Genomic DNA, 144,179 nt, shown 5'->3' with positions numbered 1-144,179 from the left:
GTGTGAATGTGTGGGTCATGGTAGTATGTGTGAATGTGTGTGTCATGGTAGTATGTGTGAATGTGTGGGTCATGGTAGTATGTGTGAATGTGTGGGTCATGGTAGTATGTGTGAATGTGTGGGTCATGGTAGTATGTGTGAATGTGTAGGTCAGTGTAGTATGTGTGAATGTGTGAGTCATGGTAGTATGTGTGAATGTGTGGGTCATGGTAGTAGTATGTGTCATGAATGTGTGGGTCATGGTAGTATGTGTGAATGTGTAGGTCAGTGTAGTATGTGTGAATGTGTAGGTCAGTGTAGTATGTGTGAATGTGTAGGTCAGTGTAGTATGTGTGAATGTGTGGGTCATGGTAGTATGTGTGAATGTGTGTGTCATGGTAGTATGTGTGAATGTGTGGGTCATGGTAGTATGTGTGAATGTGTGGGTCATGGTAGTATGTGTGAATGTGTGGGTCATGGTAGTATGTGTGAATGTGTAGGGCAGTGTAGTATGTGTGAATGTGTGAGTCATGGTAGTATGTGTTAATGTGTGGGTCATGGTAGTATGTGTGAATGTGTGTGTCAGTGTAGTATGTGTGAATGTGTAGGTCAGTGTAGTATGTGTGAATGTGTGTGTCATGGTAGTATGTGTGAATGTGTGGGTCATGGTAGTATGTGTGAATGTGTGGGTCATGGTAGTATGTGTGAATGTGTGGGTCATGGTAGTATGTGTGAATGTGTGGGTCATGGTAGTATGTGTGAATGTGTGGGTCATGGTAGTATGTGTGAATGTGTAGGTCAGTGTAGTATGTGTGAATGTGTGTGTCATGGTAGTATGTGTGAATGTGTGGGTCATGGTAGTATGTGTGAATGTATGGGTCATGGTAGTATGTGTGAATGTGTGGGTCATGGTAGTATGTGTGAATGTGTGGGTCATGGTAGTATGTGTGAATGTATGGGTAATGGTAGTATGTGTGAATGTGTGGGTCATGGTAGTATGTGTGAATGTGTGGGTCATGGTAGTATGTGTGAATGTGTGGGTCATGGTAGTATGTGTGAATGTGTGGGTCATGGTAGTATGTGTGAATGTGTGGGTCATGGTAGTATGTGTGAATGTGTGGGTCATGGTAGTATGTGTGAATGTGTAGGTCAGTGTAGTATGTGTGAATGTGTAGGTCAGTGTAGTATGTGTGAATGTGTAGGTCAGTGTAGTATGTGTGAATGTGTGGGTCATGGTAGTATGTGTGAATGTGTAGGTCAGTGTAGTATGTGTGAATGTGTAGGTCAGTGTAGTATGTGTGAATGTGTAGGTCAGTGTAGTATGTGTGAATGTGTGGGTCATGGTAGTATGTGTGAATGTGTAGGTCAGTGTAGTATGTGTGAATGTGTAGGTCAGTGTAGTATTTGTGAATGTGTAGGTCAGTGTAGTATGTGTGAATGTGTAGGTCAGTGTAGTATGTGTGAATGTGTAGGTCATGGTAGTATGTGTGAATGTGTAGGTCAGTGTAGTATGGGTGAATGTGTAGGTCAGTGTAGTATGTGTGAATGTGTAGGTCAGTGTAGTATGTGTGAATGTGTGTGTCATGGTAGTATGTGTGAATGTGTGTGTCATGGTAGTATGTGTGTGTCAGTGTAGTATGTGTGAATGTGTGTGTCATGGTAGTATGTGTGTGTCAGTGTAGTATGTGTGAATGTGTGTGTCAGTGTAGTATGTGTGAATGTGTAGGTCAGTGTAGTATGTGTGAATGTGTGTGTCATGGTAGTATGTGTGAATGTGTGTGTCTTGGTAGTATGTGTGAATGTGTGTGTCAGTGTAGTATGTGTGAATGTGTAGGTCAGTGTAGTATGTGTGAATGTGTGTGTCATGGTAGTATGTGTGAATGTGTGTGTCATGGTAGTATGTGTGAATGTGTGGGTCATGGTAGTATGTGTGAATGTGTGGGTCATGGTAGTATGTGTGAATGTGTGGGTCATGGTAGTATGTGTGAATGTGTGGGTCATGGTAGTATGTGTGAATGTGTGTGTCAGTGTAGTATGTGTGAATGTGTAGGTCAGTGTAGTATGTGTGAATGTGTGGGTCATGGTAGTATGTGTGAATGTGTGTGTCATGGTAGTATGTGTGAATGTGTGGGTCATGGTAGTATGTGTGAATGTGTGGGTCATGGTAGTATGTGTGAATGTGTGGGTCATGGTAGTATGTGTGAATGTGTAGGTCAGTGTAGTATGTGTGAATGTGTGAGTCATGGTAGTATGTGTGAATGTGTGGGTCATGGTAGTATGTGTGAATGTGTGTGTCAGTGTAGTATGTGTGAATGTGTAGGTCAGTGTAGTATGTGTGAATGTGTGTGTCATGGTAGTATGTGTGAATGTGTGGGTCATGGTAGTATGTGTGAATGTGTGGGTCATGGTAGTATGTGTGAATGTGTGGGTCATGGTAGTATGTGTGAATGTGTGGGTCATGGTAGTATGTGTGAATGTGTGGGTCATGGTAGTATGTGTGAATGTGTGGGTCATGGTAGTATGTGTGAATGTGTGCGTCATGGTAGTATGTGTGAATGTGTGGGTCATGGTAGTATGTGTGAATGTGTAGGTCAGTGTAGTATGTGTGAATGTGTGAGTCATGTTAGTATGTGTGAATGTGTGGGTCATGGTAGTATGTGTGAATGTGTATGTCATGGTAGTATGTGTGAATGTGTATGTCATGGTAGTATGTGTGAATGTGTATGTCATGGTAGTATGTGTGAATGTGTGAGTCATGGTAGTATGTGTGAATGTGTATGTCATGGTAGTATGTGTGTGTCATGGTAGTATGTGTGAATGTGTGTGTCAGTGTAGTATGTGTGAATGTATGGGTCATGGTAGTATGTGTGAATGTGTGGGTCAAGGTAGTATGTGTGAATGGGTAGGTCAGTGTAGTATGTGTGAATGTGTGGGTCATGGTAGTATGTGTGAATGTATGGGTCATGGTAGTATGTGTGAATGTGTGGGTCATGGTAGTATGTGTGAATGTATGGGTCAGTGTAGTATGTGTGAATGTGTAGGTCAGTGTAGTATGTGTGAATGTGTAGGTCAGTGTAGTATGTGTGAATGTGTGGGTCAGTGTAGTATGTGTGAATGTGTAGGTCAGTGTAGTATGTGTGAATGTGTAGGTCAGTGTAGTATGTGTGAATGTGTGGGTCATGGTAGTATGTGTGAATGTGTATGTCATGGTAGTATGTGTGTGTCATGGTAGTATGTGTGAATGTGTGTGTCAGTGTAGTATGTGTGAATGTATGGGTCAGTGTAGTATGTGTGAATGTGTAGGTCAGTGTAGTATGTGTGAATGTGTAGGTCAGTGTAGTATTTGTGAATGTGTAGGTCATGGTAGTATGTGTGAATGTGTAGGTCAGTGTAGTATGTGTGAATGTGTAGGTCAGTGTAGTATGTGTGAATGTGTAGGTCAGTGTAGTATGTGTGAATGTGTAGGTCAGTGTAGTATGTGTCAATGTGTAGGTCATGGTAGTATGTGTGAATGTGTAGGTCAGTGTAGTATGTGTGAATGTGTAGGTCAGTGTAGTATGTGTGAATGTGTAGGTCAGTGTAGTATGTGTGAATGTGTGGGTCATGGTAGTATGTGTGAATGTGTAGGTCAGTGTAGTATGTGTGAATGTGTAGGTCAGTGTAGTATGTGTGAATGTGTAGGTCAGTGTAGTATGTGTGAATGTGTGTGTCATGGTAGTATGTGTGTGTCAGTGTAGTATGTGTGAATGTGTGTGTCATGGTAGTATGTGTGTGTCAGTGTAGTATGTGTGAATGTGTGTGTCATGGTAGTATGTGTGTCAGTGTAGTATGTGTGAATGTGTGTGTCAGTGTAGTATGTGTGAATGTGTAGGTCAGTGTAGTATGTGTGAATGTGTGTGTCATGGTAGTATGTGTGAATGTGTGTGTCATGGTAGTATGTGTGAATGTGTGTGTCAGTGTAGTATGTGTGAATGTGTAGGTCAGTGTAGTATGTGTGAATGTGTGTGTCATGGTAGTATGTGTGAATGTGTGTGTCATGGTAGTATGTGTGAATGTGTGGGTCATGGTAGTATGTGTGAATGTGTGGGTCATGGTAGTATGTGTGAATGTGTGGGTCATGGTAGTATGTGTGAATGTGTGGGTCATGGTAGTATGTGTGAATGCGTGGGTCATGGTAGTATGTGTGAATGTGTGTGTCAGTGTAGTATGTGTGAATGTGTAGGTCAGTGTAGTATGTGTGAATGTGTGGGTCATGGTAGTATGTGTGAATGTGTGTGTCATGGTAGTATGTGTGAATGTGTGGGTCATGGTAGTATGTGTGAATGTGTGGGTCATGGTAGTATGTGTGAATGTGTGGGTCATGGTAGTATGTGTGAATGTGTAGGTCAGTGTAGTATGTGTGAATGTGTGAGTCATGGTAGTATGTGTGAATGTGTGGGTCATGGTAGTATGTGTGAATGTGTGGGTCATGGTAGTATGTGTGAATGTGTAGGTCAGTGTAGTATGTGTGAATGTGTAGGTCAGTGTAGTATGTGTGAATGTGTAGGTCAGTGTAGTATGTGTGAATGTGTGGGTCATGGTAGTATGTGTGAATGTGTGTGTCATGGTAGTATGTGTGAATGTGTGGGTCATGGTAGTATGTGTGAATGTGTGGGTCATGGTAGTATGTGTGAATGTGTGGGTCATGGTAGTATGTGTGAATGTGTAGGGCAGTGTAGTATGTGTGAATGTGTGAGTCATGGTAGTATGTGTTAATGTGTGGGTCATGGTAGTATGTGTGAATGTGTGTGTCAGTGTAGTATGTGTGAATGTGTAGGTCAGTGTAGTATGTGTGAATGTGTGTGTCATGGTAGTATGTGTGAATGTGTGGGTCATGGTAGTATGTGTGAATGTGTGGGTCATGGTAGTATGTGTGAATGTGTGGGTCATGGTAGTATGTGTGAATGTGTGGGTCATGGTAGTATATGTGTGAATGTGTGGGTCATGGTAGTATGTGTGAATGTGTAGGTCAGTGTAGTATGTGTGAATGTGTGTGTCATGGTAGTATGTGTGAATGTGTGGGTCATGGTAGTATGTGTGAATGTATGGGTCATGGTAGTATGTGTGAATGTGTGGGTCATGGTAGTATGTGTGAATGTGTGGGTCATGGTAGTATGTGTGAATGTATGGGTAATGGTAGTATGTGTGAATGTGTGGGTCATGGTAGTATGTGTGAATGTGTGGGTCATGGTAGTATGTGTGAATGTGTGGGTCATGGTAGTATGTGTGAATGTGTGGGTCATGGTAGTATGTGTGAATGTGTGGGTCATGGTAGTATGTGTGAATGTGTGGGTCATGGTAGTATGTGTGAATGTGTAGGTCAGTGTAGTATGTGTGAATGTGTAGGTCAGTGTAGTATGTGTGAATGTGTAGGTCAGTGTAGTATGTGTGAATGTGTGGGTCATGGTAGTATGTGTGAATGTGTAGGTCAGTGTAGTATGTGTGAATGTGTAGGTCAGTGTAGTATGTGTGAATGTGTAGGTCAGTGTAGTATGTGTGAATGTGTGGGTCATGGTAGTATGTGTGAATGTGTAGGTCAGTGTAGTATGTGTGAATGTGTAGGTCAGTGTAGTATTTGTGAATGTGTAGGTCAGTGTAGTATGTGTGAATGTGTAGGTCAGTGTAGTATGTGTGAATGTGTAGGTCATGGTAGTATGTGTGAATGTGTAGGTCAGTGTAGTATGGGTGAATGTGTAGGTCAGTGTAGTATGTGTGAATGTGTAGGTCAGTGTAGTATGTGTGAATGTGTGTGTCATGGTAGTATGTGTGAATGTGTGTGTCATGGTAGTATGTGTGTGTCAGTGTAGTATGTGTGAATGTGTGTGTCATGGTAGTATGTGTGTGTCAGTGTAGTATGTGTGAATGTGTGTGTCAGTGTAGTATGTGTGAATGTGTAGGTCAGTGTAGTATGTGTGAATGTGTGTGTCATGGTAGTATGTGTGAATGTGTGTGTCTTGGTAGTATGTGTGAATGTGTGTGTCAGTGTAGTATGTGTGAATGTGTAGGTCAGTGTAGTATGTGTGAATGTGTGTGTCATGGTAGTATGTGTGAATGTGTGTGTCATGGTAGTATGTGTGAATGTGTGGGTCATGGTAGTATGTGTGAATGTGTGGGTCATGGTAGTATGTGTGAATGTGTGGGTCATGGTAGTATGTGTGAATGTGTGGGTCATGGTAGTATGTGTGAATGTGTGTGTCAGTGTAGTATGTGTGAATGTGTAGGTCAGTGTAGTATGTGTGAATGTGTGGGTCATGGTAGTATGTGTGAATGTGTGTGTCATGGTAGTATGTGTGAATGTGTGGGTCATGGTAGTATGTGTGAATGTGTGGGTCATGGTAGTATGTGTGAATGTGTGGGTCATGGTAGTATGTGTGAATGTGTAGGTCAGTGTAGTATGTGTGAATGTGTGAGTCATGGTAGTATGTGTGAATGTGTGGGTCATGGTAGTATGTGTGAATGTGTGTGTCAGTGTAGTATGTGTGAATGTGTGTGTCAGTGTAGTATGTGTGAATGTGTAGGTCAGTGTAGTATGTGTGAATGTGTGTGTCATGGTAGTATGTGTGAATGTGTGGGTCATGGTAGTATGTGTGAATGTGTGGGTCATGGTAGTATGTGTGAATGTGTGGGTCATGGTAGTATGTGTGAATGTGTGGGTCATGGTAGTATGTGTGAATGTGTGGGTCATGGTAGTATGTGTGAATGTGTGGGTCATGGTAGTATGTGTGAATGTGTGGGTCATGGTAGTATGTGTGAATGTGTGCGTCATGGTAGTATGTGTGAATGTGTGGGTCATGGTAGTATGTGTGAATGTGTGGGTCATGGTAGTATGTGTGAATGTGTAGGTCAGTGTAGTATGTGTGAATGTGTGAGTCATGTTAGTATGTGTGAATGTGTGGGTCATGGTAGTATGTGTGAATGTGTATGTCATGGTAGTATGTGTGAATGTGTATGTCATGGTAGTATGTGTGAATGTGTATGTCATGGTAGTATGTGTGAATGTGTGAGTCATGGTAGTATGTGTGAATGTGTATGTCATGGTAGTATGTGTGTGTCATGGTAGTATGTGTGAATGTGTGTGTCAGTGTAGTATGTGTGAATGTATGGGTCATGGTAGTATGTGTGAATGTGTGGGTCAAGGTAGTATGTGTGAATGGGTAGGTCAGTGTAGTATGTGTGAATGTGTGGGTCATGGTAGTATGTGTGAATGTATGGGTCATGGTAGTATGTGTGAATGTGTGGGTCATGGTAGTATGTGTGAATGTATGGGTCAGTGTAGTATGTGTGAATGTGTAGGTCAGTGTAGTATGTGTGAATGTGTAGGTCAGTGTAGTATGTGTGAATGTGTGGGTCAGTGTAGTATGTGTGAATGTGTAGGTCAGTGTAGTATGTGTGAATGTGTAGGTCAGTGTAGTATGTGTGAATGTGTGGGTCATGGTAGTATGTGTGAATGTGTATGTCATGGTAGTATGTGTGTGTCATGGTAGTATGTGTGAATGTGTGTGTCAGTGTAGTATGTGTGAATGTATGGGTCAGTGTAGTATGTGTGAATGTGTAGGTCAGTGTAGTATGTGTGAATGTGTAGGTCAGTGTAGTATTTGTGAATGTGTAGGTCATGGTAGTATGTGTGAATGTGTAGGTCAGTGTAGTATGGGTGAATGTGTAGGTCAGTGTAGTATGTGTGAATGTGTAGGTCAGTGTAGTATGTGTGAATGTGTGTGTCATGGTAGTATGTGTGTGTCAGTGTAGTATGTGTGAATGTGTGTGTCATGGTAGTATGTGTGTGTCAGTGTAGTATGTGTGAATGTGTGTGTCATGGTAGTATGTGTGTGTCAGTGTAGTATGTGTGAATGTGTGTGTCAGTGTAGTATGTGTGAATGTGTAGGTCAGTGTAGTATGTGTGAATGTGTGTGTCATGGTAGTATGTGTGAATGTGTGTGTCTTGGTAGTATGTGTGAATGTGTGTGTCAGTGTAGTATGTGTGAATGTGTAGGTCAGTGTAGTATGTGTGAATGTGTGTGTCATGGTAGTATGTGTGAATGTGTGTGTCATGGTAGTATGTGTGAATGTGTGGGTCATGGTAGTATGTGTGAATGTGTGGGTCATGGTAGTATGTGTGAATGTGTGGGTCATGGTAGTATGTGTGAATGTGTGGGTCATGGTAGTATGTGTGAATGTGTGGGTCATGGTAGTATGTGTGAATGTGTGGGTCATGGTAGTATGTGTGAATGTGTGCGTCATGGTAGTATGTGTGAATGTGTGGGTCATGGTAGTATGTGTGAATGTGTGGGTCATGGTAGTATGTGTGAATGTGTAGGTCAGTGTAGTATGTGTGAATGTGTGAGTCATGGTAGTATGTGTGAATGTGTGGGTCATGGTAGTATGTGTGAATGTGTGGGTCATGGTAGTATGTGTGAATGTGTGGGTCATGGTAGTATGTGTGAATGTGTAGGTCAGTGTAGTATGTGTGAATGTGTGGGTCATGGTAGTATGTGTGAATGTGTGTGTCAGTGTAGTATGTGTGAATGTGTAGGTCAGTGTAGTATGTGTGAATGTGTGGGTCATGGTAGTATGTGTGAATGTGTGGGTCATGGTAGTATGTCTGAATGTGTGGGTCATGGTAGTATGTGTGAATGTGTGGGTCATGGTAGTATGTGTGAATGTGTGGGTCATGGTAGTATGTGTGAATGTGTGGGTCATGGTAGTATGTGTGAATGTGTGCGTCATGGTAGTATGTGTGAATGTGTGGGTCATGGTAGTATGTGTGAATGTGTGGGTCATGGTAGTATGTGTGAATGTGTAGGTCAGTGTAGTATGTGTGAATGTGTGAGTCATGGTAGTATGTGTGAATGTGTGGGTCATGGTAGTATGTGTGAATGTGTATGTCATGGTAGTATGTGTGAATGTGTGTGTCATGGTAGTATGTGTGAATGTGTGGGTCATGGTAGTATGTGTGAATGTATGGGTCATGGTAGTATGTGTGAATGTGTGTGTCATGGTAGTATGTGTGAATGTGTGGGTCATGGTAGTATGTGTGAATGTGTATGTCATGGTAGTATGTGTGTGTCATGGTAGTATGTGTGAATGTGTGTGTCAGTGTAGTATGTGTGAATGTATGGGTCATGGTAGTATGTGTGAATGTGTGGGTCAAGGTAGTATGTGTGAATGGGTAGGTCAGTGTAGTATGTGTGAATGTGTGGGTCATGGTAGTATGTGTGAATGTATGGGTCATGGTAGTATGTGTGAATGTGTGGGTCATGGTAGTATGTGTGAATGTGTAGGTCAGTGTAGTATGTGTGAATGTGTGGGTCATGGTAGTATGTGTGAATGTGTGGGTCATGGTAGTATGTGTGAATGTGTGGGTCATGGTAGTATGTGTGAATGTGTAGGTCAGTGTAGTATGTGTGAATGTGTGTGTCATGGTAGTATGTGTGAATGTGTGGGTCATGGTAGTATGTGTGAATGTATGGGTCATGGTAGTATGTGTGAATGTGTGTGTCATGGTAGTATGTGTGAATGTGTGGGTCATGGTAGTATGTGTGAATGTGTGGGTCATGGTAGTATGTGTGAATGTGTGGGTCATGGTAGTATGTGTGAATGTGTAGGGCAGTGTAGTATGTGTGAATGTGTGGGTCATGGTAGTATGTGTGAATGTGTGGGTCATGGTAGTATGTGTGAATGTGTGGGTCATGGTAGTATGTGTGAATGTGTGGGTCATGGTAGTATGTGTGAATGTGTGGGTCATGGTAGTATGTGTGAATGTGTGGGTCATGGTAGTATGTGTGAATGTGTGGGTCATTGTAGTATGTGTGAATGTGTGCGTCATGGTAGTATGTGTGAATGTGTGGGTCATGGTAGTATGTGTGAATGTGTGGGTCATGGTAGTATGTGTGAATGTGTGGGTCATGGTAGTATGTGTGAATGTGTGGGTCATGGTAGTATGTGTGAATGTGTAGGTCAGTGTAGTATGTGTGAATGTGTGAGTCATGGTAGTATGTGTGAATGTGTGGGTCATGGTAGTATGTGTGAATGTGTGGGTCATGGTAGTATGTGTGTGTCAGTGTAGTATGTGTGAATGTGTGTGTCATGGTAGTATGTGTGTGTCAGTGTAGTATGTGTGAATGTGTGTGTCATGGTAGTATGTGTGTGTCAGTGTAGTATGTGTGAATGTGTGTGTCAGTGTAGTATGTGTGAATGTGTAGGTCAGTGTAGTATGTGTGAATGTGTGTGTCATGGTAGTATGTGTGAATGTGTGTGTCATGGTAGTATGTGTGAATGTGTGTGTCAGTGTAGTATGTGTGAATGTGTAGGTCAGTGTAGTATGTGTGAATGTGTGTGTCATGGTAGTATGTGTGAATGTGTGTGTCATGGTAGTATGTGTGAATGTGTGGGTCATGGTAGTATGTGTGAATGTGTGGGTCATGGTAGTATGTGTGAATGTGTGGGTCATGGTAGTATGTGTGAATGTGTGGGTCATGGTAGTATGTGTGAATGTGTGGGTCATGGTAGAATGTGTGAATGTGTGGGTCATGGTAGTATGTGTGAATGTGTGGGTCATGGTAGAATGTGTGAATGTGTGGGTCATGGTAGTATGTGTGAATGTGTAGGTCAGTGTAGTATGTGTGAATGTGTGGGTCATGGTAGTATGTGTGAATGTGTGTGTCATGGTAGTATGTGTGAATGTGTGGGTCATGGTAGTATGTGTGAATGTGTGGGTCATGGTAGTATGTGTGAATGTGTGGGTCATGGTAGTATGTGTGAATGTGTAGGTCAGTGTAGTATGTGTGAATGTGTGAGTCATGGTAGTATGTGTAAATGTGTGGGTCATGGTAGTATGTGTGAATGTGTGTGTCAGTGTAGTATGTGTGAATGTGTAGGTCAGTGTAGTATGTATGAATGTGTGTGTCATGGTAGTATGTGTGAATGTGTGGGTCATGGTAGCATGTGTGAATGTGTGGGTGATGGTAGTATGTGTGAATGTGTGGGTCATGGTAGTATGTGTGAATGTGTGGGTCATGGTAGTATGTGTGAATGTGTGGGTCATGGTAGTATGTGTGAATGTGTGGGTCATGGTAGTATGTGTGAATGTGTGGGTCATGGTAGTATGTGTGAATGTGTGCGTCATGGTAGTATGTGTGAATGTGTAGGTCAGTGTAGTATGTGTGAATGTGTGGGTCATGGTAGTATGTGTGAATGTGTGGGTCATGGTAGTATGTGTGAATGTGTATGTCATGGTAGTATGTGTGAATGTGTATGTCATGGTAGTATGTGTGAATGTGTATGTCATGGTAGTATGTGTGAATGTGTGAGTCATGGTAGTATGTGTGAATGTGTATGTCATGGTAGTATGTGTGTGTCATGGTAGTATGTGTGAATGTGTGCGTCAGTGTAGTATGTGTGAATGTGTAGGTCAGTGTAGTATGTGTGAATGTGTGGGTCATGGTAGTATGTGTGAATGTGTGGGTCATGGTAGTATGTGTGAATGTGTGGGTCATGGTAGTATGTGTGAATGTGTATGTCATGGTAGTATGTGTGAATGTGTATGTCATGGTAGTATGTGTGAATGTGTGAGTCATGGTAGTATGTGTGAATGTGTATGTCATGGTAGTATGTGTGTGTCATGGTAGTATGTGTGAATGTGTGTGTCAGTGTAGTATGTGTGAATGTATGGGTCATGGTAGTATGTGTGAATGTGTGGGTCATGGTAGTATGTGTGAATGGGTAGGTCAGTGTAGTATGTGTGAATGTGTGGGTCATGGTAGTATGTGTGAATGTATGGGTCATGGTAGTATGTGTGAATGTGTGGGTCATGGTAGTATGTGTGAATGTGTAGGTCAGTGTAGTATGTGTGAATGTGTGGGTCATGGTAGTATGTGTGAATGTGTAGGTCAGTGTAGTATGTGTGAATGTGTGGGTCATGGTAGTATGTGTGAATGTGTGGGTCATGGTAGTATGTGTGAATGTGTGGGTCATGGTAGTATGTGTGAATGTGTAGGTCAGAGTAGTATGTGTGAATGTGTGGGTCATGGTAGTATGTGTGAATGTGTGGGTCATGGTAGTATGTGTGAATGTGTGTGTCATGGTAGTATGTGTGAATGTGTGGGTCATGGTAGTATGTGTGAATGTGTGTGTCATGGTAGTATGTGTGAATGTGTGGGTCAGTGTAGTATGTGTGAATGTGTGGGTCATGGTAGTATGTGTGAAAGGTCAGTGTAGTATGTGTGAATGTGTAGGTCAGTGTAGTATGTGTGAATGTGTAGGTCATGGTAGTATGTGTGAATGTGTGTGTCATGGTAGTATGTGTGAATGTGTATGTCATGGTAGTATGTGTGAATGTGTGTGTCATGGTAGTATGTGTGTGTCAGTGTAGTATGTGTGAATGTGTGTGTCATGGTAGTATGTGTGAATGTGTAGGTCAGTGTAGTATGTGTGAATGTGTGTGTCATGGTAGTATGTGTGAATGTGTGTGTCATGGTAGTATGTGTGAATGTGTCAGTGTAGTATGTGTGAATGTGTAGGTCAGTGTAGTCTGTGTGAATGTGTGTGTCATGGTAGTATGTGTGAATGTGTGTGTCATGGTAGTATGTGTGAATGTGTGGGTCATGGTAGTATGTGTGAATGTGTGGGTCATGGTAGTATGTGTGAATGTGTGGGTCATGGTAGTATGTGTGAATGTGTGGGTCATGGTAGTATGTGTGAATGTGTGGGTCATGGTAGTATGTGTGAATGTGTGTGTCAGTGTAGTATGTGTGAATGTGTAGGTCAGTGTAGTATGTGTGAATGTGTGGGTCATGGTAGTATGTGTGAATGTGTGTGTCATGGTAGTATGTGTGAATGTGTGGGTCATGGTAGTATGTGTGAATGTGTGGGTCATGGTAGTATGTGTGAATGTGTGGGTCATGGTAGTATGTGTGAATGTGTAGGTCAGTGTAGTATGTGTGAATGTGTGAGTCATGGTAGTATGTGTGAATGTGTGGGTCTGGTAGTATGTGTGAATGTGTGTGTCAGTGTAGTATGTGTGAATGTGTAGGTCAGTGTAGTATGTGTGAATGTGTGTGTCATGGTAGTATGTGTGAATGTGTGGGTCATGGTAGTATGTGTGAATGTGTGGGTCATGGTAGTATGTGTGAATGTGTGGGTCATGGTAGTATGTGTGAATGTGTGGGTCATGGTAGTATGTGTGAATGTGTGGGTCATGGTAGTATGTGTGAATGTGTAGGTCAGTGTAGTATGTGTGAATGTGTGTGTCATGGTAGTATGTGTGAATGTGTGGGTCATGGTAGTATGTGTGAATGTGTGGGTCATGGTAGTATGTGTGAATGTATGGGTCATGGTAGTATGTGTGAATGTGTGGGTCATGGTAGTATGTGTGAATGTGTGGGTCATGGTAGTATGTGTGAATGTGTGGGTCATGGTAGTATGTGTGAATGTGTATGTCATGGTAGTATGTGTGAATGTGTGTGTCATGGTAGTATGTGTGAATGTGTATGTCATGGTAGTATGTGTGAATGTGTATGTCATGGTAGTATGTGTGAATGTGTGGGTCATGGTAGTATGTGTGAATGTGTGGGTCATGGTAGTATGTGTGAATGTGTAGGTCAGTGTAGTATGTGTGAATGTGTGGGTCATGGTAGTATGTGTGAATGTGTAGGTCAGTGTAGTATGTGTGAATGTGTAGGTCAGTGTAGTATGTGTGAATGTGTGGGTCATGGTAGTATGTGTGAATGTGTGGGTCATGGTAGTATGTGTGAATGTGTGGGTCATGGTAGTATGTGTGAATGTGTGGGTCATGGTAGTATGTGTGAATGTGTGGGTCATGGTAGTATGTGTGAATGTGTGGGTCATGGTAGTATGTGTGAATGTGTAGGTCAGTGTAGTATGTGTGAATGTGTGGGTCATGGTAGTATGTGTGAATGTGTAGGTCAGTGTAGTATGTGTGAATGTGTAGGTCAGTGTAGTATGTGTGAATGTGTAGGTCATGGTAGTATGTGTGAATATGTGGGTCATGGTAGTATGTGTGAATGTGTATGTCATGGTAGTATGTGTGAATGTGTATGTCATGGTAGTATGTGTGAATGTTTATGTCATGGTAGTATGTGTGAATGTGTGTGTCATGGTAGTATGTGTGAATGTTTATGTCATGGTAGTATGTGTGAATGTGTGTGTCATGGTAGTATGTGTGAATGTGTATGTCATGGTAGTATGTGTGAATGTGTATGTCATGGTAGTATGTGCGAATGTGTGGGTCATGGTAGTATGTGCGAATGTGTGGGTCATGGTAGTATGTGTGAATGTGTGGGTCATGGTAGTATGTGTGAATGTGTAGGTCAGTGTAGTATGTGTGAATGTGTGTGTCATGGTAGTATGTGTGAATGTGTGGGTCATGGTAGTATGTGTGAATGTATGGGTCATGGTAGTATGTGTGAATGTGTGGGTCATGGTAGTATGTGTGAATGTGTGGGTCATGGTAGTATGTGTGAATGTATGGGTCATGGTAGTATGTGTGAATGTGTGGGTCATGGTAGTATGTGTGAATGTGTGGGTCATGGTAGTATGTGTGAATGTGTGGGTCATGGTAGTATGTATGAATGTGTGGGTCATGGTAGTATGTGTGAATGTGTGGGTCATGGTAGTATGTGTAAATGTGTGGGTCATGGTAGTATGTGTGAATGTGTAGGTCAGTGTAGTATGTGTGAATGTGTGAGTCATGGTAGTATGTGTGAATGTGTGGGTCATGGTAGTATGTGTGAATGTATGGGTCATGGTAGTATGTGTGAATGTGTGGGTCATGGTAGTATGTGTGTGTCATGGTAGTATGTGTGAATGTGTGTGTCATGGTAGTATGTGTGTGTCATGGTAGTATGTGTGAATGTGTGTGTCAGTGTAGTATGTGTGAATGTATGGGTCATGGTAGTATGTGTGAATGTGTGGGTCATGGTAGTATGTGTGAATGGGTAGGTCAGTGTAGTATGTGTGAATGTGTGGGTCATGGTAGTATGTGTGAATGTATGGGTCATGGTAGTATGTGTGAATGTGTGGGTCATGGTAGTATGTGTGAATGTGTAGGTCAGTGTAGTATGTGTGAATGTGTGGGTCATGGTAGTATGTGTGAATGTGTAGGTCAGTGTAGTATGTGTGAATGTGTGGGTCATGGTAGTATGTGTGAATGTGTGGGTCATGGTAGTATGTGTGAATGTATGGGTCATGGTAGTATGTGTGAATGTGTGGGTCATGGTAGTATGTGTGAATGTGTGGGTCATGGTAGTATGTGTGAATGTGTGGGTCATGGTAGTATGTGTGAATGTGTGGGTCATGGTAGTATGTGTGAATGTGTGGGTCATGGTAGTATGTGTAAATGTGTGGGTCATGGTAGTATGTGTGAATGTGTAGGTCAGTGTAGTATGTGTGAATGTGTGAGTCATGGTAGTATGTGTGAATGTGTGGGTCATGGTAGTATGTGTGAATGTATGGGTCATGGTAGTATGTGTGAATGTGTGGGTCATGGTAGTATGTGTGTGTCATGGTAGTATGTGTGAATGTGTGTGTCATGGTAGTATGTGTGTGTCATGGTAGTATGTGTGAATGTGTGTGTCAGTGTAGTATGTGTGAATGTATGGGTCATGGTAGTATGTGTGAATGTGTGGGTCATGGTAGTATGTGTGAATGGGTAGGTCAGTGTAGTATGTGTGAATGTGTGGGTCATGGTAGTATGTGTGAATGTATGGGTCATGGTAGTATGTGTGAATGTGTGGGTCATGGTAGTATGTGTGAATGTGTAGGTCAGTGTAGTATGTGTGAATGTGTGGGTCATGGTAGTATGTGTGAATGTGTAGGTCAGTGTAGTATGTGTGAATGTGTGGGTCATGGTAGTATGTGTGAATGTGTGGGTCATGGTAGTATGTGTGAATGTGTGGGTCATGGTAGTATGTGTGAATGTGTGTGTCATGGTAGTATGTGTGAATGTGTGGGTCAGTGTAGTATGTGTGAATGTGTGGGTCATGGTAGTATGTGTGAATGTGTAGGTCAGTGTAGTATGTGTGAATGTGTAGGTCAGTGTAGTATGTGTGAATGTGTAGGTCATGGTAGTATGTGTGAATGTGTGTGTCATGGTAGTATGTGTGAATGTGTATGTCATGGTAGTATGTGTGAATGTGTGTGTCATGGTAGTATGTGTGTGTCAGTGTAGTATGTGTGAATGTGTGTGTCATGGTAGTATGTGTGTGTCAGTGTAGTATGTGTGAATGTGTGTGTCAGTGTAGTATGTGTGAATGTGTAGGTCAGTGTAGTATGTGTGAATGTGTGTGTCATGGTAGTATGTGTGAATGTGTGTGTCATGGTAGTATGTGTGAATGTGTGTGTCAGTGTAGTATGTGTGAATGTGTAGGTCAGTGTAGTATGTGTGAATGTGTGTGTCATGGTAGTATGTGTGAATGTGTGTGTCATGGTAGTATGTGTGAATGTGTGGGTCATGGTAGTATGTGTGAATGTGTGGGTCATGGTAGTATGTGTGAATGTGTGGGTCATGGTAGTATGTGTGAATGTGTAGGTCAGTGTAGTATGTGTGAATGTGTGTGTCATGGTAGTATGTGTGAATGTGTGGGTCATGGTAGTATGTGTGAATGTATGGGTCATGGTAGTATGTGTGAATGTGTGGGTCATGGTAGTATGTGTGAATGTGTGGGTCATGGTAGTATGTGTGAATGTGTGGGTCATGGTAGTATGTGTGAATGTGTATGTCATGGTAGTATGTGTGAATGTGTGTGTCATGGTAGTATGTGTGAATGTGTATGTCATGGTAGTATGTGTGAATGTGTATGTCATGGTAGTATGTGTGAATGTGTGCGTCATGGTAGTATGTGTGAATGTGTAGGTCAGTGTAGTATGTGTGAATGTGTGGGTCATGGTAGTATGTGTGAATGTGTGGGTCATGGTAGTATGTGTGAATGTGTGGGTCATGGTAGTATGTGTGAATGTGTGTGTCATGGTAGTATGTGTGAATGTGTGGGTCAGTGTAGTATGTGTGAATGTGTGGGTCATGGTAGTATGTGTGAATGTGTAGGTCAGTGTAGTATGTGTGAATGTGTAGGTCAGTGTAGTATGTGTGAATGTGTAGGTCATGGTAGTATGTGTGAATGTGTGTGTCATGGTAGTATGTGTGAATGTGTATGTCATGGTAGTATGTGTGAATGTGTGTGTCATGGTAGTATGTGTGTGTCAGTGTAGTATGTGTGAATGTGTGTGTCATGGTAGTATGTGTGTGTCAGTGTAGTATGTGTGAATGTGTGTGTCAGTGTAGTATGTGTGAATGTGTAGGTCAGTGTAGTATGTGTGAATGTGTGTGTCATGGTAGTATGTGTGAATGTGTGTGTCATGGTAGTATGTGTGAATGTGTGTGTCAGTGTAGTATGTGTGAATGTGTAGGTCAGTGTAGTATGTGTGAATGTGTGTGTCATGGTAGTATGTGTGAATGTGTGTGTCATGGTAGTATGTGTGAATGTGTGGGTCATGGTAGTATGTGTGAATGTGTGGGTCATGGTAGTATGTGTGAATGTGTGGGTCATGGTAGTATGTGTGAATGTGTAGGTCAGTGTAGTATGTGTGAATGTGTGTGTCATGGTAGTATGTGTGAATGTGTGGGTCATGGTAGTATGTGTGAATGTATGGGTCATGGTAGTATGTGTGAATGTGTGGGTCATGGTAGTATGTGTGAATGTGTGGGTCATGGTAGTATGTGTGAATGTGTGGGTCATGGTAGTATGTGTGAATGTGTATGTCATGGTAGTATGTGTGAATGTGTGTGTCATGGTAGTATGTGTGAATGTGTATGTCATGGTAGTATGTGTGAATGTGTATGTCATGGTAGTATGTGTGAATGTGTGCGTCATGGTAGTATGTGTGAATGTGTGGGTCATGGTAGTATGTGTGAATGTGTGGGTCATGGTAGTATGTGTGAATGTGTAGGTCAGTGTAGTATGTGTGAATGTGTGGGTCATGGTAGTATGTGTGAATGTGTAGGTCAGTGTAGTATGTGTGAATGTGTAGGTCAGTGTAGTATGTGTGAATGTGTGGGTCATGGTAGTGTGTGTGAATGTATGGGTCATGGTAGTATGTGTGAATGTGTGGGTCATGGTAGTATGTGTGAATGTGTGGGTCATGGTAGTATGTGTGAATGTGTGGGTCATGGTAGTATGTGTGAATGTGTGGGTCATGGTAGTATGTGTGAATGTGTGGGTCATGGTAGTATGTGTGAATGTGTAGGTCAGTGTAGTATGTGTGAATGTGTGGGTCATGGTAGTATGTGTGAATGTGTAGGTCAGTGTAGTATGTGTGAATGTGTAGGTCAGTGTAGTATGTGTGAATGTGTAGGTCATGGTAGTATGTGTGAATATGTGGGTCATGGTAGTATGTGTGAATGTGTATGTCATGGTAGTATGTGTGAATGTGTATGTCATGGTAGTATGTGTGAATGTGTGTGTCAAGGTAGTATGTGTGAATGTGTGGGTCATGGTAGTATGTGTGAATGTGTGTGTCATGGTAGTATGTGTGAATGTGTGGGTCAGTGTAGTATGTGTGAATGTGTGGGTCATGGTAGTATGTGTGAATGTGTAGGTCAGTGTAGTATGTGTGAATGTGTAGGTCAGTGTAGTATGTGTGAATGTGTAGGTCAGTGTAGTATGTGTGAATGTGTAGGTCATGGTAGTATGTGTGAATGTGTGTGTCATGGTAGTATGTGTGAATGTGTATGTCATGGTAGTATGTGTGAATGTGTGTGTCATGGTAGTATGTGTGTGTCAGTGTAGTATGTGTGAATGTGTGTGTCATGGTAGTATGTGTGTGTCAGTGTAGTATGTGTGAATGTGTGTGTCAGTGTAGTATGTGTGAATGTGTAGGTCAGTGTAGTATGTGTGAATGTGTGTGTCATGGTAGTATGTGTGAATGTGTGTGTCATGGTAGTATGTGTGAATGTGTGTGTCAGTGTAGTATGTGTGAATGTGTAGGTCAGTGTAGTATGTGTGAATGTGTGTGTCATGGTAGTATGTGTGAATGTGTGTGTCATGGTAGTATGTGTGAATGTGTGGGTCATGGTAGTATGTGTGAATGTGTGGGTCATGGTAGTATGTGTGAATGTGTGGGTCATGGTAGTATGTGTGAATGTGTAGGTCAGTGTAGTATGTGTGAATGTGTGTGTCATGGTAGTATGTGTGAATGTGTGGGTCATGGTAGTATGTGTGAATGTATGGGTCATGGTAGTATGTGTGAATGTGTGGGTCATGGTAGTATGTGTGAATGTGTGGGTCATGGTAGTATGTGTGAATGTGTGGGTCATGGTAGTATGTGTGAATGTGTGGGTCATGGTAGTATGTGTGAATGTGTAGGTCAGTGTAGTATGTGTGAATGTGTGTGTCATGGTAGTATGTGTGAATGTGTGGGTCATGGTAGTATGTGTGAATGTATGGGTCATGGTAGTATGTGTGAATGTGTGGGTCATGGTAGTATGTGTGAATGTGTGGGTCATGGTAGTATGTGTGAATGTGTGGGTCATGGTAGTATGTGTGAATGTGTATGTCATGGTAGTATGTGTGAATGTGTGTGTCATGGTAGTATGTGTGAATGTGTATGTCATGGTAGTATGTGTGAATGTGTATGTCATGGTAGTATGTGTGAATGTGTGCGTCATGGTAGTATGTGTGAATGTGTGGGTCATGGTAGTATGTGTGAATGTGTGGGTCATGGTAGTATGTGTGAATGTGTAGGTCAGTGTAGTATGTGTGAATGTGTGGGTCATGGTAGTATGTGTGAATGTGTAGGTCAGTGTAGTATGTGTGAATGTGTAGGTCAGTGTAGTATGTGTGAATGTGTGGGTCATGGTAGTGTGTGTGAATGTATGGGTCATGGTAGTATGTGTGAATGTGTGGGTCATGGTAGTATGTGTGAATGTGTGGGTCATGGTAGTATGTGTGAATGTGTGGGTCATGGTAGTATGTGTGAATGTGTGGGTCATGGTAGTATGTGTGAATGTGTGGGTCATGGTAGTATGTGTGAATGTGTAGGTCAGTGTAGTATGTGTGAATGTGTGGGTCATGGTAGTATGTGTGAATGTGTAGGTCAGTGTAGTATGTGTGAATGTGTAGGTCAGTGTAATATGTGTGAATGTGTAGGTCATGGTAGTATGTGTGAATATGTGGGTCATGGTAGTATGTGTGAATGTGTATGTCATGGTAGTATGTGTGAATGTTTATGTCATGGTAGTATGTGTGAATGTGTGTGTCAAGGTAGTATGTGTGAATGTGTGGGTCATGGTAGTATGTGTGAATGTGTGTGTCATGGTAGTATGTGTGAATGTGTGGGTCAGTGTAGTATGTGTGAATGTGTGGGTCATGGTAGTATGTGTGAATGTGTAGGTCAGTGTAGTATGTGTGAATGTGTAGGTCAGTGTAGTATGTGTGAATGTGTAGGTCATGGTAGTATGTGTGAATGTGTGTGTCATGGTAGTATGTGTGAATGTGTATGTCATGGTAGTATGTGTGAATGTGTGTGTCATGGTAGTATGTGTGTGTCAGTGTAGTATGTGTGAATGTGTGTGTCATGGTAGTATGTGTGTGTCAGTGTAGTATGTGTGAATGTGTGTGTCAGTGTAGTATGTGTGAATGTGTAGGTCAGTGTAGTATGTGTGAATGTGTGTGTCATGGTAGTATGTGTGAATGTGTGTGTCATGGTAGTATGTGTGAATGTGTGTGTCAGTGTAGTATGTGTGAATGTGTAGGTCAGTGTAGTATGTGTGAATGTGTGTGTCATGGTAGTATGTGTGAATGTGTGTGTCATGGTAGTATGTGTGCATGTGTGGGTCATGGTAGTATGTGTGAATGTGTGGGTCATGGTAGTATGTGTGAATGTGTGGGTCATGGTAGTATGTGTGAATGTGTGGGTCATGGTAGTATGTGTGAATGTGTGGGTCATGGTAGTATGTGTGAATGTGTGTGTCAGTGTAGTATGTGTGAATGTGTAGGTCAGTGTAGTATGTGTGAATGTGTGGGTCATGGTAGTATGTGTGAATGTGTGTGTCATGGTAGTATGTGTGAATGTGTGGGTCATGGTAGTATGTGTGAATGTGTGGGTCATGGTAGTATGTGTGAATGTGTGGGTCATGGTAGTATGTGTGAATGTGTAGGTCAGTGTAGTATGTGTGAATGTGTGAGTCATGGTAGTATGTGTGAATGTGTGGGTCATGGTAGTATGTGTGAATGTGTGTGTCAGTGTAGTATGTGTGAATGTGTAGGTCAGTGTAGTATGTGTGAATGTGTGTGTCATGGTAGTATGTGTGAATGTGTGGGTCATGGTAGTATGTGTGAATGTGTGGGTCATGGTAGTATGTGTGAATGTGTGGGTCATGGTAGTATGTGTGAATGTGTGGGTCATGGTAGTATGTGTGAATGTGTGGGTCATGGTAGTATGTGTGAATGTGTAGGTCAGTGTAGTATGTGTGAATGTGTGTGTCATGGTAGTATGTGTGAATGTGTGGGTCATGGTAGTATGTGTGAATGTATGGGTCATGGTAGTATGTGTGAATATGTGGGTCATGGTAGTATGTGTGAATGTGTGGGTCATGGTAGTATGTGTGAATGTGTGGGTCATGGTAGTATGTGTGAATGTGTATGTCATGGTAGTATGTGTGAATGTGTGTGTCATGGTAGTATGTGTGAATGTGTATGTCATGGTAGTATGTGTGAATGTGTATGTCATGGTAGTATGTGTGAATGTGTGGGTCATGGTAGTATGTGTGAATATGTGGGTCATGGTAGTATGTGTGAATGTGTGGGTCATGGTAGTATGTGTGAATGTGTAGGTCAGTGTAGTATGTGTGAATGTGTGGGTCATGGTAGTATGTGTGAATGTATGGGTCATGGTAGTATGTGTGAATGTGTGGGTCATGGTAGTATGTGTGAATGTGTGGGTCATGGTAGTATGTGTGAATGTGTGGGTCATGGTAGTATGTGTGAATGTGTGGGTCATGGTAGTATGTGTGAATGTGTGGGTCATGGTAGTATGTGTGAATGTGTGGGTCAGTGTAGTATGTGTGAATGTGTGGGTCATGGTAGTATGTGTGAATGTGTAGGTCAGTGTAGTATGTGTGAATGTGTAGGTCAGTGTAGTATGTGTGAATGTGTAGGTCATGGTAGTATGTGTGAATATGTGGGTCATGGTAGTATGTGTGAATGTGTATGTCATGGTAGTATGTGTGAATGTGTATGTCATGGTAGTATGTGTGAATGTTTATGTCATGGTAGTATGTGTGAATGTGTGTGTCATGGTAGTATGTGTGAATGTGTATGTCATGGTAGTATGTGTGAATGTGTGTGTCATAGTAGTATGTGTGAATGTGTATGTCATGGTAGTATGTGTGAATGTGTATGTCATGGTAGTATGTGCGAATGTGTGAGTCATGGTAGTATGTGTGAATGTGTGGGTCATGGTAGTATGTGTGAATGTGTGGGTCATGGTAGTATGTGTGAATGTGTGGGTCATGGTAGTATGTGTGTGTCATGGTAGTATGTGTGAATGTGTGTGTCATGGTAGTATGTGTGAATGTGTGGGTCATGGTAGTATGTGTGAATGTGTGGGTCATGGTAGTATGTGTGAATGTGTGGGTCATGGTAGTATGTGTGAATGTGTGGGTCATGGTAGTATGTGTGAATGTGTGGGTCATGGTAGTATGTGTGAATGTGTGGGTCATGGTAGTATGTGTGAATGTGTGAGTCATGGTAGTATGTGTGAATGTGTGGGTCATGGTAGTATGTGTGAATGTATGGGTCATGGTAGTATGTGTGAATGTGTGGGTCATGGTAGTATGTGTGTGTCATGGTAGTATGTGTGAATGTGTGTGTCATGGTAGTATGTGTGTGTCATGGTAGTATGTGTGAATGTGTGTGTCAGTGTAGTATGTGTGAATGTGTGGGTCAGTGTAGTATGTCTGAATGTGTGTGTCATGGTAGTATGTGTGAATGTGTGGGTCATGGTAGTATGTGTGAATGTGTGTGTCAGTGTAGTATGTGTGAATGTATGGGTCATGGTAGTATGTGTGAATGTGTGGGTCATGGTAGTATGTGTGAATGTGTGTGTCAGTGTAGTATGTGTGAATGTGTGTGTCAGTGTAGTATGTGTGAATGTGTGTGTCATGGTAGTATGTGTGTGTCATGGTAGTATGTGTGTGTCATGGTAGTATGTGTGAATGTGTGTGTCATGGTAGTATGTGTGAGTATGTGTGTGTCATGGTAGTATGTGTGAATGTGTGGGTCATGGTAGTATGTGTGAATGTGTAGGTCAGTGTAGTATGTGTGAATGTGTGGGTCATGGTAGTATGTGTGAATGTGTAGGTCATGGTAGTATGTGTGAATGTGTAGGTCAGTGTAGTATGTGTGAATGTGTAGGTCAGTGTAGTATGTGTGAATGTGTAGGTCAGTGTAGTATGTGTGAATGTGTGTGTCATGGTAGTATGTGTGAATGTGTAGGTCATGTAGTATGTGTGAATGTGTAGGAGTATGTGTGAATGTGTAGGTCAGTGTAGTATGTGTGAATGTGTAGGTCAGTGTAGTATGTGTGAATGTGTGTGTCATGGTAGTATGTGTGAATGTCAGTGTAGTATGTGTGAATGTGTGTGTCAGTGTAGTATGTGAATGTGTGTGTCATGGTAGTATGTGTGTGTCAGTGTAGTATGTGTGAATGTGTGTGTCAGTGTAGTATGTGTGAATGTGTAGGTCAGTGTAGTATGTGTGAATGTGTGTGTCATGGTAGTATGTGTGAATGTGTGTGTCATGGTAGTATGTGTGAATGTGTGTGTCAGTGTAGTATGTGTGAATGTGTAGGTCAGTGTAGTATGTGTGAATGTGTGTGTCATGGTAGTATGTGTGAATGTGTGTGTCATGGTAGTATGTGTGAATGTGTGTCATGGTAGTATGTGTGAATGTGTGGGTCATGGTAGTATGTGTGAATGTGTGGGTCATGGTAGTATGTGTGAATGTGTGGGTCATGGTAGTATGTGTGAATGTGTGGGTCATGGTAGTATGTGTGAATGTGTGGGTCATGGTAGTATGTGTGAATGTGTAGGTCAGTGTAGTATGTGTGAATGTGTGTGTCATGGTAGTATGTGTGAATGTGTGGGTCATGGTAGTATGTGTGAATGTATGGGTCATGGTAGTATGTGTGAATGTGTGGGTCATGGTAGTATGTGTGAATGTGTGGGTCATGGTAGTATGTGTGAATGTGTGGGTCATGGTAGTATGTGTGAATGTGTGGGTCATGTAGTATGTGTGAATGTGTGGGTCATGGTAGTATGTGTGAATGTGTGTCATGGTAGTATGTGTGAATGTGTAGGTCAGTGTAGTATGTGTGAATGTGTGAGTCATGGTAGTATGTGTGAATGTGTGTGTCAGTGTAGTATGTGTGAATGTATGGGTCATGGTAGTATGTGTGAATGTGTGGGTCATGGTAGTATGTGTGAATGTCATGGTAGTATGTGTGAATGTGTGTGAATGTAGTATGTGTGTGTCATGGTAGTATGTGTGAATGTGTGTGTCAGTGTAGTATGTGTGAATGTATGGGTCATGGTAGTATGTGTGAATGTGTGGGTCATGGTAGTATGTGTGAATGGGTAGGTCAGTGTAGTATGTGTGAATGTGTGGGTCATGGTAGTATGTGTGAATGTGTAGGTCAGTGTAGTATGTGTGAATGTGTGGGTCATGGTAGTATGTGTGAATGTGTAGGTCAGTGTAGTATGTGTGAATGTGTGGGTCATGGTAGTATGTGTGAATGTGTGGGTCATGGTAGTATGTGTGAATGTGTGGGTCATGGTAGTATGTGTGAATGTGTAGGTCAGAGTAGTATGTGTGAATGTGTGGTCATGGTAGTATGTGTGAATGTGTGGGTCATGGTAGTATGTGTGAATGTGTGTGTCATGGTAGTATGTGTGAATGTGTGGGTCATGGTAGTATGTGTGAATGTGTGTGTCATGGTAGTATGTGTGAATGTGTGGGTCAGTGTAGTATGTGTGAATGTGTGGGTCATGGTAGTATGTGTGAATGTGTAGGTCAGTGTAGTATGTGTGAATGTGTAGGTCAGTGTAGTATGTGTGAATGTGTAGGTCATGGTAGTATGTGTGAATGTGTGGTCATGGTAGTATGTGTGAATGTGTATGTCATGGTAGTATGTGTGAATGTGTGTGTCATGGTAGTATGTGTGAATGTGTGAATGTGTGTGTCATGGTAGTATGTGTGAATGTGTGTGGGTCATGGTAGTATGTGTGAATGTGTAGGTCAGTGTAGTATGTGTGAATGTGTGGGTCATGGTAGTATGTGTGAATGTGTAGGTCAGTGTAGTATGTGTGAATGTGTAGGTCAGTGTAGTATGTGTGAATGTGTAGGTCAGTGTAGTATGTGTGAATGTGTAGGTCATGTAGTAGTATGTGTGAATGTAGTATGTGTGTGTCATGGTATGTGTGAATGTGTGTGTCAGTGTAGTATGTGAATGTGTGTGTCATGGTAGTATGTGTGTGTCAGTGTAGTATGTGTGGATGTGTGTGTCAGTGTAGTATGTGTGAATGTGTAGGTCAGTGTAGTATGTGTGAATGTGTGTGTCATGGTAGTATGTGTGAATGTGTGTGTCATGGTAGTATGTGTGAATGTGTGTGTCAGTGTAGTATGTGTGAATGTGTGTCAGTGAGTATGTGTGAATGTGTGTGTCATGGTAGTATGTGTGAATGTGTGTGTCATGGTAGTATGTGTGAATGTGTGTGTCATGGTAGTATGTGTGAATGTGTGGGTCATGGTAGTATATGTGAATGTGTGGGTCATGGTAGTATGTGTGAATGTGTGGGTCATGGTAGTATGTGTGAATGTGTGGGTCATGGTAGTATGTGTGAATGTGTGGGTCATGGTAGTATGTGTGAATGTGTAGGTCAGTGTAGTATGTGTGAATGTGTGTGTCATGGAGTATGTGTGAATGTGTGGGTCATGGTAGTATGTGTGTCATGGTAGTATGTGTGAATGTGTGGGTCATGGTAGTATGTGTGAATGTGTGGGTCATGGTAGTATGTGTGAATGTATGGGTCATGGTAGTATGTGTGAATGTGTGGGTCATGGTAGTATGTGTGAATGTGTGGGTCATGGTAGTATGTGTGAATGTGTGGGTCATGGTAGTATGTGTGAATGTGTGGGTCATGGTAGTATGTGTGAATGTGTGGGTCATGGTAGTATGTGTGAATGTGTGGGTCATGGTAGTATGTGTGAATGTGTAGGTCAGTGTAGTATGTGTGAATGTGTGAGTCATGGTAGTATGTGTGAATGTGTGTGTCAGTGTAGTATGTGTGAATGTATGGGTCATGGTAGTATGTGTGAATGTGTGGGTCATGGTAGTATGTGTGTGTCATGGTAGTATGTGTGAATGTGTGTGTCATGGTAGTATGTGTGTGTCATGTAGTATGTGTGAATGTGTGTGTCAGTGTAGTATGTGTGAATGTATGGGTCATGTAGTATGTGTGAATGTGTGGGTCATGGTAGTATGTGTGAATGTGTGTAGGTCAGTGTAGTATGTGTGAATGTGTGGGTCATGGTAGTATGTGTGAATGTGTGGGTCATGGTAGTATGTGTGAATGTGTGGGTCATGTAGTATGTGTGAATGTGTAGGTCATGTAGTATGTGTGAATGTGTGGGTCATGGTAGTATGTGTGAATGTGTGGGTCATGGTAGTATGTGTGAATGTGTGGGTCATGGTAGTATGTGTGAATGTGTAGGTCAGTGTAGTATGTGTGAATGTGTGTGTCATGGTAGTATGTGTGAATGTGTGGGTCATGGTAGTATGTGTGAATGTGTGGGTCATGGTAGTATGTGTGAATGTGTGGGTCATGGTAGTATGTGTGAATGTGTGGGTCATGGTAGTATGTGTGAATGTGTGGGTCATGGTAGTATGTGTGAATGTGTAGGTCATGGTAGTATGTGTGAATGTGTGTGTCATGGTAGTATGTGTGAATGTGTGGGTCATGGTAGTATGTGTGAATGTGTATGTCATGGTAGTATGTGTGAATGTGTGTGTCATGGTAGTATGTGTGAATGTGTAGGTCAGGTAGTATGTGTGAATGTGTGGGTCATGGTAGTATGTGTGAATGTGTGGGTCATGGTAGTATGTGTGAATGTGTGGGTCATGGTAGTATGTGTGAATGTCATGGTAGTATGTGTGAATGTGTGTCAGTGTAGTATGTGTGAATGTGTGGGTCATGGTAGTATGTGTGAATGTGTAGGTCAGTGTAGTATGTGTGAATGTGTAGGTCAGTGTAGTATGTGTGAATGTGTAGGTCATGGTAGTATGTGTGAATGTGTGTGTCATGGTAGTATGTGTGAATGTGTATGTCATGGTAGTATGTGTGAATGTGTGTGTCATGGTAGTATGTGTGTGTCAGTGTAGTATGTGTGAATGTGTGTGTCATGGTAGTATGTGTGTGTCAGTGTAGTATGTGTGAATGTGTGTGTCAGTGTAGTATGTGTGAATGTGTAGGTCAGTGTAGTATGTGTGAATGTGTGTGTCATGGTAGTATGTGTGAATGTGTGTGTCATGGTAGTATGTGTGAATGTGTGTGTCAGTGTAGTATGTGTGAATGTGTAGGTCAGTGTAGTATGTGTGAATGTGTGTGTCATGGTAGTATGTGTGAATGTGTGTGTCATGGTAGTATGTGTGAATGTGTGGGTCATGGTAGTATGTGTGAATGTGTGGGTCATGGTAGTATGTGTGAATGTGTGGGTCATGGTAGTATGTGTGAATGTGTAGGTCAGTGTAGTATTGTGTGAATGTGTGTGTCATGGTAGTATGTGTGAATGTGTGGGTCATGGTAGTATGTGTGAATGTGTGGGTCATGTAGTATGTGTGAATGTGTGGGTCATGGTAGTATGTGTGAATGTGTGGGTCATGGTAGTATGTGTGAATGTGTGGGTCATGGTAGTATGTGTGAATGTGTATGTCATGGTAGTATGTGTGAATGTGTGTGTCATGGTAGTATGTGTGAATGTGTATGTCATGGTAGTATGTGTGAATGTGTGTGTCATGGTAGTAGAATGTGTGTCATGGTAGTATGTGTGAATGTGTGGGTCATGGTAGTATGTGTGAATGTGTGGGTCATGGTAGTATGTGTGAATGTGTAGGTCAGTGTAGTATGTGTGAATGTGTGGGTCATGTAGTATGTGTGAATGTGTAGGTGTGTAGTATGTGTGTCATGTCAGTGTAGTATGTGTGAATGTGTGGGTCATGGTAGTATGTGTGAATGTATGGGTCATGGTAGTATGTGTGAATGTGTGTCATGGTAGTATGTGTGAATGTGTGGGTCATGGTAGTATGTGTGAATGTGTGTCATGGTAGTATGTGTGAATGTGTGGGTCATGGTAGTATGTGTGAATGTGTGGGTCATGGTAGTATGTGTGAATGTGTAGGTCAGTGTAGTATGTGTGAATGTGTGGGTCATGGTAGTATGTGTGAATGTGTAGGTCATGTAGTATGTGTGAATGTGTAGGTCAGTGTAGTATGTGTGAATGTGTGGGTCATGGTAGTATGTGTGAATGTGTGGGTCATGGTAGTATGTGTGAATGTGTATGTCATGGTAGTATGTGTGAATGTGGTGTCATGGTAGTATGTGTGAATGTGTGTGTCATGGTAGTATGTGTGAATGTGTGGGTCATGGTAGTATGTGTGAATGTGTGTGTCATGGTAGTATGTGTGAATGTGTGGGTCATGGTAGTATGTGTGAATGTGTGGGTCATGGTAGTATGTGTGAATGTGTAGGTCAGTGTAGTATGTGTGAATGTGTGTCAGTGTAGTATGTGTGAATGTGTGGGTCATGGTAGTATGTGTGAATGTGTGTGTCATGGTAGTATGTGTGAATGTGTATGTCATGGTAGTATGTGTGAATGTATGTGTGTGTCAGTGTAGTATGTGTATGTGTGTGTGAATGTGTGTGTCATGTAGTATGTGTGAATGTGTGTGTCATGGTAGTATGTGTGAATGTGTGGTCATGTAGTATGTGTGAATGTGTGTGTCATGGTAGTATGTGTGAATGTGTGTGTCATGGTAGTATGTGTGAATGTGTGTGTCATGGTAGTATGTGTGAATGTGTAGGTCAGTGTAGTATGTGTGAATGTGTGTGTCATGGTAGTATGTGTGAATGTGTGTGTCATGGTAGTATGTGTGAATGTGTGGGTCATGGTAGTATGTGTGAATGTGTGGGTCATGGTAGTATGTGTGAATGTGTGGGTCATGGTAGTATGTGTGAATGTGTGGGTCATGGTAGTATGTGTGAATGTGTGGGTCATGGTAGTATGTGTGAATGTGTGTGTCAGTGTAGTATGTGTGAATGTGTAGGTCAGTGTAGTATGTGTGAATGTGTGGGTCATGGTAGTATGTGTGAATGTGTGGTCATGGTAGTATGTGTGAATGTGTGGGTCATGGTAGTATGTGTGAATGTGTGGGTCATGGTAGTATGTGTGAATGTGTGGGTCATGGTAGTATGTGTGAATGTGTGGGTCATGGTAGTATGTGTGAATGTGTGTGTCAGTGTAGTATGTGTGAATGTCAGTGTAGTATGTGAATGTGTGTGTCATGGTAGTATGTGTGAATGTGTGGGTCATGGTAGTATGTGTGAATGTGTGTGTCATGGTAGTATGTGTGAATGTGTGGGTGGTAGTATGTGTGAATGTGTGGGTCATGGTAGTATGTGTGAATGTGTGGGTCATGGTAGTATGTGTGAATGTGTAGGTCAGTGTAGTATGTGTGAATGTGTGTGTCATGGTAGTATGTGTGTGTGAGTATGTGAATGTATGGGTCATGGTAGTATGTGTGAATGTGTCATGGTAGTATGTGTGAACAAGGTCATGGTAGTATGTGTGAATGTGTGGGTCATGGTAGTATGTAGTATGTGTGTCATGGTAGTATGTGAATGTGTGTGTGTCATGGTAGTATGTGTGAATGTGATGTCATGGTAGTATGTGTGAATGTCATGTCATGGTAGTATGTGTGAATGTGTGGGTCATGGTAGTATGTGTGAATGTGTGGGTCATGGTAGTATGTGTGAATGTGTGGGTCATGGTAGTATGTGTGAATGTGTAGGTCAGTGTAGTATGTGTGAATGTGTGGGTCATGGTAGTATGTGTGAATGTGTGGGTCATGGTAGTATGTGTGAATGTGTGGGTCATGGTAGTATGTGTGAATGTGTGGGTCATGGTAGTATGTGTGAATGTGTGGGTCATGGTAGTATGTGTGAATGTGTGGGTCATGGTAGTATGTGTGAATGTGTGGGTCATGGTAGTATGTGTGAATGTGTAGGTCAGTGTAGTATGTGTGAATGTGTGGGTCATGGTAGTATGTGTGAATGTGTAGGTCATGGTAGTATGTGTGAATGTGTAGGTCATGGTAGTATGTGTGAATGTGTGGGTCATGGTAGTATGTGTGAATGTGGGTCATGGGTCATGTGTGAATGTGTGTGAATGTGTATGTCATGGTAGTATGTGTGAATGTTTATGTCATGGTAGTATGTGTGAATGTGTGTGTCATGGTAGTATGTGTGAATGTGTATGTCATGGTAGTATGTGTGAATGTGTGTGTCATAGTAGTATGTGTGAATGTGTATGTCATGGTAGTATGTGTGAATGTGTATGTCATGGTAGTATGTGCGAATGTGTGGGTCATGGTAGTATGTGCGAATGTGTGGGTCATGGTAGTATGTGTGAATGTGTGGGTCATGGTAGTATGTGTGAATGTATGGGTCATGGTAGTATGTGTGAATGTGTGGGTCATGGTAGTATGTGTGAATGTGTGGGTCATGGTAGTATGTGTGAATGTGTGGGTCATGGTAGTATGTGTGAATGTGGGTCATGGTAGTATGTGTGAATGTGTGGGTCATGGTAGTATGTGTAAATGTGTGGGTCATGGTAGTATGTGTGAATGTGTAGGTCAGTGTAGTATGTGTGAATGTGTGAGTCATGGTAGTATGTGTGAATGTGTGGGTCATGGTAGTATGTGTGAATGTATGGGTCATGGTAGTATGTGTGAATGTGTGGGTCATGGTAGTATGTGTGTGTCATGGTAGTATGTGTGAATGTGTGTGTCATGGTAGTATGTGTGTGTCATGGTAGTATGTGTGAATGTGTGTGTCAGTGTAGTATGTGTGAATGTGTGGGTCAGTGTAGTATGTCTGAATGTGTGTGTCATGGTAGTATGTGTGAATGTGTGGGTCATGGTAGTATGTGTGAATGTGTGTGTCAGTGTAGTATGTGTGAATGTGTGGGTCATGGTAGTATGTGTGAATGTGTGGGTCATGGTAGTATGTGTGAATGTGTGTGTCAGTGTAGTATGTGTGAATGTGTGTGTCAGTGTAGTATGTGTGAAGTATGTGTGAATGTGTGTGTCATGGTAGTATGTGTGTGTCATGGTAGTATGTGTGAATGTGTGTGTCATGGTAGTATGTGTGTGTAATGGTAGTATGTGTGTGTCATGGTAGTATGTGTGAATGTGTGGGTCATGGTAGTATGTGTGAATGTGTAGGTCAGTGTAGTATGTGTGAATGTGTGGGTCATGGTAGTATGTGTGAATGTGTAGGTCATGGTAGTATGTGTGAATGTGTAGGTCAGTGTAGTATGTGTGAATGTGTAGGTCAGTGTAGTATGTGTGAATGTGTAGGTCAGTGTAGTATGTGTGAATGTGTGGGTCATGGTAGTATGTGTGAATGTGTAGGTCAGTGTAGTATGTGTGAATGTGTAGGTCAGTGTAGTATGTGTGAATGTGTAGGTCAGTGTAATATGTGTGAATGTGTAGGTCAGTGTAGTATGTGTGAATGTGTGTGTCATGGTAGTATGTGTGTGTCAGTGTAGTATGTGTGAATGTGTGTGTCAGTGTAGTATGTGAATGTGTGTGTCATGGTAGTATGTGTGTGTCAGTGTAGTATGTGTGAATGTGTGTGTCAGTGTAGTATGTGTGAATGTGTAGGTCAGTGTAGTATGTGTGAATGTGTGTGTCATGGTAGTATGTGTGAATGTGTGTGTCATGGTAGTATGTGTGAATGTGTGTGTCAGTGTAGTATGTGTGAATGTGTAGGTCAGTGTAGTATGTGTGAATGTGTGTGTCATGGTAGTATGTGTGAATGTGTGTGTCATGGTAGTATGTGTGAATGTGTGTGTCATGGTAGTATGTGTGAATGTGTGGGTCATGGTAGTATGTGTGAATGTGTGGGTCATGGTAGTATGTGTGAATGTGTGGGTCATGGTAGTATGTGTGAATGTGTGGGTCATGGTAGTATGTGTGAATGTGTGGGTCATGGTAGTATGTGTGAATGTGTAGGTCAGTGTAGTATGTGTGAATGTGTGTGTCATGGTAGTATGTGTGAATGTGTGGGTCATGGTAGTATGTGTGAATGTATGGGTCATGGTAGTATGTGTGAATGTGTGGGTCATGGTAGTATGTGTGAATGTGTGGGTCATGGTAGTATGTGTGAATGTATGGGTCATGGTAGTATGTGTGAATGTGTGGGTCATGGTAGTATGTGTGAATGTGTGGGTCATGGTAGTATGTGTGAATGTGTGGGTCATGGTAGTATGTGTGAATGTGTGGGTCATGGTAGTATGTGTGAATGTGTGGGTCATGGTAGTATGTGTGAATGTGTGGGTCATGGTAGTATGTGTGAATGTGTAGGTCAGTGTAGTATGTGTGAATGTGTGAGTCATGGTAGTATGTGTGAATGTGTGTGTCAGTGTAGTATGTGTGAATGTATGGGTCATGGTAGTATGTGTGAATGTGTGGGTCATGGTAGTATGTGTGTGTCATGGTAGTATGTGTGAATGTGTGTGTCATGGTAGTATGTGTGTGTCATGGTAGTATGTGTGAATGTGTGTGTCAGTGTAGTATGTGTGAATGTATGGGTCATGGTAGTATGTGTGAATGTGTGGGTCATGGTAGTATGTGTGAATGGGTAGGTCAGTGTAGTATGTGTGAATGTGTGGGTCATGGTAGTATGTGTGAATGTGTAGGTCAGTGTAGTATGTGTGAATGTGTGGGTCATGGTAGTATGTGTGAATGTGTAGGTCAGTGTAGTATGTGTGAATGTGTGGGTCATGGTAGTATGTGTGAATGTGTGGGTCATGGTAGTATGTGTGAATGTGTGGGTCATGGTAGTATGTGTGAATGTGTAGGTCAGAGTAGTATGTGTGAATGTGTGGGTCATGGTAGTATGTGTGAATGTGTGGGTCATGGTAGTATGTGTGAATGTGTGTGTCATGGTAGTATGTGTGAATGTGTGGGTCATGGTAGTATGTGTGAATGTGTGTGTCATGGTAGTATGTGTGAATGTGTGGGTCAGTGTAGTATGTGTGAATGTGTGGGTCATGGTAGTATGTGTGAATGTGTAGGTCAGTGTAGTATGTGTGAATGTGTAGGTCAGTGTAGTATGTGTGAATGTGTAGGTCATGGTAGTATGTGTGAATGTGTGTGTCATGGTAGTATGTGTGAATGTGTATGTCATGGTAGTATGTGTGAATGTGTGTGTCATGGTAGTATGTGTAGTATGTGTGAATGTGTGTGTCATGGTAGTATGTGTGTGTCATGTGTGAAGTCATGTGTGAATGTGTAGGTCAGTGTAGTATGTGTGAATGTGTGGGTCATGGTAGTATGTGTGAATGTGTAGGTCAGTGTAGTATGTGTGAATGTGTAGGTCAGTGTAGTATGTGTGAATGTGTAGGTCAGTGTAATATGTGTGAATGTGTAGGTCAGTGTAGTATGTGTGAATGTGTGTGTCATGGTAGTATGTGTGTGTCAGTGTAGTATGTGTGAATGTGTGTGTCAGTGTAGTATGTGAATGTGTGTGTCATGGTAGTATGTGTGTGTCAGTGTAGTATGTGTGAATGTGTGTGTCAGTGTAGTATGTGTGAATGTGTAGGTCAGTGTAGTATGTGTGAATGTGTGTGTCATGGTAGTATGTGTGAATGTGTGTGTCATGGTAGTATGTGTGAATGTGTGTGTCAGTGTAGTATGTGTGAATGTGTAGGTCAGTGTAGTATGTGTGAATGTGTGTGTCATGGTAGTATGTGTGAATGTGTGTGTCATGGTAGTATGTGTGAATGTGTGTGTCATGGTAGTATGTGTGAATGTGTGGGTCATGGTAGTATATGTGAATGTGTGGGTCATGTAGTATGTGTGAATGTGTGGGTCATGGTAGTATGTGTGAATGTGTGGGTCATGGTAGTATGTGTGAATGTGTGGGTCATGGTAGTATGTGTGAATGTGTAGGTCAGTGTAGTATGTGTGAATGTGTGTGTCATGGTAGTATGTGTGAATGTGTGGGTCATGGTAGTATGTGTGAATGTATGGGTCATGGTAGTATGTGTGAATGTGTGTCATGGTAGTATGTGTGAATGTGTGGGTCATGGTAGTATGTGTGAATGTATGGGTCATGGTAGTATGTGTGAATGTGTGGGTCATGGTAGTATGTGTGAATGTGTGGGTCATGGTAGTATGTGTGAATGTGTGGGTCATGGTAGTATGTGTGAATGTGTGGGTCATGGTAGTATGTGTGAATGTGTGGGTCATGGTAGTATGTGTGAATGTGTGGGTCATGGTAGTATGTGTGAATGTGTAGGTCAGTGTAGTATGTGTGAATGTGTGAGTCATGGTAGTATGTGTGAATGTGTGTGTCAGTGTAGTATGTGTGAATGTATGGGTCATGGTAGTATGTGTGAATGTGTGGGTCATGGTAGTATGTGTGTGTCATGGTAGTATGTGTGAATGTGTGTGTCATGGTAGTATGTGTGTGTCATGGTAGTATGTGTGAATGTGTGTGTCAGTGTAGTATGTGTGAATGTATGGGTCATGGTAGTATGTGTGAATGTGTGGGTCATGGTAGTATGTGTGAATGGGTAGGTCAGTGTAGTATGTGTGAATGTGTGGGTCATGGTAGTATGTGTGCATGTATGGGTCATGGTAGTATGTGTGAATGTGTGGGTCATGGTAGTATGTGTGAATGTGTAGGTCAGTGTAGTATGTGTGAATGTGTGTGTAGTATGTGTGAATGTGTAGGTCAGTGTAGTATGTGTGAATGTGTGGGTCATGGTAGTATGTGTGAATGTGTGGGTCATGGTAGTATGTGTGAATGTGTGGGTCATGGTAGTATGTGTGAATGTGTAGGTCAGAGTAGTATGTGTGATTGTGTGGGTCATGGTAGTATGTGTGAATGTGTGGGTCATGGTAGTATGTGTGAATGTGTGTGTCATGGTAGTATGTGTGAATGTGTGGGTCATGGTAGTATGTGTGAATGTGTGTGTCATGGTAGTATGTGTGAATGTGTGGGTCAGTGTAGTATGTGTGAATGTGTGGGTCATGGTAGTATGTGTGAATGTGTAGGTCAGTGTAGTATGTGTGAATGTGTAGGTCAGTGTAGTATGTGTGAATGTGTAGGTCATGGTAGTATGTGTGAATGTGTGTGTCATGGTAGTATGTGTGAATGTGTATGTCATGGTAGTATGTGTGAATGTATGGGTCATGGTAGTATGTGTGAATGTGTGGGTCATGGTAGTATGTGTGAATGTGTGGGTCATGGTAGTATGTGTGTGTCAGTGTAGTATGTCTGAATGTGTGTGTCATGGTAGTATGTGTGAATGTGTGGGTCAGTGTAGTATGTGTTAATGTGTAGGTCAGTGTAGTATGTGTGAATGTGTAGGTCATGGTAGTATGTGTGAATATGTGGGTCATGGTAGTATGTGTGAATGTGTATGTCATGGTAGTATGTGTGAATGTGTATGTCATGGTAGTATGTGTGAATGTTTATGTCATGGTAGTATGTGTGAATGTGTGTGTCATGGTAGTATGTGTGAATGTGTATGTCATGGTAGTATGTGTGAATGTGTGTGTCATGGTATGTGTGAAGTATGTCATGGTAGTATGTGTGAATGTGTATGTCATGGTAGTATGTGCGAATGTGTGGGTCATGGTAGTATGTGCGAATGTGTGGGTCATGGTAGTATGTGTGAATGTGTGGGTCATGGTAGTATGTGTGAATGTATGGGTCATGGTAGTATGTGTGAATGTGTGGGTCATGGTAGTATGTGTGAATGTGTGGGTCATGGTAGTATGTGTGAATGTGTGGGTCATGGTAGTATGTGTGAATGTGTGGGTCATGGTAGTATGTGTGAATGTGTGGGTCATGGTAGTATGTGTAAATGTGTGGGTCATGGTAGTATGTGTGAATGTGTAGGTCAGTGTAGTATGTGTGAATGTGTGAGTCATGGTAGTATGTGTGAATGTGTGGGTCATGGTAGTATGTGTGAATGTATGGGTCATGGTAGTATGTGTGAATGTGTGGGTCATGGTAGTATATGTGTGTCATGGTAGTATGTGTGAATGTGTAGTATCATGGTGTATGTGTGTGTCATGGTAGTATGTGTGAATGTGTCAGTGTAGTATGTGTGAATGTGTGGGTCATGTAGTATGTCTGAATGTGTGTGTCATGGTAGTATGTGTGAATGTGTGGGTCATGGTAGTATGTGTGAATGTGTGTGTCAGTGTAGTATGTGTGAATGTATGGGTCATGGTAGTATGTGTGAATGTGTGGGTCATGGTAGTATGTGTGAATGTGTGTGTCAGTGTAGTATGTGTGAATGTGTGTGTCAGTGTAGTATGTGTGAATGTGTGTGTCATGTAGTATGTGTGTGTCATGGTAGTATGTGTGTGTCATGGTAGTATGTGTGAATGTGTGTGTCATGGTAGTATGTCATGTGAATGTGTGTGTCATGGTAGTATGTGTGAATGTGTGGGTCATGGTAGTATGTGTGAATGTGTAGGTCAGTGTAGTATGTGTGAATGTGTGGGTCATGGTAGTATGTGTGAATGTGTAGGTCATGGTAGTATGTGTGAATGTGTAGGTCAGTGTAGTATGTGTGAATGTGTAGGTCAGTGTAGTATGTGTGAATGTGTAGGTCAGTGTAGTATGTGTGAATGTGTGGGTCATGGTAGTATGTGTGAATGTGTAGGTCAGTGTAGTATGTGTGAATGTGTAGGTCAGTGTAGTATGTGTGAATGTGTAGGTCAGTGTAATATGTGTGAATGTGTAGGTCAGTGTAGTATGTGTGAATGTGTGTGTCATGGTAGTATGTGTGTGTCAGTGTAGTATGTGTGAATGTGTGTGTCAGTGTAGTATGTGAATGTGTGTGTCATGGTAGTATGTGTGTGTCAGTGTAGTATGTGTGAATGTGTGTGTCAGTGTAGTATGTGTGAATGTGTAGGTCAGTGTAGTATGTGTGAATGTGTGTGTCATGGTAGTATGTGTGAATGTGTGTGTCATGGTAGTATGTGTGAATGTGTGTGTCAGTGTAGTATGTGTGAATGTGTAGGTCAGTGTAGTATGTGTGAATGTGTGTGTCATGGTAGTATGTGTGAATGTGTGTGTCATGGTAGTATGTGTGAATGTGTGTGTCATGGTAGTATGTGTGAATGTGTGGGTCATGGTAGTATGTGTGAATGTGTGGGTCATGGTAGTATGTGTGAATGTGTGGGTCATGGTAGTATGTGTGAATGTGTGGGTCATGGTAGTATGTGTGAATGTGTGGGTCATGGTAGTATGTGTGAATGTGTAGGTCAGTGTAGTATGTGTGAATGTGTGTGTCATGGTAGTATGTGTGAATGTGTGGGTCATGGTAGTATGTGTGAATGTATGGGTCATGGTAGTATGTGTGAATGTGTGGGTCATGGTAGTATGTGTGAATGTGTGGGTCATGGTAGTATGTGTGAATGTATGGGTCATGGTAGTATGTGTGAATGTGTGGGTCATGGTAGTATGTGTGAATGTGTGGGTCATGGTAGTATGTGTGAATGTGTGGGTCATGGTAGTATGTGTGAATGTGTGGGTCATGGTAGTATGTGTGAATGTGTGGGTCATGGTAGTATGTGTGAATGTGTGGGTCATGGTAGTATGTGTGAATGTGTAGGTCAGTGTAGTATGTGTGAATGTGTGAGTCATGGTAGTAGTGAATGTGTGTGTCAGTGTAGTATGTGTGAATGTATGGGTCATGGTAGTATGTGTGAATGTGTGGGTCATGGTAGTATGTGTGTGTCATGGTAGTATGTGTGAATGTGTGTGTCATGGTAGTATGTGTGTGTCATGGTAGTATGTGTGAATGTGTGTGTCAGTGTAGTATGTGTGAATGTATGGGTCATGGTAGTATGTGTGAATGTGTGGGTCATGGTAGTATGTGTGAATGGGTAGGTCAGTGTAGTATGTGTGAATGTGTGGGTCATGGTAGTATGTGTGAATGTGTAGGTCAGTGTAGTATGTGTGAATGTGTGGGTCATGGTAGTATGTGTGAATGTGTAGGTCAGTGTAGTATGTGTGAATGTGTGGGTCATGGTAGTATGTGTGAATGTGTGGGTCATGGTAGTATGTGTGAATGTGTGGGTCATGGTAGTATGTGTGAATGTGTAGGTCAGAGTAGTATGTGTGAATGTGTGGGTCATGGTAGTATGTGTGAATGTGTGGGTCATGGTAGTATGTGTGAATGTGTGTGTCATGGTAGTATGTGTGAATGTGTGGGTCATGGTAGTATGTGTGAATGTGTGTGTCATGGTAGTATGTGTGAATGTGTGGGTCAGTGTAGTATGTGTGAATGTGTGGGTCATGGTAGTATGTGTGAATGTGTAGGTCAGTGTAGTATGTGTGAATGTGTAGGTCAGTGTAGTATGTGTGAATGTGTAGGTCATGGTAGTATGTGTGAATGTGTGTGTCATGGTAGTATGTGTGAATGTGTATGTCATGGTAGTATGTGTGAATGTGTGTGTCATGGTAGTATGTGTGTGTCAGTGTAGTATGTGTGAATGTGTGTGTCATGGTAGTATGTGTGTGTCAGTGTAGTATGTGTGAATGTGTGGGTCATGGTAGTATGTGTGAATGTGTAGGTCAGTGTAGTATGTGTGAATGTGTGGGTCATGGTAGTATGTGTGAATGTGTAGGTCAGTGTAGTATGTGTGAATGTGTAGGTCAGTGTAGTATGTGTAGGTCAGTGTAGTATGTGTGAATGTGTAGGTCATGTAGTATGTGTGAATGTGTGTGTCATGGTAGTATGTGTGTGTCAGTGTAGTATGTGTGAATGTGTAGGTCAGTGTAGTATGTGAATGTGTGTGTCATGGTAGTATGTCAGTGAGTATGATGTGTGTGTCAGTGTAGTATGTGTGAATGTGTAGGTCAGTGTAGTATGTGTGAATGTGTGTGTCATGGTAGTATGTGTGAATGTGTGTGTCATGGTAGTATGTGTGAATGTGTGTGTCAGTGTAGTATGTGTGAATGTGTAGGTCAGTGTAGTATGTGTGAATGTGTGTGTCATGGTAGTATGTGTGAATGTGTGTGTCATGGTAGTATGTGTGAATGTGTGTGTCATGGTAGTAGTGAATGTGTGGTCATGGTAGTATGTGTGTGTCAGTGTAGTATGTGTGTGTGTGAATGTAGTATGTGTGTGTCAGTGTAGTGAATGTGTGGGTCATGGTAGTATGTGTGAATGTGTAGGTCAGTGTAGTATGTGTGAATGTGTGGGTCATGGTAGTATGTGTGAATGTGTAGGTCAGTGTAGTATGTGTGAATGTGTAGGTCAGTGTGTATGTGTAGGTCAGTGTAATATGTGTGAATGTGTAGGTCAGTGTAGTATGTGTGAATGTGTGTGTCATGGTAGTATGTGTGTGTCAGTGTAGTATGTGTGAATGTGTGTGTCAGTGTAGTATGTGAATGTGTGTGTCATGGTAGTATGTGTGTGTCAGTGTAGTATGTGTGAATGTGTGTGTCAGTGTAGTATGTGTGAATGTGTAGGTCAGTGTAGTATGTGTGAATGTGTGTGTCATGGTAGTATGTGTGAATGTGTGTGTCATGGTAGTATGTGTGAATGTGTGTGTCAGTGTAGTATGTGTGAATGTGTAGGTCAGTGTAGTATGTGTGAATGTGTGTGTCATGGTAGTATGTGTGAATGTGTGTGTCATGGTAGTATGTGTGAATGTGTGTGTCATGGTAGTATGTGTGAATGTGTGGGTCATGGTAGTATATGTGAATGTGTGGGTCATGGTAGTATGTGTGAATGTGTGGGTCATGGTAGTATGTGTGAATGTGTGGGTCATGGTAGTATGTGTGAATGTGTGGGTCATGGTAGTATGTGTGAATGTGTAGGTCAGTGTAGTATGTGTGAATGTGTGTGTCATGGTAGTATGTGTGAATGTGTGGGTCATGGTAGTATGTGTGAATGTATGGGTCATGGTAGTATGTGTGAATGTGTGGGTCATGGTAGTATGTGTGAATGTGTGGGTCATGGTAGTATGTGTGAATGTATGGGTCATGGTAGTATGTGTGAATGTGTGGGTCATGGTAGTATGTGTGAATGTGTGGGTCATGGTAGTATGTGTGAATGTGTGGGTCATGGTAGTATGTGTGAATGTGTGGGTCATGGTAGTATGTGTGAATGTGTGGGTCATGGTAGTATGTGTGAATGTGTGGGTCATGGTAGTATGTGTGAATGTGTAGGTCAGTGTAGTATGTGTGAATGTGTGAGTCATGGTAGTATGTGTGAATGTGTGTGTCAGTGTAGTATGTGTGAATGTATGGGTCATGGTAGTATGTGTGAATGTGTGGGTCATGGTAGTATGTGTGTGTCATGGTAGTATGTGTGTGTCATGGTAGTATGTGTGAATGTGTGTGTCAGTGTAGTATGTGTGAATGTATGGGTCATGGTAGTATGTGTGAATGTGTGGGTCATGGTAGTATGTGTGAATGGGTAGGTCAGTGTAGTATGTGTGAATGTGTGGGTCATGGTAGTATGTGTGCATGTATGGGTCATGGTAGTATGTGTGAATGTGTGGGTCATGGTAGTATGTGTGAATGTGTAGGTCAGTGTAGTATGTGTGAATGTGTGGGTCATGGTAGTATGTGTGAATGTGTAGGTCAGTGTAGTATGTGTGAATGTGTGGGTCATGGTAGTATGTGTGAATGTGTGGGTCATGGTAGTATGTGTGAATGTGTGGGTCATGGTAGTATGTGTGAATGTGTAGGTCAGAGTAGTATGTGTGAATGTGTGGGTCATGGTAGTATGTGTGAATGTGGGTGTGTAGTATGTGTGAATGTGTGTCATGGTAGTATGTGTGAATGTGTGGGTCATGGTAGTATGTGTGAATGTGTGTGTCATGGTAGTATGTGTGAATGTGTGGGTCAGTGTAGTATGTGTGAATGTGTGGGTCATGGTAGTATGTGTGAATGTGTAGGTCAGTGTAGTATGTGTGAATGTGTAGGTCAGTGTAGTATGTGTGAATGTGTAGGTCATGGTAGTATGTGTGAATGTGTGTGTCATGGTAGTATGTGTGAATGTGTATGTCATGGTAGTATGTGTGTGTGTCATGGTAGTATGTGTGTGTCAGTGTAGTATGTGTGAATGTGTGTGTCATGGTAGTATGTGTGTGTCAGTGTAGTATGTCTGAATGTGTGTGTCATGGTAGTATGTGTGAATGTGTGGGTCATGGTAGTATGTGTGAATGTGTGTGTCAGTGTAGTATGTGTGAATGTATGGGTCATGGTAGTATGTGTGAATGTGTGGGTCATGGTAGTATGTGTGAATGTGTGTGTCAGTGTAGTATGTGTGAATGTGTGGGTCATGGTAGTATGTGTGAATGGGTAGGTCAGTGTAGTATGTGTGAATGTGTGGGTCATGGTAGTATGTGTGCATGTATGGGTCATGGTAGTATGTGTGAATGTGTGGGTCATGGTAGTATGTGTGAATGTGTAGGTCAGTGTAGTATGTGTGAATGTGTGGGTCATGGTAGTATGTGTGAATGTGTAGGTCAGTGTAGTATGTGTGAATGTGTGGGTCATGGTAGTATGTGTGAATGTGTGGGTCATGGTAGTATGTGTGAATGTGTGGGTCATGGTAGTATGTGTGAATGTGTAGGTCAGAGTAGTATGTGTGATTGTGTGGGTCATGGTAGTATGTGTGAATGTGTGGGTCATGGTAGTATGTGTGAATGTGTGTGTCATGGTAGTATGTGTGAATGTGTGGGTCATGGTAGTATGTGTGAATGTGTGTGTCATGGTAGTATGTGTGAATGTGTGGGTCAGTGTAGTATGTGTGAATGTGTGGGTCATGGTAGTATGTGTGAATGTGTAGGTCAGTGTAGTATGTGTGAATGTGTAGGTCAGTGTAGTATGTGTGAATGTGTAGGTCATGGTAGTATGTGTGAATGTGTGTGTCATGGTAGTATGTGTGAATGTGTATGTCATGGTAGTATGTGTGAATGTGTGTGTCATGGTAGTATGTGTGTGTCAGTGTAGTATGTGTGAATGTGTGTGTCATGGTAGTATGTGTGTGTCAGTGTAGTATGTCTGAATGTGTGTGTCATGGTAGTATGTGTGAATGTGTGGGTCATGGTAGTATGTGTGAATGTGTGTGTCATGTGTGAATGTATGGGTCATGGTAGTATGTGTGAATGTGTGGGTCATGGTAGTATGTGTGAATGTGTGTGTCAGTGTAGTATGTGTGAATGTGTGTGTCAGTGTAGTATGTGTGAATGTGTGTGTCATGGTAGTATGTGAATGTGTGTGTCATGGTAGTATGTGTGTGTAGTGTGTGTGTGAATGTGTGTGTCAGTGTAGTATGTGTGAATGTGTAGGTCAGTGTAGTATGTGTGAATGTGTGTGTCATGGTAGTATGTGTGAATGTGTGTGTCATGGTAGTATGTGTGAATGTGTGTGTCAGTGTAGTATGTGTGAATGTGTAGGTCAGTGTAGTATGTGTGAATGTGTGTGTCATGTAGTATGTGTGAATGTGTGTGTCATGGTAGTATGTGTGAATGTGTGTGTCATGGTAGTATGTGTGAATGTGTGGGTCATGGTAGTATGTGTGAATGTGTGGGTCATGGTAGTATGTGTGAATGTATGGGTCATGGTAGTATGTGTGAATGTGTGGGTCATGGTAGTATGTGTGAATGTGTGGGTCATGGTAGTATGTGTGAATGTGTGGGTCATGGTAGTATGTGTGAATGTGTGGGTCATGGTAGTATGTGTAAATGTGTGGGTCATGGTAGTATGTGTGAATGTGTAGGTCAGTGAGTATGTGTGAATGTGTGAGTCATGGTAGTATGTGTGAATGTGTGGGTCATGGTAGTATGTGTGAATGTATGGGTCATGGTAGTATGTGTGAATGTGTGGGTCATGGTAGTATGTAGTATGTGTGTGTCATGGTAGTATGTGTGTCATGGTAGTATGTGTGAATGTGTGTGTCATGGTAGTATGTGTGAATGTGTGTGTCATGGTAGTATGTGTGTGTGTGTAGTCATGTGTGAATGTGTATGTCATGAATGTGTGTGTCAGTGTAGTATGTGTGAATGTGTGGGTCATGGTAGTATGTGTGAATGTGTAGGTCAGTGTAGTATGTGTGAATGTGTGGGTCATGGTAGTATGTGTGAATGTGTAGGTCAGTGTAGTATGTGTGAATGTGTAGGTCAGTGTAGTATGTGTAGGTCAGTGTAATATGTGTGAATGTGTAGGTCAGTGTAGTATGTGTGAAATGGTAGTATGTGTGTGTCAGTGTAGTATGTGTGAATGTGTAGGTCAGTGTAGTATGTGTGTGTATGTGTGTGTCAGTGTAGTATGTGTGGATGTGTGTGTCAGTGTAGTATGTGTGAATGTGTAGGTCAGTGTAGTATGTGTGAATGTGTGTGTCATGGTAGTATGTGTGAATGTGTGTGTCATGGTAGTATGTGTGAATGTGTGTGTCAGTGTAGTATGTGTGAATGTGTAGGTCAGTGTAGTATGTGTGAATGTCATGGTAGTATGTGTGAATGTGTGTGTCATGGTAGTATGTGTGAATGTGTGTGTCATGGTAGTATGTGTGAATGTGTGGGTCATGGTAGTATGTGTGTGTCAGTGTAGTATGTGTGAATGTGTCATGGTAGTATGTGTGTGTCAGTGTAGTATGTGTGAATGTGTGGGTCATGGTAGTATGTGTGAATGTGTAGGTCAGTGTAGTATGTGTGAATGTGTGGGTCATGGTAGTATGTGTGAATGTGTAGGTCAGTGTAGTATGTGTGAATGTGTAGGTCAGTGTAGTATGTGTAGGTCAGTGTAATATGTGTGAATGTGTAGGTCAGTGTAGTATGTGTGAATGTGTGTGTCATGGTAGTATGTGTGTGTCAGTGTAGTATGTGTGAATGTGTGTGTCAGTGTAGTATGTGAATGTGTGTGTCATGGTAGTATGTGTGTGTCAGTGTAGTATGTGTGGATGTGTGTGTCAGTGTAGTATGTGTGAATGTGTAGGTCAGTGTAGTATGTGTGAATGTGTGTGTCATGGTAGTATGTGTGAATGTGTGTGTCATGGTAGTATGTGTGAATGTGTGTGTCAGTGTAGTATGTGTGAATGTGTAGGTCAGTGTAGTATGTGTGAATGTGTGTGTCATGGTAGTATGTGTGAATGTGTGTGTCATGGTAGTATGTGTGAATGTGTGTGTCATGGTAGTATGTGTGAATGTGTGGGTCATGGTAGTATATGTGAATGTGTGGGTCATGGTAGTATGTGTGAATGTGTGGGTCATGGTAGTATGTGTGAATGTGTGGGTCATGGTAGTATGTGTGAATGTGTGGGTCATGGTAGTATGTGTGAATGTGTAGGTCAGTGTAGTATGTGTGAATGTGTGTGTCATGGTAGTATGTGTGAATGTGTGGGTCATGGTAGTATGTGTGAATGTATGGGTCATGGTAGTATGTGTGAATGTTTGGGTCATGGTAGTATGTGAGAATGTGTGGGTCATGGTAGTATGTGTGAATGTATGGGTCATGGTAGTATGTGTGAATGTGTGGGTCATGGTAGTATGTGTGAATGTGTGGGTCATGGTAGTATGTGTGAATGTGTGGGTCATGGTAGTATGTGTGAATGTGTGGGTCATGGTAGTATGTGTGAATGTGTGGGTCATGGTAGTATGTGTGTGAATGTGTGGGTCATGGTAGTATGTGTGAATGTGTAGGTCAGTGTAGTATGTGTGAATGTGTGAGTCATGGTAGTATGTGTGAATGTGTCAGTGTAGTATGTGTGAATGTATGGGTCATGGTAGTATGTGTGAATGTGTGGGTCATGGTAGTATGTGTGTGTCATGTAGTATGTGTGAATGTGTGTGTCATGGTAGTATGTGTGTGTCATGGTAGTATGTGTGAATGTGTGTGTCAGTGTAGTATGTGTGAATGTATGGGTCATGGTAGTATGTGTGAATGTGTGGGTCATGGTAGTATGTGTGAATAGGTCAGTGTAGTATGTGTGAATGTGTGGGTCATGGTAGTATGTGTGCATGTATGGGTCATGGTAGTATGTGTGAATGTGTGGGTCATGGTAGTATGTGTGAATGTGTAGGTCAGTGTAGTATGTGTGAATGTGTGGGTCATGGTAGTATGTGTGAATGTGTAGGTCAGTGTAGTATGTGTGAATGTGTGGGTCATGGTAGTATGTGTGAATGTGTGGGTCATGGTAGTATGTGTGAATGTGTGGGTCATGGTAGTATGTGTGAATGTGTAGGTCAGAGTAGTATGTGTGATTGTGTGGGTCATGGTAGTATGTGTGAATGTGTGGGTCATGGTAGTATGTGTGAATGTGTGTGTCATGGTAGTATGTGTGAATGTGTGGGTCATGGTAGTATGTGTGAATGTGTGTGTCATGGTAGTATGTGTGAATGTGTGGGTCAGTGTAGTATGTGTGAATGTGTGGGTCATGGTAGTATGTGTGAATGTGTAGGTCAGTGTAGTATGTGTGAATGTGTAGGTCAGTGTAGTATGTGTGAATGTGTAGGTCATGGTAGTATGTGTGAATGTGTGTGTCATGGTAGTATGTGTGAATGTGTATGTCATGGTAGTATGTGTGAATGTGTGTGTCATGGTAGTATGTGTGTGTCAGTGTAGTATGTGTGAATGTGTGTGTCATGGTAGTATGTGTGTGTCAGTGTAGTATGTCTGAATGTGTGTGTCATGGTAGTATGTGTGAATGTGTGGGTCATGGTAGTATGTGTGAATGTCAGTGAGTATGTGTGAATGTATGGGTCATGGTAGTATGTGTGAATGTGTGGGTCATGGTAGTATGTGTGAATGTGTGTGTCAGTGAATGTGTGAATGTGTGTGTCAGTGTAGTATGTGTGAATGTATGGGTCATGGTAGTATGTGTGAATGTGTCATGGTAGTATGTGTGTGTCAGTAGTATGTGTGAATGTGTGTGTCATGGTAGTATGTGTGTGTCATGGTAGTATGTGTGAATGTGTGTGTCAGTGTAGTATGTGTGAATGTATGGGTCATGGTAGTATGTGTGAATGTGTGGGTCATGGTAGTATGTGTGAATGTAGGTCAGTGTAGTATGTGTGAATGTGTGGGTCATGGTAGTATGTGTGCATGTATGGGTCATGGTAGTATGTGTGAATGTGTGGGTCATGGTAGTATGTGTGAATGTGTAGGTCAGTGTAGTATGTGTGAATGTGTGGGTCATGGTAGTATGTGTGAATGTGTAGGTCAGTGTAGTATGTGTGAATGTGTGGGTCATGGTAGTATGTGTGAATGTGTGGGTCATGGTAGTATGTGTGAATGTGTGGGTCATGGTAGTATGTGTGAATGTGTAGGTCAGAGTAGTATGTGTGATTGTGTGGGTCATGGTAGTATGTGTGAATGTGTGGGTCATGGTAGTATGTGTGAATGTGTGTGTCATGGTAGTATGTGTGAATGTGTGGGTCATGGTAGTATGTGTGAATGTGTGTGTCATGGTAGTATGTGTGAATGTGTGGGTCAGTGTAGTATGTGTGAATGTGTGGGTCATGGTAGTATGTGTGAATGTGTAGGTCAGTGTAGTATGTGTGAATGTGTAGGTCAGTGTAGTATGTGTGAATGTGTAGGTCATGGTAGTATGTGTGAATGTGTGTGTCATGGTAGTATGTGTGAATGTGTATGTCATGGTAGTATGTGTGAATGTGTGTGTCATGGTAGTATGTGTGTGTCAGTGTAGTATGTGTGAATGTGTGTGTCATGGTAGTATGTGTGTGTCAGTGTAGTGAATGTGTGTGTCATGGTAGTATGTGTGAATGTGTGGGTCATGGTAGTATGTGTGAATGTGTGTGTCAGTGTAGTATGTGTGAATGTATGGGTCATGGTAGTATGTGTGAATGTGTGGGTCATGGTAGTATGTGTGAATGTGTGTGTCAGTGTAGTATGTGTGAATGTGTGTGTCAGTGTAGTATGTGTGAATGTGTGTGTCATGGTAGTATGTGAATGTGTGTGAATGTGTGTGTCAGTGTAGTATGTGTGAATGTGTGTGTCAGTGTAGTATGTGAATGTGAGGTCAGTGTAGTATGTGTGAATGTGTGTGTCATGGTAGTATGTGTGAATGTGTGTGTCAGTGTAGTATGTGTGAATGTGTAGGTCAGTGTAGTATGTGTGAATGTGTGTGTCATGGTAGTATGTGTGAATGTGTGTGTCATGGTAGTATGTGTGAATGTGTGTGTCATGGTAGTATGTGTGAATGTGTGGGTCATGGTAGTATGTGTGAATGTGTGGGTCATGGTAGTATGTGTGAATGTATGGGTCATGGTAGTATGTGTGAATGTGTGGGTCATGGTAGTATGTGTGAATGTGTGGGTCATGGTAGTATGTGTGAATGTGTGGGTCATGGTAGTATGTGTGAATGTGTGGGTCATGGTAGTATGTGTAAATGTGTGGGTCATGGTAGTATGTGTGAATGTGTAGGTCAGTGTAGTATGTGTGAATGTGTGAGTCATGGTAGTATGTGTGAATGTGTGGGTCATGGTAGTATGTGTGAATGTATGGGTCATGGTAGTATGTGTGAATGTGTGGGTCATGGTAGTATGTGTGTGTCATGGTAGTATGTGTGAATGTGTGTGTCATGGTAGTATGTGTGTGTCATGGTAGTATGTGTGAATGTGTGTGTCAGTGTAGTATGTGTGAATGTGTGGGTCAGTGTAGTATGTCTGAATGTGTGTGTCATGGTAGTATGTGTGAATGTGTGGGTCATGGTAGTATGTGTGAATGTGTGGGTCATGGTAGTATGTGTGAATGTGTGTGTCAGTGTAGTATGTGTGAATGTGTGTGTCAGTGTAGTATTGTGAATGTGTGTGTCATGGTAGTATGTGTGTGTCATGGTAGTATGTGTGAATGTGTGTGTCATGGTAGTATGTGTGTGTCATGGTAGTATGTGTGTGTCATGGTAGTATGTGTGAATGTGTGGGTCATGGTAGTATGTGTGAATGTGTAGGTTAGTGTAGTATGTGTGAATGTGTGGGTCAGTGTAATATGTGTGAATGTGTAGGTCAGTGTAGTATGTGTGAATGTGTGGGTCATGGTAGTATGTGTGAATGTGTAGGTCAGTGTAGTATGTGTGAATGTGTAGGTCAGTGTAGTATGTGTGAATGTGTAGGTCAGTGTAATATGTGTGAATGTGTAGGTCAGTGTAGTATGTGTGAATGTGTGTGTCATGGTAGTATGTGTGTGAATGTGTATGTGTCATGTGTAGTATGTGTGAATGTGTGTGTCATGGTAGTATGTGTGTGTGTGAATGTGAATGTGTGTGTCAGTGTAGTATGTGTGAATGTGTAGGTCAGTGTAGTATGTGTGAATGTGTGTGTCATGGTAGTATGTGTGAATGTGTGTGTCATGGTAGTATGTGTGAATGTGTGTGTCAGTGTAGTATGTGTGAATGTGTAGGTCAGTGTAGTATGTGTGTCATGGTAGTATGTGTGAATGTGTGTGTCATGGTAGTATGTGTGAATGTGTGTGTCATGGTAGTATGTGTGAATGTGTGGGTCATGGTAGTATGTGTGAATGTGTGGGTCATGGTAGTATGTGTGAATGTGTGGGTCATGGTAGTATGTGTGAATGTGTGGGTCATGGTAGTATGTGTGAATGTGTGGGTCATGGTAGTATGTGTGAATGTGTAGGTCAGTGTAGTATGTGTGAATGTGTGTGTCATGGTAGTATGTGTGAATGTGTGGGTCATGGTAGTATGTGTGAATGTATGGGTCATGGTAGTATGTGTGAATGTGTGGGTCATGGTAGTATGTGTGAATGTGTGGGTCATGGTAGTATGTGTGAATGTATGGGTCATGGTAGTATGTGTGAATGTGTAGTCATGGTAGTATGTGTGAATGTGTGGGTCATGGTAGTATGTGTGAATGTGTGGGTCATGGTAGTATGTGTGAATGTGTGGGTCATGGTAGTATGTGTGAATGTGTGGGTCATGGTAGTATGTGTGAATGTGTGGGTCATGGTAGTATGTGTGAATGTGTAGGTCAGTGTAGTATGTGTGAATGTGTGAGTCATGGTAGTATGTGTGAATGTGTGTGTCAGTGTAGTATGTGTGAATGTATGGGTCATGGTAGTATGTGTGAATGTGTGGGTCATGGTAGTATGTGTGTGTCATGGTAGTATAGGTGAATGTGTGTGTCATGGTAGTATGTGTGTGTCATGGTAGTATGTGTGAATGTGTGTGTCAGTGTAGTATGTGTGAATGTGTGGGTCAGTGTAGTATGTCTGAATGTGTGTGTCATGGTAGTATGTGTGAATGTGTGGGTCATGGTAGTATGTGTGAATGTGTGTGTCAGTGTAGTATGTGTGAATGTCAGTGTAGTATGTGTGAATGTGTGTGTCATGGTAGTATGTGTGTTTCATGGTAGTATGTGTGTGTCATGGTAGTATGTGTGAATGTGTGTGTCATGGTAGTATGTGTGTGTCATGGTAGTATGTGTGTGTCATGGTAGTATGTGTGAATGTGTGTGTCATGGTAGTATGTGTGTGTCATGGTAGTATGTGTGTGTCATGGTAGTATGTGTGTGTCATGGTAGTATGTGTGAATGTGTGTGTCATGGTAGTATGTGTGTGTCATGGTAGTATGTGTGAATGTGTGTGTCATGGTAGTATGTGTGTGTCATGGTAGTATGTGTGAATGTGTGTGTCATGGTAGTATGTGTGTGTCATGGTAGTATGTGTGAATGTGTGTGTCATGGTAGTATGTGTGAATGTGTGTGTCATGGTAGTATGTGTGAATGTGTGTGTCAGTGTAGTATGTGTGAATGTGTGGGTCATGGTAGTATGTGTGAATGTGTCGGTCATGGTAGTATGTGTGAATGTGTGTGTCAGTGTAGTATGTGTGAATGTGTGGGTCATGGTAGTATGTGTGAATGTGTGGGTCATGGTAGTATGTGTGAATGTGTGGGTCATGGTAGTATGTGTGAATGTGTGTGTCAGTGTAGTATGTGTGAATGTATGGGTCATGGTAGTATGTGAATGTGTGGGTCATGGTAGTATGTGTGAATGTGTGTGTCAGTGTAGTATGTGTGAATGTGTGTGTCATGGTAGTATGTGTGAATGTGTGGGTCATGGTAGTATGTGTGAATGTGTGTGTCAGTGTAGTATGTGTGAATGTATGGGTCATGGTAGTATGTGTGAATGTGTGGGTCATGGTAGTATGTGTGAATGTGTGTGTCATGGTAGTATGTGTGAATGTGTGTGTCATGGTAGTATGTGTGAATGTGTAGGTCATGGTAGTATGTGTGAATGTGTGTGTCATGGTAGTATGTGTGAATGTGTGGGTCATGGTAGTATGTGTGAATGTGTAGGTCAGTGTAGTATGTGTGAATGTGTGAGTCATGGTAGTATGTGTGAATGTGTGTGTCAGTGTAGTATGTGTGAATGTATGGGTCATGGTAGTATGTGTGAATGTGTGGGTCATGGTAGTATGTGTGTGTCATGGTAGTATGTGTGAATGTGTGTGTCATGGTAGTATGTGTGTGTCATGGTAGTATGTGTGAATGTGTGTGTCAGTGTAGTATGTGTGAATGTGTGGGTCAGTGTAGTATGTCTGAATGTGTGTGTCATGGTAGTATGTGTGAATGTGTGGGTCATGGTAGTATGTGTGAATGTGTGTGTCAGTGTAGTATGTGTGAATGTATGGGTCATGGTAGTATGTGTGAATGTGTGGGTCATGGTAGTATGTGTGAATGTGTGTGTCAGTGTAGTATGTGTGAATGTGTGTGTCAGTGCAGTATGTGTGAATGTGTGTGTCATGGTAGTATGTGTGTGTCATGGTAGTATGTGTGAATGTGTGTGTCATGGTAGTATGTGTGTGTCATGGTAGTATGTGTGTGTCATGGTAGTATGTGTGAATGTGTGTGTCATGGTAGTATGTGTGTGTCATGGTAGTATGTGTGTGTCATGGTAGTATGTGTGTGTCATGGTAGTATGTGTGAATGTGTGTGTCATGGTAGTATGTGTGTGTCATGGTAGTATGTGTGAATGTGTGTGTCATGGTAGCATGTGTGTGTCATGGTAGTATGTGTGAATGTGTGTGTCATGGTAGTATGTGTGAATGTGTGTGTCATGGTAGTATGTGTGAATGTGTGTGTCAGTGTAGTATGTGTGAATGTGTGGGTCATGGTAGTATGTGTGAATGTGTCGGTCATGGTAGTATGTGTGAATGTGTGTGTCAGTGTAGTATGTGTGAATGTGTGGGTCATGGTAGTATGTGTGAATGTGTGGGTCATGGTAGTATGTGTGAATGTGTGGGTCATGGTAGTATGTGTGAATGTGTGTGTCATGGGTCATGGTAGTATGTGTGAATGTGTGGGTCATGGTAGTATGTGTGAATGTGTGTGTCAGTGTAGTATGTGTGAATGTGTAGGTCATGGTAGTATGTGTGAATGTGTGTGTCATGGTAGTATGTGTGAATGTGTATGTCATGGTAGTATGTGTGAATGAGTGTGTCATGGTAGTATGTGTGTGTCAGTGTAGTATGTGTGAATGTGTGTGTCATGGTAGTATGTGTGTGTCAGTGTAGTATGTGTGAATGTGTGGGTCATGGTAGTATGTGTGAATGTGTAGGTCAGTGTAGTATGTGTGAATGTGTGGGTCATGGTAGTATGTGTGAATGTGTAGGTCAGTGTAGTATGTGTGAATGTGTAGGTCAGTGTAGTATGTGTAGGTCAGTGTAATATGTGTGAATGTGTAGGTCAGTGTAGTATGTGTGAATGTGTGTGTCATGGTAGTATGTGTGTGTCAGTGTAGTATGTGTGAATGTGTGTGTCAGTGTAGTATGTGAATGTGTGTGTCATGGTAGTATGTGTGTGTCAGTGTAGTATGTGTGGATGTGTGTGTCAGTGTAGTATGTGTGAATGTGTAGGTCAGTGTAGTATGTGTGAATGTGTGTGTCATGGTAGTATGTGTGAATGTGTGTGTCATGGTAGTATGTGTGAATGTGTGTGTCAGTGTAGTATGTGTGAATGTGTAGGTCAGTGTAGTATGTGTGAATGTGTGTGTCATGGTAGTATGTGTGAATGTGTGTGTCATGGTAGTATGTGTGAATGTGTGTGTCATGGTAGTATGTGTGAATGTGTGGGTCATGGTAGTATATGTGAATGTGTGGGTCATGGTAGTATGTGTGAATGTGTGGGTCATGGTAGTATGTGTGAATGTGTGGGTCATGGTAGTATGTGTGAATGTGTGGGTCATGGTAGTATGTGTGAATGTGTAGGTCAGTGTAGTATGTGTGAATGTGTGTGTCATGGTAGTATGTGTGAATGTGTGGGTCATGGTAGTATGTGTGAATGTATGGGTCATGGTAGTATGTGTGAATGTGTGGGTCATGGTAGTATGTGTGAATGTGTGGGTCATGGTAGTATGTGTGAATGTATGGGTCATGGTAGTATGTGTGAATGTGTGGGTCATGGTAGTATGTGTGAATGTGTGGGTCATGGTAGTATGTGTGAATGTGTGGGTCATGGTAGTATGTGTGAATGTGTGGGTCATGGTAGTATGTGTGAATGTGTGGGTCATGGTAGTATGTGTGAATGTGTGGGTCATGGTAGTATGTGTGAATGTGTAGGTCAGTGTAGTATGTGTGAATGTGTGAGTCATGGTAGTATGTGTGAATGTGTGTGTCAGTGTAGTATGTGTGAATGTATGGGTCATGGTAGTATGTGTGAATGTGTGGGTCATGGTAGTATGTGTGTGTCATGGTAGTATGTGTGAATGTGTGTGTCATGGTAGTATGTGTGTGTCATGGTAGTATGTGTGAATGTGTGTGTCAGTGTAGTATGTGTGAATGTATGGGTCATGGTAGTATGTGTGAATGTGTGGGTCATGGTAGTATGTGTGAATGGGTAGGTCAGTGTAGTATGTGTGAATGTGTGGGTCATGGTAGTATGTGTGCATGTATGGGTCATGGTAGTATGTGTGAATGTGTGGGTCATGGTAGTATGTGTGAATGTGTAGGTCAGTGTAGTATGTGTGAATGTGTGGGTCATGGTAGTATGTGTGAATGTGTAGGTCAGTGTAGTATGTGTGAATGTGTGGGTCATGGTAGTATGTGTGAATGTGTGGGTCATGGTAGTATGTGTGAATGTGTGGGTCATGGTAGTATGTGTGAATGTGTAGGTCAGAGTAGTATGTGTGATTGTGTGGGTCATGGTAGTATGTGTGAATGTGTGGGTCATGGTAGTATGTGTGAATGTGTGTGTCATGGTAGTATGTGTGAATGTGTGGGTCATGGTAGTATGTGTGAATGTGTGTGTCATGGTAGTATGTGTGAATGTGTGGGTCAGTGTAGTATGTGTGAATGTGTGGGTCATGGTAGTATGTGTGAATGTGTAGGTCAGTGTAGTATGTGTGAATGTGTAGGTCAGTGTAGTATGTGTGAATGTGTAGGTCATGGTAGTATGTGTGAATGTGTGTGTCATGGTAGTATGTGTGAATGTGTATGTCATGGTAGTATGTGTGAATGTGTGTGTCATGGTAGTATGTGTGTGTCAGTGTAGTATGTGTGAATGTGTGTGTCATGGTAGTATGTGTGTGTCAGTGTAGTATGTCTGAATGTGTGTGTCATGGTAGTATGTGTGAATGTGTGGGTCATGGTAGTATGTGTGAATGTGTGTGTCAGTGTAGTATGTGTGAATGTATGGGTCATGGTAGTATGTGTGAATGTGTGGGTCATGGTAGTATGTGTGAATGTGTGTGTCAGTGTAGTATGTGTGAATGTGTGTGTCAGTGTAGTATGTGTGAATGTGTGTGTCATGGTAGTATGTGAATGTGTGTGTCATGGTAGTATGTGTGTGTCAGTGTAGTATGTGTGAATGTGTGTGTCAGTGTAGTATGTGTGAATGTGTAGGTCAGTGTAGTATGTGTGAATGTGTGTGTCATGGTAGTATGTGTGAATGTGTGTGTCATGGTAGTATGTGTGAATGTGTGTGTCAGTGTAGTATGTGTGAATGTGTAGGTCAGTGTAGTATGTGTGAATGTGTGTGTCATGGTAGTATGTGTGAATGTGTGTGTCATGGTAGTATGTGTGAATGTGTGTGTCATGGTAGTATGTGTGAATGTGTGGGTCATGGTAGTATGTGTGAATGTGTGGGTCATGGTAGTATGTGTGAATGTATGGGTCATGGTAGTATGTGTGAATGTGTGGGTCATGGTAGTATGTGAATGTGTGGGTCATGGTAGTATGTGTGAATGTGTGGGTCATGGTAGTATGTGTGAATGTGTGGGTCATGGTAGTATGTGTAAATGTGTGGGTCATGGTAGTATGTGTGAATGTGTAGGTCAGTGTAGTATGTGTGAATGTGTGAGTCATGGTAGTATGTGTGAATGTGTGGGTCATGGTAGTATGTGTGAATGTATGGGTCATGGTAGTATGTGTGAATGTGTGGGTCATGGTAGTATGTGTGTGTCATGGTAGTATGTGTGAATGTGTGTGTCATGGTAGTATGTGTGTTTCATGGTAGTATGTGTGAATGTGTGTGTCAGTGTAGTATGTGTGAATGTGTGGGTCATGGTAGTATGTGTGAATGTGTGTGTCATGGTAGTATGTGTGAATGGTAGTCATAGTATGTGTGAATGTGTGGGTCATGGTAGTATGTGTGCATGTATGGGTCATGGTAGTATGTGTGAATGTGTGGGTCATGGTAGTATGTGTGAATGTGTAGGTCAGTGTAGTATGTGTGAATGAATGTGTAGGTCAGTGTAGTATGTGTGAATGTGTGTGTCATGTAGTAGTATGTGTGTCATGGTAGTATGTGTGAATGTGTGGGTCATGGTAGTATGTGTGAATGTGTGTGTAGTATGTGTGATTGTGTGGGTCATGGTAGTATGTGTGAATGTGTGGGTCATGGTAGTATGTGTGAATGTGTGTGTCATGGTAGTATGTGTGAATGTGTGGGTCATGGTAGTATGTGTGAATGTGTGTGTCATGGTAGTATGTGTGAATGTGTGGGTCAGTGTAGTATGTGTGAATGTGTGGGTCATGGTAGTATGTGTGAATGTGTAGGTCAGTGTAGTATGTGTGAATGTGTAGGTCAGTGTAGTATGTGTGAATGTGTAGGTCATGGTAGTATGTGTGAATGTGTGTGTCATGGTAGTATGTGTGAATGTGTAGGTCATGGTAGTATGTGTGAATGTGGGTCATGGTAGTATGTGTGAATGTGTGGGTCATGGTAGTATGTGTGAATGTGTATGTGGTCAGTGTAGTATGTGAATGTGTGTGTCATGGTAGTATGTGTGAATGTGTGGGTCAGTGTAGTATGTGTTGAATGTGTAGGTCAGTGTAGTATGTGTGAATGTGTAGGTCATGTGGGTCATGGTAGTATGTGTGAATGTGTGTGTCATGGTAGTATGTGTGAATGTCAGTCATGGTAGTATGTGTGAATGTTTATGTAGTATGTGTGAATGTGTGTGTCATGGTAGTATGTGTGAATGTGTATGTCATGGTAGTATGTGTGAATGTGTGTGTCATAGTAGTATGTGTGAATGTGTCATGTAGTATGTGTGAATGTGTCATGGTAGTATGTGCGAATGTGTGGGTCATGGTAGTATGTGTGAATGTGTGGGTCATGGTAGTATGTGTGAATGTGTGGGTCATGGTAGTATGTGTGAATGTATGGGTCATGGTAGTATGTGTGAATGTGTGGGTCATGGTAGTATGTGTGAATGTGTGGGTCATGGTAGTATGTGTGAATGTGTGGGTCATGGTAGTATGTGTGAATGTGTGGGTCATGGTAGTATGTGTGAATGTGTGGGTCATGGTAGTATGTGTGAATGTGTGGGTCATGGTAGTATGTGTGAATGTGTAGGTCAGTGTAGTATGTGTGAATGTGTGAGTCATGGTAGTATGTGTGAATGTGTGGGTCATGGTAGTATGTGTGAATGTATGGGTCATGGTAGTATGTGTGAATGTGTGGGTCATGGTAGTATGTGTGTGTCATGGTAGTATGTGTGTGTCATGGTAGTATGTGTGAATGTGTGTGTCAGTGTAGTATGTGTGAATGTGTGGGTCAGTGTAGTATGTCTGAATGTGTGTGTCATGGTAGTATGTGTGAATGTGTGGGTCATGGTAGTATGTGTGAATGTGTGTGTCAGTGTAGTATGTGTGAATGTATGGGTCATGGTAGTATGTGTGAATGTGTGGGTCATGGTAGTATGTGTGAATGTGTGTGTCAGTGTAGTATGTGTGAATGTGTGTGTCAGTGTAGTATGTGTGAATGTGTGTGTCATGGTAGTATGTGTGTGTCATGGTAGTATGTGTGTGTCATGGTAGTATGTGTGAATGTGTGTGTCATGGTAGTATGTGTGTGTCATGGTAGTATGTGTGTGTCATGGTAGTATGTGTGAATGTGTGGGTCATGGTAGTATGTGTGAATGTGTAGGTCAGTGTAGTATGTGTGAATGTGTGGGTCATGGTAGTATGTGTGAATGTGTAGGTCATGGTAGTATGTGTGAATGTGTAGGTCAGTGTAGTATGTGTGAATGTGTAGGTCAGTGTAGTATGTGTGAATGTGTAGGTCAGTGTAGTATGTGTGAATGTGTGGGTCATGGTAGTATGTGTGAATGTGTAGGTCAGTGTAGTATGTGTGAATGTGTAGGTCAGTGTAGTATGTGTGAATGTGTAGGTCATGTAATATGTGTGAATGTGTAGGTCAGTGTAGTAGTGAATGTGTCATGAGTATGTGTGTGTCAGTGTAGTATGTGTGAATGTGTGTGTCAGTGTAGTATGTGAATGTGTGTGTCATGGTAGTATGTGTGTGTCAGTGTAGTATGTGTGAATGTGTGTGTCAGTGTAGTATGTGTGAATGTGTAGGTCAGTGTAGTATGTGTGAATGTGTGTGTCATGGTAGTATGTGTGAATGTGTGTGTCATGGTAGTATGTGTGAATGTGTGTGTCAGTGTAGTATGTGTGAATGTGTAGGTCAGTGTAGTATGTGTGAATGTGTGTGTCATGGTAGTATGTGTGAATGTGTGTGTCATGGTAGTATGTGTGAATGTGTGTGTCATGGTAGTATGTGTGAATGTGTGGGTCATGGTAGTATGTGTGAATGTGTGGGTCATGGTAGTATGTGTGAATGTGTGGGTCATGGTAGTATGTGTGAATGTGTGGGTCATGGTAGTATGTGTGAATGTGTGGGTCATGGTAGTATGTGTGAATGTGTAGGTCAGTGTAGTATGTGTGAATGTGTGTGTCATGGTAGTATGTGTGAATGTGTGGGTCATGGTAGTATGTGTGAATGTATGGGTCATGGTAGTATGTGAATGTGTGGGTCATGGTAGTATGTGTGAATGTGTGGGTCATGGTAGTATGTGTGAATGTATGGGTCATGGTAGTATGTGTGAATGTGTGGGTCATGGTAGTATGTGTGAATGTGTGGGTCATGGTAGTATGTGTGAATGTGTGGGTCATGGTAGTATGTGTGAATGTGTGGGTCATGGTAGTATGTGTGAATGTGTGGGTCATGGTAGTATGTGTGAATGTGTGGGTCATGGTAGTATGTGTGAATGTGTAGGTCAGTGTAGTATGTGTGAATGTGTGAGTCATGGTAGTATGTGTGAATGTGTGTGTCAGTGTAGTATGTGTGAATGTATGGGTCATGGTAGTATGTGTGAATGTCATGGTAGTATGTGTGTGTCATGGTAGTATGTGTGAATGTGTGTGTCATGGTAGTATGTGTGTGTCATGGTAGTATGTGTGAATGTGTGTGTCAGTGTAGTATGTGTGAATGTATGGGTCATGGTAGTATGTGTGAATGTGTGGGTCATGTGAATGTGAATGTAGGTCAGTGTAGTATGTGTGAATGTGTGGGTCATGGTAGTATGTGTGAATGTGTAGGTCAGTGTAGTATGTGTGAATGTGTGGGTCATGGTAGTATGTGTGAATGTGTAGGTCAGTGTAGTATGTGTGAATGTGTGGGTCATGGTAGTATGTGTGAATGTGTGGGTCATGGTAGTATGTGTGAATGTGTGGGTCATGGTAGTATGTGTGAATGTGTAGGTCAGGTAGTATGTGTGAATGTGTGGGTCATGGTAGTATGTGTGAATGTGTGGGTCATGGTAGTATGTGTGAATGTGTGTGTCATGGTAGTATGTGTGAATGTGTGGGTCATGGTAGTATGTGTGAATGTGTGTGTCATGGTAGTATGTGTGAATGTGTGGGTCATGTAGTATGTGTGAATGTGTGGGTCATGGTAGTATGTGTGAATGTGTGTCAGTGTAGTATGTGTGAATGTGTAGGTCAGTGTAGTATGTGTGAATGTGTAGGTCATGGTAGTATGTGTGAATGTGTGTGTCATGGTAGTATGTGTGAATGTGTATGTCATGGTAGTATGTGTGAATGTGTGTGTCATGGTAGTATGTGTGTGTCAGTGTAGTATGTGTGAAATGGTAGTATGTGTGTGTCATGTGTAGTATGTGTGAATGTGTGGGTCATGGTAGTATGTGTGAATGTGTAGGTCAGTGTAGTATGTGTGAATGTGTGGGTCATGGTAGTATGTGTGAATGTGTAGGTCAGTGTAGTATGTGTGAATGTGTAGGTCATGGTCAGTGTATGTGTGAATGTGTAGGTCAGTGTAGTATGTGTGAATGTGTGTGTCATGGTAGTATGTGTCAGTGTAGTATGTGTGAATGTGTAGTCAGTGTAGTATGTGAATGTGTGTGTCATGGTAGTATGTGTGAATGTATGTGTGGATGTGTGTGTCAGTGTAGTATGTGTGAATGTGTAGGTCAGTGTAGTATGTGTGAATGTGTGTGTCATGGTAGTATGTGTGAATGTGTGTGTCATGGTAGTATGTGTGAATGTGTGTGTCAGTGTAGTATGTGTGAATGTGTAGGTCAGTGTAGTATGTGTGAATGTGTGTGTCATGGTAGTATGTGTGAATGTGTGTGTCATGGTAGTATGTGTGAATGTGTGTGTCATGGTAGTATGTGTGAATGTGTGGGTCATGGTAGTATGTGTGTGTCAGTGTAGTATGTGTGAATGTGTGTGTCATGGTAGTATGTGTGTGTCAGTGTAGTATGTGTGAATGTGTGGGTCATGGTAGTATGTGTGAATGTGTAGGTCAGTGTAGTATGTGTGAATGTGTGGGTCATGGTAGTATGTGTGAATGTGTAGGTCAGTGTAGTATGTGTGAATGTGTAGGTCAGTGTAGTATGTGTAGGTCAGTGTAATATGTGTGAATGTGTAGGTCAGTGTAGTATGTGTGAATGTGTGTGTCATGGTAGTATGTGTGTGTCAGTGTAGTATGAATGTGTGTGTCAGTGAGTATGTGAATGTGGTGTCATGGTAGTATGTGTGTGTGTGTAGTATGTGTGGATGTGTGTGTCAGTGTAGTATGTGTGAATGTGTAGGTCAGTGTAGTATGTGTGAATGTGTGTGTCATGGTAGTATGTGTGAATGTGTGTGTCATGGTAGTATGTGTGAATGTGTGTGTCAGTGTAGTATGTGTGAATGTGTAGGTCAGTGTAGTATGTGTGAATGTGTGTGTCATGGTAGTATGTGTGAATGTGTGTGTCATGGTAGTATGTGTGAATGTGTGTGTCATGGTAGTATGTGTGAATGTGTGGGTCATGGTAGTATATGTGAATGTGTGGGTCATGGTAGTATGTGTGAATGTGTGGGTCATGGTAGTATGTGTGAATGTGTGGGTCATGGTAGTATGTGTGAATGTGTGGGTCATGGTAGTATGTGTGAATGTGTAGGTCAGTGTAGTATGTGTGAATGTGTGTGTCATGGTAGTATGTGTGAATGTGTGGGTCATGGTAGTATGTGTGAATGTATGGGTCATGGTAGTATGTGTGAATGTGTGGGTCATGGTAGTATATGTGAATGTGTGGGTCATGGTAGTATGTGTGAATGTGGGTCATGGTAGTATGTGTGAATGTGTGGGTCATGGTAGTATGTGTGAATGTGTGGGTCATGGTAGTATGTGTGAATGTGTGGGTCATGGTAGTATGTGTGAATGTGTGGGTCATGGTAGTATGTGTGAATGTGTGGGTCATGGTAGTATGTGTGAATGTGTGGGTCATGGTAGTATGTGTGAATGTGTAGGTCAGTGTAGTATGTGTGAATGTGTGAGTCATGGTAGTATGTGTGAATGTGTGTGTCAGTGTAGTATGTGTGAATGTATGGGTCATGGTAGTATGTGTGAATGTGTGTCATGGTAGTATGTGTGTGTCATGGTAGTATGTGTGAATGTGTCATGGTAGTATGTGTGTGTCATGGTAGTATGTGTGAATGTGTGTGTCAGTGTAGTATGTGTGAATGTATGGGTCATGGTAGTATGTGTGAATGTGTGGGTCATGGTAGTATGTGTGAATGGGTAGGTCAGTGTAGTATGTGTGAATGTGGGTCATGGTAGTATGTGTGCATGTAGTATGTGTGAATGTGTGGGTCATGGTAGTATGTGTGAATGTGTAGTCAGTGTAGTATGTGTGAATGTGTGGGTCATGGTAGTATGTGTGAATGTGTAGGTCAGTGTAGTATGTGTGAATGTGTGGGTCATGGTAGTATGTGTGAATGTGGGTCATGGTAGTATGTGTGAATGTGTGGGTCATGTAGTATGTATGTGTGTGTGAATTGTGTGGGTCATGGTAGTATGTGTGAATGTGTGGGTCATGGTAGTATGTGTGAATGTGTGTGTCATGGTAGTATGTGTGAATGTGTGGGTCATGGTAGTATGTGTGAATGTGTGTGTCATGGTAGTATGTGTGAATGTGTGGGTCAGTGTAGTATGTGTGAATGTGTGGGTCATGGTAGTATGTGTGAATGTGTAGGTCAGTGTAGTATGTGTGAATGTGTAGGTCAGTGTAGTATGTGTGAATGTGTAGGTCATGGTAGTATGTGTGAATGTGTGTGTCATGGTAGTATGTGTGAATGTGTATGTCATAGTATGTGTGAATGTGTGTGTCATGGTAGTATGTGTGTGTCAGTGTAGTATGTGTGAATGTGTGTGTCATGGTAGTATGTGTGTGTCAGTGTAGTATGTCTGAATGTGTGTGTCATGGTAGTATGTGTGAATGTGTGGGTCATGGTAGTATGTGTGAATGTGTGTGTCAGTGTAGTATGTGTGAATGTATGGGTCATGGTAGTATGTGTGAATGTGTGGGTCATGGTAGTATGTGTGAATGTGTGTGTCATGGTAGTATGTGTGAATGTGTGGGTCATGGTAGTATGTGTGAATGGGTAGGTCAGTGTAGTATGTGTGAATGTGTGGGTCATGGTAGTATGTGTGCATGTATGGGTCATGGTAGTATGTGTGAATGTGGGTCATGGTGTAGTATGTGTGAATGTGTAGGTCAGTGTAGTATGTGTGAATGTGTGGGTCATGGTAGTATGTGTGAATGTGTAGGTCAGTGTAGTATGTGTGAATGTGTGGGTCATGGTAGTATGTGTGAATGTGTGGGTCATGGTAGTATGTGTGAATGTGTGGGTCATGGTAGTATGTGTGAATGTGTAGGTCAGTAGTATGTGTGATTGTGTGGGTCATGGTAGTATGTGTGAATGTGTGGGTCATGGTAGTATGTGTGAATGTGTGTGTCATGGTAGTATGTGTGAATGTGTGTGTCATGGTAGTATGTGTGAATGTGTGTGTCAGTGTAGTATGTGTGAATGTGTGTGTCAGTGTAGTATGTGTGAATGTGTGGGTCATGGTAGTATGTGTGAATGTGTAGGTCAGTGTAGTATGTGTGAATGTGTAGGTCAGTGTAGTATGTGTGAATGTGTAGGTCATGGTAGTATGTGTGAATGTGTGTGTCATGGTAGTATGTGTGAATGTGTATGTCATGGTAGTATGTGTGAATGTGTCATGGTAGTATGTGTGTGTCAGTGTAGTATGTGTGAATGTGTGTGTCATGGTAGTATGTGTGTGTCAGTGTAGTATGTCTGAATGTGTGTGTCATGGTAGTATGTGTGAATGTGTGGGTCATGGTAGTATGTGTGAATGTGTGTGTCAGTGTAGTATGTGTGAATGTATGGGTCATGGTAGTATGTGTGAATGTGTGGGTCATGGTAGTATGTGTGAATGTGTGTGTCAGTGTAGTATGTGTGAATGTGTGTGTCAGTGTAGTATGTGTGAATGTGTGTGTCATGGTAGTATGTGAATGTGTGTGTCATGGTAGTATGTGTGTGTCAGTGTAGTATGTGTGAATGTGTGTGTCAGTGTAGTATGTGTGAATGTGTAGGTCAGTGTAGTATGTGTGAATGTGTGTGTCATGGTAGTATGTGTGAATGTGTGTGTCATGGTAGTATGTGTGAATGTGTGTGTCAGTGTAGTATGTGTGAATGTGTAGGTCAGTGTAGTATGTGTGAATGTGTGTGTCATGGTAGTATGTGTGAATGTGTGTGTCATGGTAGTATGTGTGAATGTGTGTGTCATGGTAGTATGTGTGAATGTGTGGGTCATGGTAGTATGTGTGAATGTGTGGGTCATGGTAGTATGTGTGAATGTATGGGTCATGGTAGTATGTGTGAATGTGTGGGTCATGGTAGTATGTGTGAATGTGTGGGTCATGGTAGTATGTGTGAATGTGTGGGTCATGGTAGTATGTGTGAATGTGTGGGTCATGGTAGTATGTGTAAATGTGTGGGTCATGGTAGTATGTGTGAATGTGTAGGTCAGTGTAGTATGTGTGAATGTGTGAGTCATGGTAGTATGTGTGAATGTGTGGGTCATGGTAGTATGTGTGAATGTATGGGTCATGGTAGTATGTGTGAATGTGTGGGTCATGGTAGTATGTGTGTGTCATGGTAGTATGTGTGAATGTGTGTGTCATGGTAGTATGTGTGTCATGGTAGTATGTGTGAATGTGTGTGTCATGGTAGTATGTGTGAATGTGTGTGTCATGGTAGTATGTGTGTGTCAGTGTAGTATGTGTGAATGTGTGTGTCATGTGTGTGTCAGTGTAGTATGTGTGAATGTGTGGGTCATGGTAGTATGTGTGAATGTGTAGGTCAGTGTAGTATGTGTGAATGTGTGGGTCATGGTAGTATGTGTGAATGTGTAGGTCAGTGTAGTATGTGTGAATGTGTAGGTCAGTGTAGTATGTGTGTAATATGTGAATGTGTAGGTCAGTGTAGTATGTGTGAATGTGTGTGTCATGGTAGTATGTGTGTGTCAGTGTAGTATGTGTGAATGTGTAGGTCAGTGGTAGTATGTGTGAATGTGTGTGTCAGTGTAGTATGTGTGTGGATGTGTGTGTCAGTGTAGTATGTGTGAATGTGTAGGTCAGTGTAGTATGTGTGAATGTGTGTGTCATGGTAGTATGTGTGAATGTGTGTGTCATGGTAGTATGTGTGAATGTGTGTGTCAGTGTAGTATGTGTGAATGTGTAGGTCAGTGTAGTATGTGTGAATGTGTGTGTCATGGTAGTATGTGTGAATGTGTGTGTCATGGTAGTATGTGTGAATGTGTGTGTCATGGTAGTATGTGTGAATGTGTGGGTCATGGTAGTATGTCAGTGAGTATGTGTGAATGTGTGTGTCATGGTAGTATGTGTGAATGTGTGGGTCATGGTAGTATGTGTGAATGTGTAGGTCAGTGTAGTATGTGTGAATGTGTGGGTCATGGTAGTATGTGTGAATGTGTAGGTCAGTGTAGTATGTGTGAATGTGTAGGTCAGTGTAGTATGTGTAGGTCAGTGTAATATGTGTGAATGTGTAGGTCAGTGTAGTATGTGTGAATGTGTGTGTCATGGTAGTATGTGTGTGTCAGTGTAGTATGTGTGAATGTGTGTGTCAGTGTAGTATGTGAATGTGTGTGTGGTAGTATGTGTGTGTCAGTGTAGTATGTGTGGATGTGTGTGTCAGTGTAGTATGTGTGAATGTGTAGGTCAGTGTAGTATGTGTGAATGTGTGTGTCATGGTAGTATGTGTGAATGTGTGTGTCATGGTAGTATGTGTGAATGTGTGTGTCAGTGTAGTATGTGTGAATGTGTAGGTCAGTGTAGTATGTGTGAATGTGTGTGTCATGGTAGTATGTGTGAATGTGTGTGTCATGGTAGTATGTGTGAATGTGTGTGTCATGGTAGTATGTGTGAATGTGTGGGTCATGGTAGTATATGTGAATGTGTGGGTCATGGTAGTATGTGTGAATGTGTGGGTCATGGTAGTATGTGTGAATGTGTGGGTCATGGTAGTATGTGTGAATGTGTGGGTCATGGTAGTATGTGTGAATGTGTAGGTCAGTGTAGTATGTGTGAATGTGTGTGTCATGGTAGTATGTGTGAATGTGTGGGTCATGGTAGTATGTGTGAATGTATGGGTCATGGTAGTATGTGTGAATGTTTGGGTCATGGTAGTATGTGAGAATGTGTGGGTCATGGTAGTATGTGTGAATGTATGGGTCATGGTAGTATGTGTGAATGTGTGGGTCATGGTAGTATGTGTGAATGTGTGGGTCATGGTAGTATGTGTGAATGTGTGGGTCATGGTAGTATGTGTGAATGTGTGGGTCATGGTAGTATGTGTGAATGTGTGGGTCATGGTAGTATGTGTGAATGTGTGGGTCATGGTAGTATGTGTGAATGTGTAGGTCAGTGTAGTATGTGTGAATGTGTGAGTCATGGTAGTATGTGTGAATGTGTGTGTCAGTGTAGTATGTGTGAATGTATGGGTCATGGTAGTATGTGTGAATGTGTGGGTCATGGTAGTATGTGTGTGTCATGGTAGTATGTGTGAATGTGTGTGTCATGGTAGTATGTGTGTGTCATGGTAGTATGTGTGAATGTGTGTGTCAGTGTAGTATGTGTGAATGTATGGGTCATGGTAGTATGTGTGAATGTGTGGGTCATGGTAGTATGTGTGAATGTGTGGGTCATGGTAGAATGTGTGAATGTGTGGGTCATGGTAGTATGTGTGAATGTGTGGGTCATGGTAGTATGTGTGAATGTGTAGGTCAGTGTAGTATGTGTGAATGTGTGGGTCATGGTAGTATGTGTGAATGTGTAGGTCAGTGTAGTATGTGTGAATGTGTGGGTCATGGTAGTATGTGTGAAGTATGTGTGAATGTGTGGGTCATGGTAGTATGTGTGTCAGAGTAGTATGTGTGATTGTGTGGGTCATGGTAGTATGTGTGAATGTGTGGGTCATGGTAGTATGTGTGAATGTGTGTGTCATGGTAGTATGTGTGAATGTGTGGGTCATGGTAGTATGTGTGAATGTGTGTGTCATGGTAGTATGTGTGAATGTGTGGGTCAGTGTAGTATGTGTGAATGTGTGGGTCATGTAGTATGTGTGAATGTGTAGGTCAGTGTAGTATGTGTGAATGTGTAGGTCAGTGTAGTATGTGTGAATGTGTAGGTCATGGTAGTATGTGTGAATGTGTGTGTCATGGTAGTATGTGTGAATGTGTATGTCATGGTAGTATGTGTGAATGTGTCATGGTAGTATGTGTGTGTCAGTGTAGTATGTGTGAATGTGTGTGTCATAGTATGTGTGTGTCAGTGTAGTATGTCTGAATGTGTGTGTCATGGTAGTATGTGTGAATGTGTGGGTCATGGTAGTATGTGTGAATGTGTGTGTCAGTGTAGTATGTGTGAATGTGTGGGTCATGGTAGTATGTGTGAATGTGTGGGTCATGGTAGTATGTGTGAATGTGTGTGTCAGTGTAGTATGTGTGAATGTGTGTGTCAGTGTAGTATGTGTGAATGTATGGGTCATGGTAGTATGTGTGAATGTGTGGGTCATGGTAGTATGTGTGTGTCATGGTAGTATGTGTGAATGTGTGTGTCATGGTAGTATGTGTGTCAATAGTATGTGTGAATGTGTGTGTAGTGTAGTATGTGTGAATGTATGGGTCATGGTAGTATGTGTGAATGTGTGGGTCATGGTAGTATGTGTGAATGGGTAGGTGTGTAGTATGTGTGAATGTGTGGGTCATGGTAGTATGTGTGCATGTATGGGTCATGGTAGTATGTGTGAATGTGTGGGTCATGGTAGTATGTGTGAATGTGTAGGTCAGTGTAGTATGTGTGAATGTGTGGGTCATGGTAGTATGTGTGAATGTGTAGGTCAGTGTAGTATGTGTGAATGTGTGGGTCATGGTAGTATGTGTGAATGTGTGGGTCATGGTAGTATGTGTGAATGTGTGGGTCATGGTAGTATGTGTGAATGTGTAGGTCAGAGTAGTATGTGTGATTGTGTGGGTCATGGTAGTATGTGTGAATGTGTGGGTCATGGTAGTATGTGTGAATGTGTGTGTCATGGTAGTATGTGTGAATGTGTGGGTCATGGTAGTATGTGTGAATGTGTGTGTCATGGTAGTATGTGTGAATGTGTGGGTCATGTAGTATGTGTGAATGTGTGGGTCATGGTAGTATGTGTGAATGTGTAGGTCAGTGTAGTATGTGTGAATGTGTAGGTCAGTGTAGTATGTGTGAATGTGTAGGTCATGGTAGTATGTGTGAATGTGTGTGTCATGGTAGTAGTATGTGTGTAGTATGTGTGAATGTGTGTGTCATGGTAGTATGTGTGTGTCAGTGAATGTGTGAATGTGTGTGTCATGGTAGTATGTGTGTGTGTAGTATGAATGTGTGTGTCATGGTAGTATGTGTGAATGTGTGGGTCATGGTAGTATGTGTGAATGTGTGTGTCAGTGTAGTATGTGTGAATGTATGGGTCATGGTAGTATGTGTGAATGTGTGGGTCATGGTAGTATGTGTGAATGTGTGTGTCAGTGTAGTATGTGTGAATGTGTGTGTCAGTGTAGTATGTGTGAATGTGTGTGTCATGGTAGTATGTGAATGTGTGTGTCATGGTAGTATGTGTGTGTCAGTGTAGTATGTGTGAATGTGTGTGTCAGTGTAGTATGTGTGAATGTGTAGGTCAGTGTAGTATGTGTGAATGTGTGTGTCATGGTAGTATGTGTGAATGTGTGTGTCAGTGTAGTATGTGTGAATGTGTAGGTCAGTGTAGTATGTGTGAATGTGTGTGTCATGGTAGTATGTGTGAATGTGTGTGTCATGGTAGTAGTATGTGTGTGTCATGGTAGTATGTGTGAATGTGTGGGTCATGGTAGTATGTGTGAATGTGTGGGTCATGGTAGTATGTGTGAATGTATGGGTCATGGTAGTATGTGTGAATGTGTGGGTCATGGTAGTATGTGTGAATGTGTGGGTCATGGTAGTATGTGTGAATGTGTGGGTCATGGTAGTATGTGTGAATGTGTGGGTCATGGTAGTATGTGTGAATGTGTGGGTCATGGTAGTATGTGTGAATGTGTAGGTCAGTGTAGTATGTGTGAATGTGTGAGTCATGGTAGTATGTGTGAATGTGTGGGTCATGGTAGTATGTGTGAATGTATGGGTCATGGTAGTATGTGTGAATGTGTGGGTCATGGTAGTATGTGTGTGTCATGGTAGTATGTGAATGTGTGTGTCATGGTAGTATGTGTGTCATGAGTATGTGTGAATGTGTGTGTCAGTGTAGTATGTGTGAATGTGTGGGTCATGTAGTATGTCTGAATGTGTGTGTCATGGTAGTATGTGTGAATGTGTGGGTCATGGTAGTATGTGTGAATGTGTGGGTCATGGTAGTATGTGTGAATGTGTGTGTCAGTGTAGTATGTGTGAATGTGTGTGTCAGTGTAGTATGTGTGAATGTGTGTGTCATGGTAGTATGTGTGTGTCATGGTAGTATGTGTGTGTCATGGTAGTATGTGTGAATGTGTGTGTCATGGTAGTATGTGTGTGTGAGTATGTGTGTGTCATGGTAGTATGTGTGAATGTGTGGGTCATGGTAGTATGTGTGAATGTGTAGGTTAGTGTAGTATGTGTGAATGTGTGGGTCAGTGTAATATGTGTGAATGTGTAGGTCAGTGTAGTATGTGTGAATGTGTGGGTCATGGTAGTATGTGTGAATGTGTAGGTCAGTGTAGTATGTGTGAATGTGTAGGTCAGTGTAGTATGTGTGAATGTGTAGGTCAGTGTAATATGTGTGAATGTCAGGTCAGTGTAGTATGTGTGAATGTGTGTGTCATGGTAGTATGTGTGTGTCAGTGTAGTATGTGTGAATGTGTAGTCATGTATGTGAATGTGTGTGTCATGGTAGTATGTGTGTGTCAGTGTAGTATGTGTGAATGTGTGTGTCAGTGTAGTATGTGTGAATGTGTAGGTCAGTGTAGTATGTGTGAATGTGTGTGTCATGGTAGTATGTGTGAATGTGTGTGTCATGGTAGTATGTGTGAATGTGTGTGTCAGTGTAGTATGTGTGAATGTGTAGGTCAGTGTAGTATGTGTGAATGTGTGTGTCATGGTAGTATGTGTGAATGTGTGTGTCATGGTAGTATGTGTGAATGTGTGTGTCATGGTAGTATGTGTGAATGTGTGGGTCATGGTAGTATGTGTGAATGTGTGGGTCATGGTAGTATGTGTGAATGTGTGGGTCATGGTAGTATGTGTGAATGTGTGGGTCATGGTAGTATGTGTGAATGTGTGGGTCATGGTAGTATGTGTGAATGTGTAGGTCAGTGTAGTATGTGTGAATGTGTGTGTCATGGTAGTATGTGTGAATGTGTGGGTCATGGTAGTATGTGTGAATGTATGGGTCATGGTAGTATGTGTGAATGTGTGGGTCATGGTAGTATGTGTGAATGTGTGGGTCATGGTAGTATGTGTGAATGTATGGGTCATGGTAGTATGTGTGAATGTGTGGGTCATGGTAGTATGTGTGAATGTGTGGGTCATGGTAGTATGTGTGAATGTGTGGGTCATGGTAGTATGTGTGAATGTGTGGGTCATGGTAGTATGTGTGAATGTGTGGGTCATGGTAGTATGTGTGAATGTGTGGGTCATGGTAGTATGTGTGAATGTGTAGGTCAGTGTAGTATGTGTGAATGTGTGAGTCATGGTAGTATGTGTGAATGTGTGTGTCAGTGTAGTATGTGTGAATGTATGGGTCATGGTAGTATGTGTGAATGTGTGGGTCATGGTAGTATGTGTGTGTCATGGTAGTATGTGTGTGTCATGGTAGTATGTGTGAATGTGTGTGTCAGTGTAGTATGTGTGAATGTGTGGGTCAGTGTAGTATGTCTGAATGTGTGTGTCATGGTAGTATGTGTGAATGTGTGGGTCATGGTAGTATGTGTGAATGTGTGTGTCAGTGTAGTATGTGTGAATGTGTGTGTCAGTGTAGTATGTGTGAATGTGTGTGTCATGGTAGTATGTGTGAATGTGTGTATGTGTGTGTCATGGTAGTATGTGTGAATGTGTGTGTCATGGTAGTGTGTGTCAGTGTAGTATGGTAGTATGTGTGAATGTGTGTGTCATGGTAGTATGTGTGTGTCATGGTAGTATGTGTGTGTCATGGTAGTATGTGTGTGTCATGGTAGTATGTGTGAATGTGTGTGTCATGGTAGTATGTGTGTGTCATGGTAGTATGTGTGAATGTGTGTGTCATGGTAGTATGTGTGTGTCATGGTAGTATGTGTGAATGTGTGTGTCATGGTAGTATGTGTGTGTCATGGTAGTATGTGTGAATGTGTGTGTCATGGTAGTATGTGTGAATGTGTGTGTCATGGTAGTATGTGTGAATGTGTGTGTCAGTGTAGTATGTGTGAATGTGTGGGTCATGGTAGTATGTGTGAATGTGTCGGTCATGGTAGTATGTGTGAATGTGTGTGTCAGTGTAGTATGTGTGAATGTGTGGGTCATGGTAGTATGTGTGAATGTGTGGGTCATGGTAGTATGTGTGAAGTCATGGTAGTATGTGTGAATGTGTGTGTCAGTGTAGTATGTGTGAATGTAGTCATAGTGTGAATGTGTGGGTCATGGTAGTATGTGTGAATGTGTGTGTCAGTGTAGTATGAATGTGTGTGTCATGGTAGTATGTGTGAATGTGTGGGTCATGGTAGTATGTGTGAATGTGTGTGTCAGTGTAGTATGTGTGAATGTGGGTCATGGTAGTATGTGTGAATGTGTGGGTCATGGTAGTATGTGTGAATGTGTGTGTCATGGTAGTATGTGTGAATGTGTGTGTCATGGTAGTATGTGTGAATGTGGGTCATGGTAGTATGTGTGAATGTGTGTGTCATGGTAGTATGTGTGAATGTGTGGGTCATGGTAGTATGTGTGAATGTGTAGGTCAGTGTAGTATGTGTGAATGTGTGAGTCATGGTAGTATGTGTGAATGTGTGTGTCAGTGTAGTATGTGTGAATGTATGGGTCATGGTAGTATGTGTGAATGTGTGGGTCATGGTAGTATGTGTGTGTCATGGTAGTATGTGTGAATGTGTGTGTCATGGTAGTATGTGTGTGTCATGGTAGTATGTGTGAATGTGTGTGTCAGTGTAGTATGTGTGAATGTGTGGGTCAGTGTAGTATGTCTGAATGTGTGTGTCATGGTAGTATGTGTGAATGTGTGGGTCATGGTAGTATGTGTGAATGTGTGTGTCAGTGTAGTATGTGTGAATGTATGGGTCATGGTAGTATGTGTGAATGTGTGGGTCATGGTAGTATGTGTGAATGTGTGTGTCAGTGTAGTATGTGTGAATGTGTGTGTCAGTGTAGTATGTGTGAATGTGTGTGTCATGGTAGTATGTGTGTGTCATGGTAGTATGTGTGAATGTGTGTGTCATGGTAGTATGTGTGTGTCATGGTAGTATGTGTGTGTCATGGTAGTATGTGTGAATGTGTGTGTCATGGTAGTATGTGTGTGTCATGGTAGTATGTGTGAATGTGTGTGTCATGGTAGTATGTGTGAATGTGTGTGTCATGGTAGTATGTGTGTGTCATGGTAGTATGTGTGAATGTGTGTGTCATGGTAGTATGTGTGAATGTGTGTGTCATGGTAGTATGTGTGAATGTGTGTGTCATGGTAGTATGTGTGAATGTGTGTGTCAGTGTAGTATGTGTGAATGTGTGGGTCATGGTAGTATGTGTGAATGTGTCGGTCATGGTAGTATGTGTGAATGTGTGTGTCAGTGTAGTATGTGTGAATGTGTGGGTCATGGTAGTATGTGTGAATGTGTGGGTCATGGTAGTATGTGTGAATGTGTGGGTCATGGTAGTATGTGTGAATGTGTGTGTCAGTGTAGTATGTGTGAATGTGTGGGTCATGGTAGTATGTGTGAATGTGTGGGTCATGGTAGTATGTGTGAATGTGTGTGTCAGTGTAGTATGTGTGAATGTGTAGGTCATGGTAGTATGTGTGAATGTGTGTGTCATGGTAGTATGTGTGAATGTGTATGTCATGGTAGTATGTGTGAATGAGTGTGTCATGGTAATGTGTGTGTCAGTGTAGTATGTGTGAATGTGTGTGTCATGGTAGTATGTGTAGTATGTGTGAATGTGTGGGTCATGGTAGTATGTGTGAATGTGTAGGTCAGTGTAGTATGTGTGAATGTGTGGGTCATGGTAGTATGTGTGAATGTGTAGGTCATGTGTAGTATGTGTGAATGTGTAGGTCAGTGTAATATGTGTGAATGTGTAGGTCAGTGTAGTATGTGTGAATGTGTGTGTCATGGTAGTATGTGTGTGTCAGTGTAGTATGTGTGAATGTGTGTGTCATGGTAGTATGTGTCATGAATGTGTGTGTCAGTGTAGTATGTGTGAATGTGTGTGTCAGTGTAGTATGTGTGAATGTGTGTAGTATGTGTGAATGTGTGTGTCATGGTAGTATGTGTGAATGTGTGTGTCATGGTAGTATGTGTGAATGTGTGTGTCAGTGTAGTATGTGTGAATGTGTAGGTCAGTGTAGTATGTGTGAATGTGTGTGTCATGGTAGTATGTGTGAATGTGTGTGTCATGGTAGTATGTGTGAATGTGTGTGTCATGGTAGTATGTGTGAATGTGTGGGTCATGGTAGTATGTGTGAATGTGTGGGTCATGGTAGTATGTGTGAATGTGTGGGTCATGGTAGTATGTGTGAATGTGTGGGTCATGGTAGTATGTGTGAATGTGTGGGTCATGGTAGTATGTGTGAATGTGTAGGTCAGTGTAGTATGTGTGAATGTGTGTGTCATGGTAGTATGTGTGAATGTGTGGGTCATGGTAGTATGTGTGAATGTATGGGTCATGGTAGTATGTGTGAATGTGTGGGTCATGGTAGTATGTGTGAATGTGTGGGTCATGGTAGTAGTATGTGTCATGAATGTGTGAATGTGTGGGTCATGGTAGTATGTGTGAATGTGTGGGTCATGGTAGTATGTGTGAATGTGTGGGTCATGGTAGTATGTGTGAATGTGTGTCATGGTAGTATGTGTGAATGTGTGGGTCATGGTAGTATGTGTGAATGTGTGGGTCATGGTAGTATGTGTGAATGTGTAGGTCAGTGTAGTATGTGTGAATGTGTGAGTCATGGTAGTATGTGTGAATGTGTGTGTCATGTAGTATGTGTGAATGTGGGTCATGGTAGTATGTGTGAATGTGTGGGTCATGGTCATGTGTGTGTCATGGTAGTATGTGTGAATGTGTGTGTCATGGTAGTATGTGTGTGTCATGGTAGTATGTGTGAATGTGTGTGTCAGTGTAGTATGTGTGAATGTGTGGGTCATGGTAGTATGTGTGAATGTGTGGGTCATGGTAGTATGTGTGAATGGGTAGGTCATGGTAGTATGTGTGAATGTGTGGGTCATGGTAGTATGTGTGAATGTGTGGGTCATGGTAGTATGTGTGAATGTGTGGGTCATGGTAGTATGTGTGAATGTGTAGGTCAGTGTAGTATGTGTGAATGTGTGGGTCATGGTAGTATGTGTGAATGTGTAGGTCATGTAGTAGTATGTGTGAATGTGTATGTGTGAATGTGGTCATGGTAGTATGTGTGAATGTGTGGGTCATGGTAGTATGTGTGAATGTGTGTCATGGTAGTATGTGTGTGTGTGGGTCATGGTAGTATGTGTGAATGTGTGGGTCATGGTAGTATGTGTGAATGTGTGTGTCATGGTAGTATGTGTGAATGTGTGGGTCATGGTAGTATGTGTGAATGTGTGTGTCATGGTAGTATGTGTGAATGTGTGGGTCAGTGTAGTATGTGTGAATGTGTGGGTCATGTAGTAGTATGTGTGAGTATGTGTGAATGTGTAGGTCAGTGTAGTATGTGTGAATGTGTAGGTCATGGTAGTATGTGTGAATGTGTGTGTCATGGTAGTATGTGTGAATGTGTGTCATGGTAGTATGTGTGAATGTGTGTGTGTATGTGTGTGTCAGTGTAGTAGTATGTGTGTGTCATGGAATGTGTGTGTCATGTAGTATGTGAATGTGTGTGTCATGGTAGTATGTGTGAATGTGTGGGTCATGGTAGTATGTGTGAATGTGTGTGTCAGTGTAGTATGTGTGAATGTGTGGGTCATGGTAGTATGTGTGAATGTGTGGGTCATGGTAGTATGTGTGAATGTGTGTGTCAGTGTAGTATGTGTGAATGTGTGTGTCAGTGTAGTATGTGTGTGAATGTGTGTGTGTCATGGTAGTATGTGTGTGTCATGGTAGTATGTGTGAATGTGTGTGTCATGGTAGTATGTGTGAATGTGTAGGTCATGGTAGTATGTGTGAATGTGTGTGTCATGGTAGTATGTGTGAATGTGTGTGTCATGGTAGTATGTGTGAATGTGTGGTCATGGTAGTATGTGTGAATGTGTAGGTCAGTGTAGTATGTGTGAATGTGTGTGTCATGGTAGTATGTGTGAATGTGTGTGTCATGGTAGTATGTGTGAATGTGTGTGTCATGGTAGTATGTGTGAATGTGTGGGTCATGGTAGTATGTGTGAATGTGTGGGTCATGGTAGTATGTGTGAATGTGTGGGTCATGGTAGTATGTGTGAATGTGTGGGTCATGGTAGTATGTGTGAATGTGTGGGTCATGGTAGTATGTGTGAATGTGTGGGTCATGGTAGTATGTGTGAATGTGTGGGTCATGGTAGTATGTGTGAATGTGTGGGTCATGGTAGTATGTGTGAATGTGTAGGTCAGTGTAGTATGTGTGAATGTGTGTGTCATGGTAGTATGTGTGAATGTGTGGGTCATGGTAGTATGTGTGAATGTGGGTCATGGTAGTATGTGTGAAATGGTGTATGTGTGTGTCATGGTAGTATGTGTATGTGAATGTGTGTGTGTCATGGTAGTATGTGTGAATGTGTGTGTCATGTGTAGTATGTGTGAATGTGTGGGTCATGTGTAGTATGTGTGAATGTGTGTGTCATGTAGTATGTGTGAATGTGTGTGTCATGGTAGTATGTGTGAATGTGTGGGTCATGGTAGTATGTGTGAATGTGTGTGTGTAGTATGTGTGAATGTGTGTGTCAGTGTAGTATGTGTGAATGTGTGTGTCATGGTAGTATGTGTGAATGTGTGTGTCATGGTAGTATGTGTGAATGTGTGTGTCATGGTAGTATGTGTGAATGTGTGGTCATGGTAGTATGTGTGTGTCATGGTAGTATGTGTGAATGTGTGGGTCATGGTAGTATGTGTGAATGTGTAGGTCATGTAGTAGTGAATGTGTGGGTCATGTGTGTATGTGTGAATGTGTAGGTCATGGTAGTATGTGTGAATGTGTATGTGTGTGTCAGTGTAGTATGTGTGAATGTGTCAGTGTAGTATGTGTGAATGTGTGGGTCATGGTAGTATGTGTGAATGTGTGGGTCATGGTAGTATGTGTGAATGTGTAGGTCAGTGTAGTATGTGTGAATGTGTAGGTCAGTGTAGTATGTGTGAATGTGTAGGTCATGGTAGTATGTGTGAATGTGTGTGTCATGTAGTAGTATGTGTGAATGTGTGTGTCAGTGTAGTAGTATGTGTGTGTCATGGTAGTATGTGTGTGTCAGTGTAGTATGTGTGAATGTGTGTGTCAGTGTAGTATGTGTGAATGTGTAGGTCAGTGTAGTATGTGTGAATGTGTGTGTCATGGTAGTATGTGTGAATGTGTGTGTCATGGTAGTATGTGTGAATGTGTGTGTCATGGTAGTATGTGTGAATGTGTAGGTCATGGTAGTATGTGTGAATGTGTGTGTCATGGTAGTATGTGTGAGTATGTGTGAATGTGTGTGTCATGGTAGTATGTGTGAATGTGTGGGTCATGGTAGTATGTGTGAATGTGTGTGTCATGGTAGTATGTGTGAATGTGTGTCATGGTAGTATGTGTGAATGTGTGTGTCATGGTAGTATGTGTGAATGTGTGGTGGTAGTATGTGTGAATGTGTGTGTCATGGTAGTATGTGTGAATGTGTGGGTCATGTGTGAATGTGTGTCATGGGTCATGGTAGTATGTGTGAATGTGTGGGTCATGGTAGTATGTGTGAATGTGTGGGTCATGGTAGTATGTGTGAATGTGTGTGTCATGGTAGTATGTGTGAATGTGTGGGTCAGTGGTAGTATGTGTGAATGTGTGGGTCATGGTAGTATGTGTGAATGTGTGGGTCATGGTAGTATGTGTGAATGTGTGGGTCATGGTAGTATGTGTGAATGTGTGTGTCATGGTAGTATGTGTGAATGTGTGGGTCATGGTAGTATGTGTGAATGTGTGGGTCATGGTAGTATGTGTGAATGTGTGGGTCATGGTAGTATGTGTGAATGTGTGGGTCATGGTAGTATGTGTGAATGTGTGTGTCATGGTAGTATGTGTGAATGTGTATGTGTGAATGAGTGTCAGTATGTGTGAATGTGTGGGTCATGGTAGTATGTGTGAATGTGTGTGTCAGTGTAGTATGTGTGAGTGTGTGAATCATGGTAGTATGTGTGAATGTGTGGGTCATGGTAGTATGTGTGAATGTGTGGGTCATGGTAGTATGTGTGAATGTGTGTGTGTGTCATGGTAGTATGTGTGAATGTGTGTGTCATGTGTAGTATGTGTGAATGTGTGGGTCATGGTAGTATGTGTGAATGTGTGGGTCATGGTAGTATGTGTGAATGTGTGGGTCATGGTAGTATGTGTGAATGTGTGTGTCATGGTAGTATGTGTGAATGTGTGGGTCATGGTAGTATGTGTGAATGTGTGGGTCATGGTAGTATGTGTGAATGTGTGTGTCATGTAGTATGTGTGAATGTGTGTGTCATGGTAGTATGTGTGTGTCATGTGTAGTATGTGTGAATGTGTGAATGTGGGTCATGGTAGTATGTGTGAATGTGTGGGTCATGGTAGTATGTGTGAATGTGTGTGTCATGTAGTAGTCATGTGTGAATGTGTGGGTCATGGTAGTATGTGTGAATGTGTGGGTCATGGTAGTATGTGTGTGTCATGGTAATGTGAATGTGTGTCAGTGTAGTATGTGTGAATGTGTGTGTCATGTAGTAGTATGTGTGAATGTGTGGGTCATGGTAGTATGTGTGAATGTGTGTCATGTGTGGTAGTATGTGTGAATGTGTGTGTCATGGTAGTATGAATGTGTGTCATGGTAGTATGTGTGAATGTGTGTGTCAGTGTAGTATGTGTGAATGTGTGGGTCATGGTAGTATGTGTGAATGTGTGTGGGTCATGGTAGTATGTGTGAATGTGTGTGTCAGTGTAGTATGTGTGAATGTGTGGGTCATGGTAGTATGTGTGAATGTGGGTCATGGTAGTATGTGTGAATGTGTAGTATGTGTGAATGTGTGTGTCATGTAGTATGTGTGAATGTGTGTGTCATGGTAGTATGTGTGAATGTGTGTCATGTCATGTGTGTGTCATGGTAGTATGTGTGTGTCATGGTAGTATGTGTGAATGTGTGTGTCATGGTAGTATGTGTGAATGTGTGTGTCATGGTAGTATGTGTGAATGTGTGTGTCATGGTAGTATGTGTGAATGAATGTGTGTGTCATGTAGTAGTATGTGTGAATGTGTGTGTCATGGTAGTATGTGTGAATGTGTGTGTCATGGTAGTATGTGTGAATGTGTGTCAGTGTAGTATGTGTGAATGTGTGGGTCATGGTAGTATGTGTGAATGTGTGGGTCATGGTAGTATGTGTGAATGTGTGTGTCAGTGTAGTATGTGTGAATGTGTGGGTCATGGTAGTATGTGTGAATGTGTGGGTCATGTGTGAATAGTATGTGTGTAGTATGAATGTGTGGGTCATGGTAGTATGTGTGAATGTGTGGGTCATCAGTGTAGTATGTGTGAATGTGTGTGTGTAATGTGTGAATGTGTGGGTCATGTAGTAGTATGTGTGTAATGTGTGAATGTGTGGGTCATGGTAGTATGTGTGAATGTGTGGGTCATGGTAGTATGTGTGAATGTGTGGGTCATGGTAGTATGTGTGAATGTGTGGTCATGGTAGTATGTGTGAATGTGTGTGTCAGTGTAGTATGTGTGAATGTGTGTGTCATGTGTAGTATGTGTGAATGTGTGGGTCATGGTAGTATGTGTGTGTCATGGTCAGTATGTGTGAATGTGTGTGTCATGGTATATGTGTGTGTGTGTCATGGTAGTATGTGTGAATGTGTGTCAGTGTAGTATGTGTCATGGTAGTATGTGTGGGTCATGGTAGTATGTGTCATGGAATGTGTGTGTGTCAGTGTAGTATGTGTGAATGTGTGTGTCATGGTAGTATGTGTGAATGTGTGTAGTATGTGTGTGTCATGGTAGTATGTGTGAATGTGTGTGTCATGGTCATGGTGGTAGTATGTGTGAATGTGTGTCATGGTAGTATGTGTGTGTGTGTAATGTGTGAATGTGTCATGGTAGTATGTGTGTAGTATGTGTGTGTCATGGTAGTATGTGTGTGAAATGTGTATGTGTGAATGTGTGGGTCATGGTAGTATGTGTGAATGTGTGGGTCATGGTAGTAGTATGTGTGAATGTGTGGGTCATGGTAGTATGGTGAATGTGTGGGTCATGGTAGTATGTGTCATGTGTAGTATGTGTGAATGTGTGGTCATGGTAGTATGTGTGAATGTGTGGGTCATGGTAGTATGTGTGAATGTGTGTGTCATGTAGTATGTGTGTGTCATGGTAGTATGTGTGAATGTGTGTGTCATGGTAGTATGTGTGAATGTGTGTGTCATGTAGTATGTGTGAATGTGTGTGTCAGTGTAGTATGTGTGAATGTGTGTGTCATGGTAGTATGTGTGAATGTGTGTGTCATGGTAGTATGTGTGAATGTGTGTGTCATGTAGTATGTGTGAATGTGTGGGTCATGGTAGTATGTGTGAATGTGGGTCATGGTAGTATGTGTGAATGTGTGTGTCATGTAGTAGTATGTGTGAATGTGTGGGTCATGGTAGTATGTGTGTGTGTGTCATGGTAGTATGTGTGAATGTGAATGTGTGTCATGGTAGTATGTGTGAAGTGTGTGTGAATGTGTGTAGTATGTGTGAATGTGTGTGTCATGGTAGTATGTGTGAATGTGTGTGTCATGTAGTATGTGTATGTGTGGAATGAATGTGTGGGTCATGGTAGTATGTGTGAATGTGTGTCATGGTAGTATGTGTGAATGTGTGAATGGGTCATGGTAGTATGTGTGAATGTGTGTGTCATGGTAGTATGTGTGAATGTGTGGGTCATGTAGTATGTGTGAATGTGTGGGTCATGGTAGTATGTGTGAATGTGTGGGTCATGGTAGTATGTGTGAATGTGTGTCATGGTAGTAGTATGTGTCATGGTAGTATGTGTGAATGTGTGTGTGTCATGGTAGTATGTGTGAATGTGTGGGTCATGGTAGTATGTGTGAATGTGTGTGTCAGTGTAGTATGTGTGAATGTGTGGGTGTAGTATGTGTGAATGTGGGTCATGGTAGTATGTGTGAATGTGTGGGTCATGTGTAGTATGTGTGAATGTGTGTGTCATGTAGTAGTATGTGTGTAGTATGAATGTGGTGTCATGGTAGTATGTGTGAATGTGTGGGTCATGTAGTATGTGTGAATGTGTGTGTCAGTGTAGTATGTGTGAATGTATGGGTCATGTAGTATGTGTGAATGTGTGGGTCATGGTAGTATGTGTGAATGTGTGTGTCATGTAGTATGTGTGAATGTGTGTGTCATGTGTAGTATGTGTGAATGTGTGTGTCATGTAGTATGTGTGTCATGGTAGTATGTGTCATGTAGTATGTGTGAATGTGTGTGTCATGGTAGTATGTGTGAATGTGTGTGTCATGGTAGTATGAATGTGTGTCATGGTAGTATGTGTGTAGTATGTGTCATGGTAGTATGTGTGAATGTGTGTGTCATGTAGTAGTATGTGTGAATGTGTGTGTCATGGTAGTATGTGTGAATGGTGTATGTGTCATGTGTGTGTCATGTGTAGTATGTGTGTGTCATGGTAGTATGTGTGAATGTGTGTGTCATGGTAGTATGTGTGAATGTGTGAATGTGTGTGTCATGGTAGTATGTGTGTGTCATGGTAGTATGTGTGAATGTGTGTGTCATGGTAGTATGTGTGAATGTGTGTGTCATGGTAGTATGTGTCATGAATGTGTGTGTCAGTGGTAGTATGTGTGAATGTGTGGGTCATGGTAGTATGTGTGAATGTGTGGGTCATGGTAGTATGTGTGAATGTGTGTGGTCATGGTAGTATGTGTGTGTCATGGTAGTATGTGTGAATGTGTGTCAGTGTAGTATGTGTGAATGTATGGGTCATGGTAGTATGTGTGAATGTGTGGGTCATGGTAGTATGTGTGAATGTGTGTGTCAGTGTAGTATGTGTGAATGTGTGTGTCATGGTAGTATGTGTGAATGTGTGGGTCATGGTAGTATGTGTGAATGTGTGTGTCAGTGTAGTATGTGTGAATGTATGGGTCATGGTAGTATGTGTGAATGTGTGGGTCATGGTAGTATGTGTGAATGTGTGTGTCATGGTAGTATGTGTGAATGTGTGTGTCATGGTAGTATGTGTGAATGTGTGTGTCAGTGTAGTATGTGTGAATGTGTGTGTCAGTGTAGTAGTATGTGTCATGTAGTATGTGTGTGTCATGGCAGTATGTGTGAATGTGTGTGTCATGGTAGTATGTGTGTTTCATGGTAGTATGTGTGAATGTGTGTGTCAGTGTAGTATGTGTGAATGTGTGGGTCATGGTAGTATGTGTGAATGTGTGTGTCATGGTAGTATGTGTGAATGTGTGGGTCATGGTAGTATGTGTGAATGTGTGGGTCATGGTAGTATGTGTGAATGTGTGTGTCATGGTAGTATGTGTGTGTCATGGTAGTATGTGTGAATGTGTGTGTCATGGTAGTAGTATGTGTCATGGTAGTATGTGTGAATGTATGTGTGTGTCATGGTAGTATGTGTGAATGTGTGTGTCATGGTAGTATGTGTGTGTCATGGTAGTATGTGTGTGTCAGTGTAGTGTGTCATGGTAGTATGTGTGAATGTGTGTGTCATGGTAGTATGTGTGAATGTGTGGGTCATGGTAGTATGTGTGAATGTGTGTGTCATGAATGTGGTCATGGTAGTATGTGTGAATGTGTGGGTCATGGTAGTATGTGTGTCATGTAGTAATGTGTAGGTCATGGTAGTATGAATGTGTGGGTCATGGTAGTATGTGTGAATGGTGGGTCATGTGGTCAGTGTAGTATGTGTGAATGTGTGGGTCATGGTAGTATGTGTGAATGTGTGGGTCATGGTAGTATGTGTGAATGTGTGTGTCATGGTAGTATGTGTGTATGTGTGTCATGGTAGTATGTGTGAATGTGTGGGTCATGGTAGTATGTGTGAATGTGTGGGTCATGGTAGTATGTGTGTGTCATGGTAGTATGAATGTGTGTGTCATGGTAGTATGTGTGAATGTGTGTGTCATGTGGTAGTATGTGTAGAATGTGTGTGTCATGGTAGTATGTGTGAATGTGTGTGTCATGGTAGTATGTGTGAATGTGTGTCATGGTAGTATGTGTGAATGTGTGTGTCATGGTAGTATGTGTGAATGTGTGGGTCATGGTAGTATGTGTGAATGTGTGTGTCATGGTAGTATGTGTGTGTCATGGTAGTATGTGTGAATGTGTGTGTCATGGTAGTATGTGTGAATGTGTGGGTCATGGTAGTATGTGTGAATGTGTGGGTCATGGTAGTATGTGTGAATGTGTGTGTCAGTGTAGTATGTGTGAATGTGTGGGTCATGGTAGTATGTGTGAATGTGTGGGTCATGGTAGTATGTGTGAATGTGTGTGTCAGTGTAGTATGTGTGAATGTGTGGGTCAGTGTAGTATGTGTGAATGTGTGTGTCATGGTAGTATGTGTGAATGTGTGGGTCATGGTAGTATGTGTGAATGTGTGTGTCAGTGTAGTATGTGTGAATGTATGGGTCATGGTAGTATGTGTGAATGTGTGGGTCATGGTAGTATGTGTGAATGTATGGGTCATGGTAGTATGTGTGAATGTGTGGGTCATGGTAGTATGTGTGAATGTGTGTGTCAGTGTAGTATGTGTGAATGTATGGGTCATGGTAGTATGTGTGAATGTGTGGGTCATGGTAGTATGTGTGAATGTGTGGGTCATGGTAGTATGTGTGAATGTGTGGGTCATGGTAGTATGTGTGAATGTGTGGGTCATGGTAGTATGTGTGAATGTGTGGGTCATGGTAGTATGTGTGAATGTGTGGGTCATGGTAGTATGTGTGAATGTATGGGTCATGGTATGTGTGAATGTGTGGTCATGGTAGTATGTGTGTGTGGGTCATGGTAGTATGTGTGAATGTGGGTCATGGTAGTATGTGTGAATGTGTGGGTCATGGTAGTATGTGTGAATGTGTGGGTCATGGTAGTATGTGTGAATGTGTGGGTCATGGTAGTATGTGTGAATGTGTGGGTCATGGTAGTATGTGTGAATGTGTGGGTCATGGTAGTATGTGTGAATGTGTGTGTCATGGTAGTATGTGTGAATGTGTGGGTCATGGTAGTATGTGTGAATGTGTGGGTCATGGTAGTATGTGTGAATGTGTGTGTCATGGTAGTATGTGTGTGTCATGGTAGTATGTGTGAATGTGTGTGTCAGTGTAGTATGTGTGAATGTGTGGGTGTGAATGTGTGGGTCATGGTAGTATGTGTGAATGTGTGGGTCATGGTAGTATGTGTGAATGTGTGTGTCATGGTAGTATGTGTGAATGTGGGTCATGGTAGTATGTGTGAATGTGTGGGTCATGGTAGTATGTGTGAATGTGTGTGTGTGTCAGTGGTATGTGTGAATGTGTGTGTCATGGTAGTATGTGTGAATGTGTGTGTCATGGTAGTATGTGTGAATGTGTGTGTCAGTAGTATGTGTGTGTCATGGTAGTATGTGTGTGTCATGGTAGTATGTGTGAATGTGTGGGTCATGGTAGTATGTGTGAATGTGTGGGTCATGTGTAGTATGTGTGAATGTGTGGGTCATGGTAGTATGTGTGAATGTGTGGGTCATGGTAGTATGTGTGAATGTGTGGGTCATGGTAGTATGTGTGAATGTGTGTGTCAGTGTAGTATGTGTGAATGTGTGTGTCAGTGTAGTATGTGTGAATGTGTGTGTCATGGTAGTATGTGTGAATGTGTGGGTCATGGTAGTATGTGTGAATGTGTGTGTCATGGTAGTGTCATGTAGTATGTGTGTCATGGTAGTATGTGTGAATGTGTGTGTCAGTGTAGTATGTGTAGTCAGTGTAGTATGTGTCATGAGTATGTGTGTGTCATGTAGTATGTGTGAATGTGTGTGTCATGGTAGTATGTGTGTGTCATGTAGTATGTGTGTGTGTAGTATGTGTGAATGTGTGTGTCAGTGGTAGTATGTGTGAATGTGTGTGTCATGTGTGAATGTGTGTGTCATGGTAGTATGTGTGTGTGTCATGGTAGTATGTGTGAATGTGTGTGTCATGTAGTATGTGTGAATGTGTGTGTCATGGTAGTATGTGTGAATGTGTGTGTGTCATGGTAGTATGTGTGAATGTGTGTGTCATGGTAGTATGTGTGAATGTGTGTGTCAGTGTAGTATGTGTGAATGTGTGGGTCATGGTAGTATGTGTGAATGTGTGGGTCATGGTAGTATGTGTGAATGTGTGTGTCAGTGTAGTATGTGTGAATGTGTGTGGTCATGGTAGTATGTGTGAATGTGTGGGTCATGGTAGTATGTGTGAATGTGTGTGTCAGTGTAGTATGTGTGAATGTGTGGGTCATGGTAGTATGTGTGAATGTGTGGGTCATGGTAGTATGTGTGAATGTGTGTGTCATGGTAGTATGTGTGAATGTGTGGGTCATGGTAGTATGTGTGAATGTGTGGGTCATGGTATGTGTGAATGTGTGTGTCATGGTAGTATGTGTGAATGTGTGTGTCATGGTAGTATGTGTGAATGTGTGGGTCATGGAGTATGTGTGGGTCAGTGTAGTATGTGTGAATGTGTGGGTCATGGTAGTATGTGTGTATGTGTGAATGTGTGGGTCATGGTAGTATGTGTGAATGTGTGGGTCATGTGTGTATGTGTGAATGTGTGTGTGTAGTATGTGTGTGTGTCATGGTAGTATGTGTGAATGTGTGTGTCATGTAGTATGTGTGAATGTGTGGGTCATGGTAGTATGTGTGAATGTGTGGGTCATGGTAGTATGGTAGTATGTGTGAATGTGTGTGAATGTGTGAATGTGTGTGTCATGGTAGTATGTGTGAATGTGTGTGTCAGTGTAGTATGTGTGAATGTGTGGGTCATGGTAGTATGTGTGAATGTGTGTGTCATGGTAGTATGTGTGAATGTGTGGGTCATGGTAGTATGTGTGAATGTGTGGGTCATGGTAGTATGTGTGAATGTGTGTGTCATGGTATGTGTGAATGTGTGTGTCATGGTAGTATGTGTGAATGTGTGTGTCATGGTAGTATGTGTGAATGTAGTATGTGTCATGTAGTATGTGTGAATGTATGTGTCATGTAATGTGTGTGTCATGGTAGTATGTGTATGTGTGTAGTATGTGTGTGTCATGGTAGTATGTGTGAATGTGTGTGTCATGGTAGTATGTGTGTGTCATGGTAGTATGTGTGAATGTGTGTGTCATGGTAGTATGTGTGTGTCATGGTGTATGTGTATGTGTGTCATGTAGTGTGTGAATGTGTGGTCATGGTAGTATGTGTGAATGTGTGTGTCATGGTAGTATGTGTGAATGTGTGTGTCATGGTAGTATGTGTGAGTATGTGTGTGTCATGGTAGTATGTGTGAATGTGTGGGTCATGGTAGTATGTGTGAATGTGTGGGTCATGGTAGTATGTGTGAATGTGTGTGTCAGTGTAGTATGTGTGAATGTGTGGGTCATGGTAGTATGTGTGAATGTGTGGGTCATGGTAGTATGTGTGAATGTGTGTGTCATGGTAGTATGTGTGTGTCATGGTAGTATGTGTGAATGTGTGTGTCATGGTAGTATGTGTGAATGTGTGGGTCATGGTAGTATGTGTGAATGTGTGGGTCATGGTAGTATGTGTGTGTCATGGTAGTATGTGTGAATGTGTGTGTCATGGTAGTATGTGTGTGTCATGGTAGTATGTGTGAATGTGTGTGTCAGTGTAGTATGTGTGTGTCATGGTAGTATGTGTGAATGTGTGTGTCATGGTAGTATGTGTGAATGTGTGGGTCATGGTAGTATGTGTGAATGTGTGTGTCAGTGTAGTATGTGTGAATGTGTGGGTCATGGTAGTATGTGTGTGTCATGTGAATGTGTGTGTGTCATGGTAGTATGTGTGTGTCATGGTAGTATGTGTGAATGTGTGTGTCATGGTAGTATGTGTGAATGTGTGGGTCATGGTAGTATGTGTGAATGTGTGGGTCATGGTAGTATGTGTGAATGTGTGTGTCAGTGTAGTATGTGTGAATGTGTGGGTCATGGTAGTATGTGTGAATGTGTGGGTCATGGTAGTATGTGTGAATGTGTGTGTCAGTGTAGTATGTGTGAATGTGTAGGTCAGTGTAGTATGTGTGAATGTGTGTGTCATGGTAGTATGTGTGAATGTGTGGGTCATGGTAGTATGTGTGAATGTGTGTGTCAGTGTAGTATGTGTGAATGTATGGGTCATGGTAGTATGTGTGAATGTGTGGGTCATGGTAGTATGTGTGAATGTATGGGTCATGGTAGTATGTGTGAATGTGTGGGTCATGGTAGTATGTGTGAATGTGTGTGTCAGTGTAGTATGTGTGAATGTATGGGTCATGGTAGTATGTGTGAATGTGTGGGTCATGGTAGTATGTGTGAATGTGTGGGTCATGGTAGTATGTGTGAATGTGTGGGTCATGGTAGTATGTGTGAATGTGTGTGTCAGTGTAGTATGTGTGAATGTATGGGTCATGGTAGTATGTGTGAATGTGTGGGTCATGGTAGTATGTGTGAATGTATGGGTCATGGTAGTATGTGTGAATGTGTGGGTCATGGTAGTATGTGTGAATGTGTGGGTCATGGTAGTATGTGTGAATGTATGGGTCATGGTAGTATGTGTGAATGTGTGGGGCATGGTAGTATGTGTGAATGTGTGGGTCATGGTAGTATGTGTGAATGTATGGGTCATGGTAGTATGTGTGAATGTGTGGGTCATGGTAGTATGTGTGAATGTGTGGGTCATGGTAGTATGTGTGAATGTATGTGTCATGGTAATATGTGTGAATGTGTGGGTCATGGTAGTATGTGTGAATGTGTGGGTCATGGTAGTATGTGTGAATGTATGTGTCATGGTAATATGTGTGAATGTGTGGGTCATGGTAGTATGTGTGAATGTGTGTGTCACGGTAGTATGTGTGAATGTGTGGGGCATGGTAGTATGTGTGAATGTGTGGGTCATGGTAGTATGTGTGAATGTGTGGGTCATGGTAGTATGTGTGAATGTTTGGGTCATGGTAGTATGTGTGAATGTGTGGGTCATGGTAGTTTGTGTGAATGTGTGGGTCATGGTAGTATGTGTGAATGTGTGTGTCGTGGTAGTATGTGTGAATGTATGGGTCATGGTAGTATGTGTGAATGTGTGGGTCATGGTAGTATGTGTGAATGTGTGTGTCATGGTAGTATGTGTGAATGTGTGTGTCATGGTAGTCTGTGTGAATGTGTGGGTCATGGTAGTATGTGTGAATGTGTGGGTCATGGTAGTATGTGTGAATGTGTGGGTCATGGTAGTATGTGTGAATGTGTATGTCATGGTAGTATGTGTGAATGTGTATGTCATGGTAGTATGTGTGAATGTGTGGGTCATGGTAGTATGTGTGAATGTTTGGGTAGAGTCCAGTGAGTGTGCAAATAAAAAGGGGGTACATTTAAATAGTCCAGGTGGCCATTTGATTAACTGTTCAGCAGTCTTATGGTTTGGGGGTAGAAGCTGTTCAGGAGCATTTGGTCCCAGACTTGGCACTTGGTTATTGCTTGTTGTGCGGTAGCAGAGAGAGAAGTCTGTGACCATTTTTAGGGCCTTCCTGTGACACCACCTGGTATAGAGATCCTGGATGGCAGGGAGCTCAGCCCCAATGATGTACTGTAGGCCATGTCATGCATTGCTCTTTTTATTTTATTTAACTAGGCAAGGCAGTTAAGAACAAATTCTTGGTTACAATAGAAGAGTAGGAACAGTGGATTAACTGCCTTATTCAGGGGCAGAATGACAGATGTCTACCTTCAGCTCAGGGATTTGATCTAGCAACCTTTCAGTTACTGGCCCAATGCTCTAACCACTAGGCTATCTGCCACCCGTTTGTTTCCATTGGGCCTTGTATATTGTATATACTTTGTATTTGCTGGTGAATAGAAGGCAACAAGCGTTTAATTGTGTGTGTGTGTGTGTGTGTGTGTGTGTGTGTGTGTGTGTGTGTGTGTGTGTGTGTGTGTGTGTGTGTGTGTGTGTGTGTGTGTGTGTGTGTGTGTGTGTGTGTGTGTGTGTGTGTGTGTGTGTGTGTGTGTGTGTGTGTGTGTGTGTGTGTGTGTGTGTGTGTGTGTCACAGATTGTGCTGTACTTAGTGCCCTTCCAGTCTCCAAAGTGCACTTCTGGGTCGAGGTGGTATAATTTCCACCAAAATGATTTTTTTGTATACATTCTTTTGTTGTTGCTGTTCAGACCCCACTGCCCATATGTCATCATCAAGTTCACCACCCCCCACCCTGTCCATTGGTTGCGCCTGTTGATCTGCCCTGTATGGCGCTCGTGTGCACAAGCTTTAGTGTTTTTCCCCGTCAGCCTTGAACAGAGATTCCTGTGCCTGGTTTAAACAGGCATGGTTGAGATGCGGTCACCAGTCAGGTGTGTGTAGCTACAGTAGCTACCTAGTTTAAATATCAACAGTAATGCCACAGCAGCATAACATTTGATTAACCCTTGATAACTTGATTTAGCCTACATCATCAATATTGGGTCCGTTTGACTGGTACATGTATCAGAGAGGGGCAGAAAGACAGACAGGTCAATCAGGTAAATAACTGAAGCAGCAGATTTTCATCAATAATCAAAATCAACCATCAGTTGCTAGACCACCCTCTTCCCCATGTCAATCATGTGTTTAGGAGGCACTGTAACTAACTTGCAAATCAGCTGATAGACCACCCTCTTCCCCATGTCAATCATGTGTTTAGGAGGCACTGTAACTAACTTGCAAATCAGCTGATAGACCACCCTCTTCCCCATGTCAATCATGTGTTTAGGAGGCACTGTAACTAACTTGCTGAACAGCTGATAGACCACCCTCTTCCCCATGTCAATCATGTGTTTAGGAGGCACTGTAACTAACTTGCTGAACAGCTGATAGACCACCCTCTTCCCCATGTCAATCATGTGTTTAGGAGGCACTGTAACTAGCTTGCTTACATGTTGTGATGATGAGTGTGCGTTGTTGCAGAAATAAACATACCTATCCTCAAAAATGTTAAAATGTTCTCTACAGAGGCATTTAGTATGTTCTCAATTTCTACATGTGAATTCTGTAATATATATATATTTTTCAAGCGAGATGCCTTTTTTCATTTTAAGCACTTGCCCATATAAGGACTGTGCATAGCCCTGGTGTGTGTATGTGTGTGTGTGTGTGTGTGGGTGGTGTGTGTGTGTGTGTGTGTGTGTGTGTGTGTGTGTGTGTGTGTGTGTGTGTGTGTGTGTGTGTGTGTGTGTGTGTGTGTGTGTGTGTGTGTGTGTGTGTGTGTGTGTGTGTGTGTGTGTGTGTGTGTGTGTGTGTGTGTGTGTGTGTGTGTGTGTGTGCGCGCACATGCTAGTGTGTGCATGCGTATGGATGTGTGTTTGTGTGTGATGATCATACTGTAGAGTTGCCATGGTTATGAGGGTCAGTCACACTTGTGGAGTGAAGACATTCCTTTATTCAATAGCTTTTATGTTTTTCTTAAAAAGAACCTGCACTTCATGTCGACCTTTAAGCTTGTGTAAAGCCTGGCAGACTCCCAGACGATACTGCCACACCACATTCTGTTTCTAACATTTAAAGGGAATTTCACACAATTGAAATATCAGCTAAAGAGAAAATGTATTACTTTCAAATCTCTCTTACAACCTTTCTATTCGTTTTTATAAAAACATCACAATATCAGAAGATAAATGTGAAAATAATGGATTCCTTTAGGGCAATTCTTTCTACCTAGACAATGTCTAACTATGCAGCAGTTATTCAGCCTCCCTCTCTTAACCCTCTAAAATACCAGGCATTCAGCCTCCCCCTCCTAACCCTCTAAAATACCAGGCATTCAGCTTCTCTCTTCTCTCTTCCACTCCTCTAAAATACCAGGCATTCAGCCCCTCTCTCCTACCCCTCTAAAATACCAGCCCCTCTCTCCTACCCCTCTAAAATAGCAGGCAAAAAAAATGCTAACAGAACTTAACTGGCTGGCGAATTTCAGTGTAAGATAAAACTACCGCCATCTAAATTTTTGATGAAATAAGCGTTTTCCATCTGCAGAAATTGATAGATAGAATAACGTGTACTATTGCACAGCGGATGAACGATAAGTCAAGGATTTCTTAGTTTTCCTGTCAAGCTGTTATTTTTCAGGCGCTGCCAGAGTCCAATCCACCCTTGACTCAACACAATGTTTTATTTAATCTGAGAGCTCTACTCAGCTGGACTTCCTGCTTATTGCCAACTGAAGAATGTCCCTATGCTGCTGACCCCATCGCTTTACAGTTCCATTGGATAGGACCCCCCCCCCCCCGAAACGTGAATATACAGAAAAGAAAGAAAGAAAGAAAGAAAGAAAGAAAGAAAGAAAGAAAGAAAGAAAGAAAGAAAGAAAGAAAGAAAGAAAGAAAGAAAGAAAGAAAGAAAGAAAGAAAAAGCTGTCAGAATAGAATTCAAACCATTTGGTCCAATCACAAAATGATCATGGTAAAGGTGTAATCATATCTCTTTGGAGAAACCTTTAGGCAGAGTCAGCAGTCTCAGTACAACTGTCCTCTAACTTTACAAAGTACTCATGGGAAGCAGCAGAAGAATTAACAGTGTAGAGCAGCTAGAGAGGTTTTTTACGTTTTTTTGAATGCAATTCAAGGCGTGTCACTCAGTGACAGAGATCATTCGGATTCCTTTTCTGATATCCGTGCATGCGGTGCCAGCCAATTTAATAAGAATCCCCCACTTCTGCTCAAAGCTGAAACTGGTGGACCGATAAGGACTCAAATCTCATTGTAGAGAGAGAGAGGGAAAAAAAGAGAAAGACAGAAAGAAAGGATTTTATTGCTTGTGCCAGCAGGTTGAATAATGATTATCACACTGTCTGTCTTTCTTATCGTGTCTGAGAAGGCTCAGCAGTGAACTCCTCAAAGACTCCAGTCGGCACGTTGGTGTGTCACAGAAATACATTCTCATTAATAAGAGAAGAAAGCCCCAAGAAGAAAAAAAGAATACATAAAATAGAAAAAGATCCTCTGCAATATTGCTCAGCCAAATCCCTGAGAGGGATTATAACATCCAGACATGGCAGTGCCTTGCCACGGCAGACATTTTGATTCATAAGACAACGCTTCAGCAGTTGAAACCATTTCTACACAGTTTTAGCAATATCTCAAATGAAGTATAAAGGTCCAATACCATTGTTTTCCTCAAATGCATATTACCAAACTTCCTACGATGCAATGTACACCATTTTAATGTAAAAACAAGTATAAAATCCTCTTATGTAGAGCCATGCCAACCAAGGAGGAGATAGAGAGAGCAGGAGAAAAAGAAAAAAAAGGCCCATCTCCTTTGTCTTTTCTGACGCCTATAAGAGTAATGTGGCAATCTTCTCTCGCTAATTGTATTATGATTCTGCACTGTAGCAAGCTTCCTACTCGGTTCATCTTCAATCAAGCACATTAGCCTTCCTGCTGGGTCCTGGGTCCTGTGTGCTCAAGGAAAGATCATTCATTTAAATGACTGATATGTCTCTGCGCTCTTGGAAAAAGAAAAGCCAAAAAAAATGCACTTCTGTTTCTCTGGGAAGCACACCACAGCCCCAATATTCATATCCATCATGAGGCAGTGATTCAATCCCCCCTAACCCCGTACCAAGCACACAGACAGTGAAATGTGATGTACTTCCTTGATAAATATATACTCTGCATTGTTTTTAAAGTTTCAACCGTCATTATCATTCTACATTGATTTGTATTGCTTTGTTGGTAGGTGATAGTCTTTCTAAATACCTATTCCACAATTTAAATGTATCATATTCATGTCCTGCTTGGTTTTGCAAGTGTACGTGTTATTTGGCTGATCCAAGCTTGAGGCTATGGCAACATTGTCTTGGCATGTTTTGTTCTGTCCATGTGCTTTCACAGTTGGGCTTCACCTAGTACATATCAATTCTAATGTTCATTTGGAGCAACACACTTCTTTTAAATGAATCACATTTTAAACCAAAACCCTTTTGACAACACGATCACACAAAAGATCACATTGGTTGAAAATCACCGCCACAGAAGGCAGACAAAACACATATATTCAAATGTCCGATTTAATGAGTGAACCTCTGAGCTACTGGTTAATAAGTGGCTAGTTAGAGTTGTTATGGCTACATTAGTGACTTAGAGTTAGGTGTGGGGTTGTTGTTGTTTTAGGGCTATAGTAGGTCAAGTAACTATGGTTAGGATTAGGCATATGCTTTGATTAGACAATTAATTAAAGATAAACTCACCAAGAACAGCAACACACCACAACATGTGCTGTAGCCACTTGCAGACTGTGAAGTCAGCACCAGTGTTTATGCCCACCACCCCCACAAAGTCTAACGTTGGATTTATCAATCCCAGATTGCCCTTGTAATGGCAGCTAGAAAGAAAATGTTGCGTCACCTAGTGTTTGTGACGTCATTGCCACATTCAAATGTGTTTAATATGATTTATGTAGCCCTTTCCTGCAGTCAAATGACCTAGTGGCCTGATGGGTGGAATAATATTCATATTTTTCATTATTTCATAATAAAGAAAAATTATAACAAAAACACGCCAAAAATCTTGTGTTTATGTCAAACGGTTTTGTTATATATTAGTCTTCTGTGATGTATATAAAGTGTAATATTGGGATACAAACTAAAAATTGAATACATTTCAATGATATATCTGACATGGTACAGGTGTCTTCCTTTTTTAAAGCCCGTAACCATGTGTGTGTTTCAAAGTAGATTTGTTTAAGACTACCAATAAACACTCTGTGTGACCCTGATTTAGCCCACTGCAGTAAAAGGTTAAAGCTTTTGAACATAAAGCTAAATGACCAAGGACACTAGTCTTAAACTACCTGGTATATGTCCCCAAGTAAGGACACATTGTTCTCATTAAATTAAGCACATGGCAGCCTATACCTGTGCTGATTTATTTTTGTTCAATGTTAAGTTGTTTTTATTCATTTCAACAACAAATATCTTGCAAACTCTGAATGTTTGTTGTTTGTAGCGTCTGTTGCATCGGGGCGGTGATAGATAAAACCATTGGGCATTAAGAGAACAGTTAATCCGCAAGCCAGGCACTTCCACCCATAATGATCTCTGTAACCTTTCTAACGCAATTTCACAAAAGACCGCTCTGTTTGTTCTGCTAGCAGAAACAAATCTAATTACAAACCCGCCCAAATGACTTGACCTTTCGCTGTGAGTAATTACAGCTTTTTCCGGAGCACCGTGCCATTTTCACTCATCTCCACTCATACAGTACGCTGTGCACCCTCTGGTCACTTTCTCCACCTCCATCTCAATTCCGTTCCCGGTAAATGTGTCTTTCAGAGTATTACAAGTGATGGCCTATAACCTGTAGCTCTAAGCACAGGATGTATCCGAAAAGTCACCAAATGTTCTTAGACCTGCATGTTCTGCTGTCTACAAAATTATGGAGTAGTTGGGACTGGATTGAAATCCTAGAAGTTTTGAAAATAATGTATCCCTTGAGAGGGGCCACATTTAAATTCTGGAGTTTAAAGTTTGACAGTGTCTGTTAACCAAGAAAGCAATGAGGATGCCTCTCCAATACTCACAAACAGCACTTGTGTAGCTAGTATGCTCTTCATATGACAGACCGATGTACCGCAACCTGCAACAACCTCCAATGGCATGAGACAAATTGAACTTTGCTAAGTGTACATTTGTTTGTGCCCTGATTCACAAAGTAACGCTTTCATTAATTATCACCCGTGGTGCAAAAGTCACTAAAAGCTTTATAGAAATACTTATTGCCACAATGATAATAACCATGTTATCAATGGCCTACAAAAGACTCTTGACATTGACCATCAACAATGTGACTGTTTGCCTCTGCCCTAAACAATTACAAACAGTCGCAGACTGCCAGGGCATAATGTTGACCTCAGACATATCAGCGTGTAGATTAGTGAATGTTCACAGCACCTGTCTCTATGACCTATCAACATGTTGATTAGTGAATGTTCACAGCACCTGTCTCTATGACCTATCAACATGTAGATTAGTGAATGTTCACAGCACCTGTCTCTAAGACATATCAGCTTGTAGATTAGTGAATATTCACAGCACCTGTCTCTATGACCTATCAACATGTAGATTAGTGAATGTTCACAGCACCTGTCTCTAAGACATATCAGCTTGTAGATTAGTGAATATTCACAGCACCTGTCTCTATGACCTATCAACATGTAGATTAGTGAATGTTCACAGCACCTGTCTCTAAGACATTTCATCGTGTAGATTAGTGAATGTTCACAGCACCTGTCTCTATGACCTATCAACATGTAGATCAGTGAATGTTCACAGCACCTGTCTCTATGACCTATCAACATGTAGATTAGTGAATGTTCACAGCACCTGTCTCTAAGACATATCAGCTTGTAGATTAGTGAATATTCACAGCACCTGTCTCTATGACCTATCAACATGTAGATTAGTGAATGTTCACAGCACCTGTCTCTAAGACCTATCAACATGTAGATTAGTGAATGTTCACAGCACCTGTCTCTATGACCTATCAACATGTAGATTAGTGAATGTTCACAGCACCTGTCTCTATGACCTATCAACATGTAGATTAGTGAATGTTCACAGCACCTGTCTCTAAGACATATCAGCTCACAGCACCTGTAGATTAGTGAATATTCACAGCACCTGTCTCTATGACCTATCAACATGTAGATTAGTGAATGTTCACAGCACCTGTCTCTAAGACATATCAGCTTGTAGATTAGTGAATATTCACAGCACCTGTCTCTATGACCTATCAACATGTAGATTAGTGAATGTTCACAGCACCTGTCTCTAAGACATTTCATCGTGTAGATTAGTGAATGTTCACAGCACCTGTCTCTATGACCTATCAACATGTAGATCAGTGAATGTTCACAGCACCTGTCTCTATGACCTATCAACATGTAGATTAGTGAATGTTCACAGCACCTGTCTCTATGACCTATCAACATGTAGATTAGTGAATGTTCACAGCACCTGTCTCTATGACCTATCAACATGTAGATTAGTGAATGTTCACAGCACCTGTCTCTATGACCTTCACATGTAGATTAGTGAATGTTCACAGCTGTCTCTATGACCTATCAACATGTAGATTAGTGAATGTTCACAGCACCTGTCTCTATGACCTATCAACATGTAGATCAGTGAATGTTCACAGCACCTGTCTCTATGACCTATCAACATGTAGATTAGTGAATGTTCACAGCAAATGTCTCTATGACCTATCAACATGTAGATTAGTGAATGTTCACAGCACCTGTCACTAAATCCTATCAACATGTAGATTAGTGAATGTTCACAGCACCTGTCTCTAAATCCTATCAACATGTAGATTAGTGAATGTTCACAGCACCTGTCTCTAAGACATTTCATCATGTAGATTAGTGAATGTTCACAGCACATGTCTCTAAGTCATCTCAGCGTGTAGATTAGTGAATGTTCACAGCACCTGTCTCTATGACCTATCAACATGTAGATTAGTGAATGTTCACAGCACCTGTCTCTATGACCTATCAACATGTAGATTAGTGAATGTTCACAGCACCTGTCTCTAAGACATATCAGCGTGTAGATTAGTGAATGTTCACAGCACCTGTCTCTATGACCTATCAACATGTAGATTAGTGAATGTTCACAGCACCTGTCTCTATGACCTATCAACATGTAGATTAGTGAATGTTCACAGCACCTGTCTCTAAGACATTTCATCGTGTAGATTAGTGAATGTTCACAGCACCTGTCTCTATGACCTATCAACATGTAGATTAGTGAATGTTCACAGCACCTGTCTCTAAGACATTTTATCGTGTAGATTAGTGAATGTTCACAGCACCTGTCTCTATGACCTATCAACATGTAGATTAGTGAATGTTCACAGCACCTGTCTCTATGACCTATCAACATGTAGATCAGTGAATGTTCACAGCACCTGTCTCTATGACCTATCAACATGTAGATTAGTGAATGTTCACAGCAAATGTCTCTATGACCTATCAACATGTAGATTAGTGAATGTTCACAGCACCTGTCTCTATGACCTATCAACATGTAGATTAGTGAATGTTCACAGCACCTGTCTCTAAATCCTATCAACATGTAGATTAGTGAATGTTCACAGCAAATGTCTCTAAGACATTTCATCATGTAGATTACTGAATGTTCACAGCACCTGTCTCTATGACCTATCAACATGTAGATTAGTGAATGTTCACAGCACCTGTCTCTATGACCTATCAACATGTAGATTAGTGAATGTTCACAGCAAATGTCTCTATGACCTATCAACATGTAGATTAGTGAATGTTCACAGCACCTGTCGCTAAATCCTATCAACATGTAGATTAGTGAATGTTCACAGCACCTGTCTCTAAATCCTATCAACATGTAGATTAGTGAATGTTCACAGCACCTGTCTCTAAGACATTTCATCTTGTAGATTACTGAATGTTCACAGCACCTGTCTCTATGACCTATCAACATGTAGATTAGTGAATGTTCACAGCACCTGTCTCTATGACCTATCAACATGTAGATTAGTGAATGTTCACAGCACCTACTCATCCTGTATTTACAAGCTGTATTTACATGGCTTGTGTCCTTCCCCAGAGGTATATTCTGACATACATAGCTATGCATAAACCACTGTCTTCTCACCGGGCTATGACTGGCCATCTTCATAGTCTATAACAGTGTCTCACACAGAGGAAATTAACCCCGCAGTTTGTGGGAGCAGAGTGGAAAGGTCACAGTGTGTGTGTTACATAAATATCACTGTATCATAGCCGTTGGAAAGTCTAGGCGCTCCAGCCTCATGTAGAGCCCAAATCATAAGCTAACACATTTGCCACTGCTGCAGGCACTCTCCACTACATGACTCATGCTGGGTAAACATGCAAGGTGCCAAAGGTTGGCTGGGCTGGGAGGGGGGAAATATGTATTATTATTATCACATATATATGTAGGCATCCATTAGGCAGAGAAATGTACAACAAAATGTGGATTTCTCCATTAGTATGGATCATAAACTCCTTGAGGATATCCAGGGCAAGATCATCTATGATAATGGTGCTCTGCAACAACCTCCAATGGCATGAGACAAATTGAACTTTGCTAAGTGTACATTTGTTTGTGCCCTGATTCACAAAGTAACGCTTTCATTAATTATCACCCGTGGTGCAAAAGTCACTAAAAGCTTTATAGAAATACTTATTGCCACAATGATAATAACCATGTTATCAATGGCCTACAAAAGACTCTTGACATTGACCATCAACAATGTGACTGTTTGCCTCTGCCCTAAACAATTACAAACAGTCGCAGACTGCCAGGGCATAATGTTGACCTCAGAACAAAACGAGTTCACTGTTATTTGAAAATATCATAATAATTTGTCCTATCAATACAATGACTCAATACATAATAACAAAATTGACATTATTCACCAATGCCGATACAGTAGGCTCCATTCCATAAATTCTTCATATACCTGATAAGAGTTTAGTTTAGGTAAATTCCACAGTAACAGAGTGATGCTGAGACTCAATTTTTCTCTTTAAAATGTATGCCATATACCTATAAGCAGAATTGTACATTTAACAATTTACACTAAAACACATTTACTTGCGGAGCAGTGCAATTTCAAAGTTTTGTAACAACATCTCCCTCAGTTTAAGTGATCACATTTTCCAAAAACTCTTTTAAATAACTACTCCTAATTAAAATTCAAAGATGTCTGTAGAAAGAATGGGGTGTCAGCTATGACATGACAGTTTGTGTTTGAACAAATCTATTTAGGTTATTGAACAACAGTAGGTGAAGTGGAAAAATACACCCGGTAACAGTCCTTGATCTGTACTACACAGATTCTCATTGTCATTCTCTCCATTGTGATGTGTCCTAAACAGGTACACAAAGGTAGAAAAATGCTATATCTGTCACGCCTTGGTCATTATATTTTGTGTTTTTGGTATATGTTTGGGTAGGCCAGGGTGTGACATGGGTTTATATGTTGTGTTTCGTATTGGTGTTTGTATTAATTGGGATTGTGTATGATTAGGGGTGTGTGTAGTTAGGCTTGGCTGCCTGAGGCGATTCTCAATTGGAGTCAGGTGATTCTCGTTGTCTCGGATTGGGAACCGTATTTAGGTAGCCTGAGTTCGCGTTGTATTTTGTGGGTGTTTATTCCTGTCTCTGTGTAGTGTTCACCAGATAGGCTGTAATAGGTTTCACGTTCTGTTTGTTGTTTTTGTATTTATTCAGTTAGAACAACGTTACAGAAACACCCACCACTCACAGACTGAGCAGTGTGTGAACTGGCAGGAGCTAAAGGATGACGTTATGGACAGCAGAAGCATGGAGTATACGTCACCGGGCGGCCGATCCAGAGTGAGTGCAGGAGCCCGCCTGGGATTCGCTTCAGCAGTGCGAAGAGGGCTACAGGCTAATGGAGTCTAAAAGGAAAACACGGCGACGCAGAGCGAAAACCGAAAGTAACGCGGGAGAGCGCAGAGAGAGAGTGGCTGAGTCAGGAGTCAGACCTGAGCCTACTCTCCCTGTTAATTGTGAGGAGCAGCAATTAGAGGACTTCTGGTCTTGGGAGATGATATTAGACGGTAAAGGACCCTGGGCGCAGCCGGGAGAATATCGCCGTCCCAAGGATGAAATAGACGCGGCTAAAGCAGAGAGGCGCAGGTATGAGGAGGCAGCACGGCGACGCAGTTGGAAACCGGAAAAACAGCCCAAAAAAATTATTGGGGGGGCTAGAAGGGAGAATAGTTATGCCAGGTAGGAGACCTGCGCATACTCCCTGTGCTCACCGTTGGGCTAGAGAGACCGGGCAGGCACCGTGTTATGCTATGGAGCGCACAGTGTTTCCAGTGCGGGTGCAGAGCCAAGTGCGGCACATACCAGCCCTTCCTATTGGCCGGGCTAGAGTGGGCATCGAGCCAGGTAAGCTTGGGCAGGCTCGGTGCTCAAGAGCTCCAGTGCGCCTGCACGGTCCGGTCTATCCAGAGCCACCTCTACACACCAGTCCTCCGGTAGCAGCTCCCCGCACCAGGCTTCCTGTGCGTGTCCTCGAGCCAGTACCACCAGTTCCAGCACCACGCACCAGGCCTCCAGTGCGCCTCGCCTGTTCAGCGCAGCCAGCGCTTTTCTCCTCTCCTGCGCTGTTGGAGTCTCCAGTCTGCCCAACGCCGCCAGTGCTCCCAGTCAGCCCAGCGCGGCCAGTGCTCCCAGTCTGCCCAGCGCGGCCAGTGCTCCCAGTCTGCCCAGCTCCGCCAGTGCTCCCAGTCTGCCCAGTGCCGCCAGTGCTCCCAGTCTGCCCAGTGCTCCCAGTCTGCCCAGCGCTGCCAGTGCTCCCAGTCTGCCCAGTGATCCCAGTCTGCCCTGCGCTGCCCGACAACCAGTCTCTTCCAGATCCGCCAGACAACCAGTCTCTTCCAGTTCCGCCAGCCAGCCAGGATTTACCGGAGCCTACTACCTGCCTGAGCTTTCTCTCAGTACTGGGCTTCCTCTCAGTACTGGGCTTCCTCTCAGTACTGGGCTTCCCCTCAGTACCGGGCTTCCCCTCAGTACCGGGCTTCCCCTCAGTCCCGGGCTGCTTCTGTCCCGAGCTGCCCCGCTGTCCCGAGCTGCCCCTCTGTCCCGAGCTGCCCCTCTGTCCCGGGCTGCCCCTCTGTCCCGGGCTGCCCCTCTGTCCCGAGCTGCCCCTCTGTCCTAAGATGCCCCTCTGTCCTGAGCTGCCCCTCTGTCCCGAGCTGCCCCTCTGTCCCGAGCTCCCCTCTGTCCCGAGCTGCCCCTCTGTCACGAGCTGCTCCTCAGTTATGTGGGGATCTGGGTGAGGACTATTAGGCCATGGTCGGCGGAGAAGGTGGATTATCCCAGGACGCGAAGGGGAGGAACTAGGACATTAATGGAGTGGGGTCCACGTCCCGAGCCAGAACCGCCACCATGGACAGACGCCCACCCGGGGGGGGGGGGGATTCTGTCACGCCTTGGTCATTGTATTTTGTGTTTTCGGTATATGTTTGGGTAGGCCAGGGTGTGACATGGGTTTATATGTTGTGTTTCGTATTGGGGTTTGTATTAATTGGGATTGTGTATGATTAGGGGTGTGTCTAGTTAGGCTTGGTTGCCTGAGGCGATTCTCAATTGGAGTCAGGTGATTCTCGTTGTCTCGGATTGGGAACCGTATTTAGGTAGCCTGAGTTCGCGTTGTATTTTGTGGGTGTTTGTTTCTGTCTCTGTGTAGTGTTCACCAGATAGGCTGTAACAGGTTTCACGTTCCGTTTGTTGTTTTGTATTTATTCAGTTATTTCATGTACCGCGATTATCTTCATTAAAGTCATGAGTAACCTACACGCTGCATTTCGGTCTGACTCTCTTCTTACAACAGACGAACGACGTTACAATATCCTCCTTTGAATGTTTTGGGTATTATTCACACACTGGCTATTATTATAATATGCTCCGCCCCCAAACAAGAACAAATTTGGTTGGTCCAGACCGGATCGAACCTGTACCCATCAAAGACGTCTGTGTTTCACAAGTTTGGAAATCACAGTACAGTACAGTACAGTACAGTACAGTACAGTACAGTACAGTACAGTACAGTACAGTACAGTATAATACAGTGCAGTACAGTACATCACAGTACAGTACAGTAGAGTTCAGTACAGTACAGTACAGCACAGTGCAGCACAGTAGAGCACAGTATAATACAGTACAGCACCCCTGAGGGGCCCCTGTGTTGAAGATCAGCGTGGATGTGTTGTTACCTACCCTCACAACTTGGGGGGCGGCCCGTAAAGAAGTTCAGGATCCAGTTAAAGAGGGAGGTGTTTAGTCCCAGGGTCCTTAGCTTATTGATGAGCTTTGAGGGTACTAGGGTGTTGAACGCTGAACTGTAGTCAATGAATAGCATTCTCACATAGGTGTTCCTTTTGTCCAGGTGGGAAAGGGCAGTGTGGAGTGCAAATAGAGACTGCATCATCTGTGGATCTGTTATGGCGGTATGCAAATAGCGTTTCTGGGATGATGGTGTTGATGTGAGCCATGATCAGACTTTCAAGGCACTTCATGTCTACAGACATGAGTGCTACGGGTCGGTAGCCATTGAGTCAGGTTACCTTAGTGTTCTTGGGCACAGGCACTATTTTGGTCTGCTTAAAACATGTTGGTATTACAGACTCGGACAGGAAGAGGTTGAAAATGTTAGTGAAGACACTTGCTAGTTGGTCAGCGCATGCTCGTAGTACACGTCCTCATAATCCGTCTGGCCCTGCGGCCTTGTGAATGTTGACCTGTCTAAAGCTCTTACTCACATCGGCTGCTGAGAGGTGATCACACAGTCTTCCGGTACAGCTATTGCTCTCATGCATGTTTCAGTGTTATTTGCCTCGAAGCAAGCATAGAAGTAGTTTAGCTTGTCCGGTAGGCTTGTGTCACTGGGCAGCTTTTGGCGGTGCTTCCCTTTGTAGTCTGTAATGGTTTGCAGGCCCTGCCACATGCGACGAGTGTCAGAGCCAGTGTAGTACGACTCAATGTTAGTCCTGTATTGACACTTGGCATGTATGATGGTTCATCGGAGGGCATAGTGGGATTTCTTATAAGCTTCTGGGATAAAGTCCCGCTCCTTGAAAGTGGTAGCTCTAGCCTTTAGCTCAGTGTGGATGCTGACTGTTGTCATGACGTTGGCCTGTGGGTAAGGTTTATGACACACCCCCATAAATACCTTTCTCCCCTCTCTCTCTCATGACTCTATTGAAGGACTCTTGAATAGCCTTTGTTAAACATAGAGAGTCTGGGAACATCAAACAAGTGGGGGGGAAGGAACCATATTTCGGTAATAGAATCAGTTGAAAATATGCGTTGGTACTTAATGAATATGACTGATTACAGGACGACATAAACTGTATCTGGCACTATTTGTGAAAAGATGTAATGCAATGAGAGATTTGGGTTTTCATAAAGTTAGAGCTCTGCTCAATCAGTGGCCCGGACGATAGGATGACGGTCCATACGTTGAAAAGGACTAACATGTCAAATACAGAACTAAGCCAACCTCAGCGTAAGCTTTGGTTGTGAATGGTATAAACTTTGAACTCTTATTCACTAAAGAAGTGAGACATCCTAGCCTTTGAGTTAGCAACAGCAGCTGTAAACGTGGGCTAGGAAAAGACGGACGGCGTATTCGGTTTAACACACAACGACGATACTACAACGTATCCAATTTACCACCAGTGACATTCTTCCCAGGACAGGAAGATCTCTGTTGGCCAACACAGCCAGCATCCACGAGCAACCTACCGAAGCGCAGCGCAGAGTAAATATTTATTGCATTTTCTTTTTCCAAACGGGTGGTAATTTAGAATGCATAAGATGTATTTACGATAGCAGAGCTTCTCCCTTTGTTCCTCAGTCTTCCCACGCTTTCACTAAAACCCAACCCCCTTTTATTTGTGTAACCAGCTGTCATATCTGTTCCGACCACCAAGGATGTTTTCTGTATGACATAATTTCCATTCTGTGTATATGTAATTCTATGTGATTAGTTAGGTATTTAGTAAATAAATAATTAAACCCAATTTTGTATTGCTGATTCAACTTGTTAGCCAGGGTTCGTGAAGATAACCAAGAATTTACAACTTTCAGATGAGACTGAGAGGTGACGATTAACATTGACTGCTATTGATGTACAATATTACTAGGTCTTTCATAGTTTATTCGGAAGATAACAGCTCTATAAACACTCTTTCGTGGTGTTCCGACTTTCTAGTTAATTACATTTACATGATTAGCTCAATCAGGTAATATTAATTGAAGAGAAATGATTTTATAGAATAGCATGTCATATCACTTAATCCGCCATAGCCAAAGACACAACACTGTAATCCATGGCTTCTGGTTGGGGTATGTACGTATGGTCACTGTGGGGACGACGTCATCGGTTCATTTATTGATGAAGCCAATGACAGATGTGGTGTATTTTTCAATGTCATTGGAGGAATCCCAGAACATATTCCAGCCTGTGCTAGCAAAACAGTCCTGTAGCTAATTGTTTGCCTTCCTGTGCTAATTGTTTCCCTTGCTGTGCTAGTTGTTTGCCTTCCTGTGCTAGTTGTTTCCCTTCCTGTGCAAGTTGTTTCCCTTCCTGTGCTAAATGTTTATCTTTCTCTGCTAGTTGTTTCCCTTCCTGTGCTAATTGTTTCCCTTTCTCTGCTAGTTGTTTCCCTTCCTGTGCTAATTGTTTCCCTTTCTCTGCTAGTTGTTTCCCTTCCTGTGCTAATTGTTTCCCTTTCTCTGCTAGTTGTTTCCCTTCCTGTGCTAATTGTTTCCCTTTCTCTGCTAGTTGTTTCCCTTCCTGTGCTAATTGTTTCCCTTTCTCTGCTAGTTGTTTCCCTTCCTGTGCTAATTGTTGCCCTTCCTGTGCTAATTGTTTCCCTTTCTCTGCTAGTTGTTTCCCTTCCTGTGCTAATTGTTTCCCTTCCTGTGCTAGTTGTTTCCCTTCCTGTGCTAAATGTTTATCTTCCTCTGCTAGTTGTTTCCCTTCCTGTGCTAATTGTTTCCCTTTCTCTGCTAGTTGTTTCCCTTCCTGTGCTAATTGTTTCCCTTTCTCTGCTAGTTGTTTCCCTTCCTGTGCTAATTGTTTCCCTTTCTCTGCTAGTTTTTTCCCTTCCTGTGCTAATTGTTTCCCTTCCTGTGCTAATTGTTTCCCTTTCTCTGCTAGTTGTTTCCCTTCCTGTGCTAATTGTTTCCCTTCCTGTGCTAATTGTTTCCCTTTCTCTGCTAGTTGTTTCCCTTCCTGTGCTAATTGTTTCCGTTTCTCTGCTAGTTGTTTCCCTTCCTGTGCTAATTGTTTCCCTTCCTGTGCTAATTGTTTCCCTTTCTCTGCTAGTTGTTTCCCTTCCTGTGCTAATTGTTTCCCTTCCTGTGCTAATTGTTTCCCTTTCTCTGCTAGTTTTTTCCCTTCCTGTGCTAATTGTTTCCGTTTCTCTGCTAGTTGTTTCCCTTCCTGTGCTAATTGTTTCCCTTCCTGTGCTAATTGTTTCCCTTTCTCTGCTAGTTGTTTCCCTTCCTGTGCTAATTGTTTCCCTTTCTCTGCTAGTTGTTTCCCTTCCTGTGCTAATTGTTTCCCTTTCTCTGCTAGTTGTTTCCCTTCCTGTGCTAATTGTTTCCCTTTCTCTGCTAGTTGTTTCCCTTCCTGTGCTAATTGTTTCCCTTCCTGTGCTAATTGTTTCCCTTTCTCTGCTAGTTGTTTTCCTTCCTGTGCTAATTGTTTCCCTTTCTCTGCTAGTTGTTTCCCTTCCTGTGCTAATTGTTTCCCTTTCTCTGCTAGTTGTTTCCCTTCCTGTGCTAATTGTTTCCCTTCCTGTGCTAATTGTTTCCGATTCTCTGCTAGTTGTTTCCCTTCCTGTGCTAATTGTTTCCCTTCCTGTGCTAATTGTTTCCGTTTCTCTGCTAGTTGTTTCCCTTCCTGTGCTAATTGTTTCCGTTTCTCTGCTAGTTGTTTCCCTTGCTCCATTTTGTGGAGTGATTGATATGGCTGCTTCGTGAGGGCACAGTGTTGTTGGGAACAGAAGGTTGATGGTTCATGCACAGTTAGCAACAGGGACAGATACTAATGTGCTATATGAATACTTATTTCCCATTCTTTTTTACATTGATTTATCCGGCATATATTGGTGTGATATTGCCTATGATAGCAGCACTAATGTAGCCATATACTCATTGCATAATTACACAAAATGATTGCATGGCACTTGTGTGCTTAAGTGCATTGAGACAAAATGGTGGTATAGGGAACCTTGCTTGGTGTTGAATGTTGAATCTGAGTGGCTTTTATTTCCTTCACTACAAAGTGTGGGCGGATGTTTTGGGTACCATTAGGGAACCACATCCACTCTCAATGGCTCTGTTTGGGAGGAGTTGTTTGGGTAGAATCAGGTTTCTTGTTGCTGTAATGTTTTTTTGTTAGTTTGTAGATATAATTGAAACATGGCTTCTGAACTCACTATGAGCTGTAATAACGTGTGATGACAATAACGCAGCTCTTTGATCTATTGGAAGCCTTTTAATGTGGAGCGGGAGTACAAGGGGTTGGCTGGCGTTTATTGACTTTAGATAATAGATTAACTGAACTGGAGTCGGGGTCAGGGTGTGAGTTAGGGTTATGTCCTGGTCATAAGACATTACATCATGTACAGTACCAGTCAAAAGTCTGGACACGCTTACTCATTCAAGGGTTTTTCTTTATTTTTTACTATTTTCTACATTGTAGCATAATAGTGAAGACATCATAACTATGAAATAAGAAATATGGAATCATGTAGTAACCAAAAAAGTGTTAAACAAATCAAGATATCATTTATATTTGAGATTCTTCAAAGTAGCCACCCTTTGCCTTGATGACAGCTTTGCACACGTTTGGCATTCTCTCAATCAGCTTCATGAGGTAGTCACCTTGAATGCATTTCAATTAACAGTAATACCCTAACAGGGGATCTGTTAACAGTAATACAGTAACAGGAGCTCTGTTAACAGTAATACACTACAGTAACAGCAGATCTCTTAACAGTAATACAGTAACAGGGGATATGTTAACAGTAATTCAGCAACAAGGAATATGTTAACAGTAATACAGTAACAGGGATCTGTTAACAGGTGTGCCTTGTTAAAAGTTATTTTGTGGAACTTCTATCCTTCATAATGTGTTTGAGACAATCAGTTGTGTTGTGACAAGGTAGGGGTGGTATACAGAAGATAACCCTATTTGGTAAAAGACCAAGTCCATATTATGACAAGAACAGCTCAAATAAGCAAAGGGAAACTATAGTCCATCGTTAATTTAAGGCATAAAGGTCAGTCAATGTGGAACATTTAAAGAATTTTAAAAGTTTCTTTAAGTGCAGTCGCAAAAACCATCAAGCACTATGATGAAACTGGCTCTCATGAAACGGACAAAGGAAAGAAAGTTGCAGAGTTTTCTGTGTTGCAGATTATATGTTTATTAGGGTTAACTACACCTCAGATTGAAGCCCAATTAAATTCTTCATAGAGACACATCTCAACTTCAACTGTTCAGAGAAGACTGCATTAATCAGGCCTTCATGTTTGAAATGTTGCAAAGAAAACATTACTAAAGGACACCAATAAGAAGAAGAGACTTGCTTGGGCCAATAAACACGAGCAATGGACATTAGACTGGAGGAAATATGTCCTGGTGAGTCTGTTGATTCCAAATGTGAGATTTTTGGTTCCAACCGCTGTGAATTTCTGAGATGCAGAGTAGGTGAACGGGATAATCTCCACATGTGTGGTTGTCACCGTGAAGCATGGAGGAGTAGGTGAGATGGTGTGGGGCTGCTTTGCTGGTGACACTGTCATTGATTTTTTTTAGAATTCAAGGCACACTTAACTAGCATGGCTACCACAGCATTTCGCAGTGATTCGCCATCCTATCTGCTTTGCATGTAGTGCGGCTATCATTTATTTTTCAACATGACTATGTGTCCCAAAACACACCTCCAGGCTGTGTAAGGGCAATTTGACTAAGAAGCAGAGTGATAGAGTGCTGAATTAGATGACCTGGCCTCCACAATCACCTGTCCTCAACCCATTTGAGATGATTTGGGATGAGTTGGACCACAGAGTGAAGAAAAATCAGCCAACAAGTGCACAGCATATGTGGGAACTCCTTCTAGGCTGTTGTAAAATCATTCCTCATGAAGCTGGTTGAAAGAATACCAAGAGTGTGCAAAGCTGTCATCAAGGCAAAGGGTGGTTATTTTGAAGAATCTCAAATGTAAAATATATTTTGATTTCTTTAACACTTTTTTGGTTACTACATGATTCCATATGTCTTATTTCATAATTTTGATGTCTTCATTATTATTCTACAATGTAGAAAATAGTAAAATATAAAGAAAAGTCTTTGAATGAGTAGGTGTGTCCAAACGTTTGACTGGTACTGTATTTGTCAGCAGTTTTAATTGCTGAACAAATGCAATTACATATTTGCGATTTTGTTAAACTGATTGAGACCTTGTGTTGTCTAATGTTTTTTCCATGTTATCTTTTGATGTATGTTGAATTATTATCAGGTGATATCCATTTTAAACACCACAACGACTTGGCAAGGCCTTGCACATCACAACAGCACCAATTGGGGGAAAATAGCAAGACACCGTATGTCATGCCCTCTTAGATAAAATAATTCTGTAGCCCCAAAAGTGGAGGGCTTAGAAAGACTCAGAGTAACATCCCTCGCTGCCGTTACATCTTCTCCCTTCTAGCAATATCAGCTGGAGGGTCCTCATTGGGCGTGTAGCCATCAACAAACAGACCAGTGTTGTCGATTTCCGCAAAGCAAATTCCACCATGCTGAAAATCCTTCATGCACAATTGCGGGTCTGTGAGAGTGGCAGCTATGTCCTCATAGCCTGTGGCAATCGGCTGGAGAGGACAATGACACAGAACTGACCCGAATTCGCTCAAAGAAACAGCAGATGTCAAACTGAACTAGTGCTTGACCGATTGTCGCAACGGTTGTTTTTCAGTCCCTGAAACTTTGGCAGACGAGAGGTCTCGACTGGTCTTCTGAATGGCTGATATATATAAAGATTTCTCCCCACAATTGTTTCTGGGATCATGGCCAAGTTCAAGTAACGGTTCTCACAGTGTATCTATTGTAGACAAGGGTATTTTTGTTCTGAACAGGAGGTCTATTTAGAAATAGGGAGATATGATAAGTATGTCCATCATCGCTTAAGCATGAGAGCAGAGTCAGTACACTACAGCGCACAGTACAAGTCAGTTTTATTGCTGAGGCCTATCACCATACTTCCTCACCAGTACATAATTCAGCTTTTCAATGGAAGTCTTTCTTTTTTACGAACACAACAAATTGGCGTAATCCCACTCTACCACATTCATGCCACAAAACTTGTTCCATTAACACAAAAGTTAACCACCACATCACAAGCCTAGACCACATTATTTCATGCCCCAACATGCTAATCTTGAACCCACTTTAAACAAACTACAACTAATAAAGGCTTTATAGCTTTATAGAGCATGGATAAACCATCTATAAGGCATATGTAAATGTCATGCTAGAATAACCATGGAAAAATGGTTTTGCCACATTTCGGAGCACACCAGATGTAATTACCTTGTATGTACTATAATGCCTGCGTATACATGATGTAGTGCTTATGAAAACTTTACGAATTGCCTTATGAAGCATTTTTTTGTGTGATATTAATCTCAATATGAGATTACACCACCACACAAAGAAACCTCTACCTCTTCATCATCACTGTCTTTCTCTTCAGTGTGTTTACTTCCTTGTTCATCATGTTCCCTCTCTCTCAGGCCAAGCTCCTCTTCCCTCTAATGCAAATGGAATGAAATATTCATGATGAAACTTAATTGCTTTCTTTTGTTGAGATGTTGCACTAACCTCAACGCCGGCCCGTAATTGACACCTGTGGGATCTGGGAGATCAGAAATACTCCTTGTTACGTCACTTATATTTTAAATTCTTTAACCCTCGGTACACAGTGTGTGTGCGTGTGTGTGCATTAAGGTACATTTGAACTCAAAAGCTGAGTCATGTAGACGTTGTTTACAATTCCCCATAAACATAAAACTTGAAACATTCCAAATGAATGAAAATGCACACAATGTACACACAAACACATACTTGTATGGTTCTTTACGTGTTATACAGTGCCTTCTGACAGTAACATACCCTTGACTTCGTCCACATGCTGTTGTGTTACAGCCTGAATTCAAAATGGATTCTATTGACTTTTTTTTATCTTCCCAATCTACACACAATACCCCATGCTGACAAAGTGAAAACATGTTTTTAGAAATGTTTGCACATTTATTAAGAATGAAATACAGAAATATTTATTTTACATAAATATTTGCAGCCTTGAGTCAATACTTTGTAGAAACACATTTGGCAGTGATTACAGCTGAGACATTCTGGGTAAGTCTCTAAAAGCTTTCCACACCTGGATTGTGTAACATTTGCCCATTATTATTTTTGAAATTCTTCAAGCTCAACCTCATGATTTTAATTGTTTTCATGTTTTGTTGTTTCTTGGTTTTATATCTTGTTTTTTCATGAAAATGTATATTTTTTTACAATATTTTTTCTTCCCCTATGTCCTTGGTTTGGTTGTTGTTTATTACTAGACAACTGTTTTCAGGTCTTGCCATGGATTTTTAAGTAGATTTAAGTGGAAACTGTAATTCGGCCACTCAGGAACATTCATTGTCTTCTTGGTAAGAACCTCCAGTGCAGACTTGGCCTTGTGTTCTAGGTTCTTGTCCTGCTGAAAGGTGAATTCATCTCCCAGTGTCTGGTGGAAAGCAGACCGAAGCAGGTTTTCCTCTAGGATTTTGCCTGTGCTTAGTGCCATTCCGTTTTCTTTTTCTCTTGAAAACTCCCCAGTCCTTAATGATTATAAGCATACCCATAACATAATGCAGCCACCACTATGCTTGAAAATATGGAGAGTGGTACTCTGTAATGTGTTGTTTTGGATTTGCCCCAAACATAACACTTTGTGTACAGGACAAAAAGCTATTTGTTTTGCCAATTTGTTTTGCAGTATTACTTTAATGCCTTGCTTCAAACCGGATGTATTTTTGGGAATATATTTTATTCTGACAGACTTCCTTCTTCCCTCTGTCATTTAAGTTAGTATTGTGGAGTAACTACAATGTTGTTGATCCATCCACAGATCCATAGCTCAGTTTTCTCCTATCACAGCCATTCAACTCTGTAAATGTTTTATAGTCACCATTGGTCTCGTCGTGAAATCCCTTAGTGGTTTTCTTCCTCCCCGGCATCTGAGTGAGGAAAGACATCTGTATCTTTGTAGTGACTGGGTGTATTGATACACCATCCAAAGTGTAATTAATAACTTCACCTTGCTCAAAGGGATATTAATCGTCTGTTTTGTTTTTTTACCCATCTACCAAATAGGTGCCCTTCTTTTCAAGGCATTAGAAAACGTCCCTGTTTTTTTGTGGCCGAATCTCTGTTTGAAATTCAGTGCTCGACTGAGGGACCTTACAGTAAATTGTATGTGTGGGGTACAGAGATGAGGTAGTCATTCAGAAATCATGTTAAACACTATTATTGCACTAATAGTGAGTCCATACAACTTATTATGTGAATTGTTAAACATATGTTTACTCCTGAACATATTTAGGCTTGCCATAACAGTGGTTGAATAATTATTGACTCAAGACATTTCAGCTTTACATTTTTTTTATGAATTTGTTTTTTAAAATCCACTTTGACAGTATTTAGTATTGTGTGTAGGCCAGTGACCAAAAAATCTCAATTTAATCCATTTGAATTCAGGCTGTAAAACAACAAAACTTGGAAAAAGTGAAGGGAAAAAATGAAGTGCACTGTATATTTTACTTAGGGACCCAAGACATGACATCATGATTTTCCGGCTGGTCAACCAATAATACTTGACCTTTTTGTCAGCATCAGTCTGATGACATCATTTCTAAGCGCCAATGCAAGGATGATTGACCTAAGTCTGACATGGAGGCAGAGAGTAGACTGTTAATCAAAGTTCTGTGCCTTTGGAAAGTTAAGATGTACGAGAGTGTGGCTCAAGGAGAAAACGGGTATGGAAGGATACACTTAAAGTGAGGCAACCCAAGTAGCTATTAGTATGAAGCTGATACATGTTAGTGATTCTAGTGCCATACAGTCATACACAAGTGTGAATATGAAGGAAACCCATCTTTGGATTCATCCAAAGTGATTGCAGTCTAACCAAGGTTATTTTATTGTTTATTACTTTTTTCCATCTCACTCTGCTGTCAGACAGTTTCCTTCCATTACATTGTTCGTAGAGGCTCTGAATAATTTATTCTATCTGGGTTATTTCTGCATTTGCTTATTTATGAAGGTAGTGTATGTGTAGAGTAACAGCAAGATTGGATGCTTGCGAGGTAAATGACACCATCCAACGAGGACATGGCAGCGCAGGCGTTTTAGATTGTAATAGTGTAATGGAATTGGATTCTGTATGAGTCGTCATTTCCTTCGCTTACAAAGAGGCCGTGACCAATCAGTCTTGCATGGAAGGCCGGGCAAACAGGGGGATGATTGTTCCCCCTGTCCCCCTCGACTCTCACTCTGATTGTTCCTATCTCTCCACTTCACTCGTTCGCAGAACTCCAAGAAGCCACGGACAGAGCCCGCAGGGGAAAGCTTTCCTCACCAACCCGGCTGATCTCATTTCAGATCATCTGGGTGTGCCTGGGATCTGGATATCCATGGGATCTGTGTGTTCCTGGGATCTGTGCGTTTTTGGGATATATATGTTCAAGGGATCTATGTTGTCCTGTGATCTGTGTGTTCCTGGGATCAGTGTGTTCTTTGAATCAGTGTGTTCTTTGGATCTGTGTGTTCCTGGGATCTGTGTGTTCCTGGGATCTGTGTGTTCATGCTCAAATCCCTCTAAATCCAAGAGTAGATACAGTCAGTATGGGCCAATATGAGGGGAGAAGAGGAGGAGTGGTGGGTTCGTCAGGCTTTCACACTTCTTATCGCAAGTCGGCCCAAGGCAGCCTAATCTCTTGTGTGAATGCTTCTGAAACAAGGAAGCAGCCCACGGCCGACCTAAATCTTTGATGCCCCCCGAGGCATTAAAAGCACAGCCAATAATGTGGAGATATAGGACTGCCACTGAAAAATATTTACCAAATAAGCATTTAGGCTACTCGTCCATATTTATGAACGTGTTCATATCACAGTTAAATGATTTATTTGTTTGTATTTTAGAATGGGAGAGATAATCCAGATGAAATACTGTAGCTGCTGGCGACTTGAATGGTCGAGTTGGTTTAAATTCTCCCAGAATAAAATTGGATGGTGTTTTGGTTTTATGTAGTCCTCATGAAACAAGGCTCTTTGACTTGACGGAGAGAAAGAGAGAGAGAGAGAGAGAGAGAGAGAGAGAGAGAGAGAGAGAGAGCGGTAAGAGAGAAATAATGCTACCATTCTATGTCATCCCTGCATATACAGTATTCAATGTATCCAAAATATACTATAATGCTCTCAGAAGACTCTGGTCTATTGAAGAGAGAGGGGCTAAACAGCAGATACCACCACTAAGAGTTCATTGGCACTTGTGCAGTCACCTGCCATAGGAGGTTCCATTGACTTGACACATTGGCAGTCAGTCAAAGGGATTACTGTTGTGATCCTACCCAGACTATCTCTGGGGGCTGGGGGAGGTAACACTGACCTGCCTCATTCCTGCCAAAAGGAGACACAGTCAGGTTAATAATTATTCGCACACTTGACAAAGATGATCAATAAAGACTGTATCAAATAAATAATGATCTATATTGTGTACAAAAAAATGAACATTTTTATTGTTTTATACTAATACAATTGCTAAGAGAAAGAGAGTAACAAGTAATCATATTTTTTCTCAAAAAGATAGGGGTCACAATGATTAGCACCCCTGTTTTCAATACATTTCATTCAAATCAAATTGTATTTGTCACATACGCCGAAAACAACAGGTGTAGACTGCAGTGAAATGCTTACTTACAAGCCCTTAACCAACAATCAGTTTTAAGATAAAAAAATAAGTGTGAGGAAGGTATTTCTTAAATTAACTGAAGTAAACAATAAATAAATCAAATGAAAATAGAAAAATAACAATTAATTAAAGAGCAACAACAAAATAACAGTAACGAGGCTTTAGGGGGGTACCGGTACAGAGTTAATGTGTGGGGCCACAGGTTAGTCGAGGTAATTGAGGGAATATGTACATGTAGGTAGAGGTAAAGTAATAGATACTAAACAGAGAGTTGCAGCAGCATAAAAAAATGGGGGGGTAAATGCAGATAGTCCGGTTAGCCATTTGGTTAGCTGTCCAGGAGTCTTATGAATTGGGGGATAGAAGCTGTGTAGAAGCCTTTTGGACATTTGGACCAATCCCTCACCTTGCCAATCTCTCACCTCCCCTTCACCTGTTTTATGAGATTGGAGACCACATTGGGAGGGATCTTAGACCATTACTGAATGCAGAATCTTTCCAGGTCCTTGAAATCCTTGATATCCTTTGCCTGCGCATATGGACTGCCCTCTTCAATTCAAACCACAGGTTTTCACCGGGGCTCAAGTCCGGAGACTAAGATGGCCATTGCAAAATGTTGATTTTGTGGTCAGTTTCTATGTAATTTCTATGTGGATTTTGATGTGTGCTTGTCTTGCTGGAAGATCCATAACATTTCTAAAAAAGAATGCTGTTGACCTTAACAAGGGCCCCAGGAAGCAAAATAGCTCCATGAAATCAAAGAGACACCAACATATTTTACCATAAGTATGAAGTAATTTGACATAGCGCTTGTTAAACAGAATCTCTTTCTCTGATCAATTGCAATAGTATAAAGTAATATCATTTCCCAATTTTGTGAGCATACAACATAGCTCAATATTTGTATGATTTAATTGATACAGTCCTTTTTGCTCAACTAATGGACCTGACTGTATGGTTACCCCCCACCCAAATAGTTCCTCTATCTATATGTCCTATCTCTCTCTCCCCCTCTTTCCCTTCCTTTTTCTCCCCCCTCTCTTTCTCCCTTCCTCTCTCTCTCCCTCTCTCCCTTCCACTCTCTCCCCCTCTCACCCTCCCTCTCTCTCCCCCTCCCCTTCACCCTATCTCCCTTCCTCTCTCCCCCTCTCTCCCTTCTTCTCTCTCCCCCTCTCCCCCTTCTTCTCTCTCTCCCTTCCTCTTTCTCCCCTCTCTCCATTCATCTCTCTCCCCCTCTCTCCCTTCCTCTCTCTCCCCCTCTCTCCCTTCCTCTCTCTCTCCCCCTATATCCCTTCCTCTCTCCCCCTTCTCTCCCTTCCTCTCTCTCCCTCTGTCCCTTCCTCTCTCTCCGCCTCTCTCCCTTCCGCTCTCTCCCCCTCCCTCTCTCTCCCCTTCTCCACCTTCTTCTCACTCTCTTCCTCTCTCTCCCCCTCTCTCCCTTCCTTTCTCTACCTCTCTCTCCCTTCCTCTCTCTCCCCTGTCTCCCTTCTCTCCCTTCCTCTCTCTCTCCCTTCCTTTCTCTACCCCTCTCTCCCTTCCTCTCTCTCCCCCTGTCTCCCTTCTCTCCCTTCCTCTCTCTCTCCCTTCCTCTCTCTCTCTCCCTCTCTCCCTTCCTCTCTCTCCCCACTCTCTCGCTACCTCTCTATCCCCCATCTCTCCCTTGCTCTCTGTCTCCCCCCTCTCACCATATCCACCTCTCATGCATTCAGGCTGACTCAACATTCCATCTGCCTGACTTACCACCGTAGGTTTGTCCACATGCTCAAACCCATGATCAATATCAATCATCCATCATCAGTGTGAAGCATGACTCAAGGCCACCATGTTCTGTGAATAAGGATCTGAAAATTTTAACATCTTCAACCCGTAGTTTCGACTTCTCAAGGTTTAATCGTCTTTTTTTCTGGATTGTATATTTCTGTTACTTTGGTGGGTGGGACTTAAGTGCTGTTTGTCCATGTAGTGGGTGGGTCTCACATCAAGTACATGCAGTTTTTTATACATTTTTTATTTCACCTTTATTTAACCAGGTAGGCCAGTTGAGAACACCTTTATTTAACCAGGTAGGCCAGTTGAGAACACCTTTATTTAACCAGGTAGGCCAGTTGAGAACAAGTTCTCATTTACAACTGCGACCTGGCCAAGATAAAGCTAGGCAGTGTGACATATACAACACATGGAAAAAACAAACTTACAGACAATAACAAAATAGAAAAAGTCTATATACAGTGTATGCAAATGGCGTAAGGAGGTAAGGCAATAAATAGGCCACAGTAACGAAGTAATTACAATTTAGCAAATTAACACTGGAGTGATAGATGTGCAGATGATGATGTGCAAGTAGAAATTACGGTGTGCAGAAGAGGAAAAAGTAAATAAAACAATATGGGGATGAGGAAGGCAGTTGGATGGGTTATTTACAGACACACAGAGAGTGAGAGAGATAGTGATTTACTGTGAACAAATTGATGGCCAAACACAAGAACATCAACTATCCAATGCTCTAAATGATGTTGACTCTGAAACACCCCACCCCTTTTCCTCCAAAAGGTCACTGAAGGCTCACAATCAGTCAAGGCCTTTCAATCATCTTGCTACAATAGGACACAGTGAGTTTATGTTCCATCTGCGTTAGGGCCGGCCCTAGCCTTTTGGGGGCCCTAAGTGACATTTTGGTGGGAGGCCTCCCCATCTCCCGAGCAAAACACTTTAGTGGCCCCACTTTTGATGCAATTTTATCACAAATTTGTTGCAATTCTACACATTTTGCAATGACTTATGCCATGTTAATACGATATCTGAATGACTAACATAATCAATGGGTGACCCCTGGAGGTCAGAAAACCTGGGCACGTCACTCTCTTGCTCAGTTGATAATTCAACCATGATTACTACAAGTTTAGATAGCTGGCTAGACTAACTTACCAATCTAAAACATTTGAACTGACCTGGGCTAATTGATTGACTTTTAGAGACGACAAAGCAAGAGGAAAACTTGATGCCTTATTTTTTGGGCCTGTCACGTTTGTCGTATGGAGGAGACCAAGGCGTGATATGAATACATGTTCTTTAATAAGACGAAGAACACTTAAACAAATTATACAAAATAACGTGACGCTATACTATAAATGTGCATACACAGACATCCAGACATAGACAATAACCCACGAAATACCCAAAGAAGATGGCTGCCTAAATATGGTTCCCAATCAGAGACAACGATAAACAGCTGCCTCTAATTGTGAACCAATCTAGGCAACCATAGACATACATAAACACCTAGATAGTAAATGACCCCATAAACCTACAAAACCCCTAGACAGTACAAAAACACATACATCACCCATGTCACACCCTGACCTAACCAAAACAATAAAGAAAACAAAGAATACTAATACCTCTATCGACCAGGGGCCCTAAGCGACCACTTATATCGCTTATGCCTAGAGCCATCCCTGATCAGAGTATATGTAAAGAAAAGGTATGCAGATTAAATCATGATCTGCATGATCATGACAATATACTTCAGTCTTGTGTTCATTGCAAAGACCTACAGGGAAGTTCTTTAGAAATACTGGTGGATGAAAATGGTAAAACAGTTGCATAGTATTTGCATATCTCAAGTGCAGTACAGTATATCCTGAACATATTTTGCAAAAAACAATGTGCTTGTTTTGATAAAGACAAAGTTCCCATAGTTCGTTGGAGTACTCCATTTAGGCTCTGTTAACGTTGCTCATAAAGTGTTGACTTGAGTAACTTTACCTCCCCCCCATACAATAGACACAGTATGTTTTGAGCACAACTGGGGGCCTTACATTAACCGGATGAAGATAGCTGACAAGTATGGTTCAATTATCTACTTGCTAAATGTGTGCTCAATACCTCCAGAGATTTATTTACTGAATTACCGAAAGGTAAAATAAGTACATTTTTATGGTATATTTTAATTATAACTGTAAGAAAAAATCTAACAAAGACCCTGAGGATACTTTAAACAGACTTTAGGATAAAACAAAGAAATTATGCCAAATTTTTCATATGAAATGGTAAGAAAATAAAATGGCAGGACAATAGACTCTTGGTTTATTCATTTTTCCTTGTGTCTTTTGCATCAGGAATAATACAAATCTATAAAGGATTTTGATCCATGCAGGTGAAGGCTTCTCTAATCAAAATCATTTCCTGTCAGGATTCAAATCTTTGAAATACAGTAAGTATTTTACAAGATCTAAGATTTCGTAAGATGTTTATATTGGCTTAGTCTATAATTGGATCATGACAACAGATTTGTTTAAGGTAATGTTACTGCACAAAAATACTTTGACACCTGGAAGTGCTGTCCAACCGTTTTAAATGGGTTTTTACCTTGGATGAGTATTTGGCCGCTAATTTCAACTGAATCTGATTTCTAGAATCTGACTTCTTTTATAGAAAGATAGCAAAGTGCAACTGATCAAAGTCAAACAGTTGTATGGATAATGTTGTCCTGTAACCATATGTTAGTTGGTAATCACCTTTCATATGTTAGTTATTAATCACCTTTCATATGTTAGTTATTAATCACCTTTCATATGTTAGTTGGTAATCACCTTTCATATGTTAGCTATTAATCACCTTTCATATGTTAGTTATTAATCACCTTTCATATGTTAGTTATTAGTCACCTTTCATATGTTAGCTATTAATCACCTTTCATATGTTAGTTATTAATCACCTTTCATATGTTAGTTATTAATCACGTTTCATATGTTAGCTATTAATCACCTTTCATATGTTAGTTATTAATCACGTTTCATATGTTAGTTATTAATCACCTTTTATATGTTAGTTGGTAATCACCTTTCATATGTTAGCTATTAATCACCTTTCATATGTTAGTTGGTAATCACCTTTCATATGTTAGTTATTAATCACCTTTCATATGTTAGTTGGTAATCACCTTTCATATGTTAGCTATTAATCACCTTTCATATGTTAGTTATGTTATGCACGTGAGTGAGGACCCAAAAGCGGTTTAACAAATACAGAGTCCTTTAATGTCAAAACACAGGGAAGACATAGATCCTCTTCAGATGTATATAATAGCAAAATAGACAACCCGCAGAGAGGGCGACAAATGAATCATAAAGTCCTTCTGATATTTACAGAAGAGTCCCCTTCTTAGCAGCAGAGGAGAATAGCTGGGTTAGAGTCCCCTTCTTAGCAGCAGAGGTGAATAGCTGGGTAGAGTCCCCTTCTTAGCAGCAGAGGAGAATAGCTGGGTTAGCAGCGACAGACTGCTGGTCTCACTGGGTAGGCGGGGGTCGTAGAGGACAGAGGTACCTGATCACACGTAGCATCAGATGAACAGGCAGATTCCGACAGGACGGGACAAGGGTGAAGCAAACGAGACGATAGTTTGGTTCTGGCATGAGAAACTCAAACGAGAATCTGACAAAGACAGAAGCAGGAACAGAGAGAGAAATAGAGACCTAATCAGAGGGAAAAAGGGAACAGGTGGGAAAATGGTGAACGAGGTAGTTAGAGAAGATGAGGAACAGCTGGGGGAAGGAGAGGAAGAGAAGGTAACCTAATACGACCAGCAGAGGGAGACGGAGTGAAGAGAAAGAACATGAACAAGACATAATATGACAATACATGACAGTACCCCCCCACTCACCGAGCGCCTCCTGGCGCACTCGAGGAGGAAACCTGGCGGCAACGGAGGAAATCATTGATCAGCGAATGGTCCAGCATGTCCCGAGAGGGAACCCAACTCCTTTCCTCAGGACCGTACCCCTCCCAATCCACTAGGTACTGATGACCACGGCCCCGAGGACGCATGTCCAAAATCTTACGGACCCTGTAGATAGGTGCGCCCTCGACAAGGATGGGGGGGAGACGAGCGGGGGCGCGAAGAATGGGCTTAACACAGGAGACATGGAAGACCGGGTGGACGCGACGAAGATATCGCGGGAGAAGAAGTCGCACTGCGACAGGATTAATGATCTGAGAAATATGGAACGGACCAATGAACCACGGGGTCAACTTGCGAGAAGCTGTCTTAAGGGGAAGGTTTTGAGTGGAGAGCCATACTCTCTGACCGCAACAATATCTAGGACTCTTAGTTCTACGCTTATTAGCGGCTCTCACAGTCTGCGCCCTATAACTGCAAAGTGCAGACCTGACCCTCTTCCAGGTGCGCTCACAACGTTGGACAAAAGCCTGAGCGGAGGGGACGCTGGACTCGGCGAGCTGAGACGAGAACAGCGGAGGCTGGTACCCGAGGCTACTCTGAAAAGGAGATAGCCGGGTCGCAGACGAAGGATGCGAGTTGTGGGCGTATTCTGCCCAGGGGAGCTGTTCTGACCAAGACGCAGGGTTACGAAAAGAAAGACTGCGTAAGATGCGACCAATAGTCTGATTGGCCCGTTCTGCTTGACCGTTAGACTGGGGGTGAAAGCCGGAAGAGAGAATGACGGAAGCCCCAATCAAACGGCAAAACTCCCTCCAAAATTGAGACGTGAATTGCGGACCCCTGTCCGAAACGACGTCTGAAGGAAGGCCATGAATTCTGAAAACATTCTCGATGATGATTTGTGCCGTTTCTTTAGCAGAAGGGAGCTTAGCGAGGGGAATAAAATGAGCCGCCTTAGAGAACCTATCGACAACCGTAAGAATAACAGTCTTCCCCGCTGACGAAGGCAGTCCGGTGATAAAATCTAAGGCAATGTGAGACCACGGTCGAGAGGGAATGGGAAGTGGTCTGAGACGGCCGGCAGGAGGGGAGTTACCGGACTTAGTCTGCACGCAGACCGAACAAGCAGCCACGAAACGACGCATGTCATGCTCCCGAGTGGGCCACCAAAAACACTGGTGAATGGAAGCAAGCGTACCCCGAACGCCGGGGTGGCCGGCTAACTTGGCAGAGTGAGCCCACTGAAGAACGGCCAGACGAGTAGGAACGGGAACGAAAAGAAGGTTCCTAGGACAAGCGCACGGCGACGGAGTGTGAGTGAGTGCTTGCTTTACCTGCCTCTCAATTCCCCAGACGGTCAACCCGACAACACGCCCCTCAGGGAGAATCCCCTCGGGGTCGTTTGAGACTACTGAAGAACTGAAGAGACGAGATAAAGCATCAGGCTTGGTGTTCTTAGAGCCCGGACGATAAGAAATTACGAACTCGAAACGAGCGAAAAACAGCGCCCAACGAGCCTGACGCGCATTAAGTCATTTGGCAGAACTGATGTACTCAAGGTTCCTATGGTCAGTCCAAACGACAAAAGGAACGGTCGCCCCCTCCAACCACTGTCGCCATTCGCCTAGGGCTAAGCGGATGGCGAGCAGTTCGCGGTTTCCCACATCATAGTTACGTTCCGACGGCGACAGGCGATGAGAAAAATACGTGCAAGGGTGGACCTTGTCGTCAGAGAGGGAGCGCTGAGAAAGAATGGCTCCCACGCCCACCTCTGACGCGTCAACCTCGACAACGAACTGTCTAGAGACGTCAGGTGTAACAAGGATAGGTGCGGATGTAAAACGATTCTTGAGAAGATCAAAAGCTCCCTGGGCGGAAACGGACCACTTAAAGCACGTATTGACAGAAGTAAGGGCTGTGAGAGGAGCTGCCACCTGACCGAAATTACGGATGAAACGACGATAGAAATTTGCGAAGCCGAGAAAGCGCTGCAGCTCGACACGTGACTTAGGAACGGACCAATCAATGATAGCTTGGACCTTAGCGGGATGCATCTAAATGCATTCAGCGGAAATAACAGAACCAAGAAATGTGACGGAGGAGGCATGAAAAGTGCACTTCTCAGCCTTCACATAAAGACAATTCTCTAAAAGGCGCTGGAGGACACGTCGAACGTGCTGAACATGAATCTGGAGTGACGGTGAAAAAATAAGGATATCGTCAAGTTAAAACGAAAACAAAGATGTTCAGCATGTCTCTCAGGACGTCATTTACTAATGCCTGAAAGACAGCTGGAGCGTTAGTGAGGCCGAAAGGAAGAACCCGGTATTCAAAGTGCCCTAACGGAGTGTTAAACGCCGTTTTCCACTCGTCCCCCTCCCTGATGCGCACGAGATGGTAAGCGTTACGAAGGTCCAACTTAGTGAAAAACCTGGCTCTCTGCAGGATCTCGAAGGCTGAAGACATAAGAGGGAGAGGATTACGATTCTTAACTGTTATGTCATTCAGCCCTCGATAATCTCTGCAGGGGAGCAGGGACCCGTCCTTTTTCTTAACAAAAAACACCCCCGCTCCGGCGGGAGAGGAGGAGGGGACTACGGTACCGGCGTCAAGAGCTACAGACAAATAATCTTCGAGAGCCTTACGTTCGGGAGCCGACAGAGAGTATAGTCTACCCCGGGGGGGAGTGGTTCCCGGAAGGAGATCAATACTACAATCATACGACCGGTGCAGAGGAAGAGAGGTGGCCCTGGACCGACTGAACACCGTGCGCAGATCGTGATATTCCTCCGGCACCCCCGTCAAATCACCAGGCTCCTCCTGTGAAGAAGAGACAGAGGAAACAGGAGGGATAGCAGACATTAAACATTTCACATGACAAGAGACGTTCCAGGAGAGGATAGAATTACTAGACCAATTAATAGAAGGATTATGACAAACTAGCCAGGGATGGCCCAAAACAACAGGTGTAAAAGGTGAACGAAAAATGTAAAAAGAAATGGTTTCGCTATGATTACCAGAGACAGTGAGGGTTAAAGGTAGCATTTCACGCTGAATCCTGGGGAGAGAACTACCATCCAAAGCGAACAAGGCCGTGGGCTCCCTTAACTGTCTGAGAGGAATGTCATGTTCCCGAGCCCAGGTCTCGTCCATAAAACAGCCCTCCGCCCCAGAGTCTATCAAGGCACTGCAGGAAGCTGACGAACCGGTCCAGCGTAGATGGACCGACAAGGTAGTGCAGGATCTTGAAGGAGAGACCAGAGTAGTAGCGCTCACCAGTAGCCCTCCGCTTACTGATGAGCTCTGGCTTTTACTGGACATGAAGTGACAAAATGACCAGCGGAACCGCAATAGAGACAGAGGCGGTTGGTGATTCTCCGTTCCCTCTCCTTAGTCGAGATGCGGATACCCCCCAGCTGCATAGGCTCAGCACCCGAGCCGGTGGAGGAAGATGGTAGTGATGCGGAGAGGGGGGCAACGGAGAACGCGAGCTCCTCTCCACGAGCTCGGCGACGAAGATCAACCCGTCACTCTATGCGAATAGCGAGTTCAATCAAGGAATCCACGCTGGAAGGAACCTCCCGGGAGAGAATCTCATCCTTTACCTCTGCGCGGAGACCCTCCAGAAAACGAGCGAGCAAAGCCGGCTCGTTCCAGTCACTGGAGGCGGCAAGAGTGCGAAACTCAATAGAGTAATCTGTTATGGATCGATTACCTTGACATAGGGAAGACAGGACCCTGGAAGCTTCCTCCCCAAAAACAGAACGATCAAAAACCCATATCATCTCCTCCTTAAAGTCCTGATACTGGTTAGTACACTCAGCCCTCGCCTCCCAGATTGCCGTGCCCCACTCACGAGCCAGTCCAGTAAGGAGAGATATGACGTAGGCGATACGAGCTGTGCTCCTGGAGTAAGTGTTGGGCTGGAGAGAAAACACAATATCACACTGGGTGAGGAACGAGCGGCATTCAGTGGGCTCCCCAGAGTAACACGGCGGGTTATTGATTCTGGGCTCCGGAGATTCAGAAGCCCTGGAAGTGGCCGGTGGATCGAGGCGGAGATGGTGAATCTGTTTAGTGAGGTCGGAGACTTGGGCGGCCAGGGTCTCAACGGCATGTCGAGCAGCAGACAATTCCTGCTCGTGTCTGCCTAGCATCGCTCCCTGGATCTCGACGGCTGAGTGGAGAGGATCCGAAGGCGCTGGGTCCATTCTTGGTCAGATTCTTCCGTTATGCACGTGAGTGAGGACCCAAAAGCGGTTTAACAAATACAGAGTCCTTTAATGTCAAAACACAGGGAAGACATAGATCCTCTTCAGATGTATATAATAGCAAAATAGACAACCCGCAGAGAGGGCGACAAATGAATCATAAAGTCCTTCTGATATTTACAGAAGAGTCCCCTTCTTAGCAGCAGAGGAGAATAGCTGGGTAGAGTCCCCTTCTTAGCAGCAGAGGAGAATAGCTGGGTTAGCGGCGACAGACTGCTGGTCTCTCTGGGTAGGCGCGGGTCGTAGAGGACAGAGGTACCTGATCACACGTAGCATCAGATGAACAGGCAGATTCCGACAGGACGGGACAAGGGTGAAGCAAATGCGACGATAGTTTGGTTCTGGCATGAGAAACTCAAACGAGAATCTGACAAAGACAGAAGCAGGAACAGAGAGAGAAATAGAGACCTAATCAGAGGGAAAAAGGGAACAGGTGGGAAAAGGGTGAACGAGGTAGTTAGAGAAGATGAGGAACAGCTGGGGGAAGGAGAGGAAGAGAAGGTAACCTAATACGACCAGCAGAGGGTGACGGAGTGAAGAGAAAGAACAGGAACAAGACATAATATGACAATACATGACAAGTTATTAATCACCTTTTAATATGTTAGTTATTAATCACCTTTCATATGTTAGTTATTAATCACGTTTCATATGTTAGCTATTAATCACCTTTCATATGTTAGTTATGAATCACCTTTCATATGTTAGTTATGAATCACCTTTCATATGTTAGTTATGAATCACCTTTCATATGTTAGCTATTAATCACCTTTCATATGTTAGTTATGAATCACCTTTCATATGTTAGTTATGAATCACCTTTCATATGTTAGTTATGAATCACCTTTCATATGTTAGTTATTAATCACCTTTCATATGTTAATTATTAATCACCTTTCATATGTTAGTTATTAATCACGTTTCATATGTTAGCTATTAATCACCTTTCATATGTTAGTTATTAATCACGTTTCATATGTTAGTTATGAATCACCTTTCATATGTTAGTTATTAATCACCTTTCATATGTTAGTTATTAATCACCTTTCATATGTTAGTTATGAATCAGCTTTCATATGTTAGTTATTAATCACCTTTCATATGTTAGTTATTAATCACCTTTCATATGTTTCATATGAATCACCAGTCATATGTTAGTTATTAATCACCTTTCATATGTTAGTTATGAATCACCTTTCATATGTTAGTTGGTAATCACCTTTCATATGTTAGTTATGAATCACCTTTCATATGTTAGTTATTAATCACCTTTCATATGTTAGTTATTAATCACCTTTCATATGTTTCATATGAATCACCAGTCATATGTTAGTTATTAATCACCTTTCATATGTTAGTTATGAATCACCTTTCATATGTTAGTTATTAATCACCTTTCATATGTTAGTTATTAATTACGTTTCATATGTTAGTTATTAATCACCTTTCATATGTTAGTTGGTAATCACGTTTCATATGTTAGCTATTAATCACCTTTCATATGTTAGTTGGTAATCACCTTTCATATGTTAGCTATTAATCACCTTTCATATGTTAGTTGGTAATCACGTTTCATATGTTAGCTATTAATCACCTTTCATATGTTAGTTGGTAATCACGTTTCATATGTTAGCTATTAATCACCTTTCATATGTTAGTTATTAATCACCAGTCATATGTTAGTTGGTAATCACCTTTCATATGTTAGTTATGAATCACCTTTCATATTTTAGTTATGAATCACCTTTCATATGTTAGTTATGAATCACATTTCATATGTTAGTTATTAGTCACCTTTCATGTGTTAGTTATGAATCACCTTTCATATGTTAGTTATTAATCACCTTTCATATGTTAGTTATGAATCACCTTTCATATGTTAGTTATGAATCACCTTTCATATGTTAGTTATTAATCACCTTTCATATGTTAGTTGGTAATCACGTTTCATATGTTAGCTATTAATCACCTTTCATATGTTAGTTATTAATCACCTTTCATATGTTAGTTATTAATCACCTTTCATATGTTAGTTATTAATCACCTTTCATATGTTAGTTGGTAATCACATTTCATATGTTAGCGATTAATCACCTTTCATATGTTAGTTATTAATCACCTTTCATATGTTTGATATTAGTCACCTTTCATATGTTAGTTATTAATCACCTTTCATATGTTTGATATTAGTCACCTTTCATATGTTAGTTGTTAATCACACAAACTTTAAACTGTGCAAACTGTAGACGCAAATCTCAACGTTGTGATAAGGCACAACCTTTGCGGCAAATTCATTGTACATCCATTGTTGAACGTAAGTGTAGACAAAGCCATTGTCTTCTTGACATATTGTTTAGATTGTCTGACAGATTATGACAGTTGTTAAAGCTGTGATGTTATACGTTTATGTATAAACACATCGTACCACAGTGTTTTGATGAGTGAATAAGTGTCAGAAACTACTCCTGACTAATCACACGTGTGTGTCTGTATCTGTGTTTGCGCATATGTGTGTGTGTGTGCGTGTTTGTGACTTATCTATTGAGTGAAAGATTGATTGTGGGATACTCACCTGTTAACTGACAGATTGTTCCTGGCTAAGTTAGTCACACACACACACACACACACACACACACACACACACACACACACACACACACACACACACACACACACACACACACACACACACACACACACACACACACACACACACACACACACACACACACACACACACACACACACACACACACACACACACACACACACACACACGCAGGCTTAGATCCCTTCAGGTCAGCATCAAATCCTTGCAACCCTGGGACAATAGTTTTGTGAGTCAGGGACCCTGTTCAGCTCAATTGTAAGTAGCCTTGTACTAGCCTTGGCTTGTGCGAGCCGGATCGGCTCATAGGGCAGGGAGCCTATCGACTGTTTCTATAGCGTGAGGCAGCTTGATGTACAAGTACACCCCCTGGACCGGACGCTAGTCTATCACAGAGCCTTATCCCCAATCTATCTCCAGCTCAATAGAATCATCAACTATTGATTGGAGTGAGGCAGAGCCAAGGTGTTTCTGTCCTGACCACTTCAGTCCACCCTGGGTTCCAACAATGAACAGTTCATTTGACACACCAGACTTGAGATGTGGATTTTTACGCAAGGATTGAATCCTTGCCTTTGTGAGTGATAAGTAGGGTAAGGCAGAATCGTTCTAGACTGAATTTGTTTCGAAAATTACAACACAGGTTCGTTGATTGAATAGATTCATTTAAAACAACCGTTTTGAAAAGAAAACTTCCACTCAGATTATTTCGATAAAAGATAGGCAGAGAGGACAGCTGTCTGTAGAATCCCCTCCATTTGGGCTTGCCGAGTTAAATAAAGGTTAAATAAAACATTTAAAAATTAAATAATCATTTGAAAAAGGAGCATGTCTATCTCTATGATAGTGTATGAAAGTGCTTTATCCTGCACTGCACTATCTGAATAGGAGCCTCTGCCAGAAGAACAGATATGAAGATGATATGTTGATAGATTTTTTGAGAAGTGGATCTTTAGTTTCTCCTTGAATGGCTCCGGCTGGGAAGAAGCAGCTTTTCACTTCAACTTGATAAATGTTTTCCCCCAATGCAGAAATCTAACGATAAAGGAGAAAATGACCTCAATGATTTCTTTCATTGAAATTGAAAAAGGGAATTGGCTCCATTTGTAGCAGAGTGAAATAAAGACGCCAAATGAATAGCTCCGCTGTTGCTGTGCACATTTGGAAAATGAGATGAATACAGACCCCAAAAATATCATTTGGAGCATGTATTCAAATAATCTCACATCCTTGGTCTGAAAAGAACGGTATACAGTGGTGTGTTCAAGGATCACTTCAACATGAAAAAGAGGCTTTTGTCATAAATGTCATTTTCAGAAACGGCACACTCTTTTCCTTTTAGTGGCATCTCTTTCAGTATTAGCAAACACACGCATACACACAAATACACAAGCATGCACGCACATACCCATGTGTACGGTTGGGAGTGCGACCCTTGTAAAGGACAAGTCTGGCATCAAGGACCTTTTGCCAAGGCTCTCATGTCTCAGAGAGAGAAGAACACATCCTCAGAACAGTATGGACTCTTTCCATATCTCAGTGAGAGGGAAAGAGTCTCGCTCCCAGGGTAAATACAGCTGTGCCGGAGAAAGGTCCAGGGCATGAATTACACACACACACACACACACAATAACACACACACACACACACACACACACACACACACACACACACACACACACACACACACACACACACACACACACACACACACACACACACACACACACACACACACACACACACACACACACACACACGCAAATGGGTAACACTACTTGAAGGGTAGAAATAATGTCACGACTCCTACCGAAGGTGGCTCCTCTTCCTGTTCGGGCAGTGCTCGGCGGTCGTCGTCACCGGTCTACTAGCTGCCACCGAAGCCTTTTCCTTTTTCTGTTGGTTTTGTCTTATTAGTTACACCTGTTTCTTGTTCATGTTTAGTTGGCTATTTAAGCTGGTCGGCCCGCCTGCTATTTGTGCAGGCTTATTTTTCCCACTGTCTTTGTGTGTGGTAGTGTATTGGTAGCGTATTTAGTTTTAGGGTTTTCCCTCTGGACATTTTAGGTCCTGGTTTTGGGTATCTTGTTTGTTGCGCCCGTGAGTTTTGGAGCGCACAATATTCCCCATGCCTAAATAAAGCACTACTCAGTATTTTCTGCCTCCTGCGCCTGACTCCACACCCACTACGCTTAAGTGCATCACAGAATCCCGCACCTACCAAGAATGGAGTCAGGAGGAGCCGCGGCCACCCCCCTTCCATCGATGGAGGACCGCGTCCTCCACCATACCACCATCCTCCATCAGATTGGGTCTAAATGGACCAGATGATGGAGCGAATGGACCGATGGGAGAGGAGTGGTCTCCCCACCTCATCTCCAGGCTCCTCCGATGAGTCAACCTACTCCTCCGGCCGCGTCCGGCTCCAGCGCACTTCATCTTGCGCCCCCGAGAGAGTACGATGGAGCGGTGGCTGGGTGCCAGGGGTTTTTACTCCAGCTGGAGTTGTACCTGGCTACCGTGAGGCCGACTCCCTCGGGGGAGCAGAGTGGGAGCGTCCTCGTCTCCTGCCTGACGGGCCGAGCTCTGGAGTGGGCCAACACTGTTTGGAATGGCCCAGACTCGGAGAGTTCACTATCCAGAGTTCGCGCATGTGTCTCTGGTGAGCAAGGTGCTTGGGAGACTGCTGGAGCATGACCTATACGTTAAGGCTGAGAAGTGTGTGTTCTCCAAATGAGCCATCTCCTTCCTGGGTTATCGCATTTCCACCTCGGGGGAAGGCACAGCGTTAAGGCTGTGCGTAATTGGCCGACTCCAACCACGGTGAAGGAAGTGTAGCGGTTTTTAGGGGTTTCCCATTTCTACCGGAGGTTTATCTGGGTTTTTTTCAGGTGGCGGCCCCCATTACCTCACTGCTGAAGGGGGGGCCGGTGCGTTTATGGTGGTCGGCAGAGTCTGACAGAGCCTTCAATCGGTTGAAGGTGCTGTTCACTGATGCACCCATGTTGGCGCACCAGTAGCCCTCATTGGCGTTCATTGTGGAAGTGGACGCGTCTGAGGCTGGGGTTGGGGCCGTGCTATCACAGCACTCGGGTACGCCACCGAAACTCAGCCCCTGCGCTTTCTTTTCGAAGAGGCTCGGTCCGGCGGAGCGTAACTATGATGTGGGGGACCTGGAGTTGTTAGCTGTAGTCAAGGCCCTGAAGGTGTGGAGACATTGGCTTGAGGGGGCTAAGCACCCTTTCCTCATCTGGACTGACCACCGTCATCTGGAGTATATCAGGGCAGCTAGGAGACTGAATCTGCATCAGGCAAGGTGAGCCATGTTCTTCACCCGGTTTACTATCTCGTGTAGACCAGGTTCCCTTAACAAGAAGGCCGACGCTCTGTCCCGTATCTATGTCACGGAGGATCGGCCCATCGATCCCACTCCCATCCTTCCAGCTTCTAAGCTGGTGGCACTGGTGGTATGGGAGGTGGACGCAGACATTGAGCGGGCGTTACGGATGTAACCTGCACCTCCAAAATGTCCTACAGGTCAGAAGTACGTGCCGCTTGGTGTCCGTGATCAATTGATTCGGTGGGCTCACACACTACCCTCTTCGGGTCATCCTGGGGTGGCGAGGACAGTGCGGTGTTTTAGGGGGAAGTACTGGTGGCTCCCCTTGGTTAGGGATATGAGGTTCTATGTCTCTTCCTGTTCAGTGTGCGCCTAGAGTAAGGCTCCTGGGCACCCTCCTAGAGGGAAGTTACAGCCCTCCCCGTTCCACAGCGGCCGCGGTCTCACCTGTCAGTGGACTTCCTGACCGATCTTCCCCTGTCTCATGGGAACACTACGGTCCTGGTTGTTGTGGATCGGTTTTCTATGTCCTACCGACTCCTCCCGTTTACCGTTCTCCCTACGGGCCTACAGACTGCGGAGGACGTCTTCCGGCACAACGGCGTGCCGGAGGACATCGTCTCTGATCGGGGTCCCCAGTTCACGTCCCGAGTGTGGAGGGCGCTGATGGAGCGGCTGGGGGTCTCGGTCAGTTATCACTCCGAGAGTAATGGGCAGGTGGAGAGAGTGAACCAGGAGGTGGGTAGGTTTCTGAAGTCGTATTGCCAGGACTGGCCAGGGGAGTGGTCAAGGTACGTCCCATGGGCGGAGTTGGCTCAGAACTCACTCCGCCACTCCTCCACGAACATGTCACCATTCCAATGCGTGTTGGGCTACCAGCCGGTCCTTGCACCGTGGCATCAGAGTCAGACCCAGGCTCTTGCGGTGGAGGAGTGGGTGCAGCGCTCCAAGGAGACCTTTCCCACTGTGTTTGTGTGTGGTAGTGTATTGGTAGCGTGTTTCATTTTGGGTTTTCCCTCTGGACTTGTTATGTCCTGGTTTGGGGTATCGTGTTTGTTGCGCCCGTGAGTTTTGGAGAGCACGATTTTCCCCGTGCCTAAATAAAGCACTACTCAGTACTTTCTGCCTTCTGCACCTGACTCCACACCCACTACGCTTAAGTACGTCACACATAATGTATTCACTAGATCTTTTTGAAACATGTCATGACACAGTTTTGCAGACAACCATTCATGAGAGGTGTTCGAAATCAAATATGTTTGGTACTGCGAGAGTAAAAAAAAATATATTACAAAATATTTCCTTTACACAATGGTTGAATGATGATGTCAAATAAATATGTTTACTGAGGACATAATTAGAAATATAAGATGAAGTCAATGGAAATATCCACCAGTGACACCATTATTTAGAGGAGCTCTTCATAAAGTAGCTGTGTCTGAAACCCAAACACACATTATATAGAGAAGCTCTTCATAAAGTAGCTGTGTCTAAACACAAACACAAACACACATTATATTCAAAGTAGGCCAAAACAACAGCAACATCAAATGTGTTAGGGAAAGCTATTTTTTGTAAACGTTTGAAGTAGACCACATAGGCTTCCCCTCGGGGGGAATGGACCAATGGATGGCAGGGGGATTGTGTCCCACACAAAGATGACACCAAACAGAGAGAGGGGAGGGGGGAGTACAGAGGATGGTGCACAAGTTCAGAGGGTGGATGTAGATTGTAGTCTAAATCAGTTTATCCCCAGGGCAGGAAGATGACCTTTCCATCTACCATGCAGCAAGATCAATACAGGCCTTTCAGGCCTCAGAGTGGCTGGCATCCATCAGGCTTGGATTGGGCTTGAAGTGGCTTGGGGCTAGAGGATGGGAGGGCACACACCAGGCTCCAGAGCCCCAGGGCCTGCATCTGCTAGGGGGTCACCCTCCCAGGGAGAGAGGCAAGCCACAAAGCTTCCATGAAACCAAAGACGGTGGCTGTGTGTGTGTGTGTGTGTGTGTGTGTGTGTGTGTGTGTGTGTGTGTGTGTGTGTGTGTGTGTGTGTGTGTGTGTGTGTGTGTGTGTGTGTGTGTGTGTGTGTGTGTGTGTGTGTGTGTGTGTGTGTGTGTGTGTGTGTGTGTGTGTGTGTGTGTGTGTGTGTGTGTGTGTGTGTGCGTGACTGGCAGGATGGACGATTGAAGGGGGCATAAATAGTTGCTAATTAGAGAGCCATATCTGTTAGGAGTTGTTCTTGAAAGGTAGTTCAAATTGTACGCTACTAGTTCACCCAGTTATTTACTCCACTAGAGGGTCAGGAGTCAGGACCCATGTAGTTTGCAGGTGAACAATGTCTGGAAACATGTCCTTCTCTAGGGTATGAATGTTTAAAAGGCTTTAGCCGGTCAAGCAGCATTTAAGTTTGTGAACCAGTGATGTTGATGATATGTTTTTAATGAGCACCACCACTGACAAGAGGAAGTCTCCTTCGGTGAACCCATTTCCCTCACCAACCTCGATGACATAGCAGTAATGCTGAGGTGTGAACCCTGATATTACTGGCAGATAGATTTTTCAGCTCCCCAATGCGATGCACTTCTCCTTCATATTATATTTGACAGAACTTAATGAGGCAGAAGCAAAAATTGAAAATACTGGTGTAAAAGCTGTGAAAAGATGTGGTGTTTCATGTTCCTTTGAAAGAACGATAATTATTAGCATGATGGAGTAGCCGTTTAAACCTTTTCAAGATAATTCAGTAAGTCTTAGGCAGACCACAAACAGTAGCTTGTAATCGAAGTCGGTAACAGTTGAACCCCAGCCACAGAAATAATGCATTGTTTACTCTGTAAAAAAGGAAGAAAATGGTTGTTTCATCATATTATTATTTATTTGGGAGAACGGGCCATTAAATGTGTTCCTCTGAAGAAAAAAAGACCCCATCAGCATCTTTCCTGGGTAGAGAGTAAAAGAGTTTATTACCTGTAAGGAAAGTTATGGTCCTATTAAATGTAGATTCAAATTGGTCTCTTGTTGGCGAGGAGGCTGTATCTGCCAAGTTGATGAAAGGCGCAGGGTGGAAGTTACTAAGAAAGGTCAAACATCTTGCCTCAAAAATTAAAGGGGATTTTTTTCTCATTCCTCCTCTTTAAGATGGCAGGGTCCTCACATTAATGTTCAGTATCCTCTGTGTGTGTGTGTGTGTGTGTGTGTGTGTGTGTGTGTGTGTGTGTGTGTGTGTGTGTGTGTGTGTGTGTGTGTGTGTGTGTGTGTGTGTGTGTGTGTGTGTGTGTGTGTGTGTGTGTGTGTGTGTGTGTGTGTGTGTGTGTGTGTGTGTGTGTGTGTGTGTGTGTGTGTGTGTGTGTGTGTGCGTGCGTGCGTGTGTGTGTGTGTGTTTGAGCATCTTTGTGTTGTACCCAAGGGTGATGTGTAAAGGTGTAGTGACGTTTTGTGGATTTAGATATATCTATCTATTATTTGAAATGCTAGACAGTAAACAAAACAATGTAGTATATTGTATAGATCAGTAAAAACAAATAAAGCTATTAAAACACCTTGTCATGCCCTGACCTTAGAGATCCTTTTTATGACTCTATTTTGGTTTGGTCAGGGCGTGAGTTGGGTTGGCATTCTGTTTTGTTCTATGTTTTCTGTTTTTGTGTCTGCACCAGACAGAACTGTTTCGGTTTCATTTCGTTCTCTTTGTTGTTTTTGTCATTCAGTGTTCTGTTCTATTAAATAATCATGAACACATACCACGCTGCACCTTGGTCCACACCTTCTTCCAACAACCGTTACAAAACTACCCACCACCAAAGGACCAAGCAGAGTGGTGTAATGGCCTCCTGGACATTGGAGAAGATCCTGGATGGGAAGGGACCCTGGAGGCACGCTGGGGAGTATCGCCATCCAGAGGAGGAACTGGAGGCAGCTAAGGCTGAGCGACAACACTACGAGGGAACATGGATGCCAAGGAAGCCCAAGAAGAGTGTGGCAGAGTCAGGATGGAGACCTGAGCCCACTCCCCGTGCTTACACTGGCAAGCATGTGACTGGTCAGGCCCCATGCTACGGGGTGATGAGCACTGTGTCTCGGCCGAGCATTCATAGGCCGGTGTGCTCGGTGCCAGCGTCCCGCATTTGCCGGGTGGAAGCTGGCATCCAGCCAGAATGGGTGGGGCCAGCTCTGCGCTCAAGACCGCCAGTGCGCCTCCACGGCCCAGTGTGTCCGGTGCCTCTGCCAAAGAGGAGGCCGCCTGTATGTCTCCCCAGCCTGGTGAGTCCTCTGCCTGTTCCCAGAACCAGGTCTCCTGTGTGTCTCCCCAGCCTGGTGAGTCCTATGCCTGTCTCCTGTCCGGAGCTTCCAGAGTCACCCTCCTGTCCGGAGCTGCCAGAGTCGCCCTCCTGTCCGGAGCTGCCAGAGTCGCCCTCCTGTCCGGAGCTGCCAGAGTCGCCCTCCTATCCGGAGCTGCCAGAGTCGCCCACCTGTCCGGAGCTGCCAGAGTCGCCCTCCTGTCCGGAGCTGCCAGAGTCGCCCACCTGTCCTGAGCTGCCAGAGTCGCCCTCCTGTCCGGAGCTGCCAGAGTCACCCTCCTGTCCGGAGCTGCCAGAGTCGCCCTCCTGTCCGGAGCTGCCAGTGTCGCCCTCCTGTCCGGAGCTGCCAGAGTCGCCCTCCTGTCCGGAGCTGCCAGAGTCGCCCTCCTGTCCGGAGCTGCCAGAGTCGCCCTCCTGTCCGGAGCTGCCAGAGTCGCCCTCCTGTCCGGAGCTGCCAGAGTCGCCCACCTGTCCGGAGCTGCCAGAGTCGCCCTCCCGTCCAGGGCCCGCTGCGAGGGTCCCCGCTCCAGAGGTCCACGTCCCGCACCAGAGTTGCCACCGCGGATAGATGCCCACCCAGACCTTTCCCTATAGGTCTAGGTTTTGCGGCCGGAGTCCGCACCTTTGGGGAGGGGGGGGGGGGGGAGTACTGTCACGCCCTGACCTTAGAGATCCTTTTTATGCCTCCATTTTGGTTTGGTCAGTGCGTGAGTTGGGGTGGGCATTCTGTTTTGTTCTATGTTTTCTGTTTTTGTGTCTGCACTAGACAGAACTGTTTCGGTTTCATTTCGTTCTCTTTGTTGTTTTTGTCTTTCAGTGTTCTGTTCTATTAAATAATCATGAACATGTACCACCCTGCAACTTGGTCCATACCTTCTTCCAACAACCGTTACACACATACATGTTTTACTAGCATAACGTCTGTCAGTAGCACTTTATTTGGATAGTCCATCTGTAGATGCTCGAAAGACTATCAGTAACATTTCAACTATCTACTAACCCTAGCCCTAGCCCTAGCCCTAGCTCAATATGTAATACCCTTTCCTAACCCTAAACTTAACCCTTAGCCTTAACCCTTACACTTACCCTAACCCTTATTCTAAACCTTACCGTAAAGCTAACTCTAACCTTAGCAACCAGTTGCTTATCATCAGATAGTTTGTTGATAGTATGGCCAAGTAGAGCATCTGCAGATAGACAATGCAGACTATCCAAATAAAGTGTGACCTGTGTGTCCCTCAGTTTTATGTCATTGGTGTAACCACCTTGAAAATCACTGATCACAAAGATATACAAGGATCTTAAGAATTCTATTCAGTGGCAAACAATTAATTTTATTTTTTCAATTATTGATGACCTTAGATTTGAGCATATGTGGCCTCCATTTAAAATAAATCCTTAATTATCTAAAATGTCCAATTGGTGTTACCACTCCCTGGTGGCAAAACGTTATAATAATGGTACACATTATTGATTTAGAATAGAAAGATGTACCCACAGATATTTAAAGAAATAGTAAATTATCTCTCTCACTCTCTCTTTCACTCTTTCTCAACCTCGATGTTTGTCAGTTCTGCTGCCAGTGTTAGCAGCAGGAGTTGTGAGGGAAGCTTGGCTAATTTCAGTCATTTTCTCGCTGCGGCATGAATCATTTGGATCACACTGAGCTCAGAAACCTACAATTCCTCCTTTTCTCTACATGTCAATTACAGTTGCTAGACTTGAAAGCCAAAGGCCCACACTCTTAACAAAGACCAACATGAATCGTAAAGGCAGAGGGAAATGAAAGACTGCCTGATTAAAATCATATTATATCATAATTGCAGGACATCTGAAAACAGATAAAAAGGGTGAAAAGACGGTTGTGAGATGATGCACAGAATGGCGCTGGAATGTATGTCAGCCATTTTTCGGGCTCTTGACCAATACTGCTATTTTGTGTGGTAGTCTGTGCTGATCTTAACTTTTTTTGTACGTAATATTTATGCCATCGTTTCCTATGACTGAAAATAGTTTCTGGACATTAGAGCAGCCATCACTAACCTTGAGATGGATAAACACTTCTACTTGTGGTTTGGAAAGAATAATGTCCCTCTCCCCACAGGTGTTATTACAACCTCTGAGGGTTTAGAGCTTGAGGTAGTCACATCAAACAAGTACTGGAAGTATGGCTAGACGGTACACTGTCCTTCTCCCAGCACATATCGAATCTGCAGGCTAAGGTTAAATCTAGACATGGTTTCCTCTATCGTAATCGCTACTCTTTCACCCCAGCTGCCAAACTAACCCTGATTCAGATGAACATCCTACCCATGTGTAACAGATGTGAAATGGCTAGCTACTGTAGTTAGCAGTGGTGCGCGCTAATAGCGTTTCAATCGGTGATGTTACTTGCTCTGAGACCTTGAAGTAGTTGTTCCCCTTGCTCTGCAAGGGCCGTGGCTTTTGTGGAGAGCTGGGTAACGATGCTTCGTGGGTGTCAGTTGTTGATGTGTGCATAGAGTCCCTGGGTCGTGCAGAGGGTCCCTGGTTCGAGCCCAGGTAAGGGCGAGAAGAGGGACGGAAGCTATACTGTTACACATGCTAGATTAAGGAGACATAATTTATAGATTGGCAGGTAAGGGTGCTCTCGAGCGGCTAGATGTTCTTTACCATTCAGCCATCAGAAATGCCACCAATGCTCCGTATAGAACACATCACTATACTCTATATTCCTCTGTAAACTGGTTACCTCTTTAAACCCGTCGCAAGACCCACTAGTTGATGCTCATTTATAAAACCCTCTTAGGCCTCTCTCCCCCCTATCTGAGATATCTACTGCTGCTCTCATCCTCCACATACAACATCCATTCTGCCAGTCATATTCTGTTAAAGGTCCCCAAAGCACACACATTCCTGGGTCACTTGTCTTTTTAGTTCGCTGCAGCTAGTGACTGGAAAGAGCTGAGCAAACACTCAAACTAGACAGTTTTATCTCAACCTCTTCATTCAAAGACTCAATCATGGACACTCTTACTGACAGTTGTGACTGCTTTGCGTGATGCATTGTTGTCTCTACCTTCTTGTCCTTTGTCCAGTATAACATCGAGCACAAAGCTATGCAATCTCCATAAAGAACACAGGCAATAGAATGGCTTTACTGAAGAGGTCAGTGACTTTCAACGTGGCAATGTCAGAGGATGCCACTTTTCCAACAAATCTCTTCATGAAAATTCTGCCATGCTAGAGCAGCCCCGGTCAACTGTAAGCGCTGTTATTGTGAAGTGAATTTGTCTAGGAGCAACAACGGCTCAGCTGTGAAGTGGTAGGCCACACAAGCTCACAGAACGGGAATACCGAATAGCGTAAAAAACGAGCGTAAAAATCTGTCCTCGGTTGCAACACTCACTACCACATTCCAACTTTTTTTGTGATATCCAATTGCTAGTTACGATCTTGTCTCATCGCTGCACTCCCATCCTAGTCTCCATAGCAACATGATCTGGTACAGGATATGAGCACTACTCCAACACCAGCATTAAGTTTGCCTACGACATAATGGTGGTAGGTCTGATCACCGATGAGGATGAGACAGCCGATAGGGAAGAGGTCAGAGAACTGGCAGTGTGGTGCCAGGACAACAACTTCTCTCTCAACGTCAGCAAGACAAAGGAGCTGATCTTGGACTACAGGGAACAGAGGGCCGAGCACGCCCCCATTCACATCAACGGGGCTGTAGTGGAGAGGGACGAGTTTCAAGTTCCTCTGTGTCCGTATCACTAAGGATTTATCATGGTCCAAACACACCAACACAGTCGTGAAAAGGGCACGGCAACGCCTCTGCAAACCTCCGAATGCTGAAAAGATTTGGCCCTCAGATCCTCAAAAAGTTCTACAACTCCACCATTGAGAGCATCTTGGCTGGCTGTATCACGGTATTGCAACTGCTTGGCATACGACCGCAAGACGCTACAGAGGGTAATGCGTATGGACCAGTACATCACTGGGGCTGAGCTCCCTGAAATCAAGGACATCTATACCAGGCGGTGTCAGAGGAAGGCCCTTAAAATTGTCAAAGACTCCAGCTCTCTCTGCTACCGCACGGCAAGTGGTACCAATGAACCAAGTCTGGAACCAATCACAACCCTGAACAGCTACCACCCCCAAGCTATAAGACTGCTAAGGGCCTGTAAGTAAGCATTTCCACATCTGTTGTTTACAAAGCATGTGACAAATACAATTCGATTTTTATTTGGTTTGATTTGATATTGATAGTCTCGAGGAAGGAATATCACTTGCTCTGCTTGTGAAATCAGAGTGTCAAGTTAATTCCCCAGGCTGTGAACAGACAAAATGTTATTGAAAAAGGAAACCCAGGGTACATGCTTAGTTGGCTGCATCTGCCTCGGACCACCTGGTAACCCCTGTAATGGTGCGTGATAAAGCATGTGGCGTCCAACCGAACATCTCCTGTGGTTTTCATCTGGGGAAGTCTGGGATTAAGGCTGCCCTTTCGCTTGACATTTGAAAAGGATAGGATGTATGTGGAAGGATATGAGCATGGGTCCAGTCAAGTGCAAGCCCTCTGATGGAGGATGAGGGCAGGAATGGAGTGGCTCCCACTGATAGTAATATAAGGACTACAAGAGAGAAGGGAAGATACATCAGGGAATATAAAATAGGAATTGGCGGCAGCAGCAGAACCAAGATTAAAAGATGAAATTCAGAGGAAAGTAATTCAACAATAAACAACAACAAAAGAGTTCATGACTTGTAGTGACCCGGAACTCCACAGGGGGTAAAGAGCATTACTCTTTTGTGTGAATAAGTCATGTGAAATGTTTGACCACCAAATCACTGAAGTGTGCACCCCATGCTGTTGCTACACCTGAAAGTTGACCTTAACTATCGATTACCTTTTATTGATTTTAAAGTGGGCAGCAACCTCTCCAATATCCCAGCATCCACTCTGGTATCCCAATGCTATCTATTCATATTTATTTTTCTGGGCTGTTTTCTACCTAGGTTCAGGTCACTCCCTATGTTTTCTACCTAGGTTCAGGTCACCCCCTCTGTGTTCTACCTAGGTTCAGGTCACCCCCTCTGTGTTCTACCTAGGTTCAGGTCACCCCCTCTGTGTTCTACCTAGGTTCAGGTCACCCCCTCTGTGTATTACCTAGGTTCTGGTCACCCACTCCCACTGCAGGCAATGCAGTGCTTTAATTACACAGACTTAGGAACAGAACGGAGCCTAACTTGGCCCGGTGTAACAGAAAAGACAGCTTGTGCTCGCTCAACCACAGGAGACAGCAAGCAGATGTTGGGACTATAAAGCAAAGGCATGCTTTCTCGTGGGCTGGGTCCTTAAGAGAGGTATGGATAGAAGAGGGCCAGCTGTAAGCACGCTGGGGGAGATAAGAGAGAAGGGAGGGTGGAACGGGGAGGGTGGGGTAATATCTTCCAGGCCCAGACAGGGATGAGCTGGCAGGGGTGGTGGAGAGTATCCCTGTGGTGCATGGCCCAATGCATCAGCTTCCTGGGAATGAGGGAAAGGGAGGAGAGAGGAATGGAGTGAGAAAGGGAGGGAGGGTGGGAAGGAAGGAAGGAGAAGGGAGTTATCTGCACCAGCACAGAGGGTGGTCAGTATCGTGTCTGCATGGATCTGGAGGCAACCTGCGCTCTTACTTCGGATGTTTCTGTGTGTTTGTGTCTGTGTGTTTGTTTGCAAGCTTCCTGTACACACGCATTGTATATCTTATCACACATGTGCGTGTTTTCAATACTGCATTGTGCATTGTAATATACCAGATAGTTGGAGTTCTTGAGGCAAAGAAGTCAAAAGTCAAGAAATTGAAAAGACTTGCAGATAGTTGAGAGGATCAGAGGAAGAAGGTCAATAAATGTATAAGCTACCATTACCAACAGGATAAGTTGCTTCTACAGACCCAGAGGGGCTTCAGATGAGAGTGACCTCAGGGGTGAGCAGCAGGGCTAAGTGTGGGTGGACTCCATGGAAAACCTACCCTCCTCATTCGTTTACAGTGGCCCTACCACAAAGCTGGAGTTCTCACTTCATTCTGACCCTTTCAAGCCCTTCATTCAAATTCCAGACCCAACCCATCACACTGACCTGCAGCAATTGCATTGAAATTATTTCTCTTAATGTCTCCTGTTTGTGCAATGCAATGCATCAATGCATTGATTTCATGTGTACATAAAGGCTATGTTTTTCATGTTAGGTTCAGGGCATTCGTGCTTTGTTCCAAAGGTTACCTGAGTGGCGCAGTGGTCTAAGGCACTGCATCTCAGTGCAAGGAGGTGTCACCACAGTCCTTGGTTCACATCCAGCTGTGATTGGGACTTTTATAGGGTGGTGCACAATTTGCCCAGTGTTATCTGGGGTAGGCTGTCATTGTAAATAAGAATTTGTTCTTAACTGACTTGCATAGTTAGATAAAGGTTCAATTTAAAAAAATCCCCAAATAATGTAGTGTTACCTAAAAACAAATAGAAGAGATGGACGTTTGTAATTCAGAGCATGGAAGACCCTATCTGTTTGAAATGATTTTGTGCTGAAGCGGAAACTGTGACTTCGTTTTTTCGCTGGGGGCAGGAAAATGGGTCTTGACAGACAGAAGCCGAGGGAATGCGTGGAATGGGATGGGTGAGGGGCTGCAAATTAGAAAAACGACTCCCTCCAGCCTTTTTGTGCGCTTCACATGACTGAATCGATACATCAACAGGCATGCAAATAAGCACTTGCATCCGATTAATAATAGATCAGCTTGCATTTTAGCTACAGCAACCCCCCTAGGGGAAGGTTTTGGGCACTAAGTGTCAGTTGGTAGCAGGGGTTGGTACGCTGATGCCCAAGACTCCGCAGGGAGAATGTGTGGAGAATAAACTCAGGGAAAATAAAGATGTGAAATGTGGGGTTGGTAATGCCCTCATTCACAAGGTATATGTGGAGATGAGGCACAATGAGGACATCCTCTCATTAAGAAAATATTAACTTCATCCTCCTTACCTCACTTGCTCCGCAAAGTATACTCCAAACCACCTCCATATACCATCACTGACCTTAACACGGTGCTCAACCGATCCACAACCCTGCCAGGCAGCCCACCTCCCGGAATTCCCTGCTTCCTCATCTGCTTGCTACATTATTGAGAAGGTCACAGAATCACCTTTATTCGCCAAAGCACATTTACATATACCCAGAATTAGATTTGGTGTAATTGTGATGTCACAGTAAACAGAATCAACAGACAGAATATATAGAACACTTTATACAGTATAGTTCAGGGATATTCAACTCTTTCCCAACAAGGTCCAGAGCCTGCTGGTTTTCTGTTCCACCTGATTATCAATTGAACCCACCTGGTGACCCATGTCAAAATCAGTCCCTGATAAGAGGGCAACAATGGAAAACATGCAGTGGAACTGTCTTCGTGATCCAGCGTTGAGTTTGAAGGGTATAGACGATAAACACAGGGTTTTGTTTTCACAATGAGAAATGCTATTCATCGCCAAAGTCTCAGAACTGTTGTGTACATTTGAATAAAAGTGTCTAATTGGGGCATTTCCATTCGCACTGCCTCTGGGCTTCATTATAGAAAACAAGATGACCTATGCTGTGGGATCTGGACAAGGCAGCGTGGAGAACAACACCATCCTCAACCCTAAGATGAGCACTCACTTTCTCTCTGCCTTACTCTCTCTCTGATCACCACTCTCCTCCCCAATCATCATCACCTCGGAGAGGATAGTAGAAGAAACATTAGGACGATGTGTCACGTTGGGAGGCGCAGAGGTCCACGCCAAGCACTTGCCTGGACTGCGTAGGTTGGACAATCAGTTAGTTTTATGAGGCCCAGAGTTCATGTCGAGAACTTTATTTCTCATCAATGTGCGTTCAACAAATAGAGGGATGGATGAGGCATATTACGGGAGCTGATTTGTGGGTGGCTGCATAACCCTGTCTTAATGGGAGACAAGTGTAACAATGGCTAGTCATTAGCGAGCTACTTGCTAGTTCTCACCCCCTCAGCTCACATCCCTGTCAGATACAAACCTTGTAGCTGAGCTAGAGAACTGTGGCACCTTTATTTAACTTTCCTTTGTTGCATTGCAGTGATTTCTGCCTTCCACTCCATAGCCATTATATGTAACTTAATAACTCTATTTCACTATTGCGTCACCTTGTAAACAGAACACTGCTTGCCACATTGGAAAGGGTGGTAAATACTTGTCAACAGAGAATGATTTACAAATGATTTTGTGGGCCATCTCCAGTAAAACTATGACAAACTAGAAAACATGCATTTCATATTATATTATGCATTTTACAACCAGAGCAACTAAAGGGAACCAAACAGTTCAGTGTTGACATAATATTATACTGTCTTTCTCTCTGCTACCACTTGTGTTTACCTCCCTCAAACAACTCTTTATTTAGAATGTGACATCATAGTGAGATGGGGCTGTTGATAAAGGGAACCGTGATAAGGAATGACTGTTCTTATCTAATTCATCAAAAGGAGGGTAGGTTATATTTTAGGTTAATAAAGAAATATGTGGCTCCAACCATACTCTTAAAAAACATCTAAGCAGACCTGTATCATTACCCTATTCCAAAAGAATGTATGTTATAAAAACTGAGATGGGGTGGCATTGGAAGCAGTCATGAATCTGTGTCAAAATAGGGACAGAAAGAGTTGGTCTGTTAGTCTAACTGCAGATCTTTTACTATTTCACACTGCACATTTCTGCGGACGGCTTTCTTCTTGTGATTTTGAGCAACATGTTTTTCTAGCTGTGAGACTACTACTTTACATGTCAGTGGACAATTTACTGTCAAAGCTATCAGTGGATGTGGGATTATATTTACTGTCAAAACTATCAGTGGATCAGTGCAGCTATTCCCTCCGCAAGGCTATTAAGTTGGGGATAGGGCTGTATACTGCCCCCGTTGGAGTAATTGCGTGCCCATAGCAAACATAATTTTTTTTGTCAAAAGTTGCTAATATATGCAAATAAAATATTATTGAATAGAAAACACTCTAAAGCTTCTAAAACCATTTAAATTATGTCTGTATGTAAAGCAGAACTCTCAGGGCAGTCATTCTCCCAAACTCTCTCTTGTCATCAGAAAAGTTGGCCCAACTTTCACGTCATCGCCCCTACCCTGCCCAAGCACTTACAGGTCTGGGAACAGTCTCTCTGTCTTCAGCGCGATCTCAGCTTTCAATGGGGCTTCTCATTGTGAGAATCGCACGCTCACGAAAGTTTTGGCAGGCAAAACCTTTCGGTCACGGGAAAAAACAGGTCACTTTTTTGCATGCTCCGGTCCTGTCTTTTTTCCAAGATCGATCATACAATGCATGCGTTTCTGTTCGTCCTCACGATTGCTGTACACCTTTATAACATGTTAAAGCTTGATTATGAAGTTAGTTTGACAAGTTTAATCGACATATAATATGTAAGTTCGACGTTTTGGTGCGCATCCACTTGACTTTTGGCTACATTTCAACCGAAATGTGTCGTGTTTGAGAACCGAAAGACACAGACTGCAAAACTAAACACTGTTTTTGGTAAGTATAATTCCTTCCAGGTCTTCTGATGGAAGAACAGCAAAGGTAAGGGAATATTTATGTGGTAAATTTGGGTTTATGTGGACTCCAAGATAGAGGAGCCATAATGCTACTTTTTGAGCGCAGACTCATAGTATAGCCTAGTGAACGAAACCTGTAACGTTAAAAATAAATGTAACACAGCGATTGCATTCAGAAGAAGTGTATCTAACTATATATATGTAGAAGATGCATATTTAGTCAAAGTTTATGATGTGTATTCCTTGTTAGCTGACGTTATCTGCCGGAGCTATTGTCATTTCTGAGGACATTTGAGTAGCATTTTTTGAACGATGCATCATTGTAAACAGAGATTTATGGACATATATAGCATATTATTGAAAAAAACATAAATGTACTGTGTAACATGTTATATTACTGTCATCTGATGAAGATTTCAAAAGGTTAGTGCATTATTTTTCTTTTAATCCTGCGTTTGTTGATTGCATATTTTTTTCAACTTGGCTATACAAATTAGCTGTGTCTTCGGTGGTGGTTTGACATAAATATGTGCTATGTTTTCGCCGTAATACATTTTAGAAATCTGACTTGCTGGGTAGATAAACAAGGTGTTTATCTTCCATTTGAGCCATTGGACTTGTTAATGTGTGGAGGTTAAATATTTTTAGGAATATTTTTGCATTCCATGCGCCACTTCCAGCTGAACGTGGGGGGGGGGGTGTTCCAAAATTGGAACCTTAGTCCCCTTCTGGTTAAACAAGCTAAGCGTCAGTACAGAGACAAAGTAGAATCTCAATTCAACGGCTCAGACACAAGAGGCATGTGGCAGGGTCTACAGTCAATCACGGACTACAAGAAGAAACCCAGCCCAGTCACGGACCAGGATGTCTTGCTCGCAGGCAGACTAAATAACTTTTTTTGCCCGCTTTGAGGACAATACAGTGCCATTGACACGGCCTGCAACGAAAACATGCGGTCTCTCCTTCACTGCAGCCGAGGTGAGTAAGACATTTAAACGTGTTAACCCTCGCAAGGGTGGTGTAGGTGTCCTGGAGGGGAGGTAGTTTGCCCCCGGTGATGCGTTGTGCAGACCTCACTACCCTCTGGAGAGCCTTACGGTTGAGGGCGGAGCAGTTGCCGTACCAGGCGGTGGTACAGCCTCGCCCTCAGAGCATGCGCAGACCAGCTGGCCGGTGTATTTACTGACATATTCAATCAATCCCTATACCAGTCTGCTGTTCCCACATGCTTCAAGAGGGCCACCATTGTTCCTGTTCCCAAGAAAGCTAAGGTAACTGAGCTAAACGACTACCGCCCCGTAGCACTCACTTCCGTCATCATGAAGTGCTTTGAGAGACTAGTCAAGGACCATATCACCTCCACCCTACCTGACACCCTAGACCCACTCCAATTTGCTTACTGCCCAAATAGGTCCACAGACGATGCAATCTCAACCACACTGTACACTGCCCTAACCCACCTGGACAAGAGGAATACCTATGTGAGAATGCTGTTCATCGACTACAGCTCAGCATTCAACACCATAGTACCCTCCAAGCTCGTCATCAAGCTCGAGACCCTGGGTCTCGACCGCTCCCTGTTCAACTGGGTACTGGACTTCCTGACGGGCCGCCCCCAGGTGGTGAGGGTAGGCAACAACATCTCCTCCCCGCTGATCCTCAACACGGGGGCCCCACAAGGGTGCGTTCTGAGCCCTCTCCTGTACTCCCTGTTCACCCACGACTGCGTGGCCACGCACGCCTCCAACTTAATCATCAAGTTTGCGGACGACACAACAGTGGTAGGCTTGATTACCAACAACGACGAGACGGCCTACCGGGAGGAGGTGAGGGCCCTCGGGGTGTGGTGTCAGGAAAATAACCTCACACTCAACGTCAACAAAACTAAGGAGATGATTGTGGACTTCAGGAAACAGCAGAGGGAACAACCCCCTATCCACATCGATGGAACAGTAGTGGAGAGGGTAGCAAGTTTTAAGTTCCTCGGCATACACATCACAGACAAAATGAATTGGTCCACTCACACTGACAGTGTTGTTAAGAAGGCGCAGCAGCGCCTCTTCAACCTCAGGAGGCTGAAGAAATTCGGCTTGTCACCAAAAGCACTCACAAACCTCTACAGATGCACAATCGAGAGCATCCTGGCGGGCTGTATCACCGCCTGGTATGGCAACTGCTCCGCCCTCAACCGTAAGGCTCTCCAGAGGGTAGTGAGGTCTGCACAACGCATCACCGGGGGCAAACTACCTCCCCTCCAGGACACCTACACCACCCGATGTTACAGGAAGGCCATAAAGATCATCAAGGACATCAACCACCCGAGCCACTGCCTATTCACCCCGCTATCATCCAGAAGGCGAGGTCAGTACAGGTGCATCAAAGCTGGGACCGAGAGACTGAAAAACAGCTTCTATCTCAAGGCCATCAGACTGTTAAACAGCCACCACTAACATTGAGTGGCTGCTGCCAACACACTGTCATTGACACTGACCCAACTCCAGCCACTTTAATAATGGGAATTGATGGGAAATTATGTAAATATATCACTAGCCACTTTAAACAATGCTACCTTATATAATGTTACTTACCCTACATTATTCATCTCATATGCATACGTATATACTGTACTCTACATCATCGACTGCATCCTTATGTAATACATGTATCACTAGCCACTTTAACTATGCCACTTTGTTTACTTTGTCAAATCAAATCAAATC

Source organism: Oncorhynchus gorbuscha, linkage group LG13 (genome assembly GCF_021184085.1).
Source record: "Oncorhynchus gorbuscha isolate QuinsamMale2020 ecotype Even-year linkage group LG13, OgorEven_v1.0, whole genome shotgun sequence".
Classification (NCBI taxonomy): domain Eukaryota; kingdom Metazoa; phylum Chordata; class Actinopteri; order Salmoniformes; family Salmonidae; genus Oncorhynchus; species Oncorhynchus gorbuscha.
This window is presented reverse-complemented; position numbering follows the sequence as displayed.